At 38.0% G+C, this 144,179-nt stretch overlaps 2 protein-coding genes across 2 annotated transcripts; one reads left to right on the forward strand and one right to left on the reverse strand.

Annotated features, from left to right (window-relative positions):
- Positions 1-6,785: 6,785 nt before the first annotated feature.
- On the forward strand, positions 6,786-8,116 carry LOC149822745 (uncharacterized). Its single transcript, XM_089980360.1, has 2 exons — positions 6,786-7,434; positions 8,052-8,116. Exons 1-2 carry the CDS (start codon positions 6,786-6,788, stop codon positions 8,114-8,116), a joined length of 714 nt encoding a protein of 237 aa, XP_089836486.1.
- A 13,995-nt stretch (positions 8,117-22,111) lies between these two features.
- Positions 22,112-92,319, reverse strand: LOC149822746 (UDP-N-acetylglucosamine diphosphorylase 1-like). Its single transcript, XM_089981240.1, has 16 exons — positions 92,127-92,319; positions 91,831-91,885; positions 91,517-91,668; positions 90,235-90,274; positions 69,932-70,024; positions 69,750-69,862; positions 69,597-69,671; positions 56,837-56,876; positions 56,659-56,741; positions 56,489-56,566; positions 30,855-30,998; positions 29,858-29,925; positions 23,188-23,302; positions 22,918-23,074; positions 22,629-22,811; positions 22,112-22,475 (listed from the first exon to the last, which is right to left on the reverse strand). The coding sequence occupies exons 1-15, from the start codon at positions 92,247-92,249 to the stop codon at positions 22,714-22,716; spliced, it is 1,434 nt and encodes a 477-aa protein (XP_089837366.1). The 5' UTR covers positions 92,250-92,319; the 3' UTR covers positions 22,112-22,475; positions 22,629-22,713.
- Positions 92,320-144,179: the final 51,860 nt, after the last annotated feature.

The following is a 144,179-nucleotide window of genomic DNA, read 5'->3' on the forward strand; positions in this document are numbered from 1 at the left end:
TTTTCTTCTTTGGCATTTCTTGTTATGCTCCAATGCTAGCAGACGATGTAGGTGTGGGCTCTTCAATCATAGACTTCTCAGTCATCATATTGTATCAAACTCTGAAAAGTCAACACTAAGAAGTACATAATTTAACCTTTGACATTAAAGTATACATGAGCCTCAAGCCTCAAGGATTTAGGATTTAGAAGATATAAGTACTCATTGTCATCAACCAATGTTTTTATGTAGTCCAGAAAAGCTAAACTAAAAACATGCTTAAAATGCATAAAAAAAATGTTCAAATGTATCAAATAGGAAAAAGAAAATTTGTGATGCCTCTAATATTGCTAGTTTCTTGCATTTTTCAATGTATTGATTGTAGGCATAGTTTTTGTATGAAGGATAAAGAGAAGTACAAGAGTGAAGATGCAACAACTTAAGGGAAAGGGTTACCAGAAAACTCAACGATGAAGTGTTGTCGATGAATCATCAAAAAAAATGGGCAAAAATAGCCAGAGATGTCAACGGATTTTTTGTGAAAGATGAAGGAAACCACAAGTTAGGGACCACAGAGAAACCTTAGAATATGTGAAAATAGCCTTGAGGTGCAAACAATCATTTTTTATACCCTCAAAGATTGCATTTATTATAATAGAAAAACCACAAACATGAAAGAAGATCACATATTTAGATATGTGGTTAAAGAAAGGAGACCAAGCTTATCTCTTAGGATCCAGCCAATCAGTTTGGGCTGGCCTCTTTGATATTTGAGGCCACCCCCTAAAAAAAAAAATACAACGCTTATATTTCACATGCAGAGGGTCTCCAATGAAACATGACACATGCATGTGCCTCATGATGAGGGCTTCCAAATGATAAAAAAAAATATGGAGAAATATGGGCTTTTGATGAAATATGCTTAGGGCCTCAAATTCTCTTTGAGTCACCCTGCAGCCAATGCTCACATTGAGTCCTCCTTTGTTGCTGATAGTGAATTCAACCCTTTGCTCAGCAACAGTAAAGGTATTTACTTTTAATCGCCCACGATCAGGCAGAAACGACCTTCCTGCATAAAACCAATGTTGTCAGTATAGGTATCGGCCCTGAATCGTTCGGCCAATGATTCAAGTGTATTAGCCGATACCAATAGTGAATCATTCTGTATCAACCAAAAAATATTATGTGTCAATCAGAATGTGACACGTGCTAAAACCATTAAAATAATAATAATTAATTAATTTTTAATATTTATTAAAAATAGCAGATTCATGGGTGAATGGCATCGATTCTTTGACGGGCCGCGCACTGATACTGATAACATTGCATAAAACCAATTCTGAATAATGCAGTGACCATTGTTGTTGCGAATTCGCAGTGTACGTGAAAAGATCAGTTGCAACATGATTGCACAAATATTTAAGCATTGAGCACGTGATCACCTTCTATATTGGGCTGTCAATTGTGGGGCCCAAAGTTTGTTGGAGGACAATCAGGTGCTTAATGCACAAATTTTGTGCCATGTGATTGCACCCGATCCTGTCTCGTACATGTACCCTCACCTCATTAAGAATCATGTTATGGATGTAACGTTTAAAAAAGTGAAAGTCATGAAATATGAGCATGCAACGAATCTCTTTAATTTTTCTCACTTCCACCTGAAATGCAACACGCCAAGCCCGATTGATAACTTTGTCTTTGAAACTCTCCTTACCACACCTAAGGATGGCAGTAGACAGGGGGGAAACGGTGTAATACCCGGAAGGAATAGGTACATTTAATTGAATTGGATCTAGGACCCAATATCCAGATCCGTGAAGAAATCAATAAATGGGTGTTAAACTATACTTATACTAATAATTTTTAATTGAATACATAATTAAGTATTAGTTAAAAAAAAAAGTCTTTGGTCTTAGGGTTGGACCCACAAGGATCCAACTGAGGATCCGTTAGTTCAGGAAGACCCAGATCCATGCATATGCTAGATTGGGTATTGCGGGTCGTGGGGTTTGGACCCGGACCAGAGTACGAGTCTTAAAATACCTGAGAGCAAGAATCGTGCCTTAAGCACGATTCTTGCATTCAAGAACCAGAGAGGGTGAAAGGGGGTTACGCAGGGCGTAACCAACCCCTCGTTTCTCAGAAGGAGGAGGGAAGGGGGAGCTCGGCATAAAAGGGGGGAAATCCCCTCATTTAGCCTTTTGATCTCTCCCACTCAATCTCCCTCCCTCTCGTTCTGACGATTGATGCGCACACAGGAGGAAGGAGCCCATCAGCAGCAGAGCTTCGGCCATCCGCACCTGTCAAGGGTCTTGCGAGCGTCTCCCTTCACGGCAGTAGGGGGAAGCGTCATTAGTCTGCATCTCTCCGCGACGGCAGCCTCCAGCCAACAGAAAATCACCATAAAAAGGTACGGTTATTCTTGGATATGGGTGAGGGATATTCGAACATGGGTTCGATCTTGTATGAGGGTTTGAGAAGAGAGAGGTCACAGGAATAGGATTTCAGGTTATTACTCGTGTTTTTCAAGAAATCATGGGGGAAGGGGTGTTTAGGGGTAGCGATCTTCATTGGGGAACGATGTCGGTCCAACCCTAAACCCTAAGGTTCCCAAATTATGCCGACATGGGGTCAGTGAAGGGTGTAGACAGCCGGTCACGGAAGCCCCAGTTTCTTGCTTGGAATACCCCGGATTTGGGAGTTCTCTAGTTGGAAATCGATGAACACTGGTTGGATGAGTATGGGGTGTTTTGATCTTGAGATTTTGTTGAACTCTTGTACCCTGATTAGTAGTAGATTACGATATACATACCATGTTTTTTCTTTGGTTTATCTGCAATTGTCTATTCTTGAATATAATGTGGTAATGGTAATTTAAAATCAAGAAACTCGATGATCTTGCGTGTGGATTTAGATCTTGATTCTTGCTATTCACCTAAAAAACTTGGTTGTGGGATTGATTCTTGTTATTGCTACATGCATGAAATCTTGTTGTTTCTAAACTTAAATATTGAATTCTTGAAATCAAAGAACCGTTGTAAGATTGTGGTTACTGTTTCAATCTGTGTATCATATTATAACAAAAAAAAAATTGAGAAAGAAGGGAAAATCTGTATGGCCCTCAACAGAATCCTGCCTGGAAATGATATAGTTAGAAATCCACTTTCTTTGGGTTGTTTCAATGCTGAACATGGATAAAGTTTTTTTTTTTAAAGAAACAGGTAGATGCAGAGGCTGAAGTAATGTTGTAGCATGCATAACAACAGCCTGATGCATTGGACACACGCACTGAGTACCTATGGTTGTCATTGTCAGCATTATTCCTAATGTTGTTATTGTTCCTTCATAATCTGTTGCTAGAGGTGTCTTTCTTTTGTTGTTTAGACCTTCAGCCGTAGGTGAACAGAGTGTTTGTTTCTTTTCTATCTTTATGAAGGTGTATGAAGTTTAGCATGATTGGTGTATTTGCTGGATGATCCACTCCAGCTAGTCCAGCCGGCAGTCTAAACAATATGGACTATTTAGACAATAGGATGAGGGCCCGGGATTGGTAAGCCCAACCACTCCTCCTAGTAGGTGCTGGAATCTACACAATTGGCGGTGATGGATGAATGATAACATTACATTTCATAATACTTAAATGTGAACATGATTAGCATATTGATGTTCGTGTTAAGCGTGAGTGTTCGTTGAACATGTGCAATGTTATGTGAAGGCATGCATTGGTTACCATCCTCTGCATACATGGGATCAATGTGTGTTTAAAATGTGATATCATGCATGGATTGTTCTCATGAACTTATGAATGATGGATGAATGCATAAGTGATAGGTGGTATCATGGAAACACTTGTACATGCATATGGGTGTGATAACTCATGCACAATGTTAAGAAGGTTGGTTTTGTTTTCACATTGACTGTGTTACTTACACAACGTAAGATGGTATGGCACACTACTACACTGTTCATATGGTACTCGTGGGCGGGAGTCTCATACGAGTTCTCGCAGGGGTGGATGCGAGCTTTTCACTTCACTTTTGCATAGGGTGTTGCAAACTTAAAGAACTGAATTTAATAAAAACATAATACAAAACAGTGTAACTTTTGATCTGGGGTCTTCCATTTGGAGAATGGAGATCTTAGAATTCCAGTCCTGGGGATGCTGTGAGGATACAAAAATTACATATGCACAAATTTGGTCCCCAGAACCTGATATGGAGGTTCCTTCTCCTGGCCACGGTTTTAAGGAGAGTCCACCACTTTACCTGGGAGTGGTGTGTTGGTCACAGTTGTGAGTTTGTTTGGTACCAAGGAAGTGGCACTTGTGGGTGTGGGGTGTTCCTTGTGTCCCCGACATTAGATGTGGAGGTCTAATATTTCGAGGGTGACTCGGTCGAGGGCTATGTTGGAACCCAGTAATAAAATACAAATTGTATGCTAAGCTACTTTGGGAACCTACTTGACCTCGGGGATTCTACCCGTTTGGTATATCCACAGGCGATGTAAATTAAAAAGGGAAACTTAAATATGTATGCATTAAATAAGGGCATGCATATGGAAAGAAAAATTAAACTTAAAGGTAAGATAATAAGGAAGTCATGCATTTTTTCTTCTTTGCACTAGGTCATGCATAATTTGAAATGATCTCTAGTTAATGATATGGTACAGGTATGCAATTCATTTCTTAAAAGCATGTTGAAAGGTTTTGTTATTGCTATGTGTTACTGCCTTACTGTTCTTTAGCTGTGAGTATACGTAATCTGTCACATATATGCATGGTCAGATTTTGCATGTTTGTTGTATCTGCACTCACTCAAATCAACATATGAAATCTTATTTATATTATTTGTCTTACCTAGTTTCCTTGAAGTAGCAGTGCTCAGAATTTTTTTTCTGACCCCTCTACTTCGTTGGTTTTACAGGAAATGGTGAGCAGTGAGGGATGGGTTGTTCACTAAGGATGGACGAGGGTCACATTTTGGGTTAAACAGTTTCGGCAGTGGCAGAGTGGTTCTCTTTTTGGTTCTTGGCTTCTTTTTTATCTTCAGTTCTTGTACTCTTTAGTTGTATAAAGCATGGTAATAACAATTTACTTTGGTTCATAAATAAAGGGTTGGTGTTGCTACTCATGGATGGTGATTGTCAGTTCATTTGTGGTGATGGGCTATCCAATGAAAAGTGGAACTGTGAGGACTCCAGATCCTTGGGAAGGTTTCCGCATTGAAAAACAAAATTTCATTTTAAAAGGAGAAGGAATTGGGGTCGTTACAGGTTTGGTATCAGAGCCATTACAAAGGACTGGAAATTTTATCATCTTTAAGTAGTAGAAATCTTTATTTTGGTAAGAGCGCCCTGCCCGAAACATCCACTAGTTGTGACTCGTTCTCCAGAGCAGTCTTCCTCTCTGGTAAGGTTATTTAATTATGTCATTTAAAAGTATATGAACTCTACATGATTGATTGCATTCATAATTCGATGTGTTTGATTGGTATGGAATTAAAAGTTTAGTATGTTTTTACGAACGTTTATTGTTCGCGATCAACCCCAAGAGGGTAGGGCCAATATGAGACTAATCATGTTAATAATATGGGTGTTGTAGATGTCGTATTCTCGCAGAGGTGCTTCGTCATTTACTCCTACTCCCGCAAACCGGCAGGAGCAAAGGGACTTTATGATGGAAGTCATTCACACCCTCACCGAGACTATGACTGCTCAGGCAACTCAAACTGCTCAGGCTTTGCAGGCGGCACAAGCTGCGCAGGCTACTCAGGTCGCGCAGGCGGCTCAGGCAGCTGCGCGTGACCATCCGGTCGACATTTGTTCAAATGTGGGTGGCGTTTCCTTCGAAAGGTTCCTGAAGTTGGATCCACCAACTTTTTTAGAAAAGACAGACTCAGAGGCTGCCGAGAGCTGGGTCGTGGAAATGGAGCGAGCGTTGGACGTCCTACCTGTCCCCGAGGACAGAAAGACTCCTTGGCACGTATTGTTTGAAGGGCGATGCTAAGAAGTGGTAGGACACCCTGCGAAGGGTGAAGTTCGCCGGTTGGGACGAGATTCCCTGAGAGACATTCAGGGAAGAGTTTTTGGATGCATACTTTCCCCCTTATGCCCAGGAACTGATGCAACGAGAGTTCCTTGATCTGACTCAAGGAACCATGAGTTTGGTGGAATACACTACCCGGTTCTGGAATCTCGAGAGGTATTGTCTGAACCTCTTCAAGTGTGAGAAGGCAAGGGCGGCAAAGTATGTGCACGGACTAAATGATGGGTTACAGACTCGCGTCCTGACAAATCGGCCTCCTACTTTGGCCGATGCTATCGAGTCAGCCACTGTTTTAACCAAGGATTGGGAGAAGTCGCGGGTTACGTTTAAGAAAGGAGGCGGCAACGGAGAAGGTTCTTCTGGTGGAATGAGGAAGAATCCACCGACTGGGGTTAAGGTGCATGGTGGCAAGAAACAGTGGACCCATGGTGGGCGACAGCAGGGTCGACCCCAGCAATAGAGGCAGCAGAGGAGGGTCTCGCCCGTGTGTCACAAGTGCGGCAAGAGCCATCAACCAGGCTTCTGCCCTATGTTCAAGGGGGTTTGTTTTCAGTGCCAGCAACCTGAGCACGTCGCTCCCTTCTGTCCAAACAAGCCAGTAGCTTCGGAAGGACAACAGCAACAACAATAGAGGCTCCAGCAACAACAACAAGGTCAGCGCATAACCAATGGGTGAGTCTACGCGGCTACAGCAGCCCCTCAGGACGATCAGCCTGACCTGATTGAAGGTATATTCCTAGTTGTTGATCATCTTGCACGTGTGATGTTTGACTCGGGTGCAACCCACAGTTTTATTTCTTCTGCATTTGCAAAGTCACTGAATTTAGTTCCTTCTAGCCTCGAAAAAGTTTTAGATGTGATGTCACCTATGGGTGTGTCTTCTTTCTGCGGGAAATATTTCCCCGCGATATGCGTTGTGATAGAAGGCCATGAATTGTCCGCCGATTTGGTCATTTTGGATATGACCTTTTATGATGTTATCCTGGGTATGGATTGGTTATCCAAGCATAATGCGACTCTCCAGTGTCGGGGCAAGAAAGTGATCTTGGAGCGCCCTGAACTGTCTACGTTGGTTTTCCTTCCGCAGAGACCGACCAGTGGGACAAAGATTGTCTCCGCCTTGAAGGTATCCAAGTATTACAAGCAAGGTTGCATGGTGTTCTTGGCCAGTGTATCCGCTCAAAATAATCAGGCGATACCTTTAGATCAACTAGATGTTGTCTGCGAGTTTTCGGATGTTTTTCCTGAGGACTTACCGGGGTTGCCCCCGCAGTGGAAAATTGAGTTCTCAATTGAGCTAGTGCCTGGTACGGCACCAGTCTCTCGCACTCTGTATCGTATGGCAACTGCTGAATTAGAGGAATTAAAGAAGCAGTTGCAGGAGCTTCTGGACAAGGGATTTATTAGACCAAGTATGTCTCCTTGGGGAGCACCGGTCCTTTTCGTTAAGAAGAAGGATGGTTCTATGCGGCTTCGTATTGACTATTGCATGTTAAATCAAGTGACCGTAAAGAATAAGTATCCCCTGCCAAGGATTGATGATTTATTCGATCAGTTGAGAAAAGCAAAGGTATTCTCAAAAATTGACCTTCGTTCGGGATATCATCAGTTGAGGATTAAGACTGAGGATATTCCAAAAACAGCTTTCAGGTCCAGATATGGGCATTATGAGTTCTTGGTTATGTCTTTTGGACTCACTAATTCTCCTGCGGCATTCATGGATCTAATGAATCATGTTTTTAGATTGTGGCTGGATTCTTTTGTCATCGTGTTCATTGATGACATTTTAATCTACTCGAAGAGCGTGGATGATCATAGAGAGCATCTGCGTATTGTACTACAGACGTTGAGAGAATATAAGCTTTACGCTAAATTCTCAAAGCGCGAGTTTTGGATCGATAAATTAGTGTTTCTCGGTCACGTAATATCATAAAAGGGTGTTGAGGTTGATCCAGCCAAGGTAGAAGTTGTGTTGTCATGGGAACAACCAAGACAGTGACTGACATAAGAAGTTTTTTAAGATTGGCAGGGTATTACAGTCGATTTATCCAAGACTTCTCTCGTATTGCAGCACCGATGACTCGGTTGTTGTAGAAAGGGGTCAAGTTTGAATGGTCCCCTCGATGCGAAGACAGTTTTCAAGAGTTAAAGAAAAGGTTTACCACGGCACCAGTTTTGTCATTGCCTTCCGGTACGGGTGGTTTGGTGGTATACAGTGATGCATCGGGGACTGGGCTAGGATGTGTTCTTATGCAGCATGAAAAGGTTATAGCATATGCTTCCCGACAGCTAAAGGTGCATGAGAAGAATTATCCCACTCATGACTTGGAGTTGGCGGCAGGCAGTGGTCTTCGCGTTGAAGATTTGGCGCCACTACCTCTATGAGGAACAATTTGAGGTTATGTCCGATCACAAGAGCCTCAAATATATTTTCACTCAAAGGGATTTGAATTTGAGGCAACGGAGGTGGTTGGAGTTCTTGAAGGACTATGACTTCTCCATCGCTTACCATCCGGGTAAAGCGAATATGGTGGCGGACGCGCTTAGCAGGAAGGCATCAGTCACAGCGGCTATCTTGATAGAACGTAGTTGGGATCTCGTCGAGGAGTTTGTCAGATGGCAACCTTTTGTGGATGACTCCGGACGCATCCTTTGCTCGGGGATGCAGGTACGACCAGAAATATTGGATCGAATCGAAGAACTTGAGTTTGAAGACCCAAACTTTGAGAAGTTATGCGAATGTGCTAAGAAGCCAGAAGCATAATTTCACCGAGCAGAGGATGGAACCATCATGTTTGAGAATAGATGGTGGGTTTCGAAGGCTTTGTGAGAAGAGTTATTAAGTGAAGCTCATAGGTCTAGGTTTTTTGTTCACCCTGGCTCCACCAAGATGTTCAAGGATCTTCAGAGGACTTACTGGTGGAATGGGATGAAGGGGGATGTCGCAGAATTTGTGTCCTGATGCCTCACCTATCAGCAGGTGAAGATCGAGCACCAAAGACCTGGTGAACTTTTGCAGCCACTTGAGATTCTAGAATGAAAGTGGGATGATATTTCAATGGACTTTATTGTAGCATTACCTAAGACTCAACGTCAGCATGATGCCATTTGGGTAATTGTGGATCGTTTGACTAAGAGTGTTCATTTTCTTCCGATTAGGATTAGCCAAAGTTTGGAGAGCTTGGCCGATCTCTACGTGGATGAGATCGTTAGGCTCCATGGTGTGCCTTGTTCTATAGTGTCAGATCGAGATCCAAGGTTCACATCTTGATTATGGCATCAACTTCAGAAGGCTCTTGGTACTACCTTGAAGTTCAGTACAGCTTTTCATCCACAGACGGACGGGCAATCAAAGCGTACAATCCAAACTCTCGAGGATATGTTGAGAGCGTGTGCCCTGGATTGGGTAGGTGATTGGGATAAGCACATGAAACTTGCGAAATTTTCATACAACAATAGCTACCATGCTAGTATTGGGATGGCGCCGTATGAAGCGCTATACGATCGGCCATGTAGGTCTCATGTGTGCTGGGATGAAGTTGAGATTAGAGCGGGGGAATCTCCCGAAATCATCCAGTATTATACAGATCAGGTGCGCTTAATACGGCAAAAGCTGATCACGGCTCAGAGTAGGCAGAAGAGCTACGCCGATCGATGGCGTCGCGAGCTCAATTTTGAGGTTGGCGACCACGTTTTCGTTCGGATTTCACCTACGAAAAGTATTTTTCGGTTTGGTAAGAAAGAGAAGTTGAGTCCCCGATACGTAGGACCCTTCGAAGTTCTTGGTCGGGTCGGAGAAACTGCGTACCGTATAGCACTTCCTCCTCAGTGTTCGCAGATTCACGATGTATTCCATGTCTCTATGTTGAGAAAGTATGTACCAGACCCCTCGCATGTGATTCGTTATGAGGCAATCGAGGTACAACCTGACTCAACTACAGATGAAAAGCCGATAGCGATTGTCGAACTCTAGGAAAAAGTGTTACGCAGTAGAACGATTCCATTCGTGAAAGTGCTCTGGCAGCATCATAGGTTGGAAGAATGCACGTGGGAACCTGAGGCAGACATGCGCCAACATTTCCCACACTTATTTGGTATGTTCTAATTTCGTGGACGAAATTCTTTTAAGAAGGGTAGGATGTAATACCCGGAAGGAATAGGTGCATTTAATTGAATTGGATCTAGGACCCGATATCTGGATTCGTGAAGAAATCAATAAATGGGTGTTAAACTATACTTATAATAATAATTTTTAATTGAATAAATAATTAAGTATTAGTTAAAAAAAATGTCTTTGGTCTTAGGGTCAGACCCACAGTTGGACCCACAAGGATCCAATTGAGGATCTGTTAGTTCAGGAAGACCCAGATCCATGCATATGCTGGATTGGGTATTGTGGGTTGCGAGGTTTGGACCCGAATCCGAGTACGAGTCTTAAAATACCTGAGAGAAAGAATCATGCCTTAAGCACGATTCTTGCATTCAAGAACCAGAGAGGGTGAAAGGGGGTTACGCAGGGCGTAACCAACCCCTCGTTTCTCAGAAGGAGGAGGGAAGGGGGAGCTCGGCATAAAAGGGGGGAAATCCCCTCAGTTAGCCTTTTGATCTCTCCCGCTCAATCTCCCTCCCTCTCGTTCTGACGATTGGTGTGCACACTGGAGGAAGGAGCCCATCAGCAGCAGAGCTTCGGCCATCCGCACATGTCAAGGGTCTTGCAAGCGTCTCCCTTCACGACAGTAGGGGGAAGCTCCATTAGTCTGCATCTCTCCGCGACGGCAGCCTCCAGCCACCAGAAAATCACCGTAAAAAGGTACGACTATTCTTGGATATAGGTGAGGGATCGAACATGGGTTCGATCTTGTATGAGGGTTTGAGAAGAGAGAGGTCATGGGAATAGGATTTCAGGTTATTACTCAAGTTTTTCAAGAAATCATGGGGGAAGGGGTGTTTAGGGGTAGAGATTTTTATTGGGGAACGATGTCGGTCCAACCCTAAACCCTAAGATTCCCAAATTAGGCCGACATGGGGTCAGTGAAGGGTGTAGACAGCCGGTCACAAAAGCCCCAGTTTCTTGCTTGGAATACCTCGGATTTGGGGGTTCTCTAGTTGGAAATCGATGAACACCGGTTGGATGAGTATGGGGTGTTTTGATCTGGAGATTTTGTTGAACTCTTGTACTCTGATTAGTAGTAGATTACGGTATACATACCATGATTTTTCTCTGGTTTATGTGCAATTGTCTATTCTTGAATATAATGTGGCAATGGTAATTTAAAATCAAGAAACTCGATGATCTTGCGTGTGGATTTAGATCTTGATTCTTGCTATTCACCTGAAAAAACTTGGTTGTGGGATTGATTCTTGTTATTGCTACATGCATGAAATCTTATTGTTTCTAAACTTAAATACTGAATTCTTGAAATCAAAGAACCGATGGAAGATTATGGTTGTTGTTTCAATCTGTGTATCATATTGTAACAAAAAAAATAGAGAAAGAAGGGGAAATCTGTATGGCCCTCAACAGAATCCTGCCTGGGAATGATATAGTTAGGAATCCACTTTCTTTGGGTTGTTTCAATGTTGAACATGGATAAAGTTTTTTTTTAAAAAGAAACAGGTAGGTGCAGGGGCTGCACTAATGTTGTAGCATGCATAACAACAGCCTGATGCGTTGGACACACGCACTGAGTACCTATGGTTGCCATTGTCAGCATTATTCCTAATGTTGTTATTGTTCCTTCATAATCGGCTGCTAGAGGTGTCTTTCTTTTGTTGTATAGACCCTCAGTCGTAGGTGAACAGAATGTTTGTTTCTTTTCTTTCTTTATGAAGGTGTATGTAGTTTAGCATGATCGGTGGATTTGCTGGATGATCTACTCCAGCTAGTCCAGCCGGCAGTCTAAATAGTATGGACTATTTAGACAGTACGATGAGGGTCCGGGATTGGTAAGCCCGACCACTCCTCCTAGTAGGTGCTGGAATCTACACAATTGCCGGTGATGGATGAATGATAACATTGCATTTCATAATACTTAAATGTGAGCATGATTAGCATATTGATGTTCGTGTTAAGCGTGAGTGTTCGTTGAGCATGTGCAATGTTATGTGAAGGCATGCATTGGGTACCATCCTCTGCATATATGGGATCAATGTGTGTTTAAAATGTGATATCATGCATGGATTGTTCTCATGAACTTATGAATGATGGATGAATGCATAAGTGATAGGTGGTGTCATGGAAACACTGGTACATGGATGGTACATGCATATGGGTGTGATAACTCATGCACATTGTTAAGAAGGTTGGTTTTGTTTTCACATTGACTGTGTTACTTACACAACGTAAGATGGTATGGCACACTACTACACTGTTCATATGGTACTCGTGGGCGGGAGTCTCATACGAGTTCTCGCAGGGGTGGATGCGAGCTTTTCACTTCACTTTTGCATAGGGTGTTGCAAACTTAAAGAACTGAATTTAATAAAAACATAATACAAAACAGTGTAACTTTTGATCTGGGGTCTTCCATTTGGAGAATGGAGATCTTAGAATTCCAGTCCTGGGAATGCTGTGAAGATACAAAAATTACATATGCACAAATTTGGTCCCCAGAACCTGATATGGAGGTTCCTTCTCCTGGCCACGGTTTTAAGGAGAGTCCACCACTTTACCCGGGAGTGGTGTGTTGGTCACAGTTGTGAGTTTGTTTGGTACCAAGGAAGTTGCACTTGTGGGTGTAGGGTGTTCCTTGTGTCCCCGACATTAGATGTGGAGGTCTAATATTTCGAGGGTGACTCGGTCGAGGGCTATGTTGGAACCCAGTAATAAAATACAAATTGTGTGCTAAGCTACTTTGGGATCCTACTTGACCTCGGGGATTCTACCCGTTTGGTATATCCACGGGCGATGTAAATTAAAAAGGGAAACTTAAATATGTATGCATTAAATAAGGGCATGCATATGGAAAGAAAAATTAAACTTAAAGGTAAGATAATAAGGAAGTCATGCATTTTTTCTTTTTTGCAGTAGGTCATGCATAATTTAAAATGATCTCTAGTTAATGATATGGTGTAGGTATGCAATTCATTTCTTAAAAGCATGTTGAAAGGTTTTGTTATTGCTATGTGTTACTGCCTTACTGTTCTTTAGCTGTGAGTATACGCAATCTGTCACATATATGCATGGTCAGATTTTGCATGTTTGTTGTATCTGCACTCACTCAAATCAACATATGAAATTTTATTCATGTTCTTTGTCTCACCTAGTTTCCTTGAAGTAGCAGTGCTCAGAATTTTTTTTCTGACCCCTCTACTTCGTTGGTTTTACAGGAAATGGTGAGCAGTGAGGGATGGGTTGTTCACTAAGGATGGACGAGGGTCACATTTTGGGTTAAACAGTTTCGACAGTGGCAGAGTGGTTCTCTTTTTGGTTCTTGGCTTCATTGTTATCTTTAGTTCTTGTACTCTTTAGTTGTATAAAGCATGGTAATAACAATTTACTTCGGTTCATAAATAAAGGGTTGGTGTTGCTACTCATGGATGGTGATTGTCAATTCATTTGTGGTGATGGGCTATCCAATGGAAAGTGGAATTGTGAGGACCCCAGATCCTTGGGAAGGTTTTCGCATTGAAAAAAAATTGCATTTTAAAAGGGGAAGGAGTTGGGGTCATTACAAACGGGGCCCCACCCCGCCTTGTCCCATTTGGAGTTTGGACCGGAGATGGAGGATATAAAATGGGGGTTGGAAGTTAAAATCAAAGCCCGTACAGGGATGGACTTACGCTTTCCTCTGCCTCGCCCCATCCCTGCCTTGCACTGCCCCATCCCCGATCTTTCTTTAGAAATGGCAGGGCCCCGCCTCATCCCATTTGGACCGGGGATGGAGGACATGAAACGGAGATGGAAGCGAGGATGGAGGTTAAAATCAAAACCCGTGCAAGGATGGAAGCAGGTATGAAGGGTAGGATTTTGAGATGGGGCGGGGTGGAGACCTTGTTCCCCACCCCTGGCCCGGTCCACTGCCATCCCTAACCACACCATTTCAATTAGGGGTGGCAATCGGGTCGGGTTGGCGGGTCGGGTTGGCGTGTCAGCATACCTCAACCCGAACCCGACCCGTTTATTAAACGGGTCAGCTGTGGCAAACACGAACCCGACCCGTTTAATAAACGGGTAACCCGACACGACCCGCCAACCCATTTAATAAATGGGTTGGGTCGGGTAAACGGGTTTTCAGGTTCGCGGGTCGGGTTGGCAGGTTGACGGATCGGGTTGGCTGGTAGTCAGGTTGGCGGGTCGGGTTGACGGGTTGGCGGGTCGGGTTGACGGGTCGGGTTGGCGGGTTGGCAGACGGGTTGGCGGGTCGGGTTGGCGGGTTGACCCACCCGCCTAACCCGTTTATTAAACGAGTCAGCCGGGTTGGCGGGTTAGCATACCCCCAACCCGAACCCGACCTGTTTAATAAACGGGTTACGCGGGTCGACCCGTTTATTAAACGGGTTGGCTTAAGCCCAACCCGAACCCACCTAAGAGGCGGGTTGGCGGGTCGGGTTGGCGGGTCGTGTCAGAAATTGCCACCCCTAATTTCAATGAATTTGAAAGTGGTTCATGAGGTATAGCAAGGGGTAGACCACCGAGTTTTATGCTGCCAGGACAACGTCGGTAAGTACGAAAGGCAAAGCCAGCGAGGTTAGGTCTCTGATCCTGGATGTGGTTTCTTCGTGTAGATATCAAAAAAAAATATATAGCATATCTACCAAAATAGAATACTGTGTTTCTCTAGACTACTTTAACCACGTCACAATAAATGAATAGATGAGCACTGGAACCCTCACTGCACACTTACACAAACTACATTGACTAGCCAGGTTTCACCCAAGATGTTGCATGCAATTTTGGGTAAGTAATACCCAAAGGGGTTTGGTTTGGTGGGATGGGCCTAGACCATTTGACCGGCAGTTTAGGTTCAAATCCCATGGGTGTCATTCTCTGTGTAAGCCGAAGCTTGGCAACTCTCTGGGGTCGAGGAGTAAGCCCTCGGAGTTTTACGCCGACATGGATAGAGACCATAAGTATGGCAGGCTGAACCAGAGCGGCTCGACTTGGGGAGGTTTCTCCGAGTAAAAAAAATAGGTAAGTAATTCATCACTAACAGCTAGCCCAAACGACAATGCAGCTCTAGGAACATGCTGGGAACACCATATAAGATTATAAACAGGGAACGGTCACGGCCAAAACAAACCAGCTCCATAAGATGCGGAATATTCCTCTGGATCAAAGGTGAAAGATAGTTACCAACAGGGCTCCGCTTGTTTGGTAGGAGCAGTAAGTGCACACCACCTTGTGTTTGAGACGTTGCAGGTTCAAATCACAATGGTATGGTTGTATAAGTGGTGGGCTAACCCAGCTTGCCTATCTAAAAAAAGTTGAAAGTATTGTTTTTCGTTAACAGACATGTCACCTTGTGCAAAGTCATCTGATCCTTCTTAGACAGAGTCGGGATCGGGTGCAATATGATTGCACAAATATTTGTGCATTAAGCACCTGATCGCCCTCCCACAACTGACAGGCCTGTCTCCAAGATGAAGGATGATCTGGTGCTTAATGCACAAATATTTGTGCAATCATATTGCACCTGATCTTTTCAGTCCTAAACATGTGGCCCTCAACAATTTCCAACAATGCAAAAATTCTCACCCAAATGTGGCACCGACCAGTTTGCTTCCATTAAGATGACTCTGCATACTTTCATTAATTAATTCCCCTCCTGGCCCAAGAAGCACCCTGAGCTAAAATATCACTCTACGTAACCCAATTGTCTATACCAATGTTATCAGTATCGCGCCTGTATCTGCAGATACACATTGTATCGCGCAGAATTTCGATACTTACCTTGCAGGGCCGATTCAGCTAATTTTTAATAAATATAAAAAATACTAAAAAATATTTTTTAATAGTTTTTTTTTTTAATGGTTTGAACACATGTCACGTGATAATTTTTTATTATTTTTAGGCCGATACAGAAGAATTCAGCTGAGTATCGGTATCAACCGATACAGCTGAATCGGCAGCCCAACTATTCAGGACCGATACCGATACTGACAACATTGGTCTATACTTCACTGTCACTGAACTAAGGATTTTTCAACCTTGGACATTACGAACGGGGACTCCGCTTGTCTGGTAGGAGCAGCCAGTGCACATCACCTTGTGTTGGAACGTTGCAAGTTCAAATCTTAGTGGTATCATTGTATAACTGGTAGGGATCTGCCTAATCCCAGCTTGTCTTTCGAAAAAAAACAAGCTTAAGAAAGAAAAGCCAAATTAGCTCCAAATGACTATGGGGGGAGATAGTGGGAACTCCAAAACACCTCACTCAGTTCACCATTGATCATAATTCTTTCAATCCATTTTTCACTAAAGCCAAAAGATAGCAAGGAGCTATGAAGGAAATCTCAATCCACTCTATCTTAGCTTTAACTAAGTCTGATTTAAGGAGGAGGGACTTCTTTTGGCTAGCTTCTAACGAATGCACCATCTCATGTACAATCAAAATACTTTCTTGAATTAATCTTCTATCCAGAAAAACTCATCGATTCATGGAGATTATTCCCCTATAAAATAAGTCTCATTCGATTGACCATGACCTTAGAAATAATTTTGTCGATAATATAAGGAAAGAGCTGGTACACTTTCACACAAGTTTTTCTGCAAATTTGGTTCATTAAAAAATCTTTGAAATTTACAAGATTCGATTCTCATGGGCCTTAGCTGCTAGATGGGCAGTCATGGTTCGATTCTTATGGGCACCGCCCCTCTATGCAAGCCAATGCGTAGCATAGGCCCCGGGGGCAAGGGTCCTAGCCTCAGAGTTTTACGCTACCGGCATGACAACCGCAAGTATGGCAGACTGAGCCAGCACGATCAGGTCTTCGTGCAGGGTGCAGTTTCTTCAGGTTATAAATTCAAAAAAAAAATCTGCTCACAAACTTTCAAAAAGCGCTCTAATTGTTTTGATATTTTTTGTCAATATAAGAACAAATTTATTTAAAAATATAATAAAAACATGGAGAGTACACTAAGAGGCTAGCAGTCTCCCCATAACACAAAAAACAGAACCCGAGTCTAACCACACTTCAGTTCTTCAAAAAGAAATTTAAGTTCTTCAAATAAGAGTCTAACCACACTTGTCATTAGATGATTTTGAGAAAACCCTAAAAAATATATGCTGTAAGCTAAGCACCTAAGTAGGGGTAGCCATCTGGCCAGGTGTCCGACAGGCTTTCAGGTACCCGGTCCGTTTCGGGTCAGGCTAAGGCTGCATTTTGCAGTTCAAAATCGACTAAACTGGGCCAGGACAATGTGCAAAATGTATAGGGACTGACAGGTCCGCTCCATTAACTAGGTGGGCCTAAAGAGCTCAGACTGAGCCCTGGATTTAACTAATTAAATTTGAGCTATTGTTAAATATGATTTAAATCTAAATTTAATTAAAACAATCCTAGTTTTTATTGAACATGGAGATTTTATTAAACAAAATCTGAGTTTTTAGAGAATAGTTAAATCTGCTTTCGAATTGGCCTTAACACTGAATTACCAATTTTTGACTTAGCTGAAATAGGCTTTAAATAAATAATGAATTTTAAGGTTAAATCTGGGATTTTAAAGTTAATGAGGTTGTGCTGTTGTCAGAAAAGTTTTTCTTAATTTGAGATTTTATTCAAAACTATGCTTAAATATGAAAATTTTGGAATTTTGAGTGAAAATCAAATTTTAACAAGGTTGAGAATCTGGTTTCTTTTGACCATGATATGAACTGGGTTTAGACAGAAACGTGAATAGGTATTTATTTCATATGAGGTGAATACACGTTTGTCTAATAATGTGAACTAGAGGTCAACATGTGACTGTGTTCTAATTGAATGGCACTGATTATGGGGTGACCTTGGTTGAACCACTCGTGAGCCTGTTGAAGCTATTTGTTGTGCCCTATTAGTTATAAAAATCATGAAATGCATTAACATGTTAGTTTATGATGCTTATAATTTAATATTACATATGGCACATATATTACACTGTTATAACCGATGGGCTAAAAGTCTAATCTAACAATGCATGTTGTCCTTGTACGAAGAACCCTTAATAATTTAAGAACTCTATAAAAGACCTAAACAGTGTAATTAATTTTCTTCCTTGATTGCCTTTTGAAATGGGGACCGTGAGGATACTGATTTTCATGTGCACTGTTTGCCCCAATAACCTTATAGGTGGTTCGTGTTCCTTAGCTACGGTTGTAGAAAACTTTCACCATTTTGCCTGGGGGTGATGTTGTCTGACTCAACTGCAATTATTGGTATACCAAGAAAAGTGATGTTGAAGGATGATGATACCCTTATCATCTCGAGATTAAGTGATAATCCATAATATTTTTTATTTAGGGTGATGATTCTCAACGTTAGTCGAGGAATATGTGTGGGACCCAGTCATTAAAATACAAGTGTATGATTAAGATACAAATTGGGTATTGCCTTTAACCTCGTGATTTTAACCTGTTTTTAGCATCTGCGGGTTTTGTGCAAGATGAAACTTAAATGTGTTGCATTAAGTATGGACATGCAATCAAAAGCAATGAATGATAATTAAATTAAAAAGTCACTCATGAAAGGTGTATTGATTCATGCATCAACATTGGTTTATGTAACATATGATTTTTAGTTGTCTGAAATTAATTGGTGTATATTGCAAGCCTGTTTTAATTGAAATTGTGCTTTAAGGCTTTCTTAAACTCATATCCATTTGGTGTATGCTTTTTTCTTTACTGTTGAATTGTGAGAGGGCCTTGTACGAAAACTTTGGTTCTTACCCTGTTTTTAAAAACCTTTTTTAGGTGTTGAGGCTCAGTCTTAGCTGAGCAATGAGATGGCGGGACCGGCTTACTAGAAATAATGATGATTTATAATTTGGTGACAAGGATTCTAAAAAATATAGGAGTTGACTGTTTTTTAACTTATTGAATTTTAAATTAAATTATTAAGTTAAATACATTTAATTTAAATTTATGGATTGAATAAATTTATGTTTTGTAATGGATATTAGTTTGGTAGATATAAAATCTGTAACGTGCCCCAGATCCATGGGTTGTCTTTCCGCAGTGATTTAAAAACATGGATTCGTTTAAAAAAAAGTTTTGCAAATTTTTAAGAGTGAGTTTGGAGTCGTTACAGCTGAAGTTTGCTATTATCCATATAATTTCACTTTATGCCTGTAAAATGCATTTATTACTCTTTGAGCAATGCTGCACCACTGGGATGTCATGGAAATGCTGCCTCAACTGCAGCACTAACTGCTTTCTCTCGTATCCAGATATTCTTCTTTCATGTTTCATTCTTGGATGACACTGAACTCTGTGGAATAATTCCTTGTGAGAATTTTCTGAATCTGTTGCTTCTATGTTTTTGTTCTAATGATATTGATAAAGAAGTATCAATTTTCAATCGATCGTGATCTGTCATGCCCTGTGGAAAGGATATTTAGCCTATATTTGTTTGTCTTCCTTCACATCTGCACTATGTGCGCATATGAGTCCAATGTGTGCATGTGCATGGATATGAGCTTCCCTTGGGAGTTTATTTTTCTTATTTATGTGTGTGTATTCATGCATGAACCTGTTTAAAATGATTTTTCATCTTTATAATGGTAACCCTGTTTATGAAATGTATAATGCTAGAGAAGCGGTTTCACAGCTGATATTGGAGTATTACCTTATAATCAAAGGTGGAATGGCCATTGAATCGAGTATGGCTATGAGAGAGAGAGAGAGAGAGAGAGAGAGAGTCCTGTCGTCTGCTTAAGGTTAGTGTTTTATCACCACACTGGATTTGCTTAGGAGCCCAAAGCAGGTGCTGTTGGATCTGATTGGGTTCAGAATTGTCATAACTGACCAATTCAGAGGCTCAGCCATAATATCATTTTGGGCACTAAAACTCTGATTTAAATCTTCTCATGGTTAAATGCTGGTATAGGAGATAAGTTTGTACAAAACCAATTCTCCAATTTTCTAGAAGAATAAATCAACTATAAAAAATGGACTAATATAAAATCAATTTTCCGAAAAATGCCACCAAAAGGGGGCTGGAGATGTAGGCAACTTCAAAAATGCTCAGTTGAATTTTTCGCATGTGAACTTGATGTTTGAAATGAGTAAAGGTACACGGTATTGGTGTGAATATGTGATGGCTTAAAAAGTGTCAGATACGTTTTTATTTGGAACGCGTTTTAAAACGGTTGTGAAAAATATCAAAGAATTGGTACAAGTTTCTCAAAAGTTGATTCAAAGCATATATTTTTTATAAAGATACACATTAAAATGGTTAAACATAATATGTAAATCAATCATTATTGTATGATAAATTTTCACCAATTATAATATTTAAAACTCTTAATAAAAAGTGTCATTTTTAAAATGAAATTGTTGTTTGTATGAAAAAATGCTAATAAATACCAACTTATACTCATTTATAATGTGATAAAAACATGTTTGTAAGATGTAAATGTTTCTCAAGTAATTGAAATGAGTTTCTTAAACATTTGATATTTTTGTTTATAGTTCCAGTGATGAGTTTTGTACTGGTATCTGGTATTGGTATGATTGATGCGTTATACGCTAGGGTGTATTGAGTACTAATGCAACTATGGTATTGACAGGTATAAGTACTGAAAAACAGGGTTTCTGAGCTTTGGTGGCACCTGGTATGTATGCTGGCTCCAGTTTGAAGAAAAAGGAAAAAAAATAAAAGTGAACGTGAAAGGACAAGGACGACAGAGACTAATGAAAATATTAAGAGTATGTTACTTTCCTTTTGTTACTTTTGAGACCACTGATTTGAATCCAGGAACCCAGACCTTAAAGTTTTGTATTTAACGTCTGAACAGCTCTTGCTCAGCTAAAACATTTGGATTTGGGGCCTGTTGAAGAACTCAAATATGAGTTTCAAAAATCCTGTGCCCAGCCCTAAAAATCTCCAGACTTTATATTTCAAGGCATTGAAGGGCCTCATTTAACCCACAAAGAGCTTCACACACCTATTGGGGGGGGGGGGGGGGGGGGGTTAAGACATTCAAGTTTAAGGATGTTGTGAGCTCAATACTCAAATTGTCCCTTGTCGCAAGACCAAAGTGAGTGGGAAAGTAGTTATGGTGAGCAGGAGAGGGTAATAACAGCACGAACACCAAAGCAAAGCCATGGACAACATGGCACCTCTTGGCCCATAACAAGATGCCCAAATCAAAGTGGAGTTTCTTCCTAACAAAAAAATATGATGAGATTGTACATGCCCTAGCGCTTAAGGTTCAAGAATGCATGACATCAAGGAGTCTTGAAGTTCCCAGGGATGTCAATGAATCAGACTTTATCAGCTTATCTGACAACTGGATTCTGTTTATTTGCATTTGGTAAGCCAAAACCATATCCCATTATAATCAGATGCAGATATGATTTAAATTTTTTGCTACCAAATCCGAAAAATATCTGAATCTGTTATGTAAAGAAACGGTTCTGGTGTGAGCTTTTCACCATAATTCAAATCCATTTAGCTGACATCCTATTAGTATCGGCACATCCAAACCATTTACATCCCTATGTTCCAAATGATTGCCTGGATATTTAGGCCTCAAAGTACACATGAAAAGAAGCACCATTCTAGAGCTTGATGAGGGATATATTAGCTCTTAATAAATGGAACAGCTCAAGCTTGGCTCAATAAGTCTGAGCTCAAATCCTATTACTTTCAGCTTTGAAACAATGTGTTTTTTTTTCTTCTTTTTAATGTAAACAAGCTTATATCGTGCTCAGGCTCGTCATATGCTCGAGCTAAGCTCAAGCAGTTCAGTTTGTTTACGCCATCACCGTATGTGCTCCTAGGGAAGGATAAAGTACTAATTAAACAGTTTAAGGACCACACAATCGAGCATCCTCATTGCAATGCATGTCATCTTCACTATTCCTTCCATATCACTGCACTTTAAGAACCGTCCAGACTGAAGATCGCTCACGATTATACATGTTAAAACCATCGAGACACCTCTAATTCTTTTGATTCACTCATCATATTATATTGTTTTCTCAACCCTAGTACATGCTGTTACAATGAAAACTGTTGGATCACACACACTGTATATCTACCAGAACAACCGTGACCAAAGAATTTACAGATTCTCTGGCAAAATAAAGAAGGCCAAGCAAGAATACACACACCTCAAAGAACACAAAAAAAGAAACCCTTGCACAATGAGCGGTTGAAAGATCCATTTGGCAACATGGCAGCAACATCCTATTACCATTAAATTCCCATACCTCAGTTTGGAAGTGTTGTATGGAAAGAGATTTGGTTGGCAAATCCTCCATTAAATCAGCAATTTGCTCCTCAGAGCTCCTGATGCCACATGAATATGTATCTGTACATAAGGATGGAAGGAGAGAGGAAAAAGATAAAATAAGAGCGGTGGTGTAGCAGAAAAACCGAAAGTAAAGACTGAAACTAGAATAAGTATATAGATTCCACCGGTCAGGCATCAGGGATGAAAACTTGATCGAAATCACTGGCATACCTGAATAGGGATACATTATGCCGGATCATAGACAAAGACATACTGAATCAGACGTCTCGTAGGACAAGAAAATCGTAATTTCCAACTAAATGGTGATTTCGCATGGTGCATGAAATGTTCTTCCACGACATACAGATTCTAGATTTTCTCCAGCATAAGATAAAAGAGGTGAGACTTCCACCCCTGCCTCCCACAAAGTATTCAACACCAACCAAAACAAATATGTTAATATTCGGAATATGAGATCAAACAAAATATTCGCCTGGATTAGTAAGCATGGCCGCTTCACCTGTTGCATAAAGTGGAACTGAGTGTGTGAGAAAGCCACCAGCTGCAATGACCCAACGGGTGTGGAGGCGAAGCACAAGTAGTCGAGCACTATCAGGGGTGTCAAAGCTTGAACCGTTAGCATTTTTCACTGGTGCAAATTCTTCTTCTCGCAGAGCCTGCATAACAAACTCAGAATTTGAACTGAAATGTGCATAGAATTAATTAAATCTAAGTATGATACATGTTCCTGTTTGATCTTCCAATTCTGTGGAATGAATAAAAAACATACCTCAAAGAGGGCGGTCGATGGGGCATATAGAAATGCATCAAATATGAATTGTTCTAACTTCAACCCAGTAGTATTCCCATGTATTGAGGAAATTTTCTTCTCAGCCAGGTGGTAGCTGCAGTTTCAATTGCCATGTTAAGTATAAGCATTTGCTTTTAAGGTTAAATATGCTTAAAGATAGAATAAGAATCCATGACAAGATTCAAGTATTAAAGATAGAATATGGATCCATTACAAGATTCAAGTACATTTCCTAGACAGTGGAAATCCAAAAGGCAAACTGAGTAACAGACAGTTACTAACATGTTTGATAGATTTCAACCGCAGATACAATGCTGATTTTGAATAATGTAGAGTTAATGAAAGAATTGTAGCTATAGATAGTGTTAATATTCATAAACATGCCTGGAATTCAATCTAGTTTGGCAAGCTCAGTTAACCATCTTTACGACCAGTTTGCTGTGGAATTAAGGTGAAAAATACATATTAGGACAGACATGAAAACACTAGCCTGATTTTTTCTTAAAAACATAATTATTTCCAACTGTTCAGTGATCTTCAATCACTTGGAGAAAAATCTACAAATATTTCTCAAAAAAAAAAAAAAAAGAGTGCTATGATCTTCTACATCCTAGGTCTCCCCATCAAACCTCTTTCTCGATGGAAAATTTGTCATTGAATGGAAGTCAAACTCTGAGTTTGGACATATTCTCCAAATTTTCAGGGTTAAAAGCTCCTCTTATCTAGCTGTTTGGTCTAATGCTCCTCTTACCACTGCCTATCTAATTAATAGGATGTCATATGAGGTTCTCTAGATTTAAGCCCAACCATACCCTTTCTCCTTCCACCTTAAGGTCTTTGAGTGCATTTGCTGTGTTCATAATCTCAGACCTAGTAAAAATGATACATATTTTTATTAATCTAGAAACACATCTTTCTATGCTAGATTTAAGCCCAACAAAATCTTTGCATGCTAATCCTCCAGGTTAAAATAAGTGTCATGGCCTAATTCTAGAAACATGTTTCAATCAGCCCCCATAATTTTCTTATAATCCAGGTTGTCTTAGTAAGAGGTGTTAAATTGTATTTCATAACTTGTAATCCTACATATATATTTTATATATATAAAGAGAGATACATATACATATATATTTCATATATATGTACATGTATCTATCTACTTATATATATATATACAAATATATATTTTCCCTTTTGTATTAACCGTAGGGGTATTTTAGTCTTTTCTTCTATTTTACACATATTCATCTTTTTTAATATGTTTGTATTTTATTTATTTTTCATTCTTATTTTTTTCTTTTTATTATGTTCTTTATGTACCTTGGGGGGCCCACACTCTAGTCGTTGGGCCCCTCCAACGGTCACATTTGTGACCGCTGGAGGGGCTCCAACAACTAGATGTGGAGCCCCTCCAAGGCTCTTTTAATGCCCTATAAATATGGGCTTCTCCTCTTGTATTAGATAGGGCTTTGAGTCAAAGCCATTAATTGTTCAATAAAGTTTTTCATATTCTTTTATGCCATGTGCATTTGTGAGCCACTGTGGGTGGTGCCTTTGTGCAAAAGTGTTCTAAGTGTTCTTATTGTGCCTTCGTGAACACTTCATTCATCAAGAACTAAGTGTCTTGATCATAGTGTCTCTTTTGAAGACACTTTCGCATGGTATCAAAGCAAGGTTATTATTGAAGATGATCGTGTGCTATTTCATTTTCGTTGTGTGCCTTGAAAGTCGTGCACCTACCTTTCTCTTGAATTTTGGCTTGGAGACTTCTTACAATATATATCGTAAAAATCATACCACATCAAGTACGCTCTAAAGACCCATTGGTGGTAAGAATTGTCTCACTCTATTTTCTTTACAAATGGGGAAAAAAGACTCAATTCTCTCTTGGGTTCAAACTCATTGATTCAAATTATCATGTTTGGGCTGGCAATATGGAAGCCCACATCAAGGGTAAAGGGCTTTGTGGAGATATGTCCAAGGATCTATACCGGAACTGAAACAAAAAATTACCTTAGTGAAAAAAAAAAGAAATAAAGATTCTTAAAGGAGAAGAAAGAATCAAGGTTCGTGAAGACTACAGTAAGAAACATGAAGAATGTGAGATGAGAAATTTCAAAATCCTATCATGGATCTTCTCATCCGTTGAGGCAAGAATTAATGCCAACATTATCAAACTCAAAAAAGCTTCTCAAGCATGGCAATATCTTGAAAAAATGTACACATCAAGGGACTTGTCTCACAAGTACTATCTTCAAAAAAGGGCCTTGACCCTACAACAAAGCGAAATGACTATTAGAGAGTATTTTGCAGAGTTGTTCTCTATTTATGATGAGTTTGCCATGCTTGATCCCAAATGGAGTAGAGAAGTCATTGAGCTTAGGCATAAACAATTGGAGGATCGTTTTTTTAACTTTCTAAATAGGCTTAGATCCGAATTTGAACAAATATGATCTTCTCTCCTATCCTCCTTTACTTCCCCTTCTCTTGAAGACGTAATTACAAAATTAAGTGAAGAAGAGACCCGTATGGGTATAAGCAAAAATAACCCAAGTGTTCTAGAAAAATTGTGTCACTTTTGTAAAGAACCGGAACACATCAAACCGGTGTGACCAAAGTGGAAGAAATTGCTAGCTATGGCTACCACATCCCAACCTCAAAAGGAAGAATGTTTATCTTCTTCCAATGGAGGTCTCTCTTTGCATCAAATTGTGGAAGCACTTCAACCTCTTCTCAAAGGGGCAATTTCCGGAGCCGCCATGTCAACTTCTCCTCCCGGTAAGACTTTTTGGCTTTTAGATTCGGGTGTCTCTTTTCATATGTGTCCAAGTATTTGTTCTTTTTTCGAATATTAAAAAAAAAACTCTCCATCCTTTGTTTCAACCGCGGATGGAACTTCTCTTGAAATCAAAGAAATTGAAAACTTTGAAAAACAAGGATTTTTTATCCCAAAAATTAGATTTATACCAAAATTAAACTTAAATTTGCTTTTAGTCTCTCAACTCTCGGACCATGGATGTGATATAAAATTCTCATCTGATAAATGTTGGATACAGGATCGCAGGTTCAGGGGGGTGATTGGGAAAGGCTCTAGGAGGGGAGATCTATATTATGTCGACTTCCTCCAAATCCCAAAAAATCTTTTTTGTAATGTTGTCCAATAAAAAGATATTAATGTATGGCACAAAAAGCTTAGACATCCCAATATTGTTAAGATTTCTTATTTACCCTTTGTTAAACATCTTTGTAAAAGTGATTTTACTTGTAATGATTGTACTCTTGGAAAGATGAAAAGTTTACTTTTTATTCAAAGATCTATGTTTACAACAAGACCTTTTGAAATTGTTCATTCGGATGTATGGGGACCGGCACCTGTTTTATTAAAAAGGGGGTTTTCATATTATGTGATTTTTATTGACGATTACACTAGATATTGTTGGATATATTTTCTTAAGCACAAACATGAGGTTCTTACGACATTCAAAACTTATCATATGATGATCAAAAACCAATTTAATGGAGAGTTGAAAATTTTTAAAACTGACTCTGGAAAAGAATACCTTTCAAATTAATTCAAAAGATATCTTGAAAGTTATGGTATTTTCCATCAAAAATCTTGTCTGAAAATGCCTCAACAAAATAGATTAACCGAAAGAAAAAATAGACATATTATTGAAACCATTCAAACCCTACTTATCTCGCAAAACATTCCAAAAAAATTTTGGGCCGAAGCGGCTCTTACATCTGTCTATCTTATAAATCGGCTTTCATTCAAAAATTTAAACAAAATTTTGCCTTTTGAAATATTGTATACAAAAGAACCTGACTATAGTAGGTTAAGAATTTTCTGATGCAAATGTTTTGTTCTTATGGACAAAAATGATAAGCTTTCACCGAAAGCTATCACATATGCCTTTCCTGGTTACTCCGAAACTCAAAAGGGGTTTTGATGTTACGATATTAAAGACGACAAATTATATGTATCCAGAAATGTGAGTTTTCTGGAAAATGTTAGTGGTTTTGAAAGTTGTGAACCTCACGAAGAAAATATGAATTATTCTTTTTTATTTGAGTTATTATCTAGAAATGATGATGCTAGTTTTGATGAATCTACTCATAATGACTCTAGTGATAATGAAGTGGAGGAAAACAACTTCTTATCTCACCCACCATATTGATGAAGGAACATCTAGAGATCCTATCACGTATACTCGTAGAGACAAAAATAGTTTTAGAAGTGCAATAGAAAAATATAATGAATCTAGTAGAACTACCCCTTCAAATGGAGAAAATCTACGAAGAACCGAGAGAAATAGGAAAGTCCCTTCTAGGTTCATCTCTTATGATTCATTTACACCTAAACATAGAGCTTGTCTTAGTGTCATTCACTCATACGTAGAACCCGAAAACTTTGAAGCCAAAAAAAGTATTGAATGGATAGAAGCTATAGATGATGAACTTAGAGCTCTCAAAAAAGCTAAGACTTGGAAATTTCAAGATCTTCCTAAGGGTAAGAAAATCATAGGGTGTAGATGGGTGTTTAAGGTCAAAACCAAAAGCGATGGATCTCTTGAAAGATATAAAGCTCGTCTAGTAGCCAAAGGATATAGTCAAGAATACGGAATTGACTATGAAGAAACATTTGCTCCTGTTGCACGAATGGTTACTATCAGATGCCTCATTATCGTCGCTTCAATTAAAAAATGGAACATCTTTCAAATGGATGTTAAAAACGCATTTTTAAATGGCGATCTAAACGAAGAAGTGTATATGGATGCTCCTCTAGGAATGGAGACTCCTAAAAGAAAAGGTTTTCGTCTCCAAAAGGCACTTTGTGGTCTAAAACAAGCTCCCAAAGCTTGGTATGACAGATTTAACTCTGTAATATTAAAAAATGGTTTCTCCTCATGCTTCACTGATACAACCCTGTTTTTCAGAAAATCCAATGTAGGAATAGTTATATTACTTTTATATATTGATGATATGCTAATAACTAGAAGTGATACTAAAGGAATTAAGAGCATAAAAATTGAGATGTTTGACTTAGGATTTCTGACCTACTTTTTGGGAATTGAAGTTGCATATTCACATAGAGGTTATTTTTTGTCTCAAACTAAACTTGCTTCTGAGATTCTTGACAGGTTAGGTATTACAGATGATAAAGTTTGTGAAACTCCTGTTATGGTAAGAACCAAAATGAAAATTGATGATGGCATTCCTCTCAAGGATCCCACTCCCTACAAACAGCTTGTAAGATCCTTGATGTACTTGAGTATTACTAGACCAGATATTTCACATGCAGTTCATACTACAAGTCAATTTCAACGTGCACAAACATTCGTTCATATGAGTGCAATTCTGAAGATCATCAGATACATAAAGGGATCATTAAATAAGGGAGTGTTCTTATCTTCATCCTCTGAATTAAAATTAATATCGTATACTGACTCTGACTGGAGAGGTGACCCAAATAACCGTGACTCCACCACTGGCTTTTGTGTGTTTTTAGGAGACTCACTAATTTCATGGAGATGTAAAAAGCAACAAAAGGTGTCGTTATCCTCTATCAAAGCAGAATACCGAGCCATAGCAACTACTACCATGGAGATTGTATGGATCCATCAGTTGTTAGAAGATATGGGGATTAATGTAGAAGGGCCCACCAAGCTAGGTTGTGATAACAAGAGTGCAATTTATATTGCCAAAAACCACACTTTTCATGAGCGCACAAAACATATCGAGATGGACTGCCACTATGTTTGAGAAGCATATTTGAAAGGAGTCATAGATCTTCCATATGTAACTTAAGAATATTAGCTGGCAGATTTCTTCACCAAGGCGTTGTGCTCTCATCGATTCAACTTTCTTCTGGGCAAATTGTCGGTCATTATGCCTTAAGTTTGACGGGGGGTGTTAAATTGTATTTCATAACTTGTAATCCTACATATATATTTTATATATATAAAGAGAGATTCATATACATATATATGTACATGTATCTATCTACTTATGTATATACAAATATATATTTTCCCTTTTGTATTAACCATAGGGGTATTTTAGTCTTTTCTTCTATTTTACACATATTCATCTTTTTTAATATGTTTGTATTTTATTTATTTTTCATTCTTATTTTTTTCTTTTTATTATGTTCTTTATGTACCTTGGTGGGCCCACACTCTATCTCAAGATAAGATGGATGAAATTTCTCATGATTCATGAGGTTGCCAAAACAAACAACTTTCTTTAAATAAATGCACCCATCATTTTTTGGGTAGGGAATCTGAGAAACTGATTTACAAAATCATTCCCTTACCTAGCTGTTATTTTGTCTTAATTACTTAAAACTGGCATTAAGGAAACAGATATGTCATGCATTTATCCATATGAAGAAAAAAAAACATAGGTCCAAATGCAGTTGCAAAAGTACATATGAAGCAAGCATCACTATGAATATTTGATGAATTACATAGTAACATGAGACACGTGTAATTCAAGAAAGAATAGGCATTACAAGCACAAACTATTGTGATTTTGATCTGCAAGTAAGAATCATCAGTTTGTAAACCCCAAAATTACTTATTAACTGAAAAGTATCTATAAAGTGCAAGAACTGTAGGAGGAAAAATGATAAAAATAAGATACTCACATGCCATCTTTTTCAAGACCATTTGCTACTTGATTCAGGAAATCCAAAGTGAACATATGTAAGCATACCTGATAAACACAAATAGGAGAGGAATGAAGATAAACTAAGTGAAATGTATATCCAAATCAGGAACAAAGATAGTCTAAGTGAAATGCATCTCCAAATCATTACCGGTTCAACAATTATTGACAAATACGAAGTCACTATTAACTATATTATAAACTCAACGAATTCACCAGATAAAAATCTGAAGACCAGAGACAATAGGAGCATACTAATTTTTCAGTTTGAATAAGTCGAAGACAAGGAAATAAATTTAAAAGCAAAAAGATAGTAATAAAAATGCTTTATGAAATGAAACATTAACATAAGATTTCAGTAAAAAATGTTGGGCTGTGATCATATATAGAAAGAAAGCTCTCACACCACATAAGTTGCCATGAAAAATAAATTAATAGTTACTGCCAATAATAATGGGTAACTTGGTAGATTAGGTATTAAACGTCTAAACCATAGCTTGGCCACATACTTCATGTTACATAAGGAAACATAACTTGACATTGTTAGTTGCTAAATTCATTTCTCCAAAATGTTGATCTGATACAGTTGTTTAAGGAGCTAGAACATAAAGAAGGAATAACCAGGTAGATAATTGAAAAAGCATGACTTCTCTAAGTTGTCATTGCAAATTTATTAGAGTATAGATATTAATGTAGTTTGTTACAAGAATCATTAGCTAATATCACCAGAACATGGTATAGTGAGTGATCTTGTAAAAGATTATAAAACGCAATTCCAGCTTGCAAATAATAATCCCTCAGAAAGGTCATCGCAGGTATGGCTTCCAATTTTGAGAGATTCTCAAGCATTCTAAACCACAAAAACATGTTCTGACAGGTTCCCTAGAAAATAGAACTCGAAGAAACTTGAATACTCATACACACCAAACTAAAAAGAGCAATGATTGGAACAACAAAAAACCAGTTGAAGAACATACATTACTCCAACAAAACCGAAGACGCCCCGTGCTCTGATTGATGTCACATGCCTTTGATTGATCCATTTCACTATATTCAATAACAGAAAGAGGACCACCTTTACCCTGCTGAACAAACACGCCAACCTTCTCTTGTGGGTAAGCCTGCACCAAGATAATAAATGAATAAACATTATGTACGAACAAAACTATGATGGCCACATATGTTTACATGTACTAATAATTATGCATCAGATTATGCCTGAGAAATAGTGTCCACATATTTGTATATGCAATTGTACATTGATCACAATTGTATGAAAGTGTCCACATATTTCCTTTACATATGCAATTGTACTGAGAAATAGTGTCCACATGAAATTATGCCTGAGAAATAGTGTACACATATTTCCTGAGAAATTGTACTTGTGTCAGTGAAAAAAAGAGAAAGCAGAAGGAAAAAAAACATGATTTCATGTGTGTAAAAGAAAGAAGGGCAAACTTCTTCCATTTAATGCACTCACTAAAAGGAATTCAACCATGTCAGTTCCAAGAATTTTCAACATAATCTTATACTTTTTATAGCACCCATCTGTAATGAAACAAAGAGAGATACAAAAAGAAGGCCACCAAGGACTTGCAAGATTCAAACAAATGTGCACAAGCACTAGTCCACCAAGGGACAATACACAAGTTACTTAGTGGCAAAGATTCAAAAAACACAAGCCACTAATGGGAAAGCAGAAGAGAACACAAACACATAAAACATATAAATATTATTTTCATAAAATATGCTTGAAAGAGCATACAAGAATGGGTGAATTTGAAAGCATCTCCTATTTATAGAGTAACAGCCACAAGATGGGGGCCTATGTCACATGGGTGTGGGTACGGGTATGTTAGATTTGCAACCTGCAGATCGTTCCACGTGAGAGAGCTACGAAACAGAGAGAGATAGAGAAAGGGAGAGAGAGGTTTGGGAAAAACCAATACCCTGCAATGTTAGGGTCGGCTGCTGTGTATTCCTTTATATTAACATGTGATTACAAACAAAATTAGGGTACTAGAATACCCTTATTACAATAATCAATATTACATAATGCCATTAATGAAGAAGTGGATGTCACGGGTCTGGATCTTCAGATCCATGACCCGTAACCAGAGAAAACACTTCTTTTCACCCTCCCTCAAGTTGTGCACGATCTTGAATCATGAACAACTTGCCTTTTAACGTCCAAAATCTGTCTTTTGTCAATCCTTTTGTAAATATATCCGCCACTTGATCTGTAGTTCGAACAAATTCAGGCTCAATCTCTTTCTCTTCTACCTTTTGTCTCACAAAATGCTGGTCTATTTCAATATGTTTGGCACGACTGTGATGGATTGAATTAAAAGACATACTAATGGCACTCTGGTTGTCACACAAAAGAAGTGATCGAGATATCGATTCTCCGACTTCTGTCAGTAGATGTCTAACCCAAGTAGCCTCAGCAGTGGCGGCTGCCATTGACCTGTATTCAGCCTCTGTACTGGATCTGGCAACAGCCTTTTGTTTCTTACTACTCCAAGAAACCAAATTCATCCCAACAAATACACAATAGCCGGATATTGATCTGCGTTCATCTGGATCTCCCGCCCAGTCCGCATCAGAATAAATAGTGATCTCATGTGCACTTTGCCCATTTGTCTTTCGCTTATATATGAGACCATCCCCAACCGTTCCCTTCAGATATCGTAGTATCTGTTTAACTGCTTCCATATGCCCTTCACATGGGGCATGCATAAACTGAGAAACTTGATTCACCGAGTAGACTATATCAGGGCGAGTAAAAGTGAGGTATTGTAACATACCCACTATGCTACGGTACTGTGTGGGATTATCAAATGGATCTCCGTCTTGAGAGCTAAGCCTTTGATGAAGAACGCTAGGAGTGCTCAAGGGCTTGCAGTCTTTCATACCCGCTTTATTGAGAACATCAATGGTATACTTATGTTGAGTGAGAGTCATTTCTTCAGAGGAACTGTCGACTTCAACTCCAAGAAAGTACCGTAGTTTGCCAAGGTCCTTCATTTTGAACCTCTGATTCAAGAGATGTTTGACTTCTTCAATGTGCTCATTGGAACTGCCAGTGATGATGATATCATCCACATATATCAACAACAGAGTAATTGTGTCTTGGTTCTTAAATATAAATAAGGAGTGGTCAAGAAGAGATTTCTTAAAACCATATTTTTGTATTTCAAGAGAAAAGTTGTCAAACCAAGATCGAGATACCTGCTTCAATCCATATATCGCCCTTTTTAGTCTGCAGACATATTTTGTAGGATTACCTTCTGCGTAACCAGTGGGTTGTTCCATGTAAACTTCTTCTCTCAAATCTCCATGAAGAAAAGCATTCTTCGCATCAAGTTGGCTAATGGTCCATTGGTGTTCAATAGCTAAAGAAAGTATGACTCGGATTGTCCCCATCCTCACCACTGGACTAAAAGTTTCATCATAATCCTGTCTTTGCTCCTGTGTAAAACCTTTGGCTACAAGTCTCGCCTTGTATCGCTCTATAGTCCCATCTGGTTTATACTTTATTTTGTACACCCATTTCGAACCAACAACATTTCTGTCAGGTGGTCTTGATACGACATCCCACGTACCACATTCATGTAGAGCTTCCATCTCCTCATTCATTGCTTCAATCTATCTTCTGGAATTTGATGCTTGAGAGAACGTTGTGGGTTCATCTTCTTTATTCAAGGCTGTTAGAAAGAGTTGAAAATCTAATGAGAAATTTTCATAACTGACCCACCTTTCAATTGGATGGCGAGAACGTGTGGATCTTCTAGTATCAACAATGTTGGATGTTGAGGATGTGTCCATGTCTGAATCAACTATGGTGGGTGACTCTCTTTCTCGTCGAGTGTAGACAAAGCCTTTATACCATACTGGATTCAAAGTTGAGTCTGTATTTTCATGATCAATCATTCCATCAGTAGACACAGGTATCTTATCCTTTTGAGTGCAATTTGAGCAAGCATCACTAGCTCCTGCGAGAAGTTCATAATTCAACCAAGGATAATAAGCCTGAACTTTATGTTTTGATTCTGAAGAACTAGTACATTGACAATCAAAATTCAATTCATCGAAGATGACATTTCTTGATATTTTGATGCGCTTGCTCACCGGATCATAGCACATGTACCCTTTATAGTCATCAGCATAACCCACAAACCTGCACTTGAAAGCCTTGTCCTGAAACTTATGTCTCCTTGAACTGTCAACATGAACATAGCATAAACAGCCAAACACATGCAAATCATAGTAGTTGGGGTGGATACCAAAAAGAGACAAGTAAGGAGACTTGTTTTCCAAAATAGTCATGGGCAATCGATTTATCACATGAACTGCAGAATGAAAAGCCTTTGTCCATAAAGTGATCGGAAGATTACTATCATGCATCATGCTCATCGCACTCTCAACAATATGGCGATGCTTCCTTTCAGCAATCTCATTCTGCTGAGGTGTGTGCGGGCAAGACACCTTTTTCCTTATCCAATTACTTTGAAGAAAGTTAGTAAAGTCAATGGAAGAGAATTCACCTCCTCCGTCACATTGGAAACTTAGGATGTTTTCAGAAAATTGGTTTCTGACAAAGGAATGGAAGTTACGGAACAACTTGAAAGTCTCAGATTTATGTTTCATGAAAAATATCCAGGAATAGCAAGAATAACTGTCAACAAATAAAAGATAGTATCTAGTTCCAGACATAGAAGCAACTGGAGCAGGCCCCCAAACATCAGAACAGATAGTCTCAAAAGGTCTTGAAGCTCTTTTATTGATAGAATGAAATGGTAAAACATGACTCTTACATAAGAGACAACTAGAACATTGTTGTCATTTACATTTATTCCTAAACTTGACTTGGGAATAAGGTTATTTGAAACAAGCTTTTCAATGAAATTATTACTGCAGTGACCTAGACGACCATGCCAAAGGTTTGGCTTATTGATTTCAGAGACACTAAAGACGCAGGTAGGATTTTCAGAAGACAACGATGATTGGAGCTTCAAGTTTGGGTCTGCAGAGCGAATATGTGTTGAAGGATCTTCTTGAAAAACATACATATTGCCTTGCCGTTTTCCTCTAGCGAACGTCTCCTTCGTGCAGAGATCCTTAACAAGAACAGAAGAGGGAGTAAATTCAACTGAGGCTTTGATATCATCAGCAAGTTTAGAAACTGAAACAATGTTTTTCTTGATATTAGGGGCATAAAGAACATTTGAAAGATTGATGGAAGATTCGGGCAAGGGTATGATGGAGTTTCCAATATGCGAGACAGAGTGGTGTGATCCATCTCCAGTAACTATACTACTTCTACCAATGTAAGGAACAAGTTTTAGGAGCTTACCTGCATCACCAGTAACGTGAGTCGCTGCGCCAGAGTCCACATACCAAGTACCTTGCTCATTTTGTTTCAGATTCAATTCTGCTAAGGCTTACAACAACTCTTTTACTTCTCTATTGGTCCTTGTATTGTCTGTGCCTCTTTTTGCTTTAGTTTGTGTTGATTTTCCTTTATTTAGGGGATTGAACCAGCAGTTAGCTTTGATATGCCCCCTTTTATTACACAGAAAGCAAGTAGGAATTGGCCTCTGTCTTTGTGGGTTGGTATATGAGTTGGGTGTAGGCAATAATCCATGACCACTTCTCCCTTGTGCTCCTTTTCCCTTGATATCATAGCTTCCTCGTCCTCGTGCATAAGTAACCCCTGTAGCAAGAACTTCTTGTGCCCCAGTATGCATAGATGATTCTTCAGAAAATCCCTTTAGATTCATCTCATATTGTAACAATTTTGCGCGCAGATCTTCAAAGTTGGGCAGCTCAGGTAAACATAACAGAGAAGTGACAATCATATGATAGTCGTGTCCCAATCCACTGAGGGTTTGTTGTACCAAATCTTTATCAGAAACTGTACTTCCAACAACTGCTAACTGATCTGTGATAACCTTCATTTTGTTCAAAATTCCATGATGGTCATGGAATCATTTCTTAACATTTGAAATTCTCTTTTAAGAAACATAATCCTGGCCTGAGAAACCTGTGAGTATGTCTGAACAAGTCTGTTCCAAAGTTGCATGGCAGTGCAGTCATCTGGAATGGCTACAAGAACCTCTTGTGACAGTGTTGATGTAATATAAGCAACAAGCGCTTGGTCTCTTTTCATCCAAGCCACAAATTCAGGATTTCTAACATATACAGTAGTAGATTCCCCTTTGTTGTCCCTTTCTTCTTGTGATATGAACTCAGGAGGAACTGGAATAGATTCATCCAGATGTCCAGAAAGATCCGGACTCCTAATGAAAGGTATGATTTGCCTCTTCCAAGTCAAGAAGTTACCATTATTTAATTTTTCAGACACAAGTTGGCTGAGGAAACTTGAAGAAAGAACTGACTGGCTAGGAAGTGAATTCATGTTTCATAGAATTAAGAATGTATTCAGCACAATCTGCTTACACCTGCAGTTTTTGTAACTCTTTTTTTTTTGCAGGAACTAATTCAGATTGTTGATATGAAACAGAAATTGAATGTCAATCAGATTTCTGATTTGTATATGAAATGGAATATCGGATATGAAAATCCAAAAAAAAATATCAATGTGAATATGTATTCCTACTATGTATTGACACAATGAGAATGTATCGGCTTGTTAGTGGCTGAATGAGGAAATCTGGGCTGAGTCACTCAAGAGACAGAAAGAAAACAGTGGAGAAACCAAGGTTCGGCCACCACCGAAGTAAGAGAAAAGGAAACTGTAGGGAGAAAAGGAAGGAATGAATGAGACGTGAACCCCAAAAAAAAAACTGAGTTGGTTGGGTCAGTCGTGAGCCCCAGAAACCAGAAAAATCTGAGTTGTCTGGGTCAGTCGTGAACCCCAAAAAAAACGAGAAACAGACGTGAGATGAAAAGAATGAGACTGACTGGGTCAGTCGTGATTCAAGAAAGAAACGAGAAACAGACGTGGGATGAGAAGAATGAGACTGACTGGGTCAGTCGTGATTCCAAAAAAAATGAGAAACAGACGTACCTTTTGGATTTTCAAACTTTAGAAGAGGAAATAGAGGAGAAATAGATCTTCAGACGTGCCTTTTTTGATCGATTCCAGTTTCAACTGAAGCGTGGCTCTGATACCATGTTAGATTTGCAACCTGCAGATCGTTCCACGCGAGAGAGCTGCGAAACGGAGAGAGATAGAGAAAGGGAGAGAGAGGTTTGGGAAAAACCGATACCCTGCAATGTTAGGGTCGGCTGCTGTGTATTCCTTTATATTAACATGTGATTACAAACAAAATTAGGGTACTAGAATACCCTTATTACAATAATCAATATTACATAATGCCATTAATGAAGAAGTGGATGTCACGGGTCTGGATCTTCAGATCCATGAGCCGTAACCAGAGAAAACACTTCTTTTCAGGGTATAGGTGCGACACAGGTGCGGAGCAATTTCAAAAAATTTGGACATGGAGACACGGCTATATATATGTATATATATTAAAAATATATATAAAAAGATTGATTTTTTTTAGTTTTTGTACATCTTTTGCCCTAAAAATGGACAAAAAAAGACTCGGTCAAAGTTGACAGAGTCCAAAATATGGACGGACTCGGACTCGGCCCCGGTGCATTGACCGAATTTGACACTTGGTTGACCGTGTCTGAAGCCGCCCCCGTGTTGGGGCGTGTCGACGCGGGTGCATTGACCTTATAGCCGAGTCTGTGTGACTTAGATGGGGGCTAGCCAACTAGCCGTTGGGTTAGTTCCTAATGGCTAGAACACAAAAAACAATTAAAATAAAAAATTGATAATTAAAAAGTCAAAAGTGCCCAAAGTGGGCACTACCAATTATATGTATATGAAAAGACAAAAATGATCCTACATGGGCAAATACCTATTACAATAAAAACAGCCACGTATACTTATTATATATACATATATACACTCATATATGTATATATAGATGTATATGTCAATATATAGGGGTATTTTAGTCTTTTGTATATTTAAGGGTATTATAATCATTGTACACTATACACCCTTTTTCTATTTTTATTTTTTCTCTTATTTTATTTTTGTACATTATAGAATAGGGTTGTGCTTATTGATCATTTGACCATAGAGCCGTTGGGATCTCCCCAACGGCTACATTTCTAGCCATTGGAGAGGCCCCAACGGCTAGTCATGGTCTCCTTTGTGTATATAATGGGGTTGAATCCCAACTCTTTGTATTGCTTTTGCTTAGAATTGTTTCTCAATAACATTCAATATTTTTGTGTGTTGTATGCCGATAAGTGGCTCATTTGTGTGTTTTTTGTGTTTATGTAATTGACCCATAAGTGGTCATTGTGTAGTGTATGTCCATAAGTGACATTTGAAACTCTTTTGTATTACATTACAGTATATACATATGTATATGGGTTTACATATGTATATACCTATATATCTTAACACTCCCTCAAACTTATGGCGTGATCACCGAAAGTTTGCCAAGAAGATAAATAAAGTGAGGTGTAGGTTGTTAAAAATGTATATATACATAGTGTAAATACATATGTATACATATATATATATATATAACTAGGTTAGGATAGTTAGTTTATTTTTACTTTTTTGTACAGTTTGAACTAGACAACATTTGTTGACTAGTCAACCAAAAGAGTCATTGGGGAGGTCCAACGGCTCTATTTAGAGCCGTTGGGCCTCTCCCAACGTCTCTTTGGAGCTCCTCTTATTTGTGTGTATATAGGGGTGAAATCCCTCCCATTCATTATGCTTATTTCATGAATTTATATCAATAAAATATTATTCTTTAGTCTCTTGCATCGGCTCCTTTAGTGGATTTTGTGTGCGAGCCTATTTGTGGCTTGTGTGTTCACTTTGGTATTTTGGTGGACTTTGTTGTGGTGTGTCCACTTTGGTGATTTGGTGAACATCATTGGAGGCTCTCATTTCCTTATATGGTATCAAAGCGTTGATCAAGCTAAATTTGTTTTTGGTGCATCGGAAGCGTTCTACTCAATATTTAAAAGTGTTGAAGCTCTTTTGCAATTCTGATTCAAGTGCTTGTGAGATAGTGATTGTATCTCAAGTAAAAGATTGGTAGTGCTTACTTGATGGAGGAGTGTTCGTGCTCTTTATCAATGGTGCTTGCTTGGTGGTGAAGTGCTCGTGATCTTCACATTGTTTTCCTCCTTCCTCTTCTTTATTCTTTTCTTCTTGTTCTATCTTCTTTAGTTCTTGTAAAAATGGATGACAATGATAATGTCACCATAAAACCCATCAAACACAATAACTCAAATTATGAGAAAAGTAGCTAAGGAGGTATTGGGTGAGTCTAAAGGCGGTGCACCACTAGGTAAGGATACATCATGGTGGAACGAGGATGTCAAATTAGCTATTAAGGTTAAAAGAGAGTGTTATAGAAATCTAAGTAAGAGTCGTGATAATGAGAATTTGGAGAAGTATATGATAGCAAAGAAGGAAGCTAAAAAAGTTGTTCGAAACGCGAGGGCTAAGGTATATAAGGAGGTTTATGACAAGTTGGATACCAAAGAAGGCGAGAAGGATATTTATAGGCTTGCAAAGATGAGAGATAGGAAATCGAAGGATTTGGGTATGGTTAGATGTATCAAAGATGAAACACAAAGGGTTTTAGTCAAAGATGAGGAGATTAAGGAGAGATGGAAAGATTATTTTGATAAGCTATTTAATGATAGTCATGCTCAAGATCTTGGAGACTTCTCCATTCCTTTTCATGAGATAAATCGTGACTTCATGCGCAAGATTCAAAAGAAAGAAATTGCAGAGGCTTTGAAGAAAATGAAATCAAGAAGGGCAGTTGGCTCAGATGGTATACCTATCGAGGCTTGGAAATGCTTGGGAGAGAAAGGTTTAGAATGGTTGACAAATCTTTTTAACTTGATTTGGCGAACAAATAAGATGCCTAATGAGTGGAGGAAGAGTACTTTGGTGCCTTTATATAAGAATAAGGGTGATATACAAGATTGCACAAACTATCGTGGTATAAAACTCATGAGTCATACTATGAAACTTTGGGAGAGGGTGATTGAGTCTAGGTTGAGGAAGGTTGTCATGATATCGGAGAATCAATTTGGTTTTATGCCTGGAAGATCAACTATGGAAGCTATACATCTTCTTAGACAACTTATTGAAAGATATAGAGAGAGGAACAAAGATTTGCATATGGTTTTTATTGATTTAGAGAAGGCATACGATAGAGTACCTAGGGACGTTCTCTGGTGGACAATGATGAAGAAAGGTGTTTCTCTCAAGTACATTAGTATAATTAAAGACATGTATGAAGGAGTAGTAACCAATGTCCGCACTTGTGGAGGGGTGACAACCAATTTCCCGATAACGGTTGGGTTACATCAAGGATCTGCTTTAAGCCCTTTCCTATTTGCAATAGTGATGGATGAGCTTACGAGATCAATTCAAGAAAATGTACCGTGGTGTATGTTGTTTGCTGATGATATTGTTTTGATTGATGAGTCTAGAGCTGGGGTTAATGCTAAGTTAGAATTATGGAGACAGACATTGGAAGCTAGAGGTTTTAAGTTGAGTAAGAGTAAGACTGAATATATGGAATGTCGGTTTAGTAAGCAACGAAGTAGTGATGGGAGTGTAGTGAAGCTTGGTGAGCAAGATATACCGGTGAATGATTATTTCAAATATTTGGGATCCATCATTCAAAAGTATGGAGAAATTGATGGAGATGTAAATCATAGGATAAAGGTTGGGTGGATGAAATGGAAAAGTGCTACTGGAGTGCTGTGCGATCGTAGAATGCCATTGCGGTTGAAGGGAAAGTTTTATAGGACGACTATTAGACCCGCTTTACTATATGGTACGGAATGTTGGGCTGCCAAGAGACATCATATTCAAAAAATGAGTGTAGCTGAGATGCGGATGCTTAGATGGATGTGTGGAAATACAATAAAAGATAAGATTCGGAACGAAGAGATACGTAAGAAGGTAGGTGTTGCACCCATTGAAAATAAGATGCGAGAGAATCGTTTACGGTGGTTTGGACATATTCGGCGAAGGCCTAATGATGCTCCAGTTAGAAGGTTGGAGAAATGGGAAAATATATTAGTTAAAAGAGGTCGGGGTAGGCCTAGGAAGACTTGGATGGAGATGATAGGAAAGGATATGAATGCTTTGAACCTCACCGAGGACATGGCGTTGGATAGAAATGATTGGAGGAAAAGGATTCATGTGGAAGACCCAAAATGAATTTCTTTTTTGGTTCATATCGCTGACCCCAATTGTTTTGGGATGAAGGCGTAGTTGTTGTTGTTGTTGTTGTTGTTGGACTTCAATTATGAAGCAGCTTATACGGGGAAAAGGGTCTTGGGAACTAGTGGACGGGACCGATCCGGAACCCAAACTAATCCTTACCAAAGAAAAAGGTGAAAAGAAAGTACCTCTTACAAAGGTTGAAAAAAACAAGGCAATGGCCACTTATGAGAACAAATGGAAGGAATGAATATTGGGGCATGCCAAGATTATGTTTTAGCTTATTAGTAGTGTTGATATTAAGGAGTGTTATAGTCTTGCTAAATTCGAACATGCAAATAAGGCATTGGATTATCTCAAACAAATGTATTCTCTTAAAGATATTGTACATGTGTGCAATTTGCAAGACAAAATTCGAAATATCACTCAAGGCGACAAATGTATTAGATAATATTATAATGAATTGTCTGAGCTTTGGGAAGAGTTGGCTCCTTTTGAACCAAAATGGCATTGTCCCAACCAAAATCAAATAGATGTAGAGCATTTTTTCCAATTCATTAATGGATTGAGGTAGGAATTGGAATCCACCAAATATGTTCTCCTTCATCGAGGAAAAGTTTTCTCAATCGAAGACACTACAGAGGAATTAAGTATGGAGGAAAATAGGCTTTAAAAGAGGATTTCTAAAAGTGATAATGACTCAGTTCTAGTCGTATCTGGACCGAAAAACTATGTTCATACCTACAAACTACCACACTATGAAAGGCCAAACAATAGGAAAAAGGTTGTTTGTTATTATTGTCATGAACCAGGACACGTCAATCCTAAGTTGAAAAGGTTGTATGAGAAGAAGGTTAGACCACCACAAGAGTCAAGTGATGTCAAAATCACACAAGATTCATCCATTGAAAACACGTCCTTGACACAACTAGCGGAGACCCTTCAACCTCTACTTAAAGGATCATCCTCATTAACTAGAGCCGCGGTGGGCTTCTTAGATCCCGGTAAATCTCTTTGGCTTCTTAACTCAGGTGTCTCTTTTCATATGACACCAAATAGTGATATGATATTCAAATGTCGTAACTCAAGTGAGTCAAATGTGTTTGCTACCGATGTGACATCTCTTGAGATAAAAGGAATAGGGAATTTTAAAAATATTTCTCAAAGTTTAAAAAGATTTTTTATTCCAAAAATTAGATATTTTCTTAAATTAAATTTAAATATTTTGTCTATTTCTCAATTATCTGGCCATGGGTTTAATGTTTTCTTCTCCTCTCGCAGTTGTCAGGTGCAGGATCATCAGTCAGGGAAGCTGATTGGGGAAGGCCATAGAGGAGGCTTGTACTATATAGATTTTTTACAAATACCCAAGAATACTTTTTGTTGTAATGCTCAGAAATTATATTTGAATTTATGGCACAAAAGACTTAGCCATCCTAATGTATCCAAAATTTAGTATTTTTTCAAAGATAAAAAAAATTAATTTTAAAGACTTTACATGTGAAGATTGTATTCTTCGCAAAATGAAGAGATTTTCATTTCAAGAAAGAACCATTGTTTCTTCCCGACAGCTTAAGTTAATACATTCGGATGTTTGGAGCCTAGCACCATTTATATCTAAGGGTGGATTTATGCATTATATAATTTTTGTTGATGATTTGACGAGACATACTTGTATCTATTTACTTAAACATAAGTCGAAAGTTTTCTTATATTTTCAAATATTTCATAATTTAGTCAAAAATTATATTTTCATCTTTCACACTGATTTAGGGGAAGAATTTTTACCAAAATAATTTAAAAACTATTTAGATTTAAATGGTATTACACAAAAAAAAGTTGCCCTTACACTCCACAATAAAATGGCTTAGTCGAAAGAAAGCATAGGCATATTATAGAAATAACAAGTTTTTTGTTTATTGCAAACCAAGTACCTAAACAATTTTGGGCTGAAGCCACATTGACTATGGTTTATCTCATTAACAGAATGACATCCTCCTCTTTGAAAAATATGTCACCAATTGAAAACTTTTCAAACTAATTCTTGATTATTCTAGATTGATAGTTTTTTGGTGCAAATGTTTTGTTTTTACTGATGAAGATCAAGAACTTAGAGATGATATATCTCATGATAATGAGATTAAAGAAGAGCAACATCTTAAGGATCAAAGTTGTAGACAATATTTCAGGTATAGTGATCATAAACCTCCATGTGCACTAGAAAGATATACTGATAATGAAAACCAGATGGAAGCACAAACTAGAAAATCATCTAGAATATCAAAATCTCCTAGAAAAATTGTGTATTATGACTCATTTTCATCTAAGTATCAAGCATACATTGCATTAATACATTCATATGTAGAACCCTCGACCTATGTTCAAGCAAAAAAATACTCTGAATGAGTAGAAGCCATGAGGGTAGAGTTAGACGCTTTAGAAAGAGCAAATACTTGGACTATTCAAGGCATTCCCTAAGGAAAAAAACCTATAGGTTGTAAATGGGTGTATAAAGTAAAAACCAGGAGTGATGGGACTCTTAAACGATACAAAGCTAGACTAGTAGCCAAGGGATATTTCCAAGAGTATGGAATAGATTATTAATAAACATTTGCCCCATTTTCTAGGATGACTATTAGTAGCCCTAGCCTCTCTGAGAAGATGGCCAATATATTAGATGGACGTTAAGAATGTATTTCTTAACGGGAATTTAGCTGAAGAAGTTTATATGGAACCACCGCATGGTATAACTATTCCTAGAGGAAAAGATCTTCGTTTTCATAAAGCCCTTTAAGCAAGCACCAAAGGCATGGTATGACAGGTTTAGTCAAGTTATGCTTGATATTGGACTTAAATTTTGTTTGATTGAGAGAGCTTTGTTTGTTAAGGTTTTTGATGTAGGTATCATTAGTCTTCTCCTTTATGTGGACGACATGATTATCACTAGAGGGGACAAACAAGGAGTTTAACACATTAAAAAGCTTCTCAAAAAATATTTTGAAATGACTTATTTGGGTTTTTTAAAATATTTTCTTAGAATTGACGTAGCTTATTCTTCTAGAGGTTATCTATTGACTCAATCTAAATTTGTTCTATATATTGTTGTCAGGTTTAGAATCTCAAATGATAAGAAGGCTGACACTCCCGAAGTTTGCAATACTAAGATGAAAATTGATGATGGGGAATCACTGAAATTTTTGACACCGTACAAACAGCTTATCAGGGCACTTTCTTATCTTTCAATTACGTGACCTGACATAGCACATGCTATTCACATAGCAAGCAAGTTTGAGCATGCTCCCACTTTTGTTCATATGAGAAAAGTTTTGTTTATTATTAGATATATTAAAACTTTTATTTTTTGAGAACTTTTTTTGTTTGCTTCTTCATCATTAGATTTAACTGCTTATATTGATGCTGATTGGGGAAGTGATACCAATAACCGACACTCAACCACAGGTTTTGTGTGTTTTTAAGTGAATCATTGATCTCATGGCGGTGTAAGAAGCAGCAGAAGGTCTCTCTCTCTTCGACTGAAGCAAAGTACCGAGTCATGGCTACAACCACTATGAAAGTGGTCTTGCTAAGAAGATTGTTGGCTGATATGGAAGCCAAGATTAAAAAAGCATCACGGATGTATTGTGACAACAAAAGTTTCATCTATACTGCTAGCAACTGGACCATTCATTAACGTATTAAGCATATTAAGATGAATTGTCAATATGTATGAGAGAAGTATCTATATGGCATTATCGATCTTCCCTATGTTACCTCTGAATATTAGTTGGAAGATTTTTTCACCAAACCTCTTGCTGCTCCTTTCACTTTCTCTTAGAGAAACTTTCATATATCCAACCATAAGTTTGAGGGAGTAAAAAATGTATATATACATAGTAAAAATACATATGTATATGTGTAACTAGGTTAGGATAGTTTATTTTTTACTTTTTTTTCAATTTGAACTAGTCAACATTTGTTGACTAGTCAACCAAAAGAGTCGTTGTGGAGGTCCAACGGCTCTATTTAGAGTGGTTGGGCCTCTACCAATATCTCTTTGGAGCTCCTCTTATTTGTGTATATATAGGGGTGAAACCCCTCCCATTTGCTATGCTTCTTATATGGATTTATATCAATAAAATATTATTCTTTAGTCTCTTGTGTTGGTCCCTTTACTGGGTTTTGTGTGTGAGCCTATTTGTGGCTTTTTTTGTGTTCACTTAGGTATTTTGGTGAACTTTGTTGTGGCTCTTTTGTGCGTCTACTTTGGTGATTTGGTGAATATCGTTGGAAGCTCTCATTTCCTTACAAAGGTAAGGCCTTAGTGAAAAAATTTGTCTGTTGATATTAGGAAGTTACATAGGGCAACTCAATTGTTCATTTCAAGTATTATTTTCATCTCTATGTGGTTGGTTTGTTCGTGGAAAGTGTGGTTGCATGCAATGTAGATAGTGTCATGATGATGCCCATATCCGTGAAAAGACTCCTCAGCCAGATAATCACAATAGTTGTCATGGCTCGATATTTAGCTTATGTTGATGATAGAGAGACCTTTTGTTGTTTCTTGTACCTTCAAGATATAATAATCTCCTAAAAATACATAAAAAACAGTGGTTGAGACTTTACCACCTCCCCAATTTGCATCAATATAAGCAATTACATCTAAGAAGAAAAGGATAAGAAAAGCCCTTTGGATATAGTATTTCTGATATATCTGACAATTCTCAAAATGGCACTCATGTGCACCGTGGTTGGTGCATGCTGAAACTGACTGGTTGAATTAACAGCATAAGCAATGTTCAATCTAGTAATGGACAAGTTTGAGATCTGATGAGTTGTCAGTATGGTGTTGAATCTTCAATAAAGGGTTTCATTTTTCAATCTTAGTTTTGCATTAATGACCTATGGCGTATCAACTTTCTTGTCATCAAAGATTCATGATTTGACAATGATATTTGCAGCCAGCTTAATTTGAGATATAATATATGCTCTAGAGGAGTAAGCCACTTCTATACCTAAAAAGTATCTTAAAAGACCAATGTCAGACAAATCAAAATGTTTTTGAAGAATTATTTTAATTTCATCAACTCTCTTTTTGTCACTTCTTGTAATAATCATATCATCCACGTATAATAGAAGACTAACAATGTCAGCATTTGTATCTTTGACAAAAAGACCAATGTCAGTATAGCAAGATCTATAACCCAAATTTAGTATAACTTTGTTGAATCTATCATACCAATTTTTAAAGGCTTATTTAAGCCCATAAAAAGCTTTTCTCAAACGAAAAACTTTTTTCTCTCTAGATGTCAAGACCGGAAGGAGGATCCATGTACATTTCCTCATTTAGGTCACCATTCAAGAATGTGTTCTTGACATCAAGTTGGTAGACATGCCACTTCCTAATGGATGCTAAGTCAATAAGGGTCCTTGTTAAATTGTATATACATATAATATATATATATATATATATTTACTTATAAATATTTTTATTTTACTTTATTTTCATTCTTTTGACAGGTCAACCTCGTGTTGATTAGGATTGACTAGCCATTGGGGCTAGTCAAACGGGTTCAAATATAGTAGTTGCACTAGCTCCAACAACTCTTTTGGGGATTCCGTGTGCGTGTATCAGTGTTATCAAAAACGCGCCTTGAGGCGCAAAAGGCGTGCCTTGCCTTGAGGCACGGCCCTCTGTGCCTCGAGGCACAAGCTTGAGGAGCAAAAAAAAACTTTTTTTTACAAGACTTCTGAGACATAATCAAAAAGATTTTTTTAGGTTAATCTCATATATTTTCCAGTTATTTCAGTTATGTAATAAGTTTCTTAGTATATTACTATATTTTAACTTTTGTTGGTTAATCTCGTATATTTTTCAGTTATTTCAGTCATGTAATTAGTTTCTTAATATATTTCAACTTTTGTTGGTTAATCTCATATATTTTTCAGTTATGTAATCAGTTTTTTAGTTACTTTTATATGTTAATCTCATATTTTTTAGAATAATCTTATATATTTTAACTTTTGTAGGTTAATCTCATATATTTTTCAGTTATTTCAGTTATGTAATCAGTTTCTTAGTATATTTTAACTTTTGTTGGTTAATCTCATATATTTTCCAGTTATGTAATCAGTTTTTAGTTGCTTTTATATGTTAATCTCATATTTTTAAGAATAATCTCAGATATTTTAACTTTTATAGGTTAATCTCATATATTTTCCAGTTATTTCAGTTATGTAATCAGTTTCTTAGTATATTTTAACTTTTGTTGGTTAATCTCATATATTTTCCAGTTATGTAATCAGTTTTTTAGTTACTTTTATATGTTAATCTCATATTTTTTAGAATAATCTTATATATTTTAACTTTTGTTGGTTAATCTCATATATTTTTCAGTTATGTAAACGGTTTCTTAGTATATTTTTTCTTTAATTGGTTAATCTCATATATTTTCCAGTTATGTAATCATTTTTTTAGTTACTTTTATATGTTAATCTCATATTTTTTAGAATAATCTCATATATTTTAACTTTTGTAGGTTAATCTCATATATTTTTCAGTTATTTCAGTTATGTATCTCATATATTTTCCAATTATATAATCAATTTTTAGTTACTTTTATATGTTAATCTCATATTTTTTAGTACTTATTTGAGATTTTCTATTTCTTATTGGTTGTTATTTCATCAATAAAGCATTTCTTTATTTATTTGTATTTTTAGATATTTTTTATAATTTTTTTAAAGTTTTCAAAAAAAAAAATTGAGGCTTACGCATTACGCCTCGCCTCGGTTTTTGGTGGAGCGCCTCGCTATGCCTCAACGCTTTTCACAACACAGGCGTGTATAAAGGGGGTGAACCCCCTCATTTATGTAATCTTCTTGCATGAATTAGTGAAGAAATAAAATATTATTTTTTAAATCTTGAACCTTCATTATGTGTGTGTTTGTGGGTTTTGTGAGTGTGTCCATAGTGACCACTTTGGTGTTTTGGTGGATTTTTTGTTTGTGATCAAAGGCTCATTTTTTTTACAGTTCTTACACCGGCCATATGAGCAACGAATGCAAAGGTCTCCTCATAGTCAATTTCATACTCTTGAGAGTAACCTTTGGCCACGAACCTAGACCTATATCTTTCTAAAGATCCATCCCCTTTAGTTTTAACCTTATAAACTCACCTATATCCTAGTCTTTTTTTTTCTATGACTAAAGGTTGAATTTTGCAAGTTTTGGCTTTTTCAGGGCTCCTAATTCTAGGGTTCGTAGCATCTACCTATTCGGGAATAACTTTGGCCTCATTATAGGTTGATGATTCATGAAAGGAGTGAATGAACATAAGGGAGACTCTATACCTAGGTGAAAATAACTCATCGGACACAACCTATTAGGAGGCCTAGAGGTTCGATTGGATTTTTTAACACTAGGTTCTTCAAAAGATTGGTTTTGAAAATACCAATCAAGCGCACATGGAGGATTGGTTTTGAAAATACCTATCAAGTGCACATGGAGGATTTTCAACAGTTATAGAATAAGTTTAAATATCATGACTTGGAACATCCTCAAAAGAGTTACTAGAATCATCAACATGCATAATGTTCATGCTCATTTTCTAATTCTTCACTAAAAGTATCTTTCTTTGGTAGAAAATCAAATAAGAAAGAATACTCAAAGTAATCCTTAGGCTTATCCATCTTAAAACCATTTTCCTTTTCAAGAAAATTTACATTTCTTGAAATAAACAATTTGTCAATTTTCAAATCATAACATCGATACCTTTTTTGGTTTTCCATATAACCAAGAAACACACATCGATGGCTTTAAGAGATAATTTATCTCTCTTTTTAATAAGTACAAAACATTTACATCCAAAAACTCTTAATCTACTTAAATTGGGAAAGGTTTGGTAGTTTTTCAATTGGAGACATATTTTGCAAAGAAGACGAGGGCATTCAGTTTATAAGATATATCGTGGTTAATGCTCCTTCAGCCCAAGACTTTTTTGGAACATTCTTTGAAACAAGCAAGGTCCTTGTGGTTTTAATGATATGACGATGTTTTCTTTCAGTCAAACTATTTTTTTTTAGTATTTGGACAAGATCTTTGGTGTGAAATGTCATTTTCTTTCAAATAATTTTTTAAATCATTAGATAAATATTCTCCCCGTGAGTCATATTGAAAAGTAATAATATTTGTTTGAAATTGATTTTTCACTAGTATGTGAAATTCTTTAAAACATGAAAAATTTCATATTTTAACCTAAGGAAATAAATCCAAGTATATCTAGTATAATCAACTATAAAAATAACATAATAAGAAAGTCCTCCTTTCAATATGATGGGAGCGGGTCCCCAAACCTCCGAATGCACAAGTTCAAATGGTCTTTGGGAGACAAAGGTTCTAGAGCCAAATTAAATGGATTTTATTTTTTCAAGAATACAATCATTACATATAAATTCTTTTTCAATACAAGAGTCTTTCAAAAATGGAAAAAAAAAAAAGACAATTTCGATACATTTGGATTGCTTAATCTTTTGTCATAAATCGATATTTTTTTTCTTCACAAAATTACAAAATGATCCTTGGAGAATATGAAGAAAATCCATGCAGTAGAGATCTCTCCTCCTATGGCCTTCCCCAATCAGCTTCCCTAACTAGCTAAGTCACATGGGTACAGGCACAGGTGCGGGTACAACACGGCAATTTCAAAAAATTTGGGTACGGGGACACGGTGATATATATATATATATATATATATATATATATATATATATATATATATATATATATATATATATATATATATAATTCCAAAAATCAAAACCTATTATTCCAACAAGACAACATAAATTAATTTAACATTTAGCCTAACTTTTATTCAAAAAATCAAAATTCAATAAGTAAAGCTACAACTACAACTGAAAATATCTCAATAATCTATATGCAGTATGAAAATATCTAGATTATTAGATATATTCAGTAGAAAATACCTAATAATCTATATTTTGTCTGAAAATAGAGAATCTATATTCGGTCTGAATATCTAATCATATATATAACTGAAAAACACCTTAAAACAAAAAAGAAACTGGAAAAAAAACTGAAAGAGGAAAACCGAGAGGGAGACAAAGATGGGGAAGACAAGAGCAAGAGAGAGGGAGACAAAGAGGGGGAAGACGAGAGAGAGAGAGAGGGGGGGAGATGAGAGAGGTGATTCGAGAGGGAGACAGAGATGAGAAAGGCGAGAGGCAAGTCAAAAGGGACAGAGACGAGAATACCTGAGCTGCGCAGAGAGGGCGACATTGTGAGGGGCTGAGCGGCGCTGTGAGGGGTTGAGCGGCACTGTGAAGGGTTGAGCGACGCTGAGAGAGGCAGTGTTGCAAGGGTAGAGGCGGAGAGAGCTAAGCGAGAGAGAGAGAGAGGGGGGGTTAGGGCAGAGAGAGCCGAGGGAGTTAGGGGTTCTTTAAAAAATGACAAGGGTTTGGTTTTTTTTTACCCAACCTGATGCAGTGCGAGACCTGATCCATGCCGTACCCGCACTGCGTCCGATGGCAGTACCTGTGTCGACACGGGTATGACACCCTAAATGGAGTGTTCATGTTACATAGCTAACCGGTGATCCTGCACCCAACACTCTATAGATGAGGTGACCTCGTACCCACAATCCGAAATTTGAGAAAAGGAAAATAAGTTTAAATTGAGTTTTAGAACAACTCTAACTTTAGGAACTTGAAAATCTTTTGAAATATTTTTGAAAGTTCTAAAGTTTTTGTTATCTAAATTAGTTCCATTGGCGATAGAAACACATGAACCATAAAAGGGTTTTGTGCATTCGGATAAGAGGGATTCTAAAGGAGTTACGTGAAAGGAGATACTGAATCAAGTATCCAAGAACACGTACCAAGAGGCGAGGATGTGGAGAAGACGGCACCAAAAGTATGCATTGAGCATGACTTAAGGAATTGTTAAAGTGTCTTTGTTAATTGGTTGATAGTAGTCTATGTTAATTAGTTAATAGTATCCTTAAGGTATTCTTTCTTTGTTGTCTCATCACCCTTTTTGGATGACTCTTCAATGGTTGTCACCTTCTTCTTAAGCTTGGGACATTTTGGTTTGATATATCTCGGTTCATTACAAAAGTGATATATCACTCTTCTTCCTCCGTTATTTCTCCCAAAGTGAGGAGGTTTATATGTTTTGATGTTGTTGTCGGGTCTTGACATAGCAAGAAATTCCTCACTCCCTTTGGTCATGCCAAGTCGGGTCTCGGCTTGGTACACCTTGGCAAAGGCCTCATTAAGAGAGGTAGTAACGGTCCAATGCAAGATTGAAGACCTAACTAGATCAAACTCGGGCCTCAACCCGAATAGGAACATAAAAAGTTGTTCCTTCTCCAATTGTTTTTATATCATTTCGATGGTCGGGCCTTCCCATTTAGGCTCAAGCAAAGCCAACTCATCCCAAAGAGGAGAGAGAGCTCCATAGTAATCTCTCGCTCTTATGTCCATGTTTTGTGGTCCGGATCTTCACTTGAACGAAGTATTATCGTGCTAAGTCTTTTTACATGAACATGTCCTTGAGAAAGATCCATGCATCACAAGCCTTCTTGAATTTCATGATGTTGGCGGCTATTTTTAGTTCCATGCTATTTAGAAACCAAGATAGGATTTGAGCATTCTCGGCTTCCCAATCCTCCACCTTGATATGATATTCTCTAGAAGCTTTTTCTCTTTCTTCATCATCAAGGGCTTTGATTTGATCTCCATCTCTCTTGGTGAGTACTGAGTTATGTCTCATATGTATTGCCACTCACATACCCTCAAAGCTTCCTGTCCTTAAGATGATTTTTCATAGCGGCAAACCACATTATCATTTAGTTTGAATGTGATCACTGTCATGGGTTTTTTTTCGCCCATCTTTGGAGGATAACACAAGGAATTGAGAAAAATCCCTTCTTTGTTGCAACCACAAACTTCGGAAAAGAATCATACGATCCCAAGAGCCTATGGCTCTAATACATTGTAATAAAACAAATAGATACAAAAACAAGGCCACCAAGGTCTTACAAGATTTAAACAAATGTGCACAAGCACTAGTCCACCAAGGGATAATACACAAGTCACTTAAAGGCAAAGATTCAAAATACACATAAGCCACTAATGGGCAAGCACAAGAGAACACAAACATATAAAACATATAAATATTATTTTCATAAAATATGCTTATAAGAATGGGGGAAAGCATCTCCTATTTATAGAGTAACAACCACAAGATGGGGGCTAGCCAACTAGCCGTTGGGCTAGTACCTAACGGCTAGAACACAAAAAACAATTAAAAAATTGAAAATTGAAAAGTCAAAATGTCCCTAGTGGGCACTACCTATTATATGTAAATGAAAAGACAAAAATGTCCCTACATGGGCAAAACCTATTACAATAAAAATAATCACATATATTTACTATATATACATATATACACTCATATATGTATATATATGGGTTAATACTATGTCACAGGGATCCGGCTAACCGGGTGTGGCACCTGGTGCCGTCTGTAAAACCCGTAATTTTTAAGGATTATTAATAAATAAAGAACTTTATTTTTTATCTTCAAATTAAAAATGTGTTTCTAGCTTTTGAATTTTATTTATTTATTTATTACATATTTATTTGTTCATTCAAGCCAATCAAAGTATAATTTGCATTTATAGAACTATTTTGGGCTATAAATCACTATTTATATATATATATATATATATATATATATATTATATTTATATATATATATATTATATTTAAATATATTCTTTGATGGAGTTTATAAATTATTGGAGTGTATTTGTGTGTTATTTGGCTCTTGGTAATGATTTATAGGGTAATTTGCTATTTTTGGCTAATCTTGTTATAATTGACATTTTTTGAGTTTTTGGTATTTGCGATCGCACATGAAGGGTTCGTTGTATTGCTTGGGTAGCGGTCTTTGCGAACTTCGAAACTCCTCGATCTTTTGAGTTTTGATTCATTGTTCTTCACATTATTAAGGTAAGATACCTTAACTGAACTTATAGAGAGCATGTTTAGGCACTAATTGTGTAAGCATGATGTTGCACTGAAGTCTAAATGAATTGCAAATACAAGTTATGCTCACACACTTCACTTAGTTGTGGATATCTAGGACTCTTGTGATTGTAGTTCAGAGATCATGCTTGTCATGATTGTAGTTAGCGGAATATGGAATATGTTTGTTGTAGGTACACCTGTGTAGGGGTTTGAATGTCTGTGCACTTATGAATGTATAATATGTACGCAATGTGTGTCATCATACTTTGGTTTGCGCATACTATGTTGCTTTGTGTGTTTGTATGAATTTGATACATGGTGCACATATAACTACTATGGATATGTATAAGTCGTCTTCGATGCATACTATGAATGTTATATATATTGTCTTGTCATATGATGGACTCATTTATTCTTATATAGAAGAAAGCATGCAAATGTTATAAATTGTTTTGAACTTGTATGTCTTGTTTGCTTGAGAAATATATGTGTATGATGTACGGTAGGATGGTCAATGAGATTTTTACCAACCCTTACACAATTATATCTAAGGTGATATATCGATTCATGTGGTGAAACATGCATATGACTTTTATCGTGTGTGCAAATCTCGAACTACGTGGGAGTTACGTATGTTGAGGTTTAGTTACTTCATATTATGAAATATGCATGTTCACGTATGTATGCATAGAACTCATGTTTTGTTTACGCACGCTTCAAGGTTCAATTTACGAAGTGCAATGTTCTTTGTGACGATGATATGATGCGTAGGATAATATGCTTATGTATGATATGATTTAAATGCCACGTGAAATGAAATTATGCATGCATGCAATAAATGTTTAAGTTCAATAGTGAACTTTGGTTCATGAAGCCTTATTGGTTAAATGTGTGATTTTATAATTTTGATGCCATATGAAGTGATGTATGATGTGATTCTTTGATTGTATATATGCTTATGCCCATGTTGATGGCTATCGACCTTGAGAGTGGTCAATTGTATTGATGCATGTATCACAATAGTTTTCACTGGATATGATACCCATTGAGGAACTGTTCCCAAAGGATTCTATGTGAGGGTGTACATGACCAGATCAGGTAATCCGGCTAGAGCGGTAAGTCTCTGTGAGGAAGTGCATTGTTCAAGAGCGGATAGCCCGCAAAGACGGTATATTCTTGTGAGGAAGTGCATTGTCCAAGACCAGGTAGACCATCTCTCTAGGGCAGTAACTCCTTGTGAGGTCGTACATTTTTCAGACCAGGTGATCCGGCATGGATTTTGTAAATCTTTATTATGAATAAATGAAATGTTATGATGAATTGTGATGATCTTCTAAGTTGATTGAGATAGCTAGTTATGAATCTATAGCTTTGGCTTTTCTATTATAGCATGATTATATATTAAACTCATATATGATAATCAGATCCTTATTGATTTTAAATCTTGATATGAGGTTGTGATTGTGATGCTTATGTTAACGTATAGGTGAATGACACATCACGCCTATAAATGACTAGTCTTGACTTATTAGGTGAATGATACATTACGCCTACATAGTTTCATTGCAAATGATTGCATTATGATTATCTAAGTAAATATATCACACCTATATATCATGATTGATGTGTATCATGAATATCTAACTAAATTACTTATAAGGTATATGATATGTGTATATGTTTCACATTGGAATGGTCAAATGTGATTTGACTTATTGTTTATAAGAATTATGAATGCATATGAAAATGATGCAATGATCTAAATGTCTTATATATATATATATATGTGATGACCTGTATGACTTGAATGCATATAGATTATGCTTTATTACGTGAGTTAAGGTTGAATAGAATATTAAGTGATGAAATGTTTTATGTTCTAATGCTTGAAATGAATGGCTCATAGACGTTGTTCCCTTGTCTATCACTTGACGATGGATGAATAATATATCTTTACCTTTAAATGCTTGATATGTTTTCTTTAAGTTTGAGTTTGGGTTGCTTTACCAGACTTTAGCGAGTCTGACCCCGTTTTATGGGAGATAGATAATGCAGGTAAAGTATGATGAGTAGTTGGAGCGAAGGGCTGGTTGAGCTGCATCATCGAGAGTCCACTCTTACCTTGCGATCTTGGTATTCATGATCTTTTCGTTTTAAGTACTTGATCACGTAGAGACTAAAGTATTTTTTCATACTCTGATTTGAAATGAAATTAAAACTCTTCATATTTCAGTCTTATATTGTACGTGGTTTGAAATGTGTATATTTCGTACATTTTGATTTGATTGTTATCTTTAGTGTAACCGCGCCCAAAGTGTTAACCATTTTTAAAAATCGTTTTCACATTATAAGATCTGATTTACTTATACTTATCAAAAAAAATTGGTCTCGAAATTTCAATATTTGAAATATAATTAAGGTTAAAATTTTTGGAGCATTACAACAACAATCTCAGTTCTCATTTATTACACATTCTAACGTACAAACAAACTCATCCTTAGTTCTCTGTTGTTAGTGATCACAAACCAAAAAGAAAGAGATTACTAATAGTTAATAATACAAGTTAATTTATACCAATCTTAAATGTTAAAGAACTTGCCCAGATTCTCTGTATACCCGTCTTAGGCATTTTTTGTAATTATTCTTTATGTTAATACTGATATATTAAACTATGGAAAAGTTGCCAGACTAGCAAAATGGTTTGAAAACAGTTCACAAATGTTGTTTTCAATCATCATTTTCCATAACTTTCAGACCTTCTATTTATGTACAAATAGTAGTTTCAGACACCTCGTCAAAAGCAAAAAAAAGGAGACTGCTAATAATACAAGTTAATTTATATCAATCTTAAATATTAACGAACTTGACCAACTTCTTTGTATACCTGTCTTACGCATTTTTGTAGTTGTCTTTAAGTTAACAACCATATTCAAATGAAGGAAAAGTTTTGATTAGTAAAATGATTTGAAAAAGAGTTTACACAAAGGTGTTTTTAAATAGCAGTTTCAGACACCTCATTCCTATAAGAAACACGGTTCTTCATCCACCATTGTAGATTAGAAACACAAAGGAACTCTGGCTTTTGATTTGGTCCACTGGTTAGCTATTCATTTCTTTTATTGTTTTTACATTTTACTTCATAAAAATAAACATTAGACCACAGTTAATTAGGATAATGTTTCATAATAGATTGCCTTGGTAGAACTGTTCCAAGGATATCTGGATCTTAAAGTAATAAATTGTTTGATCATAAAATAACACAATAACTGACAAAATAATATGTTTCAGTTACCTTGCGAACAACTTTTGCAGCTGCAGACACACCTTTATCAATGAAGTAGCCCAAGAACGTCGGGTCTGCAAGTCGGACCTGTACTAGAAATGTTAGTTATTATTCCCATTGGAATATAAATAGCAAAAAAAATAAAAAACTGATTCAATGTCTTCAATAAGGCCTCTTACCAGTGCATTATCAACTCCATAGCAATCCAAATATCGAATCCCTCGCATTGCCATGTCCTCCAACAACCTTGAAGACTTCAATGCTTTAAAATGCAAACAATTGCTTTCCATCAGAAAACAGAACAGCCATAACTGACAACAATTAAAGCTTTCATAAAATTAAATGATAGTGTCAGACCAGCATAAACTCCTCCATTTCCATCTGGTGCTTTTGCCACCTGGTTTGGAAAAGAAGATTATGTGTTAAAAAATAGAAAGAAATTCATGAGTACCAGAAAATTGAAGTAATCTGAAACTTAGTACCCATTAGCAAGATCAATATAATGCCTTCAGATAGCGGCCTGATTCTCACGATATGCTTAAGATCTCATTTCATTAAAGACAGAATCTTTGCAAACTTGATAATCAAAGTAATTACAAACTTAGCTTCAAAATTAGAATCAACAAAGATTTCAAGCTATGTAACATAGACACATCAATGCACCTGCGGTACCCGGGTACTGGACACGGTGCAGATACATGTTGGCTTGGATCCGACCCTGACCCAACATGACACAAATAACACAGTTATTTTTTGTGTTTTGACCTGGGTCAAAGGGTGGGGCCATTTTGGTCCCCACCTCGACCCTGATAAACCCTACCCCTTATCATTCTTCCTTGTTATTGAATTTTGAGTAAACTAATCTTGTTTGTTGTTAAATGTTAAATTAATTTATTGTCGTTGGAATTTGATTCTTTGAAATTTGTATTTTTGTGAAATATCTTGTAATATGTGTGACATGTGTGTGTATAGTAGTTGTGCCCCCTACCCACATTTTTTGGAATTGCTGCGTTGTACCCTCCGTACCCGCACCCGTACCCATGTGACATAGCTTTCAAGACCTCCCCTCAAATCCGAGAGAGAATAAAAACCATGGCCGCCCAGAGGAAAAACTTTATTGCTCTTTTTCGACAGTTACAAGAAAGAAAGAAAATAAAGAATTTATATAAGGCAAGGGCGACAGCCCTAAACCTAAACAAGTCGGGTCTGATCTATGAGAAACTGGGTCTCAAACTTAAGCCCAAGAAAAATTTCTTCTAGGGGGGGGGGGGGGGGGGCGTGCCCCCCTAAGACCCCCGCCCGCTGAACGCGTAGCGGGACCCGCGCCGGGGAGGGAGCCCCCAGACCCCCCCCCCCCCCCCCCCGTAACGGCAAAAACTCTGAATCAGGCTCCACAACTCATCAAATCTCATATATTTTCTAGTTATTTAATTAGTATTTAGTTACTTTTATATGTTAATCTCATATATTTTAACTTTTGTAGGTTAATCTCATATAATTTTCAGTTATTTCAGTTATGTAGTCAGTTTCTTAGTATATTTTAACTTTTGTTGGTTAATCTTGTTACAAAAACCGCAAGCAAGAAACAACCAAAGGAAACAATAAAAAAGAACGATCAAACTAAACACAGCAAGGACACACAGATTTACATGGAAAACCTCCCCACAAATCCGAGAGAGTAAAAAACCATGGCCGACCAGAGGAAAAACTTTATTGCTCTTTTTTGACAGTTATAAGAAAGAAAGAAAATAAAGAATTTATATAAGGCAAGGGCCACAACCCTAAACCTAAACAAGTCGGGTCTGATCCATAAGAAACTAGGTCTCAAACTTAAGCCCAAGAAAAATTTCTTCTGGAGGGCGCTGCCCCCCTAAGACCCGCGCCGGAGGGGGGGGGGGGCTGACCCCCCCCCTCCTGTAAGGGCAAAAACTCTGAATCAGGCTTCACAACTCATCAAATCTCATATATTTTCCAGCTGTTGAATCAGTATTTAGCTACTTTTATATCTTAATCGCATATTTTTTAGAATAATCTCATATATTTTAATTTTTGTAGGTTAATCTCATATATTTTCCAGTTATTTAAGTTATGTAATCAGTTTCTTAGTATATTTTAACTTTTGTTGGTTAATCTCATATATTTTTCAGTTATGTAATCAGTTTTTTAGTTACTTTTATATGTTAATCTCATAATTTTTAGAATAATCTCATATATTTTAACTTTTGTTGGTTAATCTCATATATTTTAACTTTTGTTGGTTAATCTCATATATTTTCCAGTTATGTAAATGGTTTCTTAATATATTTTTTCTTTTATTGGTTAATCACTTATATTTTCCAGTTATGTAATCATTTTTTTAGTTACTTTTATATGTTAATCTCATATTTTTTAGAATAATCTCATATATTTTAACTTTTGTAGGTTAATCTCATATATTTTTCAGTTATTTCAGTTATGTAATAAGTTTCTTAGTATATTTTAATTTTTTTTGGTTAATCTCATATATTTTCGAGTTATATAATCAGTTTTTAGTTACTTTTATATGTTAATCTCATGTTTTTTAGTACTTATTTGAGATTTTCTATTTCTTATTGGTTGTTATTTCATTAATAAAGCATTTCTTTATTTATTTGTATTTTTAGATTTTTTTATAATTTTTGTAAAGTTTTCAAAAAAAAAATTTGAGGCTTACGCCTCACCTCGGTTTTTGGTGGAGCGCCTCGCTACGCCTCAACGCTTTTCACAACACTGCTTGAGACATTGTCTCCATAGCATGCTTGATACTTGACACGCTATCTGTAGTGTGTCTGACACTTTACACGTCTTGTCCTAAACAAGTCAAAATTGATATTCTTAATGCGTGAAGTTTAATGCTTTTTTTTGGTTGATTTTTTTGTTTTGACCATTGATCTTAATAGTTAGACATAATGTATGGCTCTCTGGACATCAATCAATGTATCACTCAATCCTACATCTAACTAGCTTAAATGAAACAACCATCCTATATTGTGATTAGGGTAAAGTGCAAATATATAAGTTTCATCCTTTTAGATACTTTTAAGACCCATTCCAGATAGCCTGTCACGAGTGTAATGAAACAAGTGCACAAACACAATGCCACAAAGGGGCTACAAATGTGCACATTCACAAATACAAAAGCCACTTGTGGGACAAATATAAAAAAACCACTAAGGGCTAACACAGAACCTCTCAAAAGAGAGCAAGAACACAAATATAAAAATAAAATTATTATTCCAAAATGCTTAGAACAAGCATTGAAACAAATGAGGGTGAAAGCCCTCTATATATACAAGTAGCCATGGCCTTGGGATGCTCCCAACGGCCATATTTATAGCCGTTGGGAGCTAGCCCAATGACTATATGGTCATGATGACCATAGTGCCCTTACATTAAATAAAAAAGATAGAAAAAAATCAAACAATAAAAAGACTAAACTATCCCTAGTGGAGAGTCCTATTACATTGTAAAATGACCAAAATACCCCTGGTCATATACCCAAATTACATAACCCAAAATATATATACACACATAATCTTATACAATCCGGTTTAACACCACCCACCCCTCAAACTTACGGTGTGATCACTGAAAGTTTGCCAAGAAGAAAATGAAATCGAGATGACGAAAGTGCCTTGGTAAAAAAGTCTACCAGTTGATACTCGAAAGTGACATATAGTAAGATGGTTGTCTTTTCAAGAATTTTTTGTGCACATAGTGACTATTCATTTCTATATGAACGCTCATATCTTCAAATAATCTTCACAACCAAACAATCTCTAATGTTGTAGTAGTTATTGCATAGTACTCAGCTTCAGTGGATGATAATAATACTTTCTGTTGTTTTAAGCCAGTAGTCGAGTGTTGATCATTTAGATCTCCTCCCCAATCTGAGTCAGAATAAGCAATCAACTCAAGAGAAGAGGATAACAAAAGACCTCTATAAATAGAGGTTTGTAAGTATCTGATGCAGAGCAGGATGGGCCTGGGTTTATACCGCGTGACTCACGTAGGGAACTTGATTTGCACTTTGGGAATCGGATCCAAGCGGTGGATCCAATTCCCATACTGGTTCCAAAACGTGGAGGGGAGGTACCACTGTGTACCAATGCCAGACAAGCATAGAGAGTATGGGTCGGACCGCTCCAGATCCAACAGCAGGCCAGAGCAGCATCGGCATCGGGTCCGGGGCCGGACCCGCTACCCGGATCCAGCCAAAAGTCTTTAAAACCCCTCTAGGGTTTTGTGCGCAAAAAAAAAGAAGATTGATTCCTTGGCAGCAGCCTTTTCGTTCCAGTATTTTCTTACTTTCTTTACCTATTGTCTCATTCCTTTGCATTGTTTGCTATTTTCATTTATCAGTCAACACTGTTATTCGTTCATTGAAGTTCTCTATGTCAATAAAAGGAGGTTTAACACAGTCACCATCATTTTTGGGGTGATTGTTTCTCTTATTTCTGCCCATTGCTAAACGTGAGAGTCACATTTCCTCATCCAGCCAGCAGATACGTTGCAGCCGACCATCACCTCTGCATCAGTATCTAACAATCCTCATCACAACACTCATGTGAACTATGGTGGGAGAATGTAAGAATTGGCTAGCAGTATGAACAACATGTGCAATATCAAGCCTAGTGATAGTTAAATAAGTTAAGGTATTAATCATCTAGCGATACGGAGTAGGATCATCGAGAGGTGTCTCACCATCAATCTTCATTTTGACATTAATAACTTCAGAAGTATCCACTATTTTTTCGTCAGTAATTGCTCACATGTCAATGATATCATTAGCAAACTTGATTTGAGAAAGTATCTCCTAGGAGAATAAGTGACCTCAATTCCTAGAAAAACTTTAAGAAATCCAAGATCAGTCATTTCAAAATATTTTTTAAGAATACATTTAATATACTTTACTCCATGTTTGTCTTCACCTGCGATGATCATGTTATCAACATAAAGAAGGCGAATTACAATTCCAGCATCAGATTTCTTAGTAAACATAGTAGTATCAGTATAGCAAAATTTAAAACCAAGTTTGAGCATCACAAAGCTAAAACGATCATTATAGGCTACCTCGCCGGTATTAGTGTTCCCAGTTCCGACGAGTATTCTTCGCTGGTGTTGGGTCACCCTTTAACGGCGACCTATAAATGTCGTTATTGGTCAACACAGGTCGTTTCTTAACGGTGACTTATCGATGAGAAATATCGCCATTATAGGCTAATAGCGGCGAGAAAAATCGCTGCTATTGACCCTTATCCTTGTAGTGTTGGTTGTGGTTCTAATGCGGAACCATCAACAAATTGCCATATCTTTGCCCATAAGGATTCTTTTTACCGCCGTGGCCCACATATTATACTTTTTTCAATCAAATTTGATGGTAACAACCATTACAATTTCTTTATCAGCCATAGTGGATAAGAAAAGAAAAAAGAGAGAAAAATGAAAGAGAGATAGATAGACAAGAAGAAGAAGAGATGTTCCAAGTTGATATAGATCCACCATAAGCGTCTTTATATGTTCCGAGATTTCAACACCTCTTTTCGAATCCACACGCCTTCTAGAGCTTCTTGCTCTAATACCATGTAATGAAACAAATGCACAAACACAATGCTACAAAGGAGCTACAAATGTGCATATTCACAAATACAAAAGTCACTTATGGGCCAAATACAAAAGAGCCACTAAGGGCTAACACATAACATCACAAAAGAGAGCAAGAACACAAATATCAGTGTTGTGAAAAGCGTTGAGGTGTAGCGAGGCGCTCCACCAAAAACCGAGGCGAGGCATAAGCCTCATGGCATAAAGCGTAAGCCTCAAAAAAAAATTTGAAAACTTTAAAAATTTTATAAAAGAATATATAAAAATACAAATAAAGAAATGCTTTATTGATGAAATAACAACCAATAAGAAATAGAAAATCTCAAATAAGTACTAAAAAATATGAGATTAACATATAAAAGTAACTAAAAATTGATTATATAATTGGAAAATATACGAGATTAACCAAAAAAAGTTAAAATATGCTAAGAAACTTATTACATAACTGAAATAACTGGAAAATATGAGATTAACCTACAAAAATTAAAATATATGAGATTATTCTAAAAAATATGAGATTAACATATAAAAGTAACTAAAAAAATGATTACATAACTGGAAAATATATGAGATTAACCACAACAACAACAACAACTATGCCTTCATCCCAAAACAATTGGAGTCGGCGATATGAACCAACAAAGAAAATCATTCTGGGTCTTCCACATGAATCCTTCTCCTCCAATCATTTCTATCCAATGCCATGTCCTCGGTGAGGTTCAAAGCATTCATATCCTTTCCTATCATCTCCATCCAAGTCTTCCTAGGCCTACCCCGACCTTTTTTAACTAATATATTTTTCCATTTCTCCATCCTTCTAAGTGGAGCATCATTAGGCCTTCGCCGAATATGTCTAAACCACCATAAACGATTCTCTCTCATCTTATTTTCAATTGGTGCAATGCCTACCTTCTTACGTATCTCCTCGTTCTGAATCTTATCTTTTATTGTATTTCCACACATCCATCTAAGCATACGCATCTCAGCTACACTTATTTTTTGAATATGATGTCTCTTGGCAGCCCAACATTCCGTACTATATAGTAAAGCGGGCCTAATAGTCGTCCTATAAAACTTTTCCTTCAACCACAATGGCATTCTACGATCGCACAACACTCCAGTTGCACTTTTCCATTTCATCCACCCAACCTTTATCCTATGATTTACATCTCCATCAATTTCTCCATACTTTTGAATGATAGATCCCAAATATTTGAAACAATCATCCACCAGTATTTCTTGCTCACCAAGCTTCACTACACTCTCATCACTACTTCGTTGCTTACTAAACCGACATTCCATATATTCTATCTTACTCTTACTCAACTTAAAACCTCTTGCTTCCAATGTCTGTCTCCATAATTCTAACTTAGCATTAACCTCAGCTCTAGACTCATCAATCAAAACAATATCATCAGCAAACAACATACACCACGGCACATTTTCTTGAATTGATCTCGTAAGCTCATCCATCACTGTAGCAAATAGGAAAGGGCTTAAAGCAGATCCTTGATGTAACCCAACCGTTATAGGAAAATTGGTTGTCACCCCTCCACAAGTGCGGACATTGGTTACTACTCCTTCGTACATATCCTTAATTATACTAATGTACTTGAGAGAAACACATTTCTTCATCATTGTCCACCAGAGAACGTCCCTAGGTACTCTATCGTATGCCTTCTCCAAATCAATAAAAACCATATGCAAATCTTTGTTCCTCTCTCTATTTCTCTCAATAAGTTGCCTAAGAAGATGTATAGCTTTCATAGTTGATCTTTCAGGCATAAAACCAAATTGATTCTCTGATATCATGACAACCTTCCTCAACCTAGACTCAATCACCCTCTCCCAAAGTTTCATAGTATGACTCATGAGTTTTTTACCACGATAGTTTGTGTAATCTCATATATCACCCTTATTCTTATATAGAGGCACCAAAGTACTCTTCCTCCACTCATTAGGCATCTTATTTGTCTGCCCCTTCTTGATTTCATTTTCTTCAAAGCCTCTACAATTTCTTTCTTTTGAATCTTGCGCATGAAGTCACGATTCATCTCATGAAAAGGAATGGACAAGTCTCCAAGATCCTGAGCATGACTTTCATTAAATAGCTTATCAAAATAATCTTTTCATCTCTCCTTAATCTCCTCATCTTTGTCTAAAACCCTTTGTGCTTCATCTTTGATACATCTAACCATACCCAAATCCCTCGATTTCCTATCTCTCATCTTTGCAAGCCTATAAATATCCTTCTCGCCCTCTTTGGTATCCAACTTGTCATAAACCTCCTTATATACCTTATCCCTCGCGTTTCGAAATATTTTTTTAGCTTCCTTCTTTGCTATCATATACTTCTTCAAATTCTCATTATCACGACTCTTAGATTTTTATAACACTCTCTTTTAACCTTAATAGCTAATTTGACATCCTCGTTCCACCATGATGTATCCTTACCTAGCAGTGTACTGCCTTTAGACTCACCCAATACCTCCTTAGCCACCTTTTTCATGTCACCCGCTATCTTATTCTACATTGATTCTGAATCCTCCTCGAGACACCAATCAGCTTCCTTAACTACCTGCTCTACAAACATTCTTTGTTTAGCTCCTTTCAGTGCCCACCACTTAATTCTAGGATCTATCCTATGTTTATCCCTTTTGCGGCATTGTCTAATTCTAAGATCTAAAATTAAGACTCTATGTTGTGTAGCTACACTTTCTCCCGGTATAACCTTACAATCAATGCAACAACCCCTATCTCTCTTTCTAAGTAGGAAAAAATCTATCTGACTCGTATTAACCCCACTTTTAAATGTTACTAGGTGAGACTCCCTCTTCCTAAACCAAGTGTTTCCTAAGATCATATCATAGGACAAACCAAAATCTAAAATCCTTTCTCCACTTTCGTTTCTTTCTCCTATACCATAGCCTCCATGGATACTCTCAAATTCATCCCTACTAATGCCTACATGTCCATTAAGGTCACCGTCGATGAAAAGCTTTTCTCCATAAGATATCCCTTGTACTACTCCATCTAAATCTTCCCAAAATTGACGCTTAATGGAATCATCTAAACCTACCTGAGGTGCATAAACACTAATAATATTAATAATATTCGTACTTAATACTGATTTAATAAGTAAAATCCTATCACCCTTCCTACGGACCTCAACTACATTATCTATAAACTCACGACTCATAACAATCCCTACTCCATTCCTATTCCTATTTATTCTTGTATACCAAATCTTATATCCCCGAGGTTCTATCACTTTTGCCTTCTCACCTACCCATTTGATCTCTTGTAGACATAAAATATCAATCTTTCTCCTACACATAACATCTACTAACTCTACCAACTTACGAGTTAAAGACCCTATGTTCCAAGTGGCTAACCTAATTTTATGGTCTTGGACTAACTTCTTTACCCCCACCCGCCCAACAAAGTGAGGGAACCCTTGCCTATTTGACACCACACCCGGGCGCCAGTGTGACGCGTCGCTTCCAGGCGACGACCTAGCAACCTTTGCCCATTTATCACTGCCTCCGGGCCTATAGAGTACAGCGCATCGCTCGGTAGGGAATGTTTACATAATTGGAAAATATATGAGATTAACCAATAAAAGTTAAAATATATAAGATTATTCTAAAAGTATGAGATTAACATATAAAAGTAACTAAAAAACTGATTACATAACTAGAAAATATATGAGATTAACCAACAAAAATTAAAATATACTAAGAAACTGATTACATAACTGAAATAACTGGTAAATATATGAGATTAACCTACAAAAGTTAAAATATATGAGATTATTCTGAAAAATATGAGATTAACATATAAAAGTAACTAAAAACTGATTACATAACTAGAAAATATATGAGATTAACCAACAAAAGTTAAAATATACTAAGAAACTGATTACATAACTGAAATAACTGAAAAATATATGAGATTAACCTACAAAAGTTAAAATATATAAGATTATTCTAAAAAATATGAGATTAACATATAAAAGTAACTAAAAAACTGATTACATAACTAAAAAATATATGCGATTAACCAACAAAAGTTGAAATATATTAAGAAACTAATTACATGACTGAAATAACTGAAAAATATACGAGATTAACCAACAAAAGTTAAAATATAGTAATACACTAAGAAACTTATTACATAACTGAAATAACTGGAAAATATATGAGATTAACCTACAAAAATCTTTTTGATTATGTCTTAGAAGTTTTTTTGTAAAAAAAAAAAATGCGCCTTGAGGCACAGAGGGCCATGCCTCAAGGCGAGGCGCGCCTTTTGCACCTCAAGGCGCATTTTCGATAACACTGACAAATATAAAAATAAAATTATTAATGCAAAAATGCTTAGAACAAGCATTGAACCAAATGAGGGTGAAAGCCCTCTATATATACAAGTCAAGGCCTTTGGGAGCTCCTAAGGATATTCTCAGGAATACAAAATTGACTATAAAGAAACCTTTGCACCATTAGCTAGGATGACTAGTGTTAGGACTCTCATAAGCGTTGTATCTATTCAAAAAACGGCCCATATATCAACTTTATATTAAAAATGTACTTCTCAACAGAGAATTAAATGAGGAGGTTTATATGGATCCTACATCGAGATTTGGTGTTGAAAAAGGTAAAAACTCTTAGACTTAAGAAGGCCTTGTATAGTCTTAAACAAGCTCCTAAGGTCTAGTATGATAGATTTAGTAATGTTATGACTTTTCTGGATTTTAATTTTTGCTATACTAACACTACTTTTTTGTCAAAAGTACAGGTTTTAAGGTTGCTATATTTCTCCTGTGTGTATATGACATGATAATAATTAGAAGTGACAAACAGGGAGTTAGTGATACTAAAAATGTTTTAAAAAACATTTTGATATGTTTGATTTAGGCTTGTTAAGATATTTCTTAGGTATTAAAGTTGCTTACTCTCCCAGAGGGTATATTTTTTCTCAAATGAAGCTTGTTGCCGATATTTGTGTTAAGTTTGGCATTTCATATGATAAGAAAGTGGAAACACTTGAAGTGATCAATGCAAAATTAAGGCTTGAAGATGAGACTCTTCTCAAAGATCCCACACCTTATCGACAACTAATCGGGTCACTCACTTGTCTATCACTAGACCAAATATAGCCCATGCAATTTACTCTGTCAGTGAGTTTCATCATGCTCCGACTACTGGGAACATGAGTGTTGTATTAAGAATTGTCAAATATATAAAGAATATTATAACTAAAGGGTTTTTCTTATCCTCATCTTCATCTTTGGATTTACTTGTTTATACTGAAGCGGTTTGGAAAAAAAATCTCAATGATAGAATCTCAACTACTGGTCTTTGTGTTTTCTTAAGATATTCATTGATTGCTTGGAGATGCAAAAAACAACATAAGGTATCGCAATCATCAAAAAAAGATGAATATAGAACTATGGCTACGACAACCATGGAGCTTGTATGGTTACAGAATCTTTTCAGAGATATGGGAGTCGTCATCTCCAAACCTTCAAAGATGTACTGCGATAATAAAAGTGCAATTTACATTGCCAACAAACACACCTTTTATAAGCGCACCAAACTTATTGAGATGGACTATCACTATGTTCGTGATAAGTTCTTGAGAGGAACTATTGAGTTCTTGAGAAAAACTATTGAGTTGTTGTATGCCACATCAGAATATCAACTTACAAATTTTTTACCAAAGCTCTTGTTGCACCTCATTTTCTATTTCTTCCCAACAAACTTTCGATTATCACTGTAAGTTTGGAGGGGGGTGTTAAAATAGGTTTTATATATATATATATATATATATATATATATATATATATATATATATATATATATAGTCTTGTAATTTGTATTTCCCTTTAGGGGTATTTTGGTTTGTTCACTACATGTAATAGGTATTGTTCACTAAAAACAGTTTCTTGTTTTTTATTAGTTTTATTTTTTGTTTTCTTTTATTAAAATGAGCATGGGCTCTATGGTCAAAAGACCATAGTCATTGGGAGCTCCCAAATAGAGCCCAATGTTTTTCATTATGTATAAATAGGGGATGATCCCCTCTCTTGTTCTCAATGTTTTTCTTAAGCATTTTTATTCAACAAATATAATATTTTTTACATTCTTGTGTTTATGTTTTAGACTTTTTGAAGTATTTGTATGCACTTTGTCCTTTCTTGGACTTGTGTATGTGCTTGTGCACTTTGTTTTATAATTCCGTGTACTTCATTATGCGCCTAGCCCACCTAGGAGCAGCTTTTGACAACTAAGATTATAACAAATTAAGCCAATTAGGAACTGCTAATGAACTAACTACATAATGCCCAATATCCTAAAAGGTAATATCTTCATTATCATCATCATTTCTCTGTTCTTCCCTATATAGTTTCTAGAGATACATCTTGGGTCCTTTCCACGTCTTCATTGGTATTTATCTTTTCCTAATTCCTTCTACTTGCATTGTGTCAAACCTTCTTCCAAGTGCAGTGAATCTTAGACAATGATCCTCAACTTTCTTTCTTTTATCTGCAAGACAACTAACATCTTTCAATATATCCATTTCCAATTACCCCTCTTTCTCACTCCATATATCCAAGCTTAATACATGCATCTCCGCAAACATGCACTCAAATATATCCCTTTATAATGACGAGGAACCCTTGCCGAGAACTGGGTCACTTAATGGGCCCGCTTCCTGCGAGGCAAACCTTGGGTGGCATCATCAACACCCAAGCCCTTATGAAGCCTACCGGTTAAAGGCACCCGCACACCCAGTGGGAGTCGAACCTGGTACGAAGGGGTCAACAACTTCTTCCCAGGCCTGCTAGCACTCCAGCGACCAAGGCAAGTGCTGTAGGCTTTGTAAAGAATAGACTGATTCTCATTAGTCGTGTACTTCAGGGACATAATGGTCCATTGTTGTATTTGTTCTCTTGAAGTCATTATGCATCACTTATGAGGGTAGACTCATCTTTTATCTAACCCTAATGTAGTTTTAATATACATGTTAATGAGAATAGAAAACCCACAGATGAGATTACGTGGGATTGGCTGCACTCTCTTTGTCTTCCTTCTCCTCTCTCTCTCACACCTCCTTGATTCAGGATTGGCACCGGATTTTCAGGCTCTGCTAGTTTTGTACACTCAAATATATCCTTAACAAAATATCATGCCATAATAAGAATTTATAAAATCCATGAACATTGACTAGTCTAATGAATTATGCGTCAGTCTGATAGGGTTGATGTGCACATGTATGGACCACAAAATTAACTTGCATGCTATTCCATGGCTGACCTAATTCATATCAGTAAAGTAGTTTTTGTTTTCAAATGCCAGGATTCCACTTCATTACAGATAAAATTCAAACAGGAAGTTATATTGTGACCTTCGAGGACAATAGTACAATAAATTTAGCATTTAATGTTCATGCATATCATAAAGAATGAGAAGAATGCAACAAACTAACCAACCTTATATGGCGTCTCCATGATAAATTTTCCATCTTTTGTTACACAAGGAAGAGTTCCTTGTTGGAAGAAACTAATCTGCATCCAGAAAATTCACACGTGACTACCAGAGAAAAATTAGGTAATTGAGATAAAGGATATGGAAATTCTGCATACTTGGTCCACCTCCAGGCCAAAGTATTTATGACTCTCAAAAAATTTACGAGTAGCATCATCTGTAAAAGGGCTAGTCATAATGTACCAATGAATAGGTACAAAACTAGCAGAGCCTACAATCAGAAGCAATTAGATATGATGAAGGATAAGCAGATACAATAGTATTGAGGAAGGAAGCATACCATCAGTAACAGATTGAGCTGCAAGTCTCTGAACACATAATATTCTCTCTGCCTGAAGTTGAAAGAGTGACTTGCCTGAGGGAAGTCCAATATCTAAAATTGTATCAACAAAAAACACAATCAGAAAAGGCCTAAGATGGAAATCCACAAGTCAAGAAAATACAGGGTTATAAATAGACATGATTACCATTGTTCAACAACTTAAATATCTAAAATTGTATCTAAAACAACTTAAATATAACTAGCTACAAGCCTACAACCAGCCACTTCTTAAAGCTTACTTACAGAATTTATACTAAATAAAATCCAATGAATTTTTAGCTAAGTTAACAAATAATCAGGTTTAAGTGACATATGTGAGCATGCGTTGACAACAAAAGATAATCAAATTACTTCAAAAGATAGATTCAATGTTAAACGGGCGCAACCAAGATGAGGATTTGACAGCAAGTGAATTGCAGCTTCTTCAATGCTAAAGAGAAATTTTGAAGAATTAATATTCTAGAATGTCGGTCCCAAGCCCGGATAAAGGAGGAGGGTTGCGGTAGGCCAGTGGCAACCAGCATAAAAACCTAGTCACACCCTATGAATATGAACCAATATGAGAATTTCGTTGGGGCGTTCCCTACTGAGCGACGCACTGTACTCTATAGGAATAAATGGGTAAGGGTTGCTAGGTCGTCGCCCAGAAGCGACGCGTCACACCGGCGCCCGGGTGTGGTGTCAAATAGGCAAGGGTTCCCTCACTTTGTTGGACGGGTGGGGGTAAAGAAGATAGTTCAAGACCATAAAATTAGGTTAGTCACTTGGAACATAGGGTCCTTAACTGGTAAGTTGGTAGAGTTAGTAGATGTTATGTGTAGGAGAAAGATGGATATTTTATGTCTACAAGTGTAAAACCCAGGTCCAAAAAAAAAATTTATTGGACCCAGGTCGGGTCGGTCTGGACCCGACCCAGGCCTATTCTTGTTAGGGTTTTAAAACCTGACTCAGAAAGAGGATTTTAAAAGAAATCATCTTCCTGAGCGCCGCACCCCACCCGCGCTTTCGACCGGATAAGGGAAACCCATCGGGGTTTCCCCGATTTTCGCCCCCCCTCAAGCTCTTTAAGAGCATCGCAGGAGGGCAAGGGGAGGCATGCCTCCCTCTCGAGCCTCCTCCTCCTCCTCGCTCTCCTTGTGTCACGACAGCACTGCCGACAGCCGACGCCGCCAAGCTTCTCCCAGATACGCCCTTCCATTCTCCTCCCTTCCCCTCTGATTCTCGTAGAGAATGCGGCAGGAGGCCGACAAACAGTGTCGTGCCCTCCCGTTTCCTCCGTGACCTGCCAAGAGGTCGGCAGAAGGTCGGTGGCCCCTGCCGCCGCGATCTCTCTCTCTCTCTCTCTCTGGCAAGGGTTCGTTCCCCTGCCATCGCTCGATCACCGGCGGGTAGGGGCTCGCCCTGCCACCTGGGTGTTCCCGGCAGGCAGGGGCTTGCCCCCTGCCGCCTCGTTGCTGTCGGCAAGGGTTCGCCCCCTGCCGCCTCGCTGTTGTCGGCAAGGGTTCGCCCCCTGCCGCCTCGCTGCTGTCGGCAGGGGCTCGCCCCCTGCCGCAATGAATCAACGCTCCTTCGATCTCATGGTCCACCACACAGTCTTCAAGTACAAATTACAATCAAGGAGCTCCAAAGCTTTGAAACCAGGAAATAAAAGAGGAAAAATACAAGTAGATGCCTCTTATGGGCTTACAAGAACACAATGACCACTTATGGGGTCGATACAAAAGCACATACACATAGGCCACTTATGAGCTGAATTACAAGTAAAAAAATATTGAATATTATTGAGAGAGAGAGTTCTTGAGAAAGCATAACCCTTCTAAGGGGAAGCACCCCTTTATATACACATACACAGCCCTATTCATGGCATTTGATAAAAAATGCCCAATACAAAAAAGTAAATTACAAAACCAGAAAAATAAAGAAAAAGAAAAATACAAAGTGACCAATGTGCCCCTAATGGGCACAGCGGCCACAACCTATTATATATCAGTGAAAATGTAACAACCCCAACTCATACCCTTTGAAAATGCGGAATATTTTTCTTTTTTATAACAGTGCGGAAAACTTCGCAGAGACCTGGGGTCCTCACAGTTCCAATTCCAACTGAATAGCCCAAACACTACAAACGAACTTACAACCATCATCCATAAGAACCAAAACAATTTCTTTATTTATGAATAAGAGTGAATTTCAGAGAGAATGTTTTATTCGACTGAAAATAAAGCAATAACTGAAAAAGCAAGAAGGATTGAAGTAAAAGAAAGAGCCACTTTATCCCCTGTTGAAGTTGTCAAGCCCAAGTATGACTCTCATCCTCTTCCAGTAGTCAGTTCAACCTCATTGTTCACCATTCCCTGTGAAAAACCAACAAAGTAGGGTGTCAGAACCGAAATTCTGAGCACAGCTACTGTGAAATTGTCTATGAAGAGACAATACACATACAAGCATAAATACTTTATAAAAGAAGTGTACGAAGACACCCTCACAACACTTGAACAAAATACGCAAAAGCGTAAAAATAGCAAACATGCAATAATGCATGTATTTGATAAAAGGAACAAATGCTTGAGACTCTCAAGCTTAGGAATTACAAGGGGGAACACCCCTATTTATACAAGTGCCAAAAGGTGCAAAGGGGGGGCTCCCAAAGGAGTCGTTGGGGAGCCCCCAACAGAAGCCCCCAACGACTCTATTGGGGGACCCCCAATGCACTTTAAATAATAATAAAAAGAAAAAGAAAAAAAGAAAAAAGGATTACAAAAAAATAAATAAAAAAATTACAACATATTCCAAATGGAATATGCGCAAGACAGGAAATTACAAGAATACCCTTTTCGGGTAAGAATATATAAATATATATATTTATATATATAGAGATATATGTACATATAATATATTATATGTAAATGTATCTCTATGTATATAAATATATATATTTATATTTACAATAATGATTTTAGGAGACACATTTTAACACCCCCCCTCAAACTTACTGTGTGATAACCGCAAGTTTGTCAAGAAGGAAGTGAAATCTGGGCGAACATAGAGCTTTTGTGAAGAAGTCGGCAAGTTGATACTCAGACGTCACGTATGGTAGATCAATGACATTCTTCAAGTATTCTTCTCTGACATAATGACAGTCCATCTCTATATGCTTTGTTCGCTCGTGAAAGGTGTGGTTCTTGGCAATATAGATTGTACTTTTATTGTCACAGCATAGCTTTGTTGGTTCTTCAACAACCACTCCTATATCTTCCAAAAGACGTCGAATCCATACAATTTCCATGGTGGTAGATGTCATGGCTCTATATTCGGCTTCAGTGGATGACAAAGAGACCTTCTGTTGCTTTTTACATCGCCATGAGATCAAAGATTCTCCTAAGAAAATACAAAAACCAGTGGTGGAGTGACGGTTACTAGGGTCACCTCCCCAATCTGAGTGAGTATAAGCGAGCAATTTTAATTCAAAGGAAGAAGATAGAAATACTCCCTTGTTCATTGTTCCCTTCAAATATCTGATGATGCGAAGGACAACACTCATATGAACGGTTGTAGGAGCGTGCTGGAACTGACTAGCGATGTGAATAGCATGCGACAAGTCGGGTCGAGTAATGCTAAGGTACATTAGAGAGCCTACCAACTGCCTGTAAGGAGTAGGATCGGTTAGGGGAACACTGTCGTCAATCTTCATTTTTTATCCCACGACTTCAGGAGTTTCGCATACTTTGTCATCAGAAATTTCTTATTTGTCAATAATCTCACAAGCAAGCTTAGACTGAAATAAAAAATAACCACATTGCGAATAGGCAACCTCAATTCCAAGAAAATATGTCAGAAAACCCAAGTCTGACATCTCAAATTTTGAAGTCAAGACGGACTTAATACCCTTGACTCCTTGAACATCATCACCTGTAATTAACATGTCATCAACATAGAGTAATAGAATCACAATTCCTGCATTAGATCTTCTAGTAAATAGAGCAGTGTCAGTATAACATGAGAAAAAACCATTTTCAAACATTACACTGGTAAACCTGTCATACCAGGCCTTGGGGGCCTGTTTCAAACCATAGAGAGTCTTACGAAGACGAAGAACTTTATTTTTAGGAATCTTCATGCCTGGTGGAGCATCCATATATATTTCTTCGTTAAGATCACCATTTAAAAAAGCATTTTTCACATCCATTTGAAAAATGTTCCAATTTTTAATAGATGCAATAGTAATAAGACATCTAACTGTAACCATTCGGGCTACAGGGGCAAAAGTTTTCTCATAAACAATTTCATACTCTTGCCCATACCCTTTAGCAACTAAATGAGCTTTATACCTTTCCAAGGATCCATCACTTTTAGTTTTAACCTTAAAAACCCATCGACAACCTATAGTTTTCTTTCCTATGGGTAGAGTTTGGAAATCCCAAGTTTCAGCCTTTTTAACGGCATTAAGTTCATTTTGCATAGCTTCTTGCCATTCTATACATTTTTTGGCTTCTTCAAAATTCCTTGGTTCAAAATAAGAGTGAATGGCACTAAGGCAAGCCCTATATCGTGGTGAGAAAGAATCAAAAGAAACAAAACGAGTTGGAGGTCTTCTATTCCTTTCAGATCTCCGGTGGTCGATAGTAGGAACAAGCTCACTATACTGGTCAATAGCACTTCTAAAGGTGTCTTGGTTTCTACGAGAGTAGTTTATTGGATCACTTGAAAGTCTACTTTCTTGTTCATTGAGTGAGTTATGTTCACCAACGTCACCATCATTTTCCTCATCATGATTTGATGATACATCATCATCACTAGATATATCATCATTACTAGACAATAGATCAAATAGGAAGGAATAATCAAAATTCTCTTGTTGAGAAACATTTTTTTCAAAGCCACTTTCATTTTCCAAAAAAGTTACATTTCTAGAGACATATAACTTATCATCTTGAAGATCATAACAACGAAACCCTTTTTGAGTTTCGGAATATCCAAGAAAAGCGCAAGGGATAGCCTTGGGAGATAGTTTGTCATTCTTATTCATAAGTATAAAACACTTACACCCAAAAACTCATAATTTATTATAATCTGGCTCAAGTTTATATAAAATCTCAAAAGGGGATATTTTTCCTAATATCCTAGATGGCGGGCGATTTATCAAATAAACAGAAGCAAGAGTTGTTTCTGCCCAAAAAATTTTAGGAATATTTTGAGAAATAAGGAGGGTCCTAGTGGTCTCAATAATGTGCCTATGTTTTCTTTCGGCCAACCCATTCTGTTGAGGAGTTTTAGGACAAGACCTTTGATGGACAATTCCATGATTCTCAAGATATACTTTAAATTGATTGGAGAGATATTCCCCTCCAGAATCACTCTTAAATATTTTTATACTACTGTTGAATTGATTCTTGATCATTGAATGAAAGGTTTTAAAACACGAAAAAACTTCATGTTTGAACTTAAGAAAATAGATCCACGAATATCTGGAAAAATCATCCACAAAAATGACATAATAAGAAAAGCCTCCTTTTGAAGTCACAGGTGCGGGTCCCCAAACATCCGAATGAACAATTTCGAATTTTTTAGAAGAGAACAGGGTTCTTTGCTCAAAAGGTAAACTTTGCATTTTTCTGAGAATACAATCATTACAAGAAAATGAACTTTTACATAGGTCTTTTGCAAAATGTAAATAAGACAACTTGGTGATATTAGGATGACCAAGTCTTTTGTGTCATACATTTATATCTTTGTTTTGGGCCACATTACAAAAGGATTTTGGAACTCGAAGAGATTCCATATAGTATAAGTCTCCTTTTCTAAAGCCTTCCCCAATCAATTTTCCGGACCGGCGATCCTGTATTAAACATTTATCACAAGAGAACTTAATATCGCAACCATGGTCCGAGAGTTGAGAAACAGAGAGAAGATTTAAGTTTAGTTTAGGTATAAATCTAATTTTTTGAATAAAAAAATCTTGAGTTTCGAAATTAACTATACCTTTAATTTCAAGAGATGTTCTATCCGCAGTGGAAACAAAAGAGGAAGAAACATTTTTTGAGAAATCGGAAAGTGAAAACATGTTTGGGGACATATGAAAAGATGCATCGGAGTCCAAAAGCCAAGAGACTTTACCTGGAAGAGATGAGGTAGACACGGCGGCACCGGAGGTAGCTCCCTTGAGTAGAGGTTGAAGGGCTTCCACTATTTGATTTAAAGAGAGTGACCCACTTGATGATGCCTCATCCTTTTGTGGAACACCGGTGGTAGCCATTGCGAGAAGCTTTTTCCATTTGGGACATATGGGTTTGATATGTCCGGGTTCTTTACAAAAATGACAAATAATTTTCCTATAGTCCCTTTTTCCTCTTGGCCCACCATTTTCACCTTGATTTTGTGGTTTAAAATGAGGGGGACGATAGGTTCTTACATTGTTCCCGGGTCTTGATACGGCATTGACCTCATTACTTTCTTCATGATTACAAGGAACCATAAGAACACTTGATCATTATTTACATAAACTCATACGAGTCTCCTCACCACTTAATTTGGTGAGTACATCTTCAAGAGAGGGAGGAGAAAAAGAGGATAGAAGAGAGGACCTTATTTGCTCAAATTCGGGCCTTAGCCCATTCAAAAAATTGAAGAACCGATCTTCTTCAAGTTGCTTGTGACGGAGTTCAATTGCTTCTCCACTCCATTTTGGCTCAAGTATGGCGAGCTCATCCCAAACGGAGGAAAGATCGGCAAAATATTCCCTAATAGTCATTTCACCTTGAGTAAGAGAGAGAGCCCTCTTTTGAAGATAATACTTATGAGATAGGTCCCTCGATGTATACATTTTTTCAAGATAATGCCAAGCTTCCAATGCCTTTTTTAACTTAATAATATTGGCATTAATCTTGGTTTCAATGGATGAAAAGAACCAAGAAAGAATCTTGAAATTCTTCATTTCCCACTCATCGTGCTTCTTAGAATACTCTTCAAGAGCTCTAACCCTTTCTTCTCCTTCAAGAATCTTGATCTCACTTCCGTTTACCACGGTTATTTTGGGTTCCGGTTCCGGAATTGTGCCTTGCACATAACCCTTTAGTCCCTTCCCTTTTATGTGAGCCTCCATGTTTCCGGCCCAAATATGATAGTTGGACCCATTTAATTTGAAGTCAAGAGTAAAGGGAGACTCTTTTTCGCCCATTATGAAGTAGAGAGAAAGGGAGAAATGGCGTAACAACACAATATCCCAAATGCTAGCTTGCGCAAGATTCTTCTAAAATATTTGAGAAGCAAGATCCACCACTTCAACCTCCAAAGATCCGAAGGCACGCTTTTCGAGGTACTTGAAAAGAAGAGGATCCCACAATCCTCTATCACCAACCAAGCTCTGATACCATGTGAAATTGTCTATGAAGAGACAATACGCATACAAGCATAAATACTTTATCAAAGAAGTGTACGAAGACACCCTCACAACACTAACAAAATACGCAAAAGCGTAAAAATAGCAAACATGCAATAATGCATGTATTTGACAAAATGAACAAATGCTTGAGACTCTCAAGCTTAGGAATTACAAGGGGGGAACACCTCTATTTATACAAGTGCCAAAAGGTGCAAAGGGGGGGCTCCCAAAGGAGTCGTTGGGGAGCCCCCAACGGTCACATTTGCGACCTTTGGGGGGCCCCAACGACTCTATTGGAGGACCCCCAATGCACTTTAAATAATAATAAAAATAAAAATAAAAAAAGAAAAAGTAAAAAAGGATTACAAAAAAATAAATAAGAAAACTACAACATATTCCAAATGGAATATGCGCAAGACAGGAAATTACAAGAATACCCTTTTCGGGTAAGAATATATAAATATATATATTTATATATAGAGAGATATATGTACATATAATATATTATATGTAAATGTATCTCTATGTATATAAATATATATATTTATATTTACAATAATGATTTTAGGAGACACATTTTAACAGCTACTTCTAAAGAAACCAGGTGAGACAAAGAACGTTGATAAGATTTCATATAATGATTTGAGTGAGTGCAGATATAACAATTTGCAGTGTCTAACAATTCATACATGCGACGGATTGCATATACTCACCAGTCGAGAACAGTAAACAGGTACTATATATCAAGAACTAAATAACCAAACCTTGCAGCCTGCTTTCAGGATGCAAATTACATACCACCACCATATCATGTCATGATATAGAGAACAATTCAAATATGCATGATCTAATGTATAACAGGAAGATGCATGACTTCTTTTCAATGCATGAGTCCTTTTATTATCTTACCTTTAAGTTTTTTTTTCCTTCGCATATGCATGCCCTATTAAATGCACGCAACTTTAAGTTTCGTTTTTTAACTATTGTTGCCCGCGGATACACCAAACGGGTACAATCCCCGAGGTTAAGTAGGTTCTTAGGGTAGCTTAACACACAATTTATATTTTATTACTGGGTTCCAACTTAGCCCTCGACCGAATTACCTTCGAAACATTAGACCTCCACATCTAATGTTGGGGACACAAGGGACACCCCACGCCCACAAGTGTCACTTCCTTGGTACCAAAAACAATCACAGTTGTGACCAAAACACCACCCCCAGGTACAGTGGCGGACTCTCCCTAAAACCGTGGCCAGGAGAAAGAACCTCAATATCGGGTTCAGAGGACAATATTTTAGCACACGGAGTTTTTGTATGCTCACAGTTTCCCCAAGACCGTATCTCTAAGATCTCTATTCTCCAGATGGAAGATCCCAGAACATATATTACACTGTTCTTTATTATGTTTTTAATTTACCTCAATTCTTTAAGTTTGCAACACCATATGCAAAAGTAAAGTGAAAACCCGCATCCTCCCTTGCGGGAACCCTTACGAAACGTCAACCCGTAAGGACAACTAGAACAGTGTAGTAGTGTACCATACCAACTTATGCGGTTTAAGTGATGCAGTCAAAAACATATCTGAAAGGAAAACAAACCCACGGCTCTCCAGGCCGATGATGGTCCAATTAGATCATCGGTGCATCACATAATAAAACCAAGTAGTGTTTATTCATAACACTAGGCCAATAGTGCCAAAAGCATGTGCATTCAAGCAAACATAACCCAACCATATGCATGTCATTTTTCAATCATATGCATTTTCACTATGTGTGGTACCTACATCATATACATGTAATAACCAATGCATATCTCTTTTGAATGTGTGAGTGTACATGTAAAATTTCACATATTCATCAAGCATACATGCTCAAGAAGAAAATAAATAACTGAGTCATGCTGACATTCATGATTCATAAGTATATAAGAACCTTTATTCAAGATTGTACATGCCAAACACACATAGATTTCATATATGCACATGCACTGAAAACCCATTCACAAATGCGTGATACTTAAACATGTCCTATAAATGTAGGCACATGAAACTCTTTATTCATAACATTTGTTGACATTTGCAGATATGAACATAACAGGGATTTACTATGGAACTCATTCCACTTAGCTTGGCAGTTTATTACTATTATAGAATTTAATTTAATACTCATGATATGGAGTCGAAAAATGCATTAGAAACACACACTATATGCAGTTTGCTACCTTAAACCAGGAATTCCATCATTTACCACATGGTGACCCCCACCAGCCGATGCGATCGGATTTATACACGCAGCCGACACTGTAATGGTTTTATCACTTGTTATAGAAGTGACAACTGAAAAATATAAATTTTAATATTGTGCATCTCGAACTGCACTCCTATTGTTACAATGTGAATACAATCTGATCAGAGAACTTACTGGGTGTTACTTTCCAAATTCTGTAGCCTTGAGCATAAAAAGAATGCACTTACAGAATGTAAAAAAAAATAATGTATATACTAAAACCATTCGGTGTGACTGGAATTTAACCTGCCAGTGAAAACCCTTCCAAACTTTTGAAGGTATACAGAAACCGGTACATATAACTTGTTTTCATGGATCCCCTAAGGTTATTAACACCTAGTGATATAATTAACATTTAGTAACAGATTATGGATTAACACAATGTTATTAATCTACAGAAGTATGATGTTACTAACACCTAGTGATGAAATCTTCATTCACACGTCCCACAATTTACCTGTGTCATAGTATGCACCATTTTACGATAAACCATCAGATCGTTTTAAAGAGTTTTAACCAGAGCCAACAAAATACATACGAATGTACAAATGTCCAGTCCATACCTAACCTCCTCTATAAGACAACAAAAATAGTACAGTCATGCGATCAGAATGTTGATGGAAGTTATGTTAAAGATTTCTTCATACTATTTTAATGATGGCTGCAAGAATCCTCATCTCTCAGTAGAAGGCCTTAGAAGTCCAACAAGAAAATGATATAACTTCAAGTTCCATGTAACCACGATTCTCAATAGATCACATCTACCGAACCCCCTTTAATCGCAAATCGACACCACTCTTCCGTATTTAGTTTATCGAGTCCCAAAATAGGGAACCCCCAAACCTGGGGTCATCCATTTCAAGAAATCAAAAACCCCACGACTGGGGCTATCCAAATACCTCAGCCGAACCCCAGATCGATTTGATTTAGGGATTTTTACAGGTTAGGGTTAGACAAGAAAATCCCCAAAATCGATTCGGTTTGGGATTTCCGGTTTAGGGTTAGGCAAGGAAACCCCCAACTCCAGGTCACCGCTACCGGAAAACCGTGACTCACAGAGTTGGGTTTTCCAACATCCAAGAAATGCATTGACATGCTCATAACGTGCAGAAAGAATCGGTATGCCCCCCCCCCCTCGATTCTTGAAGAAGAACAGCCCTCTAAGGGTGTTCCTTTGATTTTCACCACAAATCCATACACGGAACCGAATCCATATTCGATTCCTCACACAGTTTCAAGAGGAGCACCGTACCTTTCTCCTATGAGTTTTTCGGTGACTGGAGGCTGCAGGCGCGAGGGCAGGGTTGGCTGAGGTCAAATCTCTCTGTTGTCGAGCTCGGATCGATGGGGAAAAACAGCAAGGAGGTGGAAAAAAAGGGGCTTCTCTCGTCGAGGGTGGAGCAGATACCCAAGTGGGAGGTCGTCGGCGACAATGGCTCCGGATCGACTGGCGGCGGCGGTTGTTGCAAGGCAGGGAGCGCACGAGAGAGGGGAAAGAAGAGGGCCGAGTGAAGAGGGCGAAACCCTCTCCACCCCCTCCTTTTATCTCACCGACCCCCCCTCCTCCATCTTCTCCGCGAGACGTGGGGTCGGTTACAGAAAAGACCAAAATACACCTAATATGTACTTACCTGTTACAGCAATATAAAGTAAATATATACATATTTATGTGTATATATATGTACATACATAGATAAGTATATATAATTATATATACTTATATTACATCTTAACAAGATTAACTACTTGTAGTGCACCCACATAAGCATAAACAATAATCATATTAATGACAACAGCAACGTTGATGATGGTGATGCAAAAAAAATGCAAGTGGTTGGGAAAATGAATGCTGGCAGCAAGGTGCTGGATGGATAGTGATATTTAGAAGAAACTTCAAAATTGGTGAATTCGAGGAATGGCTCAATATAATGAAGCCTCTTTCCAAAATAAATTTGATGGAAAAGGCAGGACGAAGTGTAATCGTGCTTTGGTGATTCAGGTGACTTAATGGCGGCCTCTTTTTACAGGTCAAGCTTAGACCCTGGGGTGGAATTATGACCAAAAAGAACCATCTGAGATTATGATCACTCTCCTAGAGTGAAAATCTTCACATGGTTAGTTTCATTGGATAAAGTAGATACCAAACCAACCTAAGAAAGAATCATTTTCATGGGCCCAGTAGATATGCACTATGCTGTCAGAATGAATAAATTGTTTATCATATTTTGAAACATTGAGTTTTTCCAAAAAAAAACTAAACATGTCATGAACTATGTCACATGGGTGAGGGTGCGGGTGCGGGTGAGGGTGAGGGTGAGGGTGCGGGTGCGGGTGCGGGTGCGGGGATGCGGCACTTCCAAAAAACCTGGGTGCGGGGGTGCAGCAAAAATATAAAAAATTATATATATAAAGTCCAAAAGTTGGACATAAATAACCCTGGGTGCGTTGACTGCAGCCAGGGTCAGGTTGACTGCATTGGGTGTGGCACCTAGTTGGAGAATCCCTGTGACATATAGGGCAAAAAAAAAAATCTTGGCAAATTTTTTTTTAAGTCTAAAAAATTGGACCAAAATGACCCTGGGTGCGTTGACCGCACCCGCACCCGTGTCGCGTCGACGCGGGTGCGGCACCCTGCTAGCCGAATCCCTGTGACATAGGTCATGGCCTAACTTGGAGGTGTTGTAAAGCTGTGTCGGGCCGGGACTCAAGCTTGACCCGGGCTCTCGAATCTTCGCGAGAGCCTGCGTCTTTAAAAGACGCAAGGCTCAGAGGAGCGAGGGGTAAAACCCTCGCCACTCTCTCTCTCTCTCCTCCCTTTCGTCTCCCAGTCTCTCCCGTGCTGCCGCCGGCGATCGGAGCTGCCGGCGACCAACCCAGTTCGGCCTCCTCCTCCTCCCTGTGTTTGGCAGACACCTCGACGACCACGAGAACCCCCCCCCCCCTCCTGTGTCTCCTCTCGCTTCCCCTGCAACCACTGACGACCCGCATCGAAGCTCTGGTGAGCCACCGCCCTCCCTGACACCATCTCTCTCCAACCTCGTTCGCCGGCATCCTCACTATCGTCGCTCCCCTCTTTGTGTCCATCGGCATCCGCCTGAGTCATCGCCCTTCTCCTTCTCCCTCGTGTTCTCTCTGCTAGTCGTCGATGACATCGCCAGCCGTCGGTTAGTGCTCGCAGGTATTGACCCTCCTCCCCTTCTTTTTTTTTCCTTCCTATCGTCAGCAGGGAGCGAAGCTCCCTGTGTCAACTCGGCTTTCCGGTAGGAGGCTCCGCCCCCTGCCTCCAGTGGGTTTTTCGGTAGGGGCGAAGCCCCTGCCATTTTGCCTCAGTCTTCTCATGTTTGGCAGGGGCCTAGCCCCTTGCCTCTGTTGCTTGGTTCTTCTGCCGACAGGGAACGGTTGCTCCCTGTCTCTATCTTCTCAAATCTGGCAGGGGCCGAGGCCCCTGCCTTTGCTGCTCTGGCAGGCAGGGAGCAAGCCTCCCTATCTCTGTCATTGCCTGCCTGGCTGGGGTTAGGCCCCTACCCCCTTCCTGTTGTTCGGGCATGCAAGGAGCCTTGCTCCCTGCCTCTGCCACCGTATGTCGTTGTTGCAGTCAACTTTCAGCAAGGCCCTGACAGAGGCCTTTGTTGTTCCAGCAGGGCTCCCTGCCTTGCTACCTCTGTTGCTCTTCTGCAGGGAGTTGAGCTCCCTGCCTACCTTCGTATTTGGGGTCCGGTACCACTGCAGGTCTTACCAGACTCACTTCTCGTTTGTATTATGGCATATTACTAATGTTCTAAGCATCGCAAGTTGAACGGTGGATCCTGCTCGCCCTCCGTGGCTCGAGCTCGTGCTTACCTACGCCGCAGGCGTACGAGGACCGCAACCCCTCAAGGTAGGGGATTATTGCGTAAAAGGACAATGAACAGACAAATGCTAAAATAAGAAAAGATAACTAAAATGTGGGAAAGGAGTATATACGTATGCGTATAATATATATATATATATATATATGTGTGTGTGTATGCTTTTAACTCCAGGACGCGGTTTTGCGAACCTGGTCCTTTTTAATTTCTGCATTTTACTTTCATGTTGCCCGCCGCGCTATATGTGCTCGGGCTTTTTAATTACAATCTTTTATGTTCCTACTTTACTTCCAGGATGCGGTTTCACGATCCTGGTCTTTTTTTACGTTCTTGCACTTTTCTTTCTGTCTTTTTGTTTCATGTTGCCCTGTGCTTTGCGCCATGGCATTTACTTGTATGTGTATGCCTTTTTAACTCCGGGACGCAATCCTGATCCTTCATTATGTTCTTGTTCGTTTCTTTTCTAGCTTTTCATATTATGATTGCCCCACGCTTTATGCGTCATGGCTTTACTTCTTGCTTGTGCTTTTCGTCAGTGTTTTAAAACTCGTCGAGTCAACTCGTTGACTCGGCTCGGCTGGCCCCTCCAGCGAGTCAACCCGGCAAGGCAAACTCGGTTTGCCAAAACTCGGGCTTGACTCGGCCTGACTCGGCTTGACTCGGGCGAGTTTTGGGATGTTTTAAATTTGTTTTTTGAGTTTCAAATTACAGTTTCGAAATATATAAGTACATATATTTTAACAAGGGTTACCCCCAGATTTTGTATAAAATAAAAAATAAAAATCATTTGAAGATAAAAAAGCATTTAAATCCATAGAATAAAATCGCCATGTTGTTCGAACTACTGTTCACCCTGTGTTATCAACTTATTCTAGCAAAATATTTTAAAGAAATGATTCTCACTATATATGGCGGGTCAACTGTGCCTATGGGAAGTCACATTTAGGTTTCATCATCCATTTGTTATGTGAACAAGCATTGTACATATTCAAATATTAGTAGTCTTTTTATAGTTGTGCCATTAATATATTTCTTGCATAGTTTTATACATGAGAAAATTGCTTATTTATGTTGATATTGGGCATCCTGTAAACTTTCAATATGCACATATATCCCTGTTTTACATTTATGGATTTGTTAGAGAGAGAATTAAAACTTTTAAAACAAGCTAGCATATATGATTGGCCATTTTAGGAACCTTAGGTAGTAGAAGACTGAACTCATGGTGACCAAATCCTCTAATTCAAGTCATGAATTAGTCAAAGTGCTTGTATAGATATCAAATCCAATTATTCAAGCAAACCTCTATAGCTCTTTGCAGTTGTTTTTATATTCTTACAGACATTTGGAGACTATGTTTACTCAAAAACATGGTTTCAGACAAATTATATATTGTTTTTCTTTTAAAATCAAAAGTTAACAAAACCCGGTCCGAGTCACCCAGTTGACCCGCCGAGTCACGAGTCAATAAAGAACGAGTCGAGTTTCGAGTCACGGGTTTTAAAACCTTGCTTTTCGTACGTTACTTTCCTGTTGTTGTTATGCTTTACGTGCCCAGGCTTGCTTTCACACTCACTTTTTGCATATGTTGTTTTGTCCTTACGTTGCTGCCACACTTTGCACATATGCTTTACTCTTGCTTGTGATCTTATCTGTTGTATGCTCCTTTACTTGCTTACGCTTATCGTTTAATCGAGATACGACTTCGTGTCTCATAAGTCACCTTTTGTACTTGCTTAGTTAGGGTACGATTTTATACCTCGTGAGTTGCTTACGTATTTGTCTGCTTGTGTGTTTTGATGGTCGAGGTATGATTTCATACCACGTGGGTGGCTTGTCCGTTTTACGCTCGAGGTGCAGCTTCGCACATCGAGTCTTGCTCCTCGATTTGCCATTACACTATAATGTGCACGGGTTTGCCTCTTGTTAGCTTGCACTCCCTGAGTGCAGCTTCGAGTGTATAGTGTATATTGTTTCGCTTATTTGTTTTAAAAGTCACGACGCACACTTATGCACTTCGGTTCTCCAAAAATGATGGTTTTTAGGTGCAAACCTATTTTCAAAATGTATAGCTTTGTAAAGCAGATTTCAAAAGCCTTTTTGCGAGATAGCGGTTGAATCTCCCAAATCAATGTATTTGGGAGAAGTGTGTTACAACTTCAGTTCGCGTATCCGATACAACTCGAATAACCTTGTTTAGGAGCATGTGCATGAGTGGGGCAAGAGTTCTATTGAAGAACGTGCGCCATCGCTAGATCGGTGCTACATTACCTCTGATGCGAGACCTAGTTTCTAGGCTTTCTGGTCAAACTAAGATAGTTGGCGCACTTTCTTCTTTCGCGAGATTATGGTTGATGAATTTCTTTTGAGAAATCCATGCTCCTCCCCTTGTGGTCGTACTCTTAGTCATGTACGATATGTTTGGACTACGAAGAGCAGGATGAGAGGTCTATAGTCACCTCGAAACGTGTATTGACACTTTAAGGTAATCTTGTAATGCTGATATTCGCCTAATATGCAAGATGCTCGTGACTGTCTAAAGGACCCGAGCATGATAAGTTGAAACTCGAATGAGTTCACTGTGGACTTCTGTAAAACAGATGTGTTGGGGGATTTCCTGTGAGAAATGCTTACCCTTCTCATCGTGGTTGTACTTTTGAACAGGTATGTTGCATATTGCGGTGAGTAGGATGAAAGGTGTGTGGTTGCCTCGAACACGCAATGGCGCGTGTAATTCACATAATGATAATTATGTGCCTTCACAGGGAAGATGCTCAAGTGAGTCGAAAGACCAGAGCATGTAGAATGGGACGACGGTTAAGAAACCCCCGTCGTGCCCGTTCAACATGGTTCATGAAGAGAGATGATGGATGGTACAAAACTCCAATGGACAGGCCATTAATGGCAGTCACGGGCAAAAGACCCGACTTCCCCGGTCATCGGAGGTTAGGGAAAATGCTACAAAGATAGTCACTTCTGCAGAAGTTCGGATGCATCCATAAGCCTTTGTATGCCTTTGGGGACTTACTCTCTTGATCACTGGTCGTCCCCTTAGAAGCGGACTCAGTCAGTCATTCGGGGTAGCATAAAATACATAGCATAATGGACTCTTGAATTGATCTTGGTTGTTTCTATGTTTCGTGCCTTGTGCGTACCCACAATAGCCAGCTAATAATGAGAACAAAATGTAACCTATGCACATGATTATGAGATATGCATACTATGACGTGAATTGCTTGTTTGCTCGGTAGTTCAGTATGCTACTCGTTGAGCTATGCACGCCTGTTGAAGCGTTACTCTAGCTGGTTAAACTGCTTACGCAGTTCTTTGCTAAGTAATAACTACCTTCTCATACTAGTTAAATGCTTATAATAATAGCATTATGCTAGTTGTTACATATTAGCATGTGACTTGCTTTACCCTTTGGTCGAACTGCTTGGTGCTTATTTTAATATAGCACTTGTTGGTTTGCATCTCTTATGATTGATGTGATTGCATATAGCTCATAATATGCTAGTTGTCATATATTGGCATATGACTTGCTTGGTTGAACTACTTGGTGCTTATTGTAATGTAGCACTTGTTGGTTTGTGTCTCTTATGATTGATGTGATTGCATACAGCTCGCAATCTACGAACTGGTTGCAACTAGGACTGATGTAGCCGCTTGTCTTATAAGTTGCTTACATATTGTGATATAACTATTGTCGTATGATTGCTTATCATGTGTAGCTTATAAATTGTTTGTAATGCAATGGCTTGTACCTTACGATTAATGTAGTTACTTGCCGATGGACTGAACTATTTAATGGTAATTGTATGTATTGCGAGCATTGTTATGAATGCTTGTCTTATTCAGTTGCTTTGTTTGACTGTTGGATAGAGTTAGTTACTCTTCACCTATAGAATCAGTTGGATTGCTATAGTTGCTTGTTTAGCACTATGGTCATTACCGATCCTGTATTTAGTTGTCTGCTTTACTAGAGTTTTGCTTACTCCACAACACGTTTGGTTCGTTCTGCTAGTCTTGTTTTTTCCTGTTTTATCTAGCGAATATCTTGTTTATTGCAGCCTTTGTTTCTTCTTGTCTTTTGCACTCCTACTAGTTTTTCGCGAGACTAACCCATTTCATGGGCAGGTGGTGTATAAGTAATACAGTCTGTGATGGCACGATGACGTGATGAGATCAAGATGATTTTCTTTTCCCTGATACTGAGCTCCTGAAGACATTTTGGTAAATATGGTATAGAGTTTCTTTGAAAGCATCTATTTTGATTAAAACTCCAAATTATTAAAACTGTATTACCAAACCTTCGTTCTTCTTTTCATTTCAATAAATATATATTTGAGTTGCAAATCGGTTTGTAAAGGGAAGTTTGCGTTGTAATGCGCCCAAGGTCCAGAGACTTGCTATTTCAAACTTGATTTTTCGTTGAACGCCTGTTTTAAACTCTAATAAATAACCGGTTTCAAAGCTTTCAATCTTTTTCATGAAAAGTTTCAAGTCCAGGATTTTGGGGCGTTACAGGTGTGGCTCGGTAATCTATCTTGCATTATGGAGCTCTTTTTTGGACCTAGTAAATTTAAGCGCACAAAATGTTGGTTGTTCTCAACATGATGGGTGATTTGGAAGGAGAAAAATAACTGCACTTCCAATGATAAGTTTTCATCTCTCATGGATTGATGTCCTATTTTGTGCAACAGTGAAATGGCCTAGTACTGATTTGTCATGAATACGCCCTATTTTCCCCCCCTAATCTGCTGGTACACTATCTAATTTGGTGGACATCTTGTCACCCATCTTACTCGACTTAAGCATATTGTTTCTTTCTATTGAAGAATGAGATACTTCCCTTTCTTCTCAAAAATAGGCAACCAATAATGAGGACAATGATGATTTGTGGTGGTATTTTTCTTTCTTAATAGAAAGAATGAAAAGAGAGAGAAGAGCATAGCATTTAGGGAACAACCCCAATGGTCCTATGACCCCTTAGGGTGGCATCAATAAGCATATAGCACCTAGGGTGGCATCAATAAGCATAAAACCCCTAGGGTTACCAGACCAATGGTGTTTGATGCTTAAGGAGTGATGCCAACACAGGGCTTACAGACTGAAGGCACCCTACGGGAGTAAGATAAAAGCTATGACACATAGACATGAACACAGATACAAGAGAAAGCAGACACAATTGGTATCTCTCTCTCTCTCTCTCTCTCTCTCTCTCTCTCTCTCTCTCTCTCTCTCTCTCTCTCTCTCTCTCTATATATATATATATATATATATATATATATATATATATATATATATATATATATATATATATGTATATATATATATGTATATATATATATATATATATGTATATATATATACAAAAAAAAATCAGGATCTCTGTTTCAAGCTGTTTTGACTTTTGACTGAATCTGACCAAGTAGGTCAGTTCAACATGATCAATTTGATAGAGAATGAAACATGGATTGTGTTCTCTTGATTAAAAGAAAATATAAATTTATCATGTTGACAAGTTTTGGTGCATTTACAACTGTGGATTTTTACATTGCATAGGAATCTTGTGACCCAAACACCGAAAAATAAGGATCTCTGTTTCAAGCTGTTTTGACTTTTGACTGAATCTGACCAAGTAGGTCAGTTCAACATGATCAATTTGATAGAGAATGAAACATGGATTGTGTTCTCTTGATTAAAAGAAAATATAAATTTATCATGTTGACAAGTTTTGGTGCATTTACAACTGTGGATTTTTACATTGCATAGGAATCTTGTGACCCAAACACCGATCTCCACTAAATGAACCATGTAGATCACATCTACAGGTATGGATTTGCAAAAATAGAATAAAATAAGATAAAAGTTGAGATTTACTAAGTTCTACATACAAAAGATAAAATATTGTAACAAATTTTGCATGCACACACACACACACACACACACACACACACACACACACACACACACACACACACACATATATATATATATATATATATATATAGAGAGAGAGAGAGAGAGACTAGTAAAGAACCCATGCAATGACATGTGATGGGAAAGAGAATGAACTATATACATAGTGCACAATATTGTGCAAAGGGACTGGATTCGGTTCCATTCATACAAGATCTGAACCCAAATCCAACATAAAAATAATAAATTCAGATCCATGTTCAGATCCAAATCAGGCATGTTTTTTGTTTGTAGAGAAAGAGAAGCAGGATATGACTGTAAATGATAGGTCATAAGAGGTCAGCATTCCCCTGCAACATACAAAACTGCAACATACAAAACAACAACTAAATGCACAAATTATTTTACAAATGAAGGTTAGTCTCCTCAGTCAAAGTCCCAGCATGTCTGATCGGCACCAGACTGCATTTTCCATGAAATGCATGGGAAGTCTGCTCCAACAGAGACAACAGGACCTAGGGAATCTTCATCCACTTTTTTCATCTACCCAAGTCCATGAAGCTAATGCAAATCCTGTACCACAAACCCCTTAGAATATCTAATTGTAGTCTTCAATTTGTTTTGTTCTTGAAAAAAGCAGAAAGTCACTATTGGCAGATTCAAGAAAACAAATTTGGCAGAATTTTCAATAAAAATGCATGCAGTGAGTAAAAGTATGGATATTCGTTATATGTATACAATAATCCAAGTATATACGTGGATAAGCAGTGCCTTTTTGCCAATGACATAAAAGCCTGTACAAATTCACACAATGCAAAAGTACTTACTAAAACATCCCTTAGGGTCTGAACTTCCAAGCCTGGTCCCCTGCAATTATATTTCAAAAACACAGTTGGAGAGGCAATGAGTGTAAGTGAATTGCTCAAGTTCTAGTAATCTGAACTTCTATTCGAATATAAAGGTAGATGCACAATGACAATGTTACCAAATTCAATCAGACAACCACATGATAAACCAGCAACATTTAAGCATATTTACCTGACTGCAATTCATAATATAAATATGCTATAAAGAAACAACTTTTGAATGGCTACAATCTACAGAGAGGATAGAAAAGGATGGAGGAACTAGAAGAGAAAGATAAGAATTGCTCAAAAACAGCCACTAAATATGGAGTTCAATCAATGAATCAATATATAGGGTTTATATTTGGTACAATCTATTGTACCTACAATCTAGTTTGGATCTCATGATGTGAGTTGTCTTGACACAATCTAACCTCATAGATTGTGTTCTGCATGCTCGAATTAGTAGGAATCAACCCTTGGATCATGTTTTTTCGACCAAAAAACATGTTTTTATGAGTTGGAAAAAAATGATGCCTTCATAGCCGTTGATTTTTGGATCGCTGGAAAAAACTGTATACAGGTCAGATTCTAGAGATCCAAAAGCCGTTCCCACTAAACAAAAGCCGCAGATCACATCTATGGTGTTATATGTGAGAAAAAGAAAAACAAGGAGGTTCTGCCCCATTTGCTAGGTCGTTTGCACATAGAGACTGTAGCAAATATATATATATATATATATATATGGGTAAATATTGGCTACTAATGAAGGTAAGGAACTAAAGAGTAGAAATCACTTTTCTCTTCAAAAATTTCCAATTTTTTGTAGGTCAGGATGTGATCTACATGGTTTGTTTAGTAGGAAACTTGTTTTGAATCATGTGATTATGACAAGTAATCAGGTTTTCATAGGGGTCCAAAAATCAACAGCCCACAATGTGCCAAAATTTCATAACTCAAAAGATCACATTTTTACATCAGAAAAGCATGATCCAAGGCTTGATCCTTATCAAACAAACCATGATGAACACATCTTTGTGGTTAGATTGAGTCGATACAACTTGCACCTATGATTTCTAGCTTGTTAGTTCCTTACCTTTATTAGTAGCAAATATTTTCCCTATATATATAGCACCATTGCTAGATCAAAGTCGTATAAATGTATAGACATGCAAAAAGTTTTTAAAAGAAAACGAAGGAGGCAAAAGAAGTAGGAAAACAAAAAAACAAAAAGAAAAAGAAAGACGAAAGTTTTCATCTATACCTGCCCTCCAGACAAAAGTAAAACGGCTAACTTCCCCTCAGAGATAGACTTCAAGCCCATCTTCCACCACCGCTCCCTCTCCTCCATCGTCCTGTCCTCCACAGTCGAAACACTCGACTCCGGCACTGGCTCATACGTCGGCGAAGGGTTACCTAAAAAAAAACACCAAACCGTTCCGATCCGATCACCATTGCTTCGATGTCCCTCACATTCTCGTTAAAATTGAAAAACGAAAAAAAAAATAACGAGAATGCGCGATCCGACTCTACAAAATCGCAAACAAATGTCCAAAGATCAGGGGAATTCCTTGCTACCTTGAGAACGGAGAGAACAGCGAATGATCCGGTCCAACCTCGGAAGATCCAAGCTCTGAACAAGAGCCACCAACAAAAAAAATCAAATTTCCGTCGCAATAAAATCAAATAGATCTAAAAAAACTAACATTTTCAACTTTTTCAGTAACAATAATCAGAAGATCTACATCTAATGCGAAAACAAAATCCTTCAAAGATATCCAAAATGTAACGATTCAGCGATCAGGAGAAAAAATCAGAGCATGCAGAAAAAAAAATGGAGAATGCAAATAACAAAGAAAAAAAAGAGCAATAACCTCAATGTCCTTGACGAGGAGGTCGCCTTCGTCAGGGGAGAGGTCGTCCCAGAGGGCAAAAACGTCTTCTTGGCCGTAGTCCTTCAGCCTCTCCACCAGAGACTGTGGGGGAGACGACGCCATCGTCGCCTCTGTGATTCCCTTCAGTAAACCAGAGAGGGAAGAGAAGAAGAAGAAGATGATGAAGCAGCAGGGGAGCGTGAGCAAAGCCAACTCAAACCGAATAATATTGCCTGTTGGCAACCGACAACATCCCGTTCTCACACAACCCTCATCGAAATCTCCGATTTGCCCTTGTTCTTTCTGAGTTATGACTTCAAGCATTGATTGGACTCGTAGTTGGGTGACCACCGTGTTAAAATATGTCGATATATTCGTTTTTGTGGAGCGTTAATAGATGGTGCCATTTTTTTTTTTTATGGTGAAAAAACTCGCCGAGAATCGGATAACTTAATTGGCACAACTTCTGTGATGTAAACCCTGGGTTGAGTCACCCACACCTAAGCCTAGGGCCGGTAAACGAACAGAGCAGCTGTGACTTGGCTCAGTTCGGCTCATCACGAACGCGTTCATGATCGGTTTGTATAGTTGATGAGCCGAAGCAAGAGCAGCTCGTTTATCTTAAACGAATCGAGGCTAAAAAAAAAGGTGTTCAGCTCAGTTAGGCTTGGTTTGATAGTGGTCGTATAGATAAAATATATATTTTTTTATAGATAATATGTATATTGTATAATATAAAAAAAAAAGAATGCATAAAATATATACATATAAAATATGAATTATTAAGTATAATATATATATATATATACAACAACAACAAACAACTACGCCTTCAACCCAAAACAATTGGGGTCGGCGATATGAACCAACAAAAAAAATCATTCTGGGTCTTCCACATGAATCCTTCTCCTCCATTCATTTCTATCCAATGCCATGTCCTCGGTGAGGTTCAAAGCATTCATATCCTTTCCTATCACCTCCATCCATGTCTTCCTAGGTCTACCCCGACCTCTTTTAACTAATATATTTTTCCATTTCTCCATCCTTCTAACTGTTAGGCCTTCGTCGAATATGTCACAAAATGTTTTTACATGAGCCAGCTTGTGTTCAGCTCATTCAGGGACAAGCCGAGCTCAAGCTCAACTCGACTAAACATGAGCCGAGCCACGAGCTCGATCTACTAGTAAAGAAGCCAAGCCCGAACATACAATGTTCAGTTCGTTCAGCTCGTCTATCTGCCCTACCTAAGCCCCTATAGAGCCCACCAGTTAAAGGCACCTGCAAAGTCGGTGAGAGACTAACCTAAGACGAGGTCTGCACCTCCTCCCTAGGTCCTCTGCCACTCCATCGACCCGGACGGGTGTAATAGTTGATGCTATTGAACGTATAAAACTATTGAGTATAAATCATCTTATTTTCATAATTATTTAGATATTTTTTTAGATCATATGTTATGAATGTGATCTACAAGGTTTGTATTGTAGGTCTTTTAAGGGTTTCAGAATTCAATGGCTCACAATGCACTAGAATTTGCAACTCAAAGAATCTTATTATTACATCCAAATAACACGAACCAAGAATAAAGCTTGTTAATAGTTTTATGCCTTCAATAGCATCAAATATTAGTCTCATGCATGCATTAAAGAAAAAGAGGATGTTCTCTCTTTACAGGAAAATATCAACTACACTTAGGGGTGTCAATGGGTCGGGTTTACCAAACCCTATAGGGTCTGGGTATAGTGATAAATAAGAAGACCTGATTAAGACCCGGGTCTGGACCTAAAGATCCGATTAATACATGAACTTGAGTATAGTTTGTAAAATTTTATACCAGACTCGGATCTGACCCGAGTTCCGATTAAGACCTGCAAGTTTTCAATCTAAAAATGATAAAAAAATATGGTTTTACAAAATATGGCCAAGGTCTTGTTCATGTAGTTCTTATCGGGTCCAGGTATGATTTCTCTTATGGTGGGTTTCATTAGACCTGGGTTTAGACCCGATACCATACCCAAAAATAGGTGTCAGGTCTAGTTTCAGGTGGGTTTGAACCAAACCCAACCCATTGACACCTCTAGCTACACTATAGGGTACCGTACTCTCTAGCTAAATATTATAGATGCAATTTTTTTTTATGAATATAACTCCATGGATGCATTCTGCATGGTTCATTTAGTAGGTAATGCATTTGGATGATCTAAAAAGATGTTTTTAACTAAAGAAACCCTATAGATCATATCCATGGAGCTTGATCCTTAAAAAAAAGAAGAATATGCTAAAGAACGGGTTATGTCTACTAGAGTGTGTGGTACACCCGAGGGTAGCCAGTACTTTTTCTTTTTTTTTACGTGTTCTTTAGTTTTATTAGTTCTTGTATTTTTTTTCTATTTTTTAATTTGATATGGTTTACACAATAAAAAAAAAATCAAATTCTCTCATGAATTTATCTGCCGTTATTTTAACGCTTTAAGCTTTTGCTACTTAGGTTGGCCTTATCTTTAGGCAATGAATCTTTTTCAAGACAAATTGATCTGGAATTTATGCCGTGCAAATGGGCCAACCATAATATGAGTTGGATCTGGGTCCACCATGTTTTTTCCTTTTCTTTCCTAGCAAATATTGGAATATTTCATGATTGGTTTAGAAGGTCCATTTACTGTCCAACCACCCCTTATCTATTTTGTGCATCCCTGCAGCTAACTGGACCTAGGTCCAAGAGTGAAAACCAGACATAATTACTGTTTATATTTTGAAAATATCATGAAATTAATGTGATATTGTTAATACTCACTAATTTTATCATTAAAACAGTTACACATATTATATTAAATATATATTAATATTTTCCTGAGATATTTCAAGAAAAAACCTTGTTTTTTACAAACATCATGAGATTTTTGACTGGTGAAGAGCAGTCAGCATTAGGGCTAGTAAATGATCCAAACACATCGAACCAAGGGTGTCCAAGCTTGGCTCAATTTTATGACAAGCAAGCCAAGCTCAAACTCGCGAGCTGGAGCTAAATTAACAAGCCGAGCTCGTGCTCGCTCATTTTAAAAAATTATATGTCTTAAATTGAAAATAATAGAATGTAGACTCCAACATATTGAGCGAATCTAAAATTGGCTCATTTTACAAAATAAATGCATACAAGCATATGTTTGAACCCTAAACTTATTGCTTGCAAGCTAAAAACTTCGATCATCTGATACTCTATGATATAAACTATTCTAAAATTGGTAGTTGTTGACTCGATAGGTGCTCAAAAGAAGGTTACTCATGAGGGTCCATCGCACAGCGTGATGGACGCTCAACATCTTTTTTGCACAAAAAGACTTTTACTGACACTATTTTAGCGCTATTTTAGCGCCAGGAAAAGTCTTTTTACCCAAAAAAGACTGAGTGTCCATCATGTCGTGCAATGAACACTCAATGTGAGTGACCTTCGTTTGAGCACCTAACGAGTGAGCAACTACGCATCACTCATAAACTGTATATGTAAAATATATTTATTACTAGTTGACAAACTTACACAACCGGAGCGGAACCAAACCTCCATTGTTTGTGTTTGGCTTGCCGTGCCTATTTTAAGAGCTTGAAGGAGGTCTTCACAAGCTGACCCATGAGCAGTTCATCTTGTTTTCCAGCCCTAGTCAAGAGATAGTCAACACCCAAAGGCCGCCTTTGATGCGGTGGCCATGATTTGGTTCAGTTGCATGTCAAGTGCATCTGGGCCAACCCATATTCAGACTCATCCTTATCAATCTAATTTTTTTAATTACACAATTATTTTTAAATATAGCATCCGTGATTTCAAAAATATGAATTGGACAATATACAATTCAGAACCAGTTTTAATTTGCCTAGTGTTCAAAAAAATGGTATATCCATATCCATACCAGGTCAAGTGTTGATAGAATCATCTTCCACATGTATTTGGACTTGCAAGAATTTAACCCTACCCAAATCCACATATATATATATATATATATATATAGCTCAAACAAAAAAGAGAAAGAAACAAAAGGGTAAAAGTCCACTTACCCAAAACTAAGGATGACAAAAGTTCGGATTTGGATATGATGTATCCGATTGGATTCAGTAAGGAGCAACAGATTAATAATCAGATTCACATTCAGTATGTAGTTTTACATTGAACCCAATGGATATCCAAATCTGATTGTGTATCATAATATATTGCACCCAATTAGCTATTTTATGATAGTTGCAACCAGATTTTGATACTTTTTCCCACTTCAATGCAAATCTGAGTACAAATTTGATTAAGCAATATCCAATTAGGCCCAACACCAAATCCAACCCATGTACATCCTTTACCCACAACTTGGGGTGTCAACGGGTCTAGTTTACCCAGACCCGACCTGTACTGAACCCTATAGGGTCCGAGTACGGCGATAAATAACAAGACCTAGGTCCAGACTTGAAGGTCTGATTAATACATGAAGCCGGGTATGGTTTGGGAAATTTTATACCAGAATCCAACCAGGTCCAAGTTTTGATTAAGACCCGCAAATTTTCAATGTAAAAATGATAATAAATTATTATTTTTCTTGGTATGGCCTGGGTCTGGTTCATGTAGTTCGTACAGGGCCCGAGTATGGTTTTTCTTATAGTGAGTCAGATACCATACCCAAAATTTGGGGCCAGGACTGGTTCCACCTGGATCTGAACCAGACCCGACCTGTTGACACTCCTACCGACAACTATAAAACACATGATTATTTTCAGCCGTGGTTCCAAGCAAATCCTGACAACTAGCATAGTCACAATTTGTGTTGTCAGATTTTCGCAGCAAAAGAAAATCTTGCAATATATTAAAAAGTTGTTTCTCTAGAGAAAACATATGCACATCTAAATTTTAATCCAAGGGCATGTTCTCAATGCCCTGCAATTCTTGAATTTTCTCAAGATCATGTGTTTATAAATCACAATCATAAAACCCTAAGCATGAGAAAAGTACAAATTGTGATTCTGATTTCCAACTTTGATTGTTTGTGTTCCAGACCACCATGTTTTTCACCTTTTTGCTCTGATGTATATACCTCTTTGGCACTCTAGAGTGCCCCACAAGGCCTTACGGCCTAAGAACCCCGTGTATTCAGACTCTCTCTTCCCCTCTTGATGTACTTTGCTTTCAAGTATCTATAAAGAAGCTTTTTGCATCTCTCTCTCTTGTGCTTGTGCATACGCGTACTCTTGCTTCCGCTCGTGCGCGTGTGTTGTGCGTTGCTTGTGCGCTTAAAAGGCCAGCCTTCATTGTGTGATTGCCCGAAGCTACGTCACGGGGGCCTTCGCTTTCCAACCCGTGACAAGTTGGTACCAGAGCCTTGTCGACATTGGGAGTGACAATGGCGCCGAAGAAGATTGCCATGACTCCTTTAAGCAGTGTGGTTCCTGCTGAAGAGGACTTCATGGCCGATGATCGGGTGTCAGCCATCTCGCGCGATGTGGCAGAGCTGACTGGGTCAGTGACCAAAATTGAGAAGTTGGTTAATGGAACTTGTGTTGCTTTCAGAGATCTCAATGCAGAGATCAAGACAGCAGTAGAGGGAGTGGAAGACTCGGTGGAAAGTCTTGCCACTAAACTTAACTACTCGGTGGAGGACTTTTCCACCAGATTTGATGATTTGTTGGGTCGGTTCAACATCATGGCTGCTGAATTGGATGTTGTTCGACGAAAGAATGAACAGTTAGAGCGGCAGTTGAGAACTGCCCCGGTTGGCGGTGTTGCGACATATGTGGAGAGACCACGTTACAGGCTACCTGAGCCCGCAAAGTATAAAGGCACGCGGGACTCAAAGGATCTCGAGAATTTTATTTACGAGATGGACCAATTTCTAGAAGCAACGAGGATAGAAGAAGACGCAGATAGGCTGCGCACCGCAATAATGTACTTTGCGGATGAAGCGACCCTTTGGTGGAGACGTCGCTTAGGTGATGTTCGACGGGGATTGGTTGCTATAACCTCATGGGAAGACCTCCAGAAGGAAATGCGAGACTACTTTCTACCTAAAAATCAAGAGAAAATGGCCCGCAAAAGGTTATTGGCTTTGAAACAGACAGGGTCAGTACATGACTATGTCAAGGCATTCTCTTCGATAATGTTGGAAGTGGAGAGAATGGATGATGAGGATCGGTTGTTTTACTTTGGCAACGGGTTGCAAGGATGGGCAAACCAAGAACTTATCCGGCATGACCCCGCAACACTAGCTGAGCCGCTTGCGGTTGCAGAGAAACTTGCCGAGCTGGATAGGAATGACCCTGCATTTCAAGGCAGACAGCAGGGAAATGACCGCAACAACCGAAGGGACAATCAAAGAAATGACCAAGGACAAAATGTTGGTCGGAGAAACCAACAGAATCATGGTCGTCAAGATGGCCAAAATAATAATCAGAATTGGAATAACTTCCAAGGTGGTAATTATCGTCGCCGCGACTGTCGCATCTGCCATGGGGATCATTGGCAGGATACATGTCCCAATAGAAATCGCGGTCAAGGGAATGGAGATAACCGCGCACCCCGAGTTGCGAATGCTGTTCAGGGTGAGAAAGATGATCAACTTGCAGAAGCGCCAACAGTTGGCGCAATGCAGATGATGAATGCAGTAAAGGTCGCAACCAGTGTGGAACCAATGGTATGCAAAGAATTGATGTATTTGGAACTTTTGCTCAATGGAAGACTTACCAAGGCATTGGTAAACACGGCTGCCACGCACAATTTTATCTCGCATGAAGAAGCAGAACGGTTGGGATTACAGTGGGAACAAAAAGAAAGTCGCATAAAAGCGGTTAATTCAGAGGCTAAAGCCATCTATGGCGTTGCTCGGGATGTATCAGTGCGGATCCATAACTGGTCAGGAAGGATCGCGCTATCAGTCGCACCCATGGATGATTTTAAAGTCATCCTCGGGATGGAATTCTTGAGAAGCAACAAGGCAGTGCCGATGCCCCACCTCAACGTTGTCAACTTTGAGAGTGAGAGTCAACCCTACATGGTTACTGCGATGACAAAAAAGCCTTGTGAGCGTTTGGTGTCTGCGCTCCAGTTGAAGAGAGACATGAAAAGTGGTGACGAGACTTTTCTTGTCACAATCTGTGCTACAGATGAGGTAGAAAAAGTCGTGGATGTCCCAGAGGCCTTAGCGCCAGTATTAAAGGAGTTCGGTGATGTTATGTCCACTGAGATGCCGAAGAAGCTACCTCCGAGGCGCGAGGTAGATCATCAGATTGAATTAATACCGGGTGCACGGCCACCCGCAATGGCTCCTTATCGCATGGCAATTCCTGAGCTGCAGGAATTACGCAGACAATTGGATGATATGCTCGAAGCAGGAATCATCCAACCATCCAAAGCTCCTTTTGGAGCGCCCCTGCTCTTTCAAGCAAAGCACGATGGGTCGAAGCGGTTGTGCGTCGACTATAGGGCACTGAACAAAATGACGGTGAAGAACAAGTACCTGCTTCCTTTGATCGCAAACTTGTTTGATCAACTTAGAAAGGCGAAGGTCTTCTCTAAGTTGGATTTGAGATCGGGCTACTGGCAAGTGAGAGTTGCAGAAGGGGATGAGGCAAAGACTACTTGTGTAACGCAATATGGGGCGTTCGAATTTCTTGTCATGCCCTTTGGCTTGACGAACGCGCCCGCTACCTTTTTCGATCCTAATGAATAAGATCTTCTACCTGCACCTCGACAAGTTTTTTGTCATCTATTTGGATGACATAGTGGTGTATAGCGACTCGATAGAGCAGTATGTTCAGCACCTTCAGATTGTGTTTCAGACTTTGAAGGACCACAAATTGTATGTCAAGCGAGAGAAGTGTCTATTCGTTTAAAAGAAAGTCTATTTTCTGGGGCATATTATTAGAGGAGGCACTCTCAAAATGGACCACAAAAAGATTGAAGCTATTCAAGCATGGGAGCCACCCTCTAAGGTTCCTGAGTTGCGCTCTTTCTTGGGGCTTGCAAATTATTACCGATGCTTCATCAAGAGTTACTCGCAGATTGCGGTTGCGCTCACAGATCTGTTGAAGAAAGATAGACCATGGCTATGGTCTGATGCCTACCAGAAGGCTTTTGATGGGTTAAAACATGCCTTGACAGAGGAACAAGTGTTGAAGTTGCCTGACTGTCGGCAACCCTTTGAAGTGCAGACCGATGTGTCTGACTTTGCTATTGGTGGGGTGTTGCTCCAAGAAGTACATCCCATCGCATTTGAAAGCAGGAAGTTGAATGACGATGAACGTCGATACACGGTGCATGAACACGAGATGTTGGCGGTCGTGTATTGTCTCCGCACATGAAGACACTATCTCTTGGGATCATAATTCGTTGTGCGCACTGACAATGTTGCGACAAGCTACTTCCAAACTCAGAAGAAGTTGAGTCCAAGGCAAGCACGTTGGCAGGATTTCTTGGCAGAATTCGATATGCTCCTCGAGTACAAGCCAGGCAGGACCAATGTTGTGGCCAACGCCTTGAGTCGAAAGGCGGAACTTGCAGCTTTGCTCACTTGGGAGGGCAGTGTGAGCCAACCGACGAGCGATCTTCTTGAACAAGTGCGAGAAGCTTCGAAAAGTGACCCAATGGCTCAACAAATGATTGCATTGGTAAAGGAAGGAAAGACGTGGAGATTCTGGCTAGAGGATGGTTTGCTCCGAGTTGCGGGCGACCGTCTATATATTCTGCGACAAGATACCTTGAGGAGGCGCTTGATGCACGAGTGCCATGATACTACTTGGGTGGGTCACCCAGGATAACAGAGGACCTTGGCATTGTTGGAACGTGCATTTTACTGGCCGCAGATGCGCGATGACGTAGATGCCTATGTGCGGACTTGCTTGATTTGCCAACAAGACAAGCCCATCAATCAGAGACCCGGTGGACTACTGGAGCCCCTACCTGTGTCGAGTCGCCCGTGGGAGTGCATAACCATGGACTTCATTGTAAGCTTGCCGAAAGCACAAGGTTGCAGTCCGATTTATGTGGTTGTGGATAGGTTCTCGAAGTATGCTATCTTCATGCCTGCCCCGGCCACCTGCTCAGCCGCTGATACTGCAAAGTTATTCGTGTGAAACGTAATTAAGCATTGGGGAATTCCAGAGAGCATCGTCAGTGATCGTGATGCACGCTTTACTGACAAGTTTTGGCGAGAAGTGTTTCGCTTAATGGGGACGAACTTGCATTTCAGCACAAGTTTCCACCCCCAAACCGACGAACAGACAGAGAATAAACGGCATGTTGGAGGAATACCTGTGGCACTTTGTCAGTGCCAACCAAAGGGATTGGGTTGATTTACTTGATGCGGCTCAATTCTGCTACAACCTTCAAAAGAGCGAGTCATTCGGCCATAGTCCATTTGAAGTCACAATTGGACAACAGCCGCAGACTCCGCACTCCCTTGCTGCGCGAGGACGTGGAAAAGCACATTATTCATACCAGTTTCTCAGGAACTGGCAAGATTAGACAGAGTTGGCGAAGGCATATCTAAACAAGGCAACCAAGCGCATGAAGAAATGGGTAGATGAGAAGCGTCGCCCAGCAGAATTTCGAGTTGGATACAAAGTGTTGGCCAAGTTCTTTCTTGACCGCACAGCTATCTTTCGGGGCCACCACCGAGGCCTTATTCGCAAGTATGATGGCCCCTTCACCATTATCAAACGTGTGGGAAACTTGGCGTACCGGCTGGACTTGCCAACAAACTTTCAAGTGCACCCGGTATTCCATATATGCAACCTGAAGCCATTCCATGAGGATGAAGGAGATCCTCAACGGAGCATGCCCCAACGTGCTCCGATTCCGCAGCGAGCTCCTTCAACAGTTAGTGTACCAGGCAGAGATCCAGATATCATCCTCAACCATTCCAACAACTATCTAAGGGAAGTCAAAAAGTACTTAGTGCAGTGGAAATGATTGCCAGAATGTAAAGCCACTTGGGAGAAAGCGAGCAACATGTTTCAGCATCGACAACTTGTAGAAGGCTACCATGAACAATTGGCGTCAAGGACGGCGCCAACTTAGGCGGGGGAGCATGTTCCGGACCGCCATGTTTTTCACCTTTTTGCTCTGATGTATATACCTCTTTGGCACTCTAGAGTGCCCCACAAGGCCTTACGGCCTAAGAACCCCGTGTATTCGGACCCTCTCTTCCCCTCTTGATGTACTTTGCTTTCAAGTATCTATAAAGAAGCTTTTTTCATCTCTCTCTCTCTCTCTCTCTCTCTCTCTCTCTCTCTCTCTCTCTCTCTCTCTCTTGTGCTTGTGCATACGCGTACTCTTGCTTCCGCTCGTGCGTGTGTGTTGTGCGTTGCTTGTGCGCTTAAAAGGCCTGTCTTCGGTGTGTGATTGCCCGAAGCTATGTCACGGGGGCCTTCGCTTCCCAGCCCGTGACAGTTTGCTACCTTAATCTTGTAAAAGTTAGTCATAAGATTGCTCTTTGAACAACAATCACAACTTCTACTTTCTCAATTGTGATTGTTCATGTCTGCATTTGACCAACAATCACAACTTTTACTTTTATCTGTGATTGATCTTCCCTACCACTGATCAAAGCAAACATGCCCTAAGAAAATATATATAATATAAGAGAAAACATTAATAATATAAAAACATAATGCAATAATTTCGTAATAAAAACATGATATTTTCATATTAGGTGTTATTTTTAATAGAATATCACTATAAGAAATCTGCAGATTAGCGACGGATGCTATCCGACGATAATCTGTCGCTAATCCGTTTAGCGATGGATTAGCAATGGCTTAGCAATGGATAATGTCTGTCCTAATTTTCTGATCGCTAATTTGCGGTAGAACTGATCTATAGCTACTTACATCGCTAATTAGTGATGAATCAACGAATGTCATGATCCGTCGCTAAATAAATACAGATTTGATTTTGCGACAGATACATATTCGTCGATAATCCGTCGCTATAATTTCACGATGAATACATTTTCGTCGCTAAATTTTGTTGCCCATTTAACGACAGATTACATTCCATCGCAAAAGATCGACTAATTCAGTTTTTGAGACAGATTAATATCTGTCGCTACATTCACGTTGGATATTAGCGACGGATATTATACATCCCTAATCCATCACAAAATTTAAAGAAAATAAATAAAAAATTGAAATATAAATATCAAGAAAAAATTTCTCGTTATACAATTTATATAACCTATGTATAAAAAACAAAGTACACATAAAAAAGACATATACAAAGTAGGTGAAACAAATTTAGCACAAGCTATAAGTGAAACTGATTTAACAACCCACTATAATTCTCGCCAAGTTCTAATTAGTTACAAGTGAACATATACAATGATTTTTGTTTGAAACAACAACTATGTGAAACAAATCTAATCATCGTCAAGATTTAGAGCATCATCCTCTTCATTATCTCAATCTGCCTTTTCATCCAAGACTCCATCAGCTCCTCTACATTGATCATCTCCAGCATCCTACAAGAGAACCAAAATGTTAGTATTGATAAACAAAATATAATGAAATAAATTATATGCAATGCACCTAATCTAAGGAAATCAAAGTAACATGATTGAATGACACATAGACTAGCAATAAAGTAATGAACATTAACAAAATTCAGATATGTATTTTAAGGTTGACAAAAAAAAATTCATAATGATTCAATCATGCAAATATTTGTTCTAAGGTTTTCAAAAAAATGTCATAGTGATTCAAGCATACATATATAGTTTATAAGGCTATCAAATAAATGTGTTATGTATCACAATCATGCATATATGTGTTATAAGGCGGTCAAAAAACTTTTATAGTGATTCAATCATGCATATATGTGTTATAAGGCAGTCAAAAAACTTTCATAGTGATAAAATCATGCTTATATGTGTTTTAAGGTTGTCAAAAAACTTTTATAGTAATTCAATTATACATATATGTGTTATAAGGCAATAAAAAACTTTCATAGTGATTCAATCATGCATATATGTGTTATAAGGTTGTCAAAAAACTTTTATAGTAATTCAATCATGCATATATGTGTTATAAGGCAGTCAAAAAACTTTCATAGTGATGAAATCATGCTTATATGTGTATTAAGGCTGTCAAAAAACTTTCATAGTAATTCAAGCATGCATATATGTGTTATAAAGCAGTAAAAAAATGTTCATAGTGATGAAATCATGTTTATATGTATTCTAAGGTTGTCAAAAAACTGTCATAGTAATTCAATCATGCATATATGTGTTATAAGGCAACCAAAAAACTTTCATAGTGATAAAATCATGATTTTATGTGTTCTAAGGTTGTCAAAAAACTTTCATAGTAATTCAATCATGCATATTTGTGTTATAAGGATGTAAAAAATTTTATAGTGATTCAATCATGCATACATGTGTTCTAATGCTAGCAATAAAAATTCATAGTGATTCAATCATTCATACCTGACGGACACCAGAGCTCATGTTGAATGTAGACGAAGTTCCTCTGTCTCGAAAAAAGTTGCACAACTCATTATGGACAAGGTTGGGAATGGTTTCATATAAAAAGTCACGCATTCTGTTCTGTAGAAGTTGGCGGACACCATCCCAAGAAACAACAGGGTCAATCAGACGATGAGAGTTGATGCTGGCGAGTGAACTCTGAAAGCCTTGACTATAGGAGGCAATGACTGGTGTGGTGTTCATGTTACTCCCAAACCTGAACACACGACCCTTTTTTGGTTCACCGGTTGTAGTCAACCATGCTGCATGATCAAAAGGCGGATGCTGAGTGGAGTCATCACCATATCGCTCTACCATCCGCTGCTCGTATGACTCCTACAAAATAATGATTATAGTATGCATTAATATTTAAGAATTACAATGTTTATGATAATGTAATTCATGGTAACTTGTATATTATAATGTTTATTAATACAATAAATACATATCGTTGTCACTCTCGCTTTCTCTGATACAAACTCTTCTGTGCTCTTACGTTTATGTGTTTCAACAAATACATCTTTATAAGGCACAATGCCTCTTTTTTCGGCTTCCTGCATGGTTAAATGATAAAAAAAATAATTAGAAAGTATGCAGAAATACTTATAAATTTGATTATATATATATATATTGATGAGTTACTATTTTCTTCTGGTGGCTCTCAAAAGTCCTAAAATCACCTATGTGTAGATGAACATTGGGCATCTTCACTCGATTTTGTGCAGCCTTTGCTGAGCGATTTTGAAATTCATGGCTCGCCCACTTGGCGCACACTGCATCTTAATAATTTGTCCTAATAGTAGAAGAGTCATGGCCCTTCCACTGCAGTGAATCATCTATCTCACCAGCTGCTTTTATTGATGCAGTCTTCATATTGTGCAACATATCGGCAAATTGATTGGCAGTTACCTTCTGTCACACTATCCTCGCGTTCTTCTTTTTCTTTGTAGTCGTGAAGCGATTCGAAGCCTACAAATAATTTCAGAAAGTTAGTGCACATGACTATAACAAAAAATTATATATGAAACACATTAGCTATGATAAACGATTGTATACCATGAATGGGGGCCATAATTTTTCCAACACCTCATTCAAGTACTCTTTTTATTGAGCAACCGGTCCTAATAGATGCTGAAGTAGTGACTTCTTAATTTCTCGTATTACTTCTTGTGGCTCGAACCTTGCACTGCACATGAATTGGTATATATTAATAATCGACTATCGATATACACTATTTATAAGATAAGTATTGAACATGTGACAATGTAATACTTACGGTCGACTATCGATATACACTATTTGAATAAGTCATCGTGTGTGAGACTGAGAAGACCCTACATTCGACGTTGTCTCATGATATGTATGAGTAGTTGGTGTAGGTGGGTCATGTGCAGACAAAACATCATCTACAGAACAATGAGTTAGAAATTCACACAATGCACGTATAAACTAATCAACTATACATTTATTTAAATAATATACCTATTGAAGGATTACGTGAAGATGAAGACTGTGACTGGCTATCACTGAGCTGGGATCATATAAAAACGATTAACAAGTAATAATTTTTATATCAACATATAAGCAAAAACATAATGAATTCCTATATTTAAATATAACATAAAAACATCTACCTAATGATGTCCCACAACCTTCACTTGGTCCTCTACCAATGGGTGCTCGACCATTGTAACCTCTACGAACCATATTCTAACAAATAAATATGTTATTTGGATCAGTTACATAACTCTTGATCTTAGTATGGACATGACATATGTATGAAATATAAAGATTTAAAGGTCTTGCATGAATCAATTTTATAACTATGCATGTACATGCTAAGTATGCATGGAATGTAACATGATATGCAATTCCATGAACATGGATACATGATCAAATCGAAAATAACTTCATACAAGTATGGATACAGTCATGTCAAACATTGCAATACACTCAAATCCCGCTAACTACAACCATGACTAGCATGGACTCTGAACTATAAATTTAGAGCATATGAAAAGTGATGAGTTTACTATAACTGCTACCATTGACACGCACTCAACTATTCATCGTTGACTTGTTTAGACTGTAGTCTTTTGTATGGAATCGATAACCATTTATGATGTACCTGTTGTAACATTGCACAACTTTAGTCAGACCATTTTGTAAATCACATATTTCTTGATCATTAACATCACCATGGCAAACCTATAAGCATAAACAATTACTGTAATCACGACCAATTAAGTAACATATTATTGTTTACACGAAAAGAATGCATGTCATCACCCTTACCAACTCTTTGAACCATGCCCCAAACTTATTTTCATGCTTTTTCTGTACTTCTGAACTAGTGAGATGTTAAAGTTCTCTTCGCAACTCCAGAGCAAATCGTCTGTACTTAACAAATATTTATATTACTGAACCATGTACGCACATATAGAACTTAGTGTTACATATTAAGTATACTTACTCGATATAGGGGTCGATCGTTGAGCAATTAAAACAGATATAGATTTGTGTTGTGTCTTGCTCTCAATCTTCCAAGAGTCTTGACCGATAACTGCCAAAGGCATGCCCAAGTGATTTAAATATCGATAGTTTGTCAGTCATAATAAATTGTTCTCCATTATCATTACGAGGTGGGCAAGTGTAACATGTTAGAATGTGAGATTTAAAGTACATAGATAAGAAATTTGAAATCTCTTATAAAGTGTACGCCTCACAAATTGAACCCTCCACTCTTGCTTTATTCCGAACCTTTTTTTTTAGGTCAAACATGCATCTGTCAACAATATACATCTCATAATACAATAAATTTCCAATGGCATTAGAAAGAAAAGTATAAATAAAAATATATCTTTCAAATGGGCACATCCACCGATATTGCACAAGACCACCAACCCTAAGTTCATATGGCAAATGTATAATCATATGTTCCATAACATCAAAAAATATTGATGAAAATATCTTCTATAGCTGACAAATAGTAGTGACAACAGAATCCTCAAGATTCTTTACCTTAGTTACTACAAATTTCGATGCACATAATGTTCTATAAAATCCACTCAACTCGGATAATACCCCCCATATAGGTTTGTCTAACATATCATAGAATGCTAGGGGAATCAACTGTTGTATAATGACATGACAATCATGGTTCTTCAACCCATATAATTGTCCCTCGTCTATCTTCACAACCCAAGCAATGTTAGAGACGTATCCATCTGGAAATCTCAATTGTTTCAATCACTGACATACCTCCTTTACTTGATCTGATCTAAGTACGTACATTGCCTTTGGTTTCAGTACTTTGCCATTGTACTCTTGGAGTTCCAATTCTGATCTTTTACATATTATTTTTAAATCCTTACGAGCCTTTCGATTATCCTTCGTTTTCCCTTTAACATTCATTATCGTATTGAACATATTATCAAACATATTTTTCTCCACATGCATCACATCCAAATTATGTTCTATCAATAAGGTAGGCCAATATGGTAGTTCCCAAAATATAGATTTCTTTATCTAATTATGGTCCTTCCTAAATCCAAGGAAGGGCATCGGACTACGGGCATCTGTCAGTCCATATGAAAAATATTGCAATCGTCTTAAAATCTCAATGCCAGACAACCGTGTAGGTGGACCTTCTATTTCAACTGTGCCTGCTCGAAACGTATTCCTTTTCAATCTCTCATTTTACTGAGTAGGGTTTATTGTGTACTTCTGTAAAAATGGGGATGGGGCAGAGATGTGGTGGTGGCAAGGAGGGGGACAAGTCGGGGGTGGGGCGGGGATGAGGCGGAGGTAAGGACGGGGTTGGGGATTAATATTTTGAGACGGGGCAGAGGTGGAGGTCCAAAGTCTCCCCCGCCACAGGGATGGACCAGGGATGAAGGTTAAATTTTAGAGACGGGGCAGGGGTGGAGACCTTGTCCCCCGCCCCACCCCGATCCACTGCCATCCCTATGTGTGCTTAAACCATATGACATACCACACGCAAGAAAGTCACTAATTATCTATAAAACAACATCCTTCATATTGAAGTTTTGTTTTTTATGGGCATCGTATGTGAGAACATCGTCATCTCACAGTATTTTGAGTTAATCAATCAATGACCTTAAATATACATTAAGATTTTGGCCCGGAGAGGTCAAATCAGGGATCAAGAGAGACAAGAAAATATTTTAATGCTTCATACACAAACTTAGGGAAGGTTGTATGGGGTGACAAATACTGACCAACACAAGTATGGGGTTGATCTACCCCCAAATAGATTAAATACATCTATACATAAACCTAGTCTAACATTTCTCACTTCCATTGTGAAGGTGTGATGAGTACGATCAAAGTGCTTCCAAGCTTCTGCGTCAACAAGATATGTGATCTTGTCTTCATCATGTCAAACTTTTTTTACATGCCATCTCATGTGTTTAGCTCTCCTAGAAGACATATACAATCGTTGCAATCTAGGGGTGAGAGGAAAGTAGCGAAGTGACTTGTATGACACTTTTTTTGACCATGTGCTAGCATTGTCTCTTATCTTTGGCTTGAACCGATGATGCTTACATGATGAAAATGATCTGCTATTTTCTTGATCTTTAAAATACATGCAGTGATTTGGACAAGCATCTATCTTTTGATACCCCATACCTAAAACATTCACCATAACCTTCGCACGATAGAATTTTTTTAATAATTTCTCATCTTTGAGCAACATAGTCTTCACAATAGAGCACAAACGGTCAAAACATGATTGACTCAAATTATACTCTGACTTCAAATTCAGTAGTTGAAGAACTGCAGACAAGATAGTGTGACTCTCGCAACCATTCCAAAGTGGCTCATCAGCATCTCTAAGTAAGTTATAAAATCTACTAGCTGCATTTTTGTTACTTCTTCCTCTACCCCAGTTAGTACATGATTAGAACCCATAGCAGAACCCAGTTCTGGTCCTGCGATATCAAATATCAAATCCATATATGGATTATCGTGCACCACATCCACCTGTATGTCAAAATTATTCTAAAATTATTCGCCATGAAGCGTCCAATTCTGATAATCACTCACAAAACCCTTCCTATATAAGTGATGTCTAATGCTATGAGGTTCTACACATCGATTATTCTTACACATCGTGCAGTGGTACCTAATCCGACCAATAAGATCCATAGTACTGACACTTTTTATTGCAAATTCAATAAAACTGTCAACACCATCCATATATTCAAGCGACACCTCATTATCAACTATCCTATGGTACATTCATTCACAGTTTGCAATCATTTTATCCTATAATGTTACAAATATTATCTTCACCAGTTAAAAGAGAATCATAATAATACGTCGATGAAAAAAATATCAAATTTATCATGCATTGTTGATGGATATAATGATTTGATATATATATATATATATATATATATATATATCACAAAGATATTTAGAAAGATGAAATCACATTCACAAACACGAAACATTCAATTTAAGCATGTTTTCATGATACAGTTTTACATAGAATGCACAATCAAATCGAAAATAACTTTATTTAAGCATGGATAGTCATGTCAAACATTCCAATACATTCAATTATTCATATCACAACAATGTCAAACATATACCTGTAGCAAAGACACTCTAATATCATGCTAACTACTACCATGACTAGCATGGAATCTGAACTACAAAAATAAGAGTACTTTTATTCTCATACATTCAAATCATGCTCAGCATGATCTCTCAACTCCAGCAAAACAGTTCTAGATATTCATAACTAAGTGAGTGTGTGAGCAAGAAAGTGTTGCATCCAAGAATATAAATAACATGTGATGCGCTTGCATCACTTACTCACCATGGGTATTTACCCGATTTGCATCTTTTGCATTTGCATTTTTCTTTTTTTCTTTTTGCATGACATTTTAAGTTGCATGTGATGTTTAGCATTAAGCATTTTGCTCTGTTACGCACCTGCAATGCACATTTATATACGATAGGGACAACAACCCATCAAGAGGCGGTAGGGGCTCCGCCATCGCCTAACAGAGAGAGAGAGAGGCGGTATACCTGCAAACTCACCAGCAAAGGAGATCCGGTTGCAGGTCGACTGCGGAGCGAGGCTACCAAAATCGAAGGACGACAAGGTCATTGGCGTGGGTCAGGGGAGATTTTCAAAAAATGACTGATATTTGCAAAATTGTCTCCTCCCCTCTATGCCCCAACAACCTGACAGAAAAAGGGGGTAGGGATGCAACCCCTGCCTTCCTGTCAAAAGGAAAGGAAGAGAGGAAGGGGCATGGGGTGTCACCCCCCTCTCATGTCTGCTTGTCTGCCTGAAAAGGGAGCAGGCCCCTCCCTTGCTATCAGAGGAAACAGGGAAGGGCCTGGCCCCTCCACTGCGAAAAGAGGAAGCAAGGAGAGGGGTGGGCCCAGTTGCCAGGTCGAACCTGACCCCAACCTCGACTGAGAGAGAGGTGGGCTCGGCTACCTGGTCGAGCTTGACCCCATCGGAACAGAGAGAGAGAGAAAGAGAGAGAGAAAGAGCGGGGAGTAGGGAGGGCCTCCTCCTCCCTTGTTGAAAAGAGAGGACAGAGAGCGAGCGAGCAGGGAGGAGGGACACCCCTCCCGTTGAAATCAAAAGGCAGGGGTTGGGGTTACGCCGACACCTACCAGAACAAGAGTCGCCCCATGTGGCAGAGGGGTTTGATCCTAGTCCCCCAGCTTGACACAGGCCTCTGCTTACCACATGGGATACCACCTCAGTGGTACAAAGAGAGACGGGTGAGCAGAGAAGAAGAAAAAGAGCAACGAGCAAGGTGAGAGGGGGTGAGAGAAAGGACGGGGGTTGCGCTCCTCCCTGTCCTCTGAGAGGAAAATGGGGAGCGGGGAAATGAAAGAGAGAGAGAGAGAAAGGTGAGAGGGGGTCAGAGGGTGCATCACTGACGTCGGTCCTGTTGGTGGTAGGGGAAAAGAAGAAGCTCAGGGAGAGAGAAGGGAGCAACGAGGGTAGGTGATGCCGGCCGAGGTTGGATGCCCGACGAGGTGGTGCCGGAGAGGGAGGCGATCGCCGGAAGGGCGAGAAGGGAGGGCGAGAGAAAGGGCAGGGTAAAAGGTATGTGATGAATGAGACAGAAAGAAAAAGAAGGGGGCTCGCATTAGAATTTTACATTAAATTAGCGACGGATTAGCAACAATAAATTTTTGTCTTAAAATCTGTCGCCAATTAGCGACGGATTTTGAGACAAATTTTTTTCGTTGCAAATTCCGCAACTAATTCCACTTTTAGGGATGATTAATTTTTTTTCGTTAATCCGTTGCAAAATTGCGTTGGATTATTTTTGTCACAAATTTTTGCCGCTACTTAACGTTTAGTGCACGTCACCTTGTGTTGGGATGTTGCAAGTTTAAATCCCAATGGTGTCTTAGTATAACTGGTAGGGGTCTGACTAACCCCAGCTTGCCTTAAAAAACAAAAAAAGATAAGCTTATTAAACTTTAAAACAATGCATTTTTTTCGTAAATGAGTCAGTTTGAGCATGACTCAATAGCTCTGAAGTTCAAATATAGGATCTAAAGAATTTATTTTTATTGTAAATGAGTTGAGGTTCATTTAACTCGAGCTCCTCATGAGCTCGATGGCTCGCCCCAAGAACTAGTTAAGCCAAGCTTGATCACTTCAACCTTTACACTTTTGGCCTTTTTACCAGTGCTAATCGGGTTCGAATCCTAAGGGGTAGGTTGTTTATAAAAAATAATAATTTGTTTCTTTTATCTGCATAAAAAATATATTTAAAAAGGAGAATGCATCGGGTTAGAAGTCGGTTCGGCGGTATACCATCAGAGCTGCCTTGAATGCGACCATAACACCAAGGATAGATAGGTTATTTCTTAAATGGATCCCATAAAAATTTTGAGAGCTATTCAAGTTTTAGATGAGTGGCATCTACGGTACAAAAAATGAACGTTTAAAGCAAAACAAACTTAATGGTGCTTTGGCTGCTGCTCATCGTGGGATGAACGACGTCCAAGGCAACTATGAGGTATATTGTCAGAGTTGCCTTTGACTTGATGCACTTTCCTTAAAAGGGTTGGCAGGTAAATGAGCATCCCTACCAAATAAGAACACTTGTAAATCATTATGATTCTATTCAAGATATACACTATCGTCGTGAGTTCATCATGATAAATTTTGTCGTGAGTTCATCATGATAGATTGTTTCTATTTTTTGTACTGATTTTTCTTTCTTTTTGTATATTATTTCGTTGTAACCAATCCCACGCATGGTGGAATATACATATAACGTGTATGATTTAAACCCAAATTTGATAATAGAGAAACACAACTCCGTCTCACAATTCTTTAAGGTATGAGCAGGGGATCATTCCATGGTTTGGTGACCTTTGCTCGTCTGCTCGTGAAGGCGCTATTCGTGATTGTCACTTACACCATATTCCTCTGCCCGTGAAGGCCACAAGTGTCATATCTTCAGTCACTATAGCCGTCGACTTGTGAGGTTGCTGCTGTTGTCATTTCTCCGGCTATCGTCGTCGTGTCCCCAACTGTCGTTCTTGTGTTGTTGTTGCATCGTTGATCGTCGTTGTCGTGTTGCTTCGTGATGCTGCTTCATCAATCAACATTGTAGTGTTGCTACCGCTGTCACGTCGTGTTGTTGTTGTGTCGTTGTTGTTGCCACTGTCATGTTGTTGCCATTGTCGTATCTGCAGTTGCAGTTGTTTGCTTAGCATGACCTTCAGATAGTTCCTCTTGGATTCAATTCATGGCAGACAATAACACCAATCAATATGGTGGAGGTGGAGATGAGAAAATGACTCCTTCACCGTTCTATTTGCATCACTTGGACAACCCGAGAGTGATGCTGGTTTCGTCACCATTAACCAGTGACAACTATTCAACCTGGACATGGGCCTTGCGTATAGCTTTGAGTGCGAAGAACAAGCTCATGTTCATCGATGGGTTGTTACCACGACCAACTGAAAATGCAACATTTGGGACAGATGCAATGACATGGTGCTATCTTGGATTTTAAATGTGTTATCGAAGGAACTCACAAATATTGTTATATATGCGGACAAAGCTCAGGATGTATAGGTTGATCTTGAGCAGCATTTTTTCCAAGGTAATGCTACTCAAATGTATCAATTAAAGAAGTTGTTATGCACGTGGTGCATTTAAGGAGTTTAATGAGTTTCAAGAAAGGAAAAAGGTTTATCAATTTTTGATGGGTCTTAACGAGTCATTTGGATCTCACCAGCGTCAAATCCTAACCATTAAACCCTTGTTGCATATTAGCATGGTTTACTCAAATAGTATCACAGGATGGGACCCAACGACTCCTGATGACGTTTAACCACCATCACGGAGATACTACGACACTCATGCTCAAAAGTAATGTCACATCTCAAAATCGGACCAATGCCTTCCCTAACCATGGCATGGGAAGAGGCAAAGCTCGCCCTAAATGTGACCGTTGCAGAATAGTCGGACACGTGAAAGCACTTTGTTATGCGCTTCACGGTTACACAGACAATCACCCGAAAAATTACAGCAAGGGAAATGTGGATTCAGGAAAGCAACCGCCAACTGCGTGTCAAGTGGACCCAGTTCTCAACCGCATGCATCTTCTTCCACTGTGAGTACTATTCTTTCACAGCTTTCTGAGGACCAACTTGCATCATGGCTTAATGTAGATGCTAAACATGCGGAAGCTAACTTAGTAGGTAAATCTTTGAATTTTTTTCATTTGTTCCTCTTGGATTATTGACACTGGGAAGTCAGACCACATGACACTCTACCTTGAGAACCTTTTTTATGTTGTTCCCCTTGTAAAACCTCATCCCGTAAAACTTCTAAATGGCCAAGATGCGTTGGTCACCCATGTGGGCAGCATTTGTATCTCTCGTTCTATCATCCTGTCCAATGTTTTAGATGTGTCAAATTTCATATACAACTTGAGTTCTGTTGAACATGAGCTGCAATGTTGTTTTCTTTCTTATTTTTTATGTCTTTCAGGACCTTTCAACGAAGAAGCCAATTAAAGCGAGTGAACTACGAGATGAGCTCTATCATTTTATTCAAGTGCAATGCACCTTTCGGGCTTTCCATGTTGCCAGCCACATCGAATCTCGTATTTGGCATATGAGGCTTGGACATCCATCCCATGGCTGTATTTCTTTTTTAAATAAAGACAATGTTGAAATTTGTTTTCATTCTATGGATTTTTGTGATGCTTGTTGTAGAGCTAAACAAACTAGAATGCCTTTTTCCATCAGTTTCAGTGTTAGCAGTGAACCATTTGCTCTTATTCATTGTGATATCTGGGGTGAGTATGCTATATCCTCATACATATATGTACATTATTTTGTAACTATTGTTGATGTTTTTTCATGGAGTACATCGGTATACTTCATGAGGCTCAAATCTAAAACATTTTATTTTTTATGCAAGTTTTGTGTTATGGTTAAGATTCAATACAAAAGTCAAGTTCAATGCTTTCAGATTAACAATGGGGCTGAATTTATGGCGCAAAACATGCAAACCTATTTTCATCAAAATGGGATAGATCATCAACGATCATATGTGGGAGTACCTCAGCAAAATGGAAGAGTTGAAGGCAAGCATAGGCATCTTCTTGAAGTCCCACATGCATTGCGATTTCAAGATAATCTACCCATTTCATTTTGGGAAGAGTGTATCCTCACCGCTGCATATTTAATCAATCATATACCCACTCCAGTATTACAAAATAAATCCCCTTACAAGGCGTTGTTTCACACTAAATCTGAATACAAACATCTTTACATCGTTGGCTGTTTATGTTACTCTCTCAACCATTCTCCCACCCATAGCAAATTTGCATTCAAGTCCAGGCATTGTGTTTTTGTTGGTTATCCATTTGAATAGAAAGGTTATCAAGTCTATGACATTGAAAATCATATCTTTTTCACCAGTTGGGATGTTATTTTTCATGAAACCCATTTTTCCTTTCATAATAAGGCACCCGAGCTCATTGGACCCACCTTGCCTCAACCTCTAGATTGTCTCGTAGAAGAAAACAACACCCATTCCGTCATCCCTCTCGTTCAAGCTACTAAATCAGCCCAACCTGCATCTCTCAACCCAACTGGTCCTCGTGGTTCTATTCAAGGTCCAGATCATACGTCCAACCCTCCAGTTATCATTGTTGACCCAGATCCACCCAGTCTCACTCACTTGCATTGTTCTGCTAGGCATTGTTCAAAACCATCCTACCTCACTCTCTACGTTTTCACCTTTGTGGAAACTTAGCCCACTCAAGGTTCACCGACCATCTCTCAACGGTGCTCTTCAGGTACATTACATCTCATAGCCAACTTCATACCTTTATTTAAATTTTCATTTACCCATATTGTTTTTTTGTCGGTCATTCTCTCTGACGATGTACCACAAAGTTTTAACGAGGCTATGCAGCATTTCCATTGGTGGGATGCAATGTCGACTGAAATTGGAGCTTGAGAAGCTAACAATACTTGGACTATCATGCTCTTGCCTTCAGACAAATGTCCTATTGAATATAAATGAGTCTACAAAGTCAAGCATCGATCTAATGGATTCATTGAGCATTATAAAGCACAACTTCTGGCAAAAGGCTATACTCAAATCGAAGGGTTCAATTATCATGAGAGGTTCGCACCTGTGGCCAAACAGACCATTATGTGCTACCTCTTAACTCTTGCTTCAATTCTTAAATGGTTCATTTATCAGTTAGACATCAGCAATGCTTTCCTTCATGGGGAGCTCTATGAAGAGGTATACATGCAACTTTCACCCGGGTTTTATTCTAAGGGTCGGGGGAGCATCAGGTATGTCGCTTGAACAAGTCCATCCATGGACTGAAACAATCCTCCAAGAATTGGTCCAACAAATTGTCTTCAGCCTTTAAAGAAGCAAATTTTGTTCAATCCAATGTTGACTACTAGACAGACCAACCCCCAATTCTTTATTATATTGATATATGTTGATGACATTTTGGTAGACGAAAATAATGAACATGTTATTTTATCAATCAAAGAATTTTCACGTTTTCATTTATAGGACTTGGGGAAGTTAAAATATTTTTTCGGCATTAAGGTAGCCAGGTCACCCACAAGAATATTCTTGAGTCAAAGGAAATACATTTTAAATATGTTGTCTCACATGAGCCAACTTGAGGCAAAACCGATTGATTTCCCCTTGGATCATAAGTTGTGTCTTACTACCCAAGATGGCAATGTTCTTGAGGATCCAACCAGATATCGGCATTTGGTAGGGCATCTCATATACCTGACTATCACTAGGCCTGACATTGTGTATCTTATCCATATTTTGAGCCAATTTATGCAAGAGCCACATATTCTGCATTATAAAGCTGCTTTATGTGTTCTTAGACATTTGAAGTCCTCTCCTTGAAAAGGAATTCTTCTACCAACAAACACTAAGCTAGAGTTAAAAGCTTATTGTGATTCTGATTGGGCAAGTTGTCTCGTGACCTGACGAACAGTAACTAGATATTTTATCTTGTTGGGTTACAACCCACTGTTCTGGAAAAGCAAGAGGTAAACCATGATATCTTGTTCTTCCGTTGAGGCTCAATACTAGGATGTAACAACCGCAACATGTGAATTCATTTGGCTCAAAGCTCTCTTGACAGATCTTGACCACAATTATCAGAAAGGTCCAATGACATTGTTATGTGATGATCAAGCAGTGATTTATATTGCTTCCAATCCGGTATTCCATGAACTCATGAAACACATCGAATTAGACTACTATGTTGTTGGAGAAAAAGTCCAAGCAGCAATAATCGCTATTGAACATGTGTCCTCTCACTTACAATTGGCAAATATATTTATAAAGGCTTTGGGAAGAAATCAATTTCACTTTCTTATATCGAAGTTGGGCATTAGGGATCATCACGCTCCAACTTGAGGGGGAGTATTATGATTCTATTCAATATGCACACTATCGTGAGATAACATCTACAGTAAATCACCATAGATTTTTTCATTCTTCGTATTAATTCTTCTTTCCTTGTAACCAATCCCACGAATGGTGGGGTATACATACAACGTGTATTATTTAAACCCAGATTTGATAATAGAGGAACACAACTTTGTCTTCTAATTTCTTACAAATTGAGCTAAAGATGCACAAACACTACAAGAAAAATGTTAATTAGTGACGGAAGTTTCCAACGGAAATAATTTGTCACAAATTTGTGATGGATTAGCTAGAGAAAACTATCTGTCGCTAAAATTGGGATTATTTACAGAATTAGCGATGGAAAAACTTTTGTCGCTCATTCCATCGCTAATTAGCGATGGATTTGCGACGAAATTTTTTTGTCTCAAGATCCTTTGCAACTTAACGATGGATCAACGACATAAATTTTTTATCGCTACTCCGTCGCCAAGTAGCGACAAAATTGTTTCGCCGCTAATCCATCGCTAATTTTCCCCGTAAAACACTAATATGAGCCCCTTTCTGTTTCATCTCTTGCCTGTCGCCCATCGCTCGTCGACCTCCCCCTTCGACTCAGTCCCCCTCTCATCTCCGCTCTCCTCTCTCTCGCTCTCATCATTTTTTTGGCCGGTGAGCTCCGTCCGACAACCCCCTTCCGACCTCACCCCTTCGGGGTTTATTGAAATGACTCCCCCTCCCCGAGCTTTCAAGTGGTCGTAGGAGGGGACCCAGGTAGTGACGTCCTCTCACATTCCCCTCTTGTTGCTCCCCATCTGTGATTTTTGGTGAGTTGACGACACCAGTCTGCTCTCCTCACGTCGTCCCTGCTCGCGATGATCGTCAATGCCTCCCGCAGGTAACCCTCTCCCTTTCCCCCTTGATGTTTTCCCTTGAAATCAGCATCACCAAAGGTCCGACATAGGGCCGCCAATGTAACACCCCAAATATTTAACTTGAAAATTTTGGAATAAATTTTTTTTTTCTAAACAACAACAGCGGAAACTTTAATAAATCCTTATTCAAATTATTTGGGCGGGTTACAAGTAATAGCACAGACTCAAGGAATTTAAGTAAAATAAATGCTTGCATTGAAATACTACAAGTTATCATTTACAACTTGATGATTTATTACAAGTCAGAAATCCTCAGGACATCCGAAGAAGATATGGTCACATAGCACTGTCCGCAGCGACGTCCACAATTGTTTGTCATACAGTTTCCTGAAAAACATTAATTCAGAAAGAGTCAGACTACCACGTCTGAGTAAGAAGCATAATATCCATATGAATGTGCACAGTGGCACGTGTACAAGTATATGTGCAACATGTTTAGATAGAACTAATAACCATTTAACAAGTGATAAATGTACAGGTCACTAAAGTCAAGTATTTCATGATATATTCCACTAACATCAAAGCACGATACATCATATGCATGAACCATATTTATATAAGCAATAACAACTTTGGAACTAATGAGGATGTACAACTGACTTAACTAAAGTGTTTCATGTAAAGTGTGCATAAAGCACAAATATCAATGTTCAACACATCATTCATAAGTTATCACAGTTTCCATGTAAAGGAAACCAATTTGAATCATGCCCTGCAGGAGTCACAGTTTACTCCGACATTTTCAACCTCAAGCAGTAAGCAATTACTTGAAGATTTTTCTTAATGCACTAACTTTATGTTTCATCTTGTTAATTACCCTGTGGGTACGCACAGGCATTCGACATCGTAGCGGACCGAGACCACACGAGGGTCTATTATTTTATAACCCGTGTGACTAGCCGTACGGATATCCAAAGGGGACGGTTCACGACCGAGAGAGTACTCCCCAATGGCTAGAACTAGAATTAGGATGCACCTTGTACTTCTGCAGAAGACTTGGATCTACCACCTAGGACGAATTGGTAGTCCTGGCCCCCTAACTCCGAGGACTGGGGACCGGGTGAGACGCCTCGCTCTCACCAAAACAAAAATTGTCCCACGGAGCTTGTACCATCTACCCTCTCCAAGGTAGACCATGGGTCCAGTAACATACACCGTCTTTCAGGTGTATTCAGAGCCCTGAGAAACCAGTAACATATACCGTTGTCAGGTATACCCAGTATCCCGGGAAACCAGTAACATATACCATTTCAGGTATACCCAGAATCCCATAATTTTTTATTTTAGGTGTGCATATATTTTCATTCTTGTTTGATTGGGTCTAGTAACATACATCGTCTTTCAGATGTACCCTGAACCCCCCCAATAGAAACTGGTAACATATACCGTCCTTCAGGTATACCCAGAGTCTAGAGTTTTCATTTATGTCATCATGCATTAATTTAACTTTTGGTTTTGGTGCTAGGGTATACATATCGTACCCCACTGGTTATGCCGCAACATGGCATAAGCCACTTTAACAATTCACAATTGCTCGTATGGCACTGTCAGCATTTTGCAAAGCTGCAAGCTCGACTTTAAGTTTTCACATAATCATGTCATGAAGATGTCCTTGATTATGCAAACTTTTGCAGAACAAACATAGATCAACTAGCACCGAAACATATCATAATATTTACATGTAAATCATGATTCAGTTATATGCAATTCCCTTAGCATCATATATGTCCATATGGCACGAAAAAGAATTGACAAACTCAGTTTCGAGTTGTATTATCGTGCCCTTGTAGTTTTTCTCATTTGTGTAATTACAACAAAAGTATGAATTTGGCAACATGTAATTCGTGCATTGACACATTAGTCGCAACCTTCGTATGTCAATCACTTACAAAAACTATGTGCAACATGAATATGTCATGGACACCTAAATCATTTGCCACATTCATCGATACATAACATTCGTTTCATAAGCATATAATAAAAAAAATCATTGTGCTATTTAACTTGTGCACTACAATGTGTTTTTACCAGATCTAATGTATGTACCAAATAGGAAATCTCAGACCCACTTGAAGTATGTGCATAATAGTGAATCTCAGATGTAATATATTTTCCACTTTCAGGGAAGTAACACCTACAATTATCATTTTCTATACTTCACAAACTCAAGAATGAGATAAACATATTTTTTTTTTTTTTTGGGAACAATTAATGAAATATGCAACTTTTGCAAAAGCGTATCAATGTATACGGTGATGGCCAAAACCATCGAAATTCCCATCTTATATATATATATATATATATATATATATATATATATATATATATATATATATATATATATATATATTTAACAAGTAGAACAAGAATACCTAGACATTGGAGGCTTTATGAACTTAAGCATTTGCCATTCATAAGGTCGTATCGAACCCTTTTTTTTTCTTCTCAAAACATTTTATCATATATATGCATATATATATATACATTGAACTATGTCACTAACTGAAAAATGGATATGAAAAACCAAGTTTAAGTTTGTTGGAACTCTTATTTTCAACCTTCCGTTAGTTGTCGCTACATATGTGACAATTTTTTTTCTTTGTTGAAGATCTGCTAGCTACAGCAGACCCTTACGGGTATGCAGCCTGTAGCACTATCGTTCAGTCTACTTTTAAATACTTGGGTTATAATGGGCGGTGGTTCCAGTCCCTACAGATGGTGGCAGACCCTTATGGGTTTGTAGCCCACAGCACCAACCCATCTCGAGTCACATTGAGTCAACCCAGGTCAGTTGGGGGTCGACCAAACTGGTCTGATATGCCCAGTCTCTATTGCATAAAGAAAAAGAATGTGAGGCTGTGCTCTACCGCACAAACACTGAATAAAAATTGAATTCAATGGAATATTAAACTTGCAAACATCAAACAATATCACAACCGTGAATGATATTGATTAACCCCTAGTACCATGTACATAATCCAAAATGACATTGTATAACATTTATGGACCTGTACAGGAAGGCTAAAATGTATGTCATGGTAAAGGAAGAACCAAAAGCATATGAACCGTATGAGAAACATTGCAAGCCAGTCATATCAAGTGAAATAAAAAAAACAACTCTTTGCCATATTCATGTAAAATAACATGGATAGAAATAAAAGTGATGGGCAGTCTTTAGGGTTGTAACGATGGTCATCATGCAAGTCCTGCTAATATGGTACAGACCTGATCTAACCACTGGTTTTTTTTTTTTTTTCATTTACATCAACCATCCAAATATTTTGAGGATACAGATCCACGCTCCTCCTCCTTCGATCTGCATATTCGTCTCCGCCACTGGATCCACCAACACTAATTTATACTGAGTTGCTAGATCCAAGTATGTTCGCATACAAGGGAAAACCATTCCCATCGGCTGTGGCAAAGACTCATGGTTGCACATTCATGCTCGTGAAGGGTATGCAATGTATTTGTACTACATGGCACATCACATTTACATAAGGCATATATTGCATCTTACCTTTTGTTGGAGTTCCGAGCGAACAAGGCGGCGCTTCTTCTTCGCAGGGCAGCACACCATTTCAACAATGGAGTTTACACGTCCAACAATGGAGGTCACATGTCCAGCAATGGAGTCCACACTCACGGTGGGAGAGAAGATGAAAAGACGTTGAGAGAGAGAGAGAGAGAGAAAGTCCCCAAAATGAGTTCACGTTTTCTTCTTTTCTCAAGGCCCCCCCTTTCCCTAATTAATCTCCTTCATTTAAGCATGATTTTTAATTTCTAAAAATTTTAGAAACTGTCCACCATTCACGTTTTTTTTGTAACTGCCTCCACCATATTCAAAATTCAAGAGGCCCTTTCACCTTCCATTAGCCATTATTGAGTTTCCCATTTGGGAATTCGTCCAGCCCTTCTTACCTTGAAAATGTGTTTTCCTATTAAAGTCACCTTAATGAGGAGTTACTAAAAAAATCGTTGGTTATAAAATATTTCCGCAAAAAGTGTCCCTGACACACTGAGGGATTTGAACTGGGGTTCTCCTCCATACGGGGTTACAAGCCCTACCAGTGTACTATACTCAATTTCGTTGCATATCTTTGCAACGAAATTTTACTTAACCTCTATTAACGATTTTGACATGTTTGGCCAAAATGACGTTTTTTTTTTTTTTTTGCAAAACCATTTGGTGCACAGGGGATTCGAACCAGGGTTGCCCCATAACTGGGCAAGTCGTCTTGCCATTACACCACATCACCTTTTTTTGCATGATAGGTCTTTATTAATTTATATATATACGAATTTGGTTCTTGACGAATCTCAAATACGAGTTAGATTATATTTTAGATGTTCTGACCTTTCTGACTACGTTTCCATATCTTGATTGAGATTCGTCCCTATTTGAATTCATTAAGATCCAATTGGATATTTATTTATTTTTTTTGGGTTTCAGATCCATCCAGGATCCGAATCCGTTCATCGTACCCGAACCCAGATACTAGATCCATTTGATCCAGTTTGGATTCAAGATCCATTTGGATCGACTCTATATCATTTTATCGTATTTATTTTAAAGAATTTTATCTTTTATTTAGTTTGATAATTATCGAAAATTTGCGGGTTTTACATCCTTTCCCCCTAAAAAGAATTTCGTCCGCGAAATTCGTTACAAGGATTAAACAATTGGATTGGGGTATCTTACTACGTGTGTTATACTTAATGAAAATTTTCAAAATCCATTGAAATTTAAACCTTGTGTCTTATTTAGAGTCTTATTCAAGGTATCCACAATCCCCTACCTAGATCATTATAGTCTTTATTTAATAGAAAGTGATATATGACCTAAAGATATCACCTGACTCAGATATGATTCAGTGTTCAACGGGTATCTAATCTCGATTCATCAGATCGTATATTCCTGATAGTATTCGTTACGATCTTATATAGAATTCTAGATTAGACAAATCCAAGTATTAAACTTAAAATCATTCTATTGAATATTTAAACCAGATATTCATCTTGGCTCTCGACAACATGCATAATAAAATCTTTAAGTCTTGTCTATTCTCTAAAGACTCTTCGTCCTTCATTCTGACTTAACATTTGTGGTTGTTGATGCAATTACTATCAAGGTTGACCTTCCATGTTTATTCGTTCTCCGAAGCTTGTTTAGTGATTCAAGAATATCGTCACACCTAGCTTCCCAAGCCATCTATTAGAACAACAAACTAACTTACGTCTCTTGCTTATCTTGATCACAACATATATCAAATGATGTTCCTAGCCATATATCTAGGTTCTCGATTTTCATACAATAAATCGATTTCTTCAGAAAAAAAAATAATTCATATGCTATATACTTACAGAGCTCTTGCAGGGTCGCTGGAAGGCCATGAACCATATATTCTTGTCCTGCTCTGATACCATAGTTGTAACACCCCAAATATTTAACTTGAAAATTTTGGAATAAAATTTTTTTTTTCTAAACAACAACAGCGGAAACTTTAATAAATCCTTATTCAAATTATTTGGGCGGGTTACAAGTAATAGCACAGACTCAAGGAATTTAAGTAAAATAAATGCTTGCATTGAAATACTACAAGTTATCATTTACAACTTGATGATTTATTACAAGTCAGAAATCCTCAGGACATCCGAAGAAGATATGGTCACATAGCACTGTCCGCAGCGACGTCCACAATTGTTTGTCATACAGTTTCCTGAAAAACATTAATTCAGAAAGAGTCAGACTACCACGTCTGAGTAAGAAGCATAATATCCATATGAATGTGCACAGTGGCACGTGTACAAGTATATGTGCAACATGTTTAGATAGAACTAATAACCATTTAACAAGTGATAAATGTACAGGTCACTAAAGTCAAGTATTTCATGATATATTCCACTAACATCAAAGCACGATACATCATATGCATGAACCATATTTATATAAGCAATAACAACTTTGGAACTAATGAGGATGTACAACTGACTTAACTAAAGTGTTTCATGTAAAGTGTGCATAAAGCACAAATATCAATGTTCAACACATCATTCATAAGTTATCACAGTTTCCATGTAAAGGAAACCAATTTGAATCATGCCCTGCAGGAGTCACAGTTTACTCCGACATTTTCAACCTCAAGCAGTAAGCAATTACTTGAAGATTTTTCTTAATGCACTAACTTTATGTTTCATCTTGTTAATTACCCTGTGGGTACGCACAGGCATTCGACATCGTAGCGGACCGAGACCACACGAGGGTCTATTATTTTATAACCCGTGTGACTAGCCGTACGGATATCCAAAGGGGACGGTTCACGACCGAGAGAGTACTCCCCAATGGCTAGAACTAGAATTAGGATGCACCTTGTACTTCTGCAGAAGACTTGGATCTACCACCTAGGACGAATTGGTAGTCCTGGCCCCCTAACTCCGAGGACTGGGGACCGGGTGAGACGCCTCGCTCTCACCAAAACAAAAATTGTCCCACGGAGCTTGTACCATCTACCCTCTCCAAGGTAGACCATGGGTCCAGTAACATACACCGTCTTTCAGGTGTATTCAGAGCCCTGAGAAACCAGTAACATATACCGTTGTCAGGTATACCCAGTATCCCGGGAAACCAGTAACATATACCATTTCAGGTATACCCAGAATCCCATAATTTTTTATTTTAGGTGTGCATATATTTTCATTCTTGTTTGATTGGGTCTAGTAACATACATCGTCTTTCAGATGTACCCTGAACCCCCCCAATAGAAACTGGTAACATATACCGTCCTTCAGGTATACCCAGAGTCTAGAGTTTTCATTTATGTCATCATGCATTAATTTAACTTTTGGTTTTGGTGCTAGGGTATACATATCGTACCCCACTGGTTATGCCGCAACATGGCATAAGCCACTTTAACAATTCACAATTGCTCGTATGGCACTGTCAGCATTTTGCAAAGCTGCAAGCTCGACTTTAAGTTTTCACATAATCATGTCATGAAGATGTCCTTGATTATGCAAACTTTTGCAGAACAAACATAGATCAACTAGCACCGAAACATATCATAATATTTACATGTAAATCATGATTCAGTTATATGCAATTCCCTTAGCATCATATATGTCCATATGGCACGAAAAAGAATTGACAAACTCAGTTTCGAGTTGTATTATCGTGCCCTTGTAGTTTTTCTCATTTGTGTAATTACAACAAAAGTATGAATTTGGCAACATGTAATTCGTGCATTGACACATTAGTCGCAACCTTCGTATGTCAATCACTTACAAAAACTATGTGCAACATGAATATGTCATGGACACCTAAATCATTTGCCACATTCATCGATACATAACATTCGTTTCATAAGCATATAATAAAAAAAATCATCGTGCTATTTAACTTGTGCACTACAATGTGTTTTTACCAGATCTAATGTATGTACCAAATAGGAAATCTCAGACCCACTTGAAGTATGTGCATAATAGTGAATCTCAGATGTAATATATTTTCCACTTTCAGGGAAGTAACACCTACAATTATCATTTTCTATACTTCACAAACTCAAGAATGAGATAAACATATTTTTTTTTTTTTTGGGAACAATTAATGAAATATGCAACTTTTGCAAAAGCGTATCAATGTATACGGTGATGGCCAAAACCATCGAAATTCCCATCTTATATATATATATATATATATATATTTAACAAGTAGAACAAGAATACCTAGACATTGGAGGCTTTATGAACTTAAGCATTTGCCATTCATAAGGTCGTATCGAACCCTTTTTTTTTCTTCTCAAAACATTTTATCATATATATGCATATATATATATATACATTGAACTATGTCACTAACTGAAAAATGGATATGAAAAACCAAGTTTAAGTTTGTTGGAACTCTTATTTTCAACCTTCCGTTAGTTGTCGCTACATATGTGACAATTTTTTTTCTTTGTTGAAGATCTGCTAGCTACAGCAGACCCTTACGGGTATGCAGCCTGTAGCACTATCGTTCAGTCTACTTTTAAATACTTGGGTTATAATGGGCGGTGGTTCCAGTCCCTACAGATGGTGGCAGACCCTTATGGGTTTGTAGCCCACAGCACCAACCCATCTCGAGTCACATTGAGTCAACCCAGGTCAGTTGGGGGTCGACCAAACTGGTCTGATATGCCCAGTCTCTATTGCATAAAGAAAAAGAATGTGAGGCTGTGCTCTACCGCACAAACACTGAATAAAAATTGAATTCAATGGAATATTAAAGTTGCAAACATCAAACAATATCACAACCGTGAATGATATTGATTAACCCCTAGTACCATGTACATAATCCAAAATGACATTGTATAACATTTATGGACCTGTACAGGAAGGCTAAAATGTATGTCATGGTAAAGGAAGAACCAAAAGCATATGAACCGTATGAGAAACATTGCAAGCCAGTCATATCAAGTGAAATAAAAAAAACAACTCTTTGCCATATTCATGTAAAATAACATGGATAGAAATAAAAGTGATGGGCAGTCTTTAGGGTTGTAACGATGGTCATCATGCAAGTCCTGCTAATATGGTACAGACCTGATCTAACCACTGGTTTTTTTTTTTTTTTTCATTTACATCAACCATCCAAATATTTTGAGGATACAGATCCACGCTCCTCCTCCTTCGATCTGCATATTCGTCTCCGCCACTGGATCCACCAACACTAATTTATACTGAGTTGCTAGATCCAAGTATGTTCGCATACAAGGGAAAACCATTCCCATCGGCTGTGGCAAAGACTCATGGTTGCACATTCATGCTCGTGAAGGGTATGCAATGTATTTGTACTACATGGCACATCACATTTACATAAGGCATATATTGCATCTTACCTTTTGTTGGAGTTCCGAGCGAACAAGGCGGCGCTTCTTCTTCGCAGGGCAGCACACCATTTCAACAATGGAGTTTACACGTCCAACAATGGAGGTCACATGTCCAGCAATGGAGTCCACACTCACGGTGGGAGAGAAGATGAAAAGACGTTGAGAGAGAGAGAGAGAGAGAGAAAGTCCCCAAAATGAGTTCACGTTTTCTTCTTTTCTCAAGGCCCCCCCTTTCCCTAATTAATCTCCTTCATTTAAGCATGATTTTTAATTTCTAAAAATTTTAGAAACTGTCCACCATTCACGTTTTTTTTGTAACTGCCTCCACCATATTCAAAATTCAAGAGGCCCTTTCACCTTCCATTAGCCATTATTGAGTTTCCCATTTGGGAATTCGTCCGGCCCTTCTTACCTTGAAAATGTGTTTTCCTATTAAAGTCACCTTAATGAGGAGTTACTAAAAAAATCGTTGGTTATAAAATATTTCCGCAAAAAGTGTCCCTGACACACTGAGGGATTTGAACTGGGGTTCTCCTCCATACGGGGTAACAAGCCCTACCAGTGTACTATACTCAATTTCGTTGCATATCTTTGCAACGAAATTTTACTTAACCTCTATTAACGATTTTGACATGTTTGGCCAAAATGACGTTTTTTTTTTTTTTTTTGCAAAACCATTTGGTGCACAGGGGATTCGAACCAGGGTTGCCCCATAACTGGGCAAGTCGTCTTGCCATTACACCACATCACCTTTTTTTGCATGATAGGTCTTTATTAATTTATATATATACGAATTTGGTTCTTGACGAATCTCAAATACGAGTTAGATTATATTTTAGATGTTCTGACCTTTCTGACTACGTTTCCATATCTTGATTGAGATTCGTCCCTATTTGAATTCATTAAGATCCAATTGGATATTTTTTTTTTTTTTGGGTTTCAGATCCATCCAGGATCCGAATCCGTTCATCGTACCCGAACCCAGATACTAGATCCATTTGATCCAGTTTGGATTCAAGATCCATTTGGATCGACTCTATATCATTTTATCGTATTTATTTTAAAGAATTTTATCTTTTATTTAGTTTGATAATTATCGAAAATTTGCGGGTTTTACATCCTTTCCCCCTAAAAAGAATTTCGTCCGCGAAATTCGTTACAAGGATTAAACAATTGGATTGGGATATCTTACTACGTGTGTTATACTTAATGAAAATTTTCAAAATCCATTGAAATTTAAACCTTGTGTCTTATTTAGAGTCTTATTCAAGGTATCCACAATCCCCTACCTAGATCATTATAGTCTTTATTTAATAGAAAGTGATATATGACCTAAAGATATCACCTGACTCAGATATGATTCAGTGTTCAACGGGTATCTAATCTCGATTCATCAGATCGTATATTCCTGATAGTATTCGTTACGATCTTATATAGAATTCTAGATTAGACAAATCCAAGTATTAAACTTAAAATCATTCTATTGAATATTTAAACCAGATATTCATCTTGGCTCTCGACAACATGCATAATAAAATCTTTAAGTCTTGTCTATTCTCTAAAGACTCTTCGTCCTTCATTCTGACTTAACATTTGTGGTTGTTGATGCAATTACTATCAAGGTTGACCTTCCATGTTTATTCGTTCTCCGAAGCTTGTTTAGTGATTCAAGAATATCGTCACACCTAGCTTCCCAAGCCATCTATTAGAACAACAAACTAACTTACGTCTCTTGCTTATCTTGATCACAACATATATCAAATGATGTTCCTAGCCATATATCTAGGTTCTCGATTTTCATACAATAAATCGATTTCTTCAGAAAAAAAAATAATTCATATGCTATATACTTACAGAGCTCTTGCAGGGTCGCTGGAAGGCCATGAACCATATATTCTTGTCCTGCTCTGATACCATAGTTGTAACACCCCAAATATTTAACTTGAAAATTTTGGAATAAAATTTTTTTTTTCTAAACAACAACAGCGGAAACTTTAATAAATCCTTATTCAAATTATTTGGGCGGGTTACAAGTAATAGCACAGACTCAAGGAATTTAAGTAAAATAAATGCTTGCATTGAAATACTACAAGTTATCATTTACAACTTGATGATTTATTACAAGTCAGAAATCCTCAGGACATCCGAAGAAGATATGGTCACATAGCACTGTCCGCAGCGACGTCCACAATTGTTTGTCATACAGTTTCCTGAAAAACATTAATTCAGAAAGAGTCAGACTACCACGTCTGAGTAAGAAGCATAATATCCATATGAATGTGCACAGTGGCACGTGTACAAGTATATGTGCAACATGTTTAGATAGAACTAATAACCATTTAACAAGTGATAAATGTACAGGTCACTAAAGTCAAGTATTTCATGATATATTCCACTAACATCAAAGCACGATACATCATATGCATGAACCATATTTATATAAGCAATAACAACTTTGGAACTAATGAGGATGTACAACTGACTTAACTAAAGTGTTTCATGTAAAGTGTGCATAAAGCACAAATATCAATGTTCAACACATCATTCATAAGTTATCACAGTTTCCATGTAAAGGAAACCAATTTGAATCATGCCCTGCAGGAGTCACAGTTTACTCCGACATTTTCAACCTCAAGCAGTAAGCAATTACTTGAAGATTTTTCTTAATGCACTAACTTTATGTTTCATCTTGTTAATTACCCTGTGGGTACGCACAGGCATTCGACATCGTAGCGGACCGAGACCACACGAGGGTCTATTATTTTATAACCCGTGTGACTAGCCGTACGGATATCCAAAGGGGACGGTTCACGACCGAGAGAGTACTCCCCAATGGCTAGAACTAGAATTAGGATGCACCTTGTACTTCTGCAGAAGACTTGGATCTACCACCTAGGACGAATTGGTAGTCCTGGCCCCCTAACTCCGAGGACTGGGGACCGGGTGAGACGCCTCGCTCTCACCAAAACAAAAATTGTCCCACGGAGCTTGTACCATCTACCCTCTCCAAGGTAGACCATGGGTCCAGTAACATACACCGTCTTTCAGGTGTATTCAGAGCCCTGAGAAACCAGTAACATATACCGTTGTCAGGTATACCCAGTATCCCGGGAAACCAGTAACATATACCATTTCAGGTATACCCAGAATCCCATAATTTTTTATTTTAGGTGTGCATATATTTTCATTCTTGTTTGATTGGGTCTAGTAACATACATCGTCTTTCAGATGTACCCTGAACCCCCCCAATAGAAACTGGTAACATATACCGTCCTTCAGGTATACCCAGAGTCTAGAGTTTTCATTTATGTCATCATGCATTAATTTAACTTTTGGTTTTGGTGCTAGGGTATACATATCGTACCCCACTGGTTATGCCGCAACATGGCATAAGCCACTTTAACAATTCACAATTGCTCGTATGGCACTGTCAGCATTTTGCAAAGCTGCAAGCTCGACTTTAAGTTTTCACATAATCATGTCATGAAGATGTCCTTGATTATGCAAACTTTTGCAGAACAAACATAGATCAACTAGCACCGAAACATATCATAATATTTACATGTAAATCATGATTCAGTTATATGCAATTCCCTTAGCATCATATATGTCCATATGGCACGAAAAAGAATTGACAAACTCAGTTTCGAGTTGTATTATCGTGCCCTTGTAGTTTTTCTCATTTGTGTAATTACAACAAAAGTATGAATTTGGCAACATGTAATTCGTGCATTGACACATTAGTCGCAACCTTCGTATGTCAATCACTTACAAAAACTATGTGCAACATGAATATGTCATGGACACCTAAATCATTTGCCACATTCATCGATACATAACATTCGTTTCATAAGCATATAATAAAAAAAATCATCGTGCTATTTAACTTGTGCACTACAATGTGTTTTTACCAGATCTAATGTATGTACCAAATAGGAAATCTCAGACCCACTTGAAGTATGTGCATAATAGTGAATCTCAGATGTAATATATTTTCCACTTTCAGGGAAGTAACACCTACAATTATCATTTTCTATACTTCACAAACTCAAGAATGAGATAAACATATTTTTTTTTTTTTTGGGAACAATTAATGAAATATGCAACTTTTGCAAAAGCGTATCAATGTATACGGTGATGGCCAAAACCATCGAAATTCCCATCTTATATATATATATATATATATATATATATATATATATATATATATATATATATATATATATATATATATATATATATATATATATATATATTTAACAAGTAGAACAAGAATACCTAGACATTGGAGGCTTTATGAACTTAAGCATTTGCCATTCATAAGGTCGTATCGAACCCTTTTTTTTTCTTCTCAAAACATTTTATCATATATATGCATATATATATATATATACATTGAACTATGTCACTAACTGAAAAATGGATATGAAAAACCAAGTTTAAGTTTGTTGGAACTCTTATTTTCAACCTTCCGTTAGTTGTCGCTACATATGTGACAATTTTTTTTCTTTGTTGAAGATCTGCTAGCTACAGCAGACCCTTACGGGTATGCAGCCTGTAGCACTATCGTTCAGTCTACTTTTAAATACTTGGGTTATAATGGGCGGTGGTTCCAGTCCCTACAGATGGTGGCAGACCCTTATGGGTTTGTAGCCCACAGCACCAACCCATCTCGAGTCACATTGAGTCAACCCAGGTCAGTTGGGGGTCGACCAAACTGGTCTGATATGCCCAGTCTCTATTGCATAAAGAAAAAGAATGTGAGGCTGTGCTCTACCGCACAAACACTGAATAAAAATTGAATTCAATGGAATATTAAAGTTGCAAACATCAAACAATATCACAACCGTGAATGATATTGATTAACCCCTAGTACCATGTACATAATCCAAAATGACATTGTATAACATTTATGGACCTGTACAGGAAGGCTAAAATGTATGTCATGGTAAAGGAAGAACCAAAAGCATATGAACCGTATGAGAAACATTGCAAGCCAGTCATATCAAGTGAAATAAAAAAAACAACTCTTTGCCATATTCATGTAAAATAACATGGGTAGAAATAAAAGTGATGGGCAGTCTTTAGGGTTGTAACGATGGTCATCATGCAAGTCCTGCTAATATGGTACAGACCTGATCTAACCACTGGTTTTTTTTTTTTTTCATTTACATCAACCATCCAAATATTTTGAGGATACAGATCCACGCTCCTCCTCCTTCGATCTGCATATTCGTCTCCGCCACTGGATCCACCAACACTAATTTATACTGAGTTGCTAGATCCAAGTATGTTCGCATACAAGGGAAAACCATTCCCATCGGCTGTGGCAAAGACTCATGGTTGCACATTCATGCTCGTGAAGGGTATGCAATGTATTTGTACTACATGGCACATCACATTTACATAAGGCATATATTGCATCTTACCTTTTGTTGGAGTTCCGAGCGAACAAGGCGGCGCTTCTTCTTCGCAGGGCAGCACACCATTTCAACAATGGAGTTTACACGTCCAACAATGGAGGTCACATGTCCAGCAATGGAGTCCACACTCACGGTGGGAGAGAAGATGAAAAGACGTTGAGAGAGAGAGAGAGAGAGAAAGTCCCCAAAATGAGTTCACGTTTTCTTCTTTTCTCAAGGCCCCCCCTTTCCCTAATTAATCTCCTTCATTTAAGCATGATTTTTAATTTCTAAAAATTTTAGAAACTGTCCACCATTCACGTTTTTTTGTAACTGCCTCCACCATATTCAAAATTCAAGAGGCCCTTTCACCTTCCATTAGCCATTATTGAGTTTCCCATTTGGGAATTCGTCCAGCCCTTCTTACCTTGAAAATGTGTTTTCCTATTAAAGTCACCTTAATGAGGAGTTACTAAAAAAATCGTTGGTTATAAAATATTTCCGCAAAAAGTGTCCCTGACACACTGAGGGATTTGAACTGGGGTTCTCCTCCATACGGGGTAACAAGCCCTACCAGTGTACTATACTCAATTTCGTTGCATATCTTTGCAACGAAATTTTACTTAACCTCTATTAACGATTTTGACATGTTTGGCCAAAATGACGTTTTTTTTTTTTTTTTTTGCAAAACCATTTGGTGCACAGGGGATTCGAACCAGGGTTGCCCCATAACTGGGCAAGTCGTCTTGCCATTACACCACATCACCTTTTTTTGCATGATAGGTCTTTATTAATTTATATATATACGAATTTGGTTCTTGACCAATCTCAAATACGAGTTAGATTATATTTTAGATGTTCTGACCTTTCTGACTACGTTTCCATATCTTGATTGAGATTCGTCCCTATTTGAATTCATTAAGATCCAATTGGATATTTTTTTTTTTTTTGGGTTTCAGATCCATCCAGGATCCGAATCCGTTCATCGTACCCGAACCCAGATACTAGATCCATTTGATCCAGTTTGGATTCAAGATCCATTTGGATCGACTCTATATCATTTTATCGTATTTATTTTAAAGAATTTTATCTTTTATTTAGTTTGATAATTATCGAAAATTTGCGGGTTTTACATCCTTTTAGTTTGGATCCATTTAGTTTGATAATTATCGAAAATTTGCGACACCAGTCTGCTCTCCTCACGTCGTCCCTGCTCGCGATGATCGTCAATGCCTCCCGCAGGTAACCCTCTCCCTTTCCCCCTTGATGTTTTCCCTTGAAATCAGCATCACCAAAGGTCCGACATAGGGCCGCCAACCTCTGTCAAAGCCTCCCCTTTCCCCCTATGGTTGTCGGAGGGCCAACAAAGGCTCGACAACCTCTGTCGGGCCCTCCTCACCCCTTTGTAGTCGGCGGAGGCTGGCAGAGGCCCCGATCGCCTCTGCCAGGCCCTCCCCTTACCCTTTATCTCTTCGACAAAACAGGGGGCTCCACCCCTGTCCTCGTGTTTTCTTCGGCAGGACAGAGGGCTTCGCCTCTGTCCTTTTGAATGCATGATTGAATAACTGTGGAAGTTTTTTATTGCCTTTGAACACATATGAGCATGATTGAATCACTATGAAAGTTTTTTGACAACCTTAAAACACATATGAGCATGATATTAGCATATATGAAAGTTTTTTGACTGCCTTATAACACATATATGCATGATTAAATCAATATGAAAGTTTTGTGACAACCTTAGAACATATATATGCATGATTAAATCACTATGGAAGTTTTTTGACAACCTTAGAACACATATAAGCATGATTTCATAACTATGAAATTGTTTTACTGCCTTAGAACACGTATATACATGATTGAATCACTATAAAAAAAATTTACTGCCTTAGAACACATATATGCATGATTGAATCACTATGAAAGTTTTTTGACAACCTTAGGACACATATAAGCATGATTTCATCACTATGAAAGTTTTTTGACTACCTTATAACACATATATGCATGATTGTGATACATAACACATTTATTTGACAACCTTATAAATATTATATGCATGCGTGAATCACTGTGATATTTTTTTGACAACCTTAGAACACATATCTGCATGATTGAATCACTATGATTTTTTTTTGTCAGTCTTAGAACACATATCTGAATTCTGTTATTGTCCTTCACTTTATTGCTAGTCTATGTATCATTCAGTCATTTACTTTGATTGCAGTAGACTAGGTGCATTGCATATAATTTATTTCATTATATTTTGTTTATCAACACTAACATTTCAGTTCTCTTGTAGGATGCTGGAGATGATCAACGTAGAGGAGCTGATGGAGGCATGGATGGAGGGGCAGATTGAGACAATGAAGAGGATGATGCCCCGAATCTTGACGATGATTAGATTCATCTGTTTAATTTGTTTCACGTACTTGTAACTAATTAGAACTTGGCAAGGTCTGTATTGTAACTTATAACTTGTGTTAAATTTGTACTACATGGCACATCACATTTACATAAGGCATATATTGCATCTTACCTTTTGTTGGAGTTCCGAGCGAACAAGGCGGCGCTTCTTCTTCGCAGGGCAGCACACCATTTCAACAATGGAGTTTACACGTCCAACAATGGAGGTCACATGTCCAGCAATGGAGTCCACACTCACGGTGGGAGAGAAGATGAAAAGACGTTGAGAGAGAGAGAGAGAGAGAAAGTCCCCAAAATGAGTTCACGTTTTCTTCTTTTCTCAAGGCCCCCCCTTTCCCTAATTAATCTCCTTCATTTAAGCATGATTTTTAATTTCTAAAAATTTTAGAAACTGTCCACCATTCACGTTTTTTTTGTAACTGCCTCCACCATATTCAAAATTCAAGAGGCCCTTTCACCTTCCATTAGCCATTATTGAGTTTCCCATTTGGGAATTCGTCCAGCCCTTCTTACCTTGAAAATGTGTTTTCCTATTAAAGTCACCTTAATGAGGAGTTACTAAAAAAATCGTTGGTTATAAAATATTTCCGCAAAAAGTGTCCCTGACACACTGAGGGATTTGAACTGGGGTTCTCCTCCATACGGGGTAACAAGCCCTACCAGTGTACTATACTCAATTTCGTTGCATATCTTTGCAACGAAATTTTACTTAACCTCTATTAACGATTTTGACATGTTTGGCCAAAATGACGTTTTTTTTTTTTTTTTGCAAAACCATTTGGTGCACAGGGGATTCGAACCAGGGTTGCCCCATAACTGGGCAAGTCGTCTTGCCATTACACCACATCACCTTTTTTTGCATGATAGGTCTTTATTAATTTATATATATACGAATTTGGTTCTTGACGAATCTCAAATACGAGTTAGATTATATTTTAGATGTTCTGACCTTTCTGACTACGTTTCCATATCTTGATTGAGATTCGTCCCTATTTGAATTCATTAAGATCCAATTGGATATTTTTTTATTTTTTTTTGGGTTTCAGATCCATCCAGGATCCGAATCCGTTCATCGTACCCGAACCCAGATACTAGATCCATTTGATCCAGTTTGGATTCAAGATCCATTTGGATCGACTCTATATCATTTTATCGTATTTATTTTAAAGAATTTTATCTTTTATTTAGTTTGATAATTATCGAAAATTTGCGGGTTTTACATCCTTTCCCCCTAAAAAGAATTTCGTCCGCGAAATTCGTTACAAGGATTAAACAATTGGATTGGGATATCTTACTACGTGTGTTATACTTAATGAAAATTTTCAAAATCCATTGAAATTTAAACCTTGTGTCTTATTTAGAGTCTTATTCAAGGTATCCACAATCCCCTACCTAGATCATTATAGTCTTTATTTAATAGAAAGTGATATATGACCTAAAGATATCACCTGACTCAGATATGATTCAGTGTTCAACGGGTATCTAATCTCGATTCATCAGATCGTATATTCCTGATAGTATTCGTTACGATCTTATATAGAATTCTAGATTAGACAAATCCAAGTATTAAACTTAAAATCATTCTATTGAATATTTAAACCAGATATTCATCTTGGCTCTCGACAACATGCATAATAAAATCTTTAAGTCTTGTCTATTCTCTAAAGACTCTTCGTCCTTCATTCTGACTTAACATTTGTGGTTGTTGATGCAATTACTATCAAGGTTGACCTTCCATGTTTATTCGTTCTCCGAAGCTTGTTTAGTGATTCAAGAATATCGTCACACCTAGCTTCCCAAGCCATCTATTAGAACAACAAACTAACTTACGTCTCTTGCTTATCTTGATCACAACATATATCAAATGATGTTCCTAGCCATATATCTAGGTTCTCGATTTTCATACAATAAATCGATTTCTTCAGAAAAAAAAATAATTCATATGCTATATACTTACAGAGCTCTTGCAGGGTCGCTGGAAGGCCATGAACCATATATTCTTGTCCTGCTCTGATACCATAGTTGTAACACCCCAAATATTTAACTTGAAAATTTTGGAATAAAATTTTTTTTTTCTAAACAACAACAGCGGAAACTTTAATAAATCCTTATTCAAATTATTTGGGCGGGTTACAAGTAATAGCACAGACTCAAGGAATTTAAGTAAAATAAATGCTTGCATTGAAATACTACAAGTTATCATTTACAACTTGATGATTTATTACAAGTCAGAAATCCTCAGGACATCCGAAGAAGATATGGTCACATAGCACTGTCCGCAGCGACGTCCACAATTGTTTGTCATACAGTTTCCTGAAAAACATTAATTCAGAAAGAGTCAGACTACCACGTCTGAGTAAGAAGCATAATATCCATATGAATGTGCACAGTGGCACGTGTACAAGTATATGTGCAACATGTTTAGATAGAACTAATAACCATTTAACAAGTGATAAATGTACAGGTCACTAAAGTCAAGTATTTCATGATATATTCCACTAACATCAAAGCACGATACATCATATGCATGAACCATATTTATATAAGCAATAACAACTTTGGAACTAATGAGGATGTACAACTGACTTAACTAAAGTGTTTCATGTAAAGTGTGCATAAAGCACAAATATCAATGTTCAACACATCATTCATAAGTTATCACAGTTTCCATGTAAAGGAAACCAATTTGAATCATGCCCTGCAGGAGTCACAGTTTACTCCGACATTTTCAACCTCAAGCAGTAAGCAATTACTTGAAGATTTTTCTTAATGCACTAACTTTATGTTTCATCTTGTTAATTACCCTGTGGGTACGCACAGGCATTCGACATCGTAGCGGACCGAGACCACACGAGGGTCTATTATTTTATAACCCGTGTGACTAGCCGTACGGATATCCAAAGGGGACGGTTCACGACCGAGAGAGTACTCCCCAATGGCTAGAACTAGAATTAGGATGCACCTTGTACTTCTGCAGAAGACTTGGATCTACCACCTAGGACGAATTGGTAGTCCTGGCCCCCTAACTCCGAGGACTGGGGACCGGGTGAGACGCCTCGCTCTCACCAAAACAAAAATTGTCCCACGGAGCTTGTACCATCTACCCTCTCCAAGGTAGACCATGGGTCCAGTAACATACACCGTCTTTCAGGTGTATTCAGAGCCCTGAGAAACCAGTAACATATACCGTTGTCAGGTATACCCAGTATCCCGGGAAACCAGTAACATATACCATTTCAGGTATACCCAGAATCCCATAATTTTTTATTTTAGGTGTGCATATATTTTCATTCTTGTTTGATTGGGTCTAGTAACATACATCGTCTTTCAGATGTACCCTGAACCCCCCCAATAGAAACTGGTAACATATACCGTCCTTCAGGTATACCCAGAGTCTAGAGTTTTCATTTATGTCATCATGCATTAATTTAACTTTTGGTTTTGGTGCTAGGGTATACATATCGTACCCCACTGGTTATGCCGCAACATGGCATAAGCCACTTTAACAATTCACAATTGCTCGTATGGCACTGTCAGCATTTTGCAAAGCTGCAAGCTCGACTTTAAGTTTTCACATAATCATGTCATGAAGATGTCCTTGATTATGCAAACTTTTGCAGAACAAACATAGATCAACTAGCACCGAAACATATCATAATATTTACATGTAAATCATGATTCAGTTATATGCAATTCCCTTAGCATCATATATGTCCATATGGCACGAAAAAGAATTGACAAACTCAGTTTCGAGTTGTATTATCGTGCCCTTGTAGTTTTTCTCATTTGTGTAATTACAACAAAAGTATGAATTTGGCAACATGTAATTCGTGCATTGACACATTAGTCGCAACCTTCGTATGTCAATCACTTACAAAAACTATGTGCAACATGAATATGTCATGGACACCTAAATCATTTGCCACATTCATCGATACATAACATTCGTTTCATAAGCATATAATAAAAAAAATCATCGTGCTATTTAACTTGTGCACTACAATGTGTTTTTACCAGATCTAATGTATGTACCAAATAGGAAATCTCAGACCCACTTGAAGTATGTGCATAATAGTGAATCTCAGATGTAATATATTTTCCACTTTCAGGGAAGTAACACCTACAATTATCATTTTCTATACTTCACAAACTCAAGAATGAGATAAACATATTTTTTTTTTTTTTTGGGAACAATTAATGAAATATGCAACTTTTGCAAAAGCGTATCAATGTATACGGTGATGGCCAAAACCATCGAAATTCCCATCTTATATATATATATATATATATATATTTAACAAGTAGAACAAGAATACCTAGACATTGGAGGCTTTATGAACTTAAGCATTTGCCATTCATAAGGTCGTATCGAACCCTTTTTTTTTCTTCTCAAAACATTTTATCATATATATGCATATATATATATATATATATACATTGAACTATGTCACTAACTGAAAAATGGATATGAAAAACCAAGTTTAAGTTTGTTGGAACTCTTATTTTCAACCTTCCGTTAGTTGTCGCTACATATGTGACAATTTTTTTTCTTTGTTGAAGATCTGCTAGCTACAGCAGACCCTTACGGGTATGCAGCCTGTAGCACTATCGTTCAGTCTACTTTTAAATACTTGGGTTGTAATGGGCGGTGGTTCCAGTCCCTACAGATGGTGGCAGACCCTTATGGGTTTGTAGCCCACAGCACCAACCCATCTCGAGTCACATTGAGTCAACCCAGGTCAGTTGGGGGTCGACCAAACTGGTCTGATATGCCCAGTCTCTATTGCATAAAGAAAAAGAATGTGAGGCTGTGCTCTACCGCACAAACACTGAATAAAAATTGAATTCAATGGAATATTAAAGTTGCAAACATCAAACAATATCACAACCGTGAATGATATTGATTAACCCCTAGTACCATGTACATAATCCAAAATGACATTGTATAACATTTATGGACCTGTACAGGAAGGCTAAAATGTATGTCATGGTAAAGGAAGAACCAAAAGCATATGAACCGTATGAGAAACATTGCAAGCCAGTCATATCAAGTGAAATAAAAAAAACAACTCTTTGCCATATTCATGTAAAATAACATGGGTAGAAATAAAAGTGATGGGCAGTCTTTAGGGTTGTAACGATGGTCATCATGCAAGTCCTGCTAATATGGTACAGACCTGATCTAACCACTGGTTTTTTTTTTTTTTCATTTACATCAACCATCCAAATATTTTGAGGATACAGATCCACGCTCCTCCTCCTTCGATCTGCATATTCGTCTCCGCCACTGGATCCACCAACACTAATTTATACTGAGTTGCTAGATCCAAGTATGTTCGCATACAAGGGAAAACCATTCCCATCGGCTGTGGCAAAGACTCATGGTTGCACATTCATGCTCGTGAAGGGTATGCAATGTATTTGTACTACATGGCACATCACATTTACATAAGGCATATATTGCATCTTACCTTTTGTTGGAGTTCCGAGCGAACAAGGCGGCGCTTCTTCTTCGCAGGGCAGCACACCATTTCAACAATGGAGTTTACACGTCCAACAATGGAGGTCACATGTCCAGCAATGGAGTCCACACTCACGGTGGGAGAGAAGATGAAAAGACGTTGAGAGAGAGAGAGAGAGAGAGAAAGTCCCCAAAATGAGTTCACGTTTTCTTCTTTTCTCAAGGCCCCCCCTTTCCCTAATTAATCTCCTTCATTTAAGCATGATTTTTAATTTCTAAAAATTTTAGAAACTGTCCACCATTCACGTTTTTTTGTAACTGCCTCCACCATATTCAAAATTCAAGAGGCCCTTTCACCTTCCATTAGCCATTATTGAGTTTCCCATTTGGGAATTCGTCCAGCCCTTCTTACCTTGAAAATGTGTTTTCCTATTAAAGTCACCTTAATGAGGAGTTACTAAAAAAATCGTTGGTTATAAAATATTTCCGCAAAAAGTGTCCCTGACACACTGAGGGATTTGAACTGGGGTTCTCCTCCATACGGGGTAACAAGCCCTACCAGTGTACTATACTCAATTTCGTTGCATATCTTTGCAACGAAATTTTACTTAACCTCTATTAACGATTTTGACATGTTTGGCCAAAATGACATTTTTTTTTTTTTTTTTGCAAAACCATTTGGTGCACAGGGGATTCGAACCAGGGTTGCCCCATAACTGGGCAAGTCGTCTTGCCATTACACCACATCACCTTTTTTTGCATGATAGGTCTTTATTAATTTATATATATACGAATTTGGTTCTTGACGAATCTCAAATACGAGTTAGATTATATTTTAGATGTTCTGACCTTTCTGACTACGTTTCCATATCTTGATTGAGATTCGTCCCTATTTGAATTCATTAAGATCCAATTGGATATTTTTTTTTTTTTTTGGGTTTCAGATCCATCCAGGATCCGAATCCGTTCATCGTACCCGAACCCAGATACTAGATCCATTTGATCCAGTTTGGATTCAAGATCCATTTGGATCGACTCTATATCATTTTATCGTATTTATTTTAAAGAATTTTATCTTTTATTTAGTTTGATAATTATCGAAAATTTGCGGGTTTTACATCCTTTTAGTTTGGATCCATTTAGTTTGATAATTATCGAAAATTTGCGACACCAGTCTGCTCTCCTCACGTCGTCCCTGCTCGCGATGATCGTCAATGCCTCCCGCAGGTAACCCTCTCCCTTTCCCCCTTGATGTTTTCCCTTGAAATCAGCATCACCAAAGGTCCGACATAGGGCCGCCAACCTCTGTCAAAGCCTCCCCTTTCCCCCTATGGTTGTCGGAGGGCCAACAAAGGCTCGACAACCTCTGTCGGGCCCTCCTCACCCCTTTGTAGTCGGCGGAGGCTGGCAGAGGCCCCGATCGCCTCTGCCAGGCCCTCCCCTTACCCTTTATCTCTTCGACAAAACAGGGGGCTCCACCCCTGTCCTCGTGTTTTCTTCGGCAGGACAGAGGGCTTCGCCTCTGTCCTTTTGAATGCATGATTGAATAACTGTGGAAGTTTTTTATTGCCTTTGAACACATATGAGCATGATTGAATCACTATGAAAGTTTTTTGACAACCTTAAAACACATATGAGCATGATATTAGCATATATGAAAGTTTTTTGACTGCCTTATAACACATATATGCATGATTAAATCAATATGAAAGTTTTGTGACAACCTTAGAACATATATATGCATGATTAAATCACTATGGAAGTTTTTTGACAACCTTAGAACACATATAAGCATGATTTCATAACTATGAAATTGTTTTACTGCCTTAGAACACGTATATACATGATTGAATCACTATAAAAAAAATTTACTGCCTTAGAACACATATATGCATGATTGAATCACTATGAAAGTTTTTTGACAACCTTAGGACACATATAAGCATGATTTCATCACTATGAAAGTTTTTTGACTACCTTATAACACATATATGCATGATTGTGATACATAACACATTTATTTGACAACCTTATAAATATTATATGCATGCGTGAATCACTGTGATATTTTTTTGACAACCTTAGAACACATATCTGCATGATTGAATCACTATGATTTTTTTTTGTCAGTCTTAGAACACATATCTGAATTCTGTTATTGTCCTTCACTTTATTGCTAGTCTATGTATCATTCAGTCATTTACTTTGATTGCAGTAGACTAGGTGCATTGCATATAATTTATTTCATTATATTTTGTTTATCAACACTAACATTTCAGTTCTCTTGTAGGATGCTGGAGATGATCAACGTAGAGGAGCTGATGGAGGCATGGATGGAGGGGCAGATTGAGACAATGAAGAGGATGATGCCCCGAATCTTGACGATGATTAGATTCATCTGTTTAATTTGTTTCACGTACTTGTAACTAATTAGAACTTGGCAAGGTCTGTATTGTAACTTATAACTTGTGTTAAATTTGTTTCACCTGCTTTGTATATGTATTTCTATGTGTACTTTAATTTTTATACACAGGTTATATAAATTGTATAACGAGAAATTTTTCTAGATATTCATATTTCAATTTTTTTTTAAAATTTGTGACGGATATTATCCGTCACTAATATCTATCGTCAATTTAAATTAGTCGATGTTTTTGCGACGGAATTTAATCCGTCGCTAATCCCTCGGTCAATTGGTGATGGACATTAGCGACGGGCATTAGTGATGGATACACATTCATCATTAAATTTTAGCAACGAATTAGCGACGGAATACATTCCTTCGCAAAACCAAATTTGTCCTTATTTAGCGATGGATTAGCGACATACATTATCCGTCGCTAATATGTCGCTCATTAGCGATTGATTGTTGACAAATAAATTCTATCGCATTTTAGTGACCAGTATTATGCAATGGCCGATTTCCATCGCTAAACACGTTGGCGACGGATTAACGACGGATAGCGTTCATCGCTAATCTGCATTTTTCTTATAGTGAAATACAAATTTAATGTGATTCAACCTCAATGTTTTTTTTTATTTACACAAAGAAACCACCCTCAGAATTAGAGACCTAGATGTGTTAGCTTTGCCTATCGTACTTACGATCACTGTCCTCTTGCCCTAAGGAGTCGCTAAGCACACATAGTACAGCCATGACATACTTAGTAATCTGCTCATTTATTCTCAGTTCCATTTCATCCTATTCAATATTCATCCTTCAAACATGCAGGAGTCTACTTTTCTATTATTCTTATTATATTTTCATGATGAGGAACCTACTTGTAAGGAACAAGTAAGCTTTCTGATCTTTTTTTTTTCAAAGGCAAGCTGGGGTTAGTCTATCTCTATCAGTTATACAACTATGTCATTGAGTTTTGAACCTGCAATGTCCCAACACAAGGTGACGTGCACTAGCTGCTCCTATCAGACAAGCAGAGCCCCCCCATTGGTAAGCTTTCTGAGTAAGATCTCAAACCATATATAGCCCAAGCTTACCTTGCATGGAGGTCGAGCCAAACCAGAGG

Source organism: Nuphar pumila, chromosome 11, assembly GCF_984573655.1.
Source record: "Nuphar pumila chromosome 11, dmNupPumi1.hap1.1, whole genome shotgun sequence".
In the NCBI taxonomy this organism is placed as follows: domain Eukaryota; kingdom Viridiplantae; phylum Streptophyta; class Magnoliopsida; order Nymphaeales; family Nymphaeaceae; genus Nuphar; species Nuphar pumila.

Excerpts from the sequence above, each read along its gene's own strand:
- LOC149822745 (XM_089980360.1), top strand. The coding sequence starts at position 6,786 with ATGTTTGACTCGGGTGCAACCCACAGTTTTATTTCTTCTGCATTTGCA. Across the intron at positions 7,435-8,051 it reads CAAGGGATTTATTAGACCAA|GGTATTACAGTCGATTTATC; the intron begins GTATGTCTCCTT and ends TAAGATTGGCAG.
- LOC149822746 (XM_089981240.1), bottom strand. The coding sequence starts at position 92,249 with ATGGCGTCGTCTCCCCCACAGTCTCTGGTGGAGAGGCTGAAGGACTAC. Across the intron at positions 90,275-91,516 it reads TACTTTTGTCTGGAGGGCAG|GGGACCAGGCTTGGAAGTTC; the intron begins GTATAGATGAAA and ends ATATAATTGCAG. Across the intron at positions 69,672-69,749 it reads TTGGCCTGGAGGTGGACCAA|ATTAGTTTCTTCCAACAAGG; the intron begins GTATGCAGAATT and ends TTCTGGATGCAG.